The 136,229-nt window shown below is 33.7% G+C and overlaps 1 protein-coding gene across 1 annotated transcript; it reads right to left on the bottom strand.

Moving 5' to 3' along the window:
* Window positions 1-3,033: 3,033 nt before the first annotated feature.
* Window positions 3,034-70,589, bottom strand: otp (orthopedia homeobox). Its single transcript, XM_089646318.1, has 5 exons — window positions 70,550-70,589; window positions 63,481-63,743; window positions 14,203-14,365; window positions 13,151-13,306; window positions 3,034-3,239 (listed from the first exon to the last, which is right to left on the bottom strand). Exons 1-5 carry the CDS (start codon window positions 70,587-70,589, stop codon window positions 3,034-3,036), a joined length of 828 nt encoding a protein of 275 aa, XP_089502444.1.
* Between the last annotated feature and the right edge of the window lie 65,640 nt (window positions 70,590-136,229).

Genomic DNA, 136,229 nt, shown 5'->3' on the forward strand with positions numbered 1-136,229 from the left:
TTTTTTAGAATTTTTTCGCGAGTTAATTATGATTAATTAAAAAAATAATAGTTCCGTTCTTTAAAAGTTTATATAATGATAAATAATAAAAAAAATAAAACCTTGTACAAACGGCGTTTTATGAGTAGAAATTTCAATTAATATTATACATATTTGTATTCTACAATAAATCGGTGGTTTGATTTTTTTTTTGATTTACGCCCATTAAAATGTTTTTCTAAAACATTTTTATTTTTTATCATATCATCATATTATTAGGGTAAACAGAATAAAAATAGTTTTTAAGCAATCATCAAAATATTAATAATAAATAATTCACAAATAATTTCCAAAGTTAATCCTTAAAAAATCATAAAAAATGTAATTATTTATTTGCCTATATTTTATAATTTAAAAGTAAACTAGGTATTTGCTATACCTTTGTATTAAAAATAATAATTTTCAGTTTTGTTGGGTATTTCGGCTTAAGTTTTGTATGAAAAAGGTCGCGCAGCCGTTCCCCTTAAAGATAATTGCATTTTAAATCGTCCTGACGAAAAAACCAACAACATTTTAATGGCTAGATAAATTATAAAAAAACTATTCAAAAAGTCTTGACAAAATGTATTTTCGGTCATCAAATAGATAATAGTTTACGTCGAAACTGTATCCTAGTATTATGTAGAACAGTATCCTTGAATAATCATGACCCATAATTTAATATTTAGATGTTTTACTGAGAGAATTCAAAACATGTAAAAGTAATTCAAATTCGGTTGCTTATAGTACTCAGTGTGACAGTAAATCAATATGGTTGATGTAACCGAAGGGAATCAAATATGAAAAATTATATTTTGCTCAAGACTTTTCTCCATTCTGCTAATATACAAAAATCAATTAAAAATATTATTTTCACATCAAATATTTTCACAACTCAGTCTACACTTTTAAACACAGGAATTTATTATTAATTATTAATCAATTTAGTAATAGTCTTTCAAATATGATTTGAGTTTTCATCATTTTATGTAATAAACACCGTCAGAAGCTTATCGGTTGATGGTTTCCGAAAAATGAATCAATGACATGGTAAAATATATATTTTTTTTATTGGTGCCCTTTTTTACTCATTTAAAGTACGCTCTAGCGTGTTTAAATCGCACTTTATGGAACGCGCGTTTTTTAAAGTTACCATGGCAACATCAACAAATCAACAAAATGTGAAGTCTAAATGTCAACTTTTAACTATAAATCCAACTATTAATCTTATGTGACAGATTGCAAATTAATGTTTGTGTTTTTCATTTCCATGACAACAAGATATTGTGATGTCACATCACGAATTCATTAATAGTTCTTATTTCCAAATTTTTAATAATAATATTTATGTTTTCAAAGTGTACCAATAAAAAAAAATAGCGTAAAGTATTCGTGGATAACTGGTATTTAAAACACTTGCTTTATTTCGAAAAATCGCGCGTGTTTTAAAGACCTGTTTATCCACTTATACTTTAATATACTAATTTCATGTTTGACTCCACGCTTTAATTAACCTATCTGTAGTTGAGTACATAGATCGGTGAGATTACAAGAATTTTCAATTATAGTTTTATTATTTTGCACATTAGCCGCTTCCACCGGCAAGGAAAATTGGTTTACAGTTTTGTATTGGATATTGATTTTTTTGATCGAGATCATTCTTTACGCGAAACAAGTTTCTTTGTAGAACGATGTTAGTAAATACAAATATTTATTTGTGGATATCATATTGGGTTTTATCTGTTTAGAAAATGCAAACAGAATATAATATGTATCTCACCAGGAGTGTCAAGTATTTTATTGCTTTTGTCTGTTTTGGTTTTCTTTCTTTCGTTTTTTCTTGCCCTCTTCAAGTCTCAAGTTTCAAAAATACCTTGGTCGCTTTTCATACCTTTCCACTGTCTCATTACTAAATCCGCGAGGACCAACTGACCAAAGCGAAGTTTTGAAACGCTCTAGGGAATTTTCCAAGAAGCTTGTGGTCTTCCGCGTTTTCTTCCAAAGTTTAAGTTTGGTTTCAACAGATCTTTAATCTTACTGGTATCTTTCTACTTTTTATCATTATCAATTTAATAAGGGGTCGAAATGCATTTGTACGCACATATAATGTTCACGACCAAATTTTTAGATTTTTTTGTTTCTTAGCCACATCAATATTTGATGTTCATTTTGAAAATACGTCAAAACTCTTGTAGGTATCTATATTGAATGCCATATTTGCTACGACTTTCTCGCATCATTTTCTCTGAATTTGCGAAACCGTCCACCCTAACAAAGAAGATTTCACTTATTTTTAAACTTTTTTCTTCTTGAAAGATGTCTCCAATTCTGATTTATTCCACTGTCATCATGTTAGTAGCTCTCTGCTCACAGCGCATGATTAAAATACGACTGTGATTTCAACTGAAACCTGGCTTTATTGCAGCCTTTAAAACTTCATAATTTGGCTTAAAGAGTGTTGTTGGCCTCTTTCACTGGATCAAAGTGAAATGTTGACATACATGAATAATCTCACTGAAGCCAGGCATCATCACACCCTTTATTACTTGGTGGAAGAGATTTCACAAGCTTGGCTTAAAAATACTTCATCAGCATCTAGTATTTTATTTATAAATTCACAAGGGCTCCGTTAGAAGTACGGGTGGATTGAAAAATAAGACAGACTTCTCTTGATGCTAGTTTTTTATCATGGGCCTAATCATTTGGCTTAAAAAGCACTTCCATATCTTCGTCTTCCACTGTCTAATTAATAAATTCACAAGGACGAGGATGTCTGAATGAAATGTCTTCATTACACCACACGAAGGAGACCTCACTAGTTTAGATTATAAATAGTTCTCTTCCACTGTTTTATCAATAAATTCACAAGGGCTCTCTGCTTGAAGCATCGAAAGGTTGAAATACATGAGTGACTTCGCTTGAAGTCAGGCAATACTGCCTCTAAAACTCCTCATTGTATTCTCCCCTTCGTTCGAAGCAGTCTCCGGAGAAGTGACCTCAGGAGTACCTTTGCGGTCAGTAGACAGGGCTGTTGTGGGTGTCGCAGGGGAGCTGCAGGTAGGGCGGGGGTTGTGAACTTAGCTCGGAAGCCCTCCGTCGCAGGGCGGCTATGCTGTGACCCCTCCATAGGTCGCCTTCGCCCGGAGAGTTGCCGTCGCGGCTTGGTGAGTTGGGCGTCTCATTATTAGTCATGTTGTTGCAGTAGGTCATCATCGTGTCACCTGGATAAAGAGGGAGAAGATAAATCAATTTATATAACATGATATTATGACCAGATCCTATGCTATGATTTATAGAAACATCTCAGATGGCAAGACTTGGGTAAGTGCTGATAATTCCAGCAAAATGATGGTATTAGAATTCCTAATCCTCAAATTGTATCAAGGGAATATACAAAGAATACACAAAGGAGAGACATGAACTCAAATAACTTTTTATAGTAGAGACTATCATCTTAAACGCATTGGAACCCTTTGCGGAATAAAAAGCAAGTGTCGAATCTTACGCAATAAATTCATGCAAAATAAGAAATACGTATATAGCCCATAAATTTATATATTATGGCATTAAATAGAAATAGCACAGTACGAGTATATACCTATAAATATATTGCAAAATTTGCAATAATTAATGTTGCTCCATCTCCAGCGAAATTGAATTGTGAAAATATTATTAATTTAGGTTAAGGTTAAACGCAACGCTCGTCGTATTCTACGTGTTCACAGATGGCGTTAATTAATTAATTTTGTTTAAATACGCTTTTGCAAGGTATTGCTTTACAGTATTAAGACAAATTATTTGTTTGCGCCCTCATATACGCAATATGAATATGAATAAATAGTTTTGTCCATTTAAAAACTCAATTCTATCGAGAAAGGCATACAAATACAATATTGGATTGAATCATCGGTAAAATATTGTATTTGTGTACCTTTCTCGAAAGAATTAAGTCTTTAAACGAACAAAACTATTGATTCATATTCATATTGCGTATATACGGGCGCAAACAAATGATTTGTCTTAATATTGTAAAGCAATACCTTGCAAAAGCGTATTTAAACAAAATTAATTAATTAACGCCATCTGTGAACACGTAGAATACAACGAGCGTTGCGTTTAACCTTAAACGTTTGTTATATATTTTTATATCAGTACCGCACAAGAGTCTCAACTGCTCTCAATCGTCTTGAACCAATGAGACTATGGCATCCCCAATTGGGGTATTTTGTGAGATAGCGGAGAGGGGAATGAGGTGGGACGAGCAAGGCGGGGAAGAAACTGGCTTTTCAGATCTGGTTACCAAACATTGCCAAATCATTGTGAAGTGACGTACTATATAACTGGATATAAATATGTGTCAACAACAAACAGAATAAACAAGACCAGTGGCATCGCCATGTCCATTGTTCGTACTAAATAAATTGTGAAATGAAAATAAATGGAACAAACTACCTACATGTTTAAATTAAGTACAGGATTTTCCAATAAGATGTGTTATTTTGAATAGCCCGCTATTTCGGTAGATGTTACTTTTGATGCTGTCATTTTTTGACATTTGATAAGTAGAAACTAAGTCATTAATAAAAATGGAACGATACACGCTTCAACAACGCATTGAAATTATTAAAATTCACTTGAGTGAATCAAATGCAAATCATCTTGAGTGATGAGGCCCATTTCCACCTCGGTGGCTTCGTCAACAAGCAAAATTGTCGCATCTGGGGGTCAGAAAACCCAAGAGTTATTGTTGAAAAGCCTCTCTATCTTCAATGTGTGACTGTTTGGTGCGGTTAATGGTCCGGCGGAGTCATTGGACTTGTTACGGTGAATGGATTGCGCTATTGAGAGATTATTAATGATTTTTTATGGCCGAATTGTATGGTATTGATCTGGACAACGTTTATTTTCAACAAGACGGCGTTACGTGCCACAAAAGCAAAGAAACCATTGATCTTTTACGATTGAATATCAAAATAACACCTCTTATTGGAAAACCCTGTATTACAAAACGGCGCTGTATTGTCAACCAATCAGAATAAATAAATGAATAAAAAAAACTCGGATTAAACATTACATCGCTAAATAAATATTCTAAGCAAAAATATAATAATAACATAAAACTTATGTAAGAATCGTGGCTCCCTTATCAGGCACAAGAACGCCTCTTTTCTGATAAGGAATACAAAACCAATGATGATCTAAAATGTAATATTGTTTAATTTTATGTATCTGTATTCCTTATATTAAAATATATATTTTTTTGTAGCCACGACATCATTTCCACGATTTGTGGTCTCAAAGCCTTACCCCTCCACCACAGATAAGTGGTATTTCATTATTTTGGTTGTATTTTGCTTTCCAAAGGCTGGAACCAAAAAAATTATATAATATAATGTTTTTGTATTATATTAAAAAAAAACATGTTTAATATAATGCTCTACTAAAAGCCCCAAAAATGGTGTTACGTGTCATTAACAAGAGACCGACTTTAAAATTTTCGATAATACATTTCCTGTTCAAATATAAAAAGGAAACTCTCTTACAACACAACTACACCACCAGAACAATAACCAACGGTTACTACAAAGTACCTTCACTACATACCACGTCAGCTCAAAGACAATTTTTCTTCCTAGCTCTTAAAATCTTTAACTTTATCCCTGAAAACCTAAAAACCGTGAGTCAACCCCATTCCTTTAAAAAACAAATTACGAAATGGATCCTTACACACGGAATACATTACAACTACAATACCCATTCATTCTACATCAATTTAATCATCTTTCAGACAAAGCATAATATATCCTTATTACCTAACTTAGCGGTGTAGACATAATTAATTAGTGTGATCTATTTACTAATAATTTCTCAAATTTTTCATCTTCTTATAATTCTTTAACTTCTCCATCCTCTTCTTGCAACCCAATCTAGCTATACATCATTTTTCTTCTTTTTCTTTTTTATATTATAGTAATGTATAGATTCTATGTCCGCAAACTGTAAAATTCACCCGCCATAACACAGGGTCATCCCTAGCATGGAGGGTGAAATATCACAAAAAACCATATGTACTCTCTTAATCATGTTCCAATAAAATAAATAAATAAATAGTTCAGAAGACTATTTTTACAAGTAGACCTTTTCTATTGGAATTTGCTTGTAAACCGTCGGAAGCATTTTTCCACCAAATTTCGCCCAGTGTTGCACTCCACACTTTTCTGTTATCCCAAATTCCTCATAAATATTCTTACTCACTTATTTACTTCTCTGGTGATATTCTTTACTCTGTGGTAACATTATAATAACCGACCTCACTGACAATCAAAGATTCAAATTGCTTTTCGTGGTTCATTTTAACCTTTGATCAGAGCCGCCGAGGTATTGTCCGAATAATTGTAACACCTGGGTGCGGATTTGTGCCATGTTTGTTTATATAAATCTATTGTTACAATCTCTGTATTCACATTTGAAAGCCACCCATGGTGTTTGACGTCACAATAAAACATGGCCGATATTGACGACCTACGTGGCTTCTCCGTAAGAGCATTCCATCCCCAATTAATCATTTTTTGGATGAAGGATGAAGGGAGTCGGGAGGGAAAGGAGATGGTAAGAGGAAGATTTGTAAACCCTTGACTATTCAGAGCTGGTCACTAAGTATGCAAAAATTATGGGCCGCCACACAACTCTGTCTTGGCACTCACTGATTGCTTGATCGTGCCACGTCTCATATTTTATCTTAAACGTCCAAATCATTCAAAAGTCCATTTAATCTGTATATTTGACTAGCTGAAGTCCCGGCGTTGCCCGTGTTTTATACAAAATTTTTCAAAATCAGATGTAGACAGTAATTATTTTCCTCTAGTTTTGAACAAAATGCAAAGATGTCAAGTCAAAAAAAAATTAATCAAGTAAGTATTAACATTCTGCTTTGAGAGGTGGGAAAAATTAATGTGGTTGGTTTTTCGAAATTTTATTACACAGTGGCCTTCATCATGGTTTGAAGGTCAAGTGTGCGAAATTCCGCCTGCCACAGACACTCTTCTTTTTATGAATAGATTTAAATTATTGTACTATAAATTAATTTTCCATTTACTGTACAAGATTTCTTATTTTAACGAAACAGTTAAAAGGTTATTTAAAAAGCTATTAAATGAATTTTCTGCTGTTTTTTGAAAGTTACTCAATAGCACTATTCCTTTTGTCATGCTATGCTGTGCTAAAACGTATGATCTGCCGTGTGGTATCTTCTGAACAAGCCGCGGTGACGACCACGGCTGAAGTATTCAGTTTCCAATAGGAATGGTCTATAAATCAATAGAGTAATGCACTTTATTAAAAGTGAGTATTCAAGAATTGCATATCGTCCGATTATTTACTTATAATTACTAGCATTGGAAGCTGGATACAAAAAATGTTTGGAATCTATCTCACACTATCTAAAACTAGTAAATGTGACCAATAAGCTACAAGTCACCACTGTACTCGTATATTGGGGATAAAAAATGTATTAATTAAAAAAAAGAGTTTGTTCGTTTGTTAGTTCCTCTTTTGGTCGCCTGCGTAGATAAGTACGTCAAGCTGTAATACGTAGAGTCACGTGGGGTAACCGTGCGCAATTTTTACATTGGGATTTTTGTATTAAAAAGCTTTAGGTATTTTACTGGATTTTTTTGATTATTAATATGATCGATTATTAAGGCATCTCAAACAACCATAAAAACTTCAAATGGTTCATAAATCAAACAGTTATATAAAAAAGTTTACATGCATGTCGATTGCGTACACTTACCCCGTGTGCGGGGTAAGTATACGCATACCGTAGGGTAAATGTTCGCACCGCGAAGAGTTACCCCCCATTGCAATTATCACACTTAAATTGCTCCTTATCGTAGTCTGTGCAGTTCTCATGCCACCATGCTTTACACACAATACATTCTATCTAATCTTCTGTTGGTGGATCTCGATATTTCTCCTTGCATTGTGGGCAAAAATAGTCCTCAGAAGCCTGTTTTTGTTATGCACGCTGGAATCTCCCGCCTTACGCTTTGTGGTGATTCTTTGTGGTGTGACTTTCTTGAAAAGAGGTGGTCGTCCGATTTCCATAGTTTTAAATATTGGTTTTCGGACGATTTTTGCATCTGCATCTCTCTGCTTCTGCTGAAGTTTCTTTTTATAGGGACTTGAGGTAATTATTTCCGACTTGCAAGCATTTTTCAGTTTGCGTAAAACCGCCGAACTTGAACAACGTTAAACCCAATAGCTCTCGCAATACTTGTGGGAGTAGTCTGTCTTAAAGCTAAAACAGGGTTACGTTTTAGAAATCCATACACCCAATCCTTGCCAGCCGTTTTTGTAATGTTGTCAAATCTGTTATCGATCTTGTTGATTTCAGCATACTCGTAAACAATTTTTCTCATTGTCCGCATAATCAAGCCGTAGAACATTTCGTCAGTTTTTTTACAATAATCAACGATTTTGGCCTGAAAATAAATGAATAATTATTAGATCAATAGTTTCACAAAAAATGACATCTGCACGATAAATTGAGCATCTATTTATCTAAAAATCTACCTCTTTATCTGATGTAAATGTCGGACGATATCTCCCCATTGAAGTTACTATTAATTTTAGTTTTAGGCGTTTACGCAGAGTGGCTTCACTGATCCCAACAATATCTGCAGCAGCCCGCTGACTCTTTCCCTCTTTCATAAGCCTTTTTGCAGTTTCAATCTGCTCTTGAGTGCAAACTGACCTATCCGGGTGCTTTTTCACGTATACACGCGGCATATTTCACTGTAAAAAATAACGAGAGTTGAAATATTATGCTATAAAATCAATTTTATCTATTGGGGTAAGTGTTCGCACTCGTCCAACTGCGAACGCTTACCCCAGCACACTTACCCCATCACACCAAAATTTAATATACTTTAAAAATCAGATTAGTGGTTATCTTTATTAGAATTATCACTTTAGACCCGTCTAACTAACAATATTTCACTAAAAGTTATCATAGACTACGTCGCTCTGACACAGCTGGTTACACAATAGCACACATCGGTAACAGAGATGAAAAATTTAAGAAAAGCACGAAAAAAAGTAATTTACCTACCAGTTTTTATTGACAAATCAGCATCCACTGTACACATGTCCTGCTTCGGCGCGATCCAGAAGGCTACTGAATTAAGGAACGCGCGGGCGCTTAACAGGCACAATCTTGTCGGAAACATCACTGCGAACACTTACACTCCGCGTACGGTTACCCCACGTGACTCTACCGTAAAAGTGCAAATAAATTTTAATGGACATTGGTTGGTTTTTTTCGTACGTAGATATCATGAACACGGTTGCACCATTTCACAGTTTCAATGGAAAACCTAAACGTGACGAATCAATCTATGTAGCATTTTGAACATCGAACACAATCAGGGTTGTCAGAAAATCTCTTTCGGAGAAAATATTATTTATGAATTTAGGTGAATCACTACGAAGTAATTAATGCAACATCAATGGTTTTTGGTCTAGGTCTAGAGATATTTTGGATGCTTTAATTAAATACTGCGAGTAGAACACATATCGGCCTTCAAAACAATCAAGTTTTTTTTTTATAATTCTTTCAGTCCAGAAAAAAATAAGGCTTAAAAAAACTGCTATAAAGTAAAAAAACTTTTACTCACAAATCCATTTTTGATTATAATATTTTTTTGAATAAGTTTTAATGACAGGCATCCAAATTGATAGAATTTCCATAACATGAAATCCGGGTATCATTTCGACAAGCTGTAGGCAAACCACGTGACCATATTTTTGGCACAAGGAGGGTTCGAGAATGCTTTGAAAAATCTACGACCTTGGTCGTACGTTGAACGACGAAGAGCGCTCATTGAAATAATAGGACCCTGTTTTAAAAAAAAGATCGGTGAAAAACCGAACCGACTTCAAATCGAATTGCGTAGCAACGTTAAAAATGAGTGAGGTGGGTAAATTATAAAACATTTGAAAAAGTGTCTAAATAGTGTAAGAAAATATTGAAAGAACTTTTGCTAACTCGATTTGGGATGTGTAGCATTTTTATATAGCCTGCAATTTGCGCGCCATTGAAAAAATAAGTAGTAATTCCTAAACAGATTTTATTTTACAATAAAAGATATAAATTTGTTTCAGACCACTTTAATTTTAATTGCACTCTACTGGTTTCGGAAGCACCCTTCCTTCGTTTGGAGAATATTAAAACTAACCTATGATACAAAATATTGACAGATATATACACAAAAAATTTAATTTAGATGTTTGAGTGGGAGGTTAACAAAGGGGGACGGGTAATTGCGGGAATTCCAGCAATAACAGAGCGGTTTACTGGAAATATAATATCTAGAATGGGACTAAACGATAAATTAATTTGGTTATTCAGTATACTAGCGTTATTATTTAGGGATTTTTTGATTTCAAGGGCTTCTAAGTTATCTAGTCTTTTGATTTTATTATTACGGTGAAGAATTGTGTCCTAATTAAAAGTATGATTGGTGGAAATAAGATGATTGGCAAACTCTGAAAAATTATTGTTATTTAAACATCTTAAATGTTCCGTGATTCTGATATTTATATTTCTGGTTGTCTTACCTGTGTAGACCGATGGACAATCATTGCAACATAGTTGGTAAATGCCTGAGTGGCTCAATTTATGATCTTTATCTTGAGTGTTTTTTAATAATTTACCTAAGGTGTTATCAGTATAGAACGCAGATTTTATTTTTGCTGACTAAATGGTGATATTACAATACGAGTTGTCTATATACTGTCAGATTCATTTATGGATCAATTGCAGACAGGGAGATGGTCACGCCCCTCTGCTCTGATTTCGTTCCTCTTTCTCTGATGGGCTAGTCTGTAAATTTGGATGTCTATGATTTTAATGAAAAAAGTTACTCTTTCAATTTGTGGTAACCCTAACCAAACCACTAGAAAATCCGACAATTGAAATAGCAAACATACTACCCGATTCGTACGGCCTTTTTTCCGCTGTTGAAACAAAGTCTAGTCTATTTTGGAGTATTTTTAAAAGCTTTTAATTAACATCCCGGCCGCCATTAGCGAGACAGATCGCGTTTAAACAAGCCGATCGGTGTTACATTTCCATCTCCTCCGCTCCTGTCCCAGCCGGACTAAACTAACACCAACTAACACCGCGGCCCACTGGTGTTACTGTGTACTGTGTGCCGGGTATTACTGACAGCATCGTGCTAATTAATTGTTGCCAAAAGCAGACTTTACTGTCAAATCAAATATGTGGATGTGCACCGAACTAGCAAATACCAGAAACTTGCAGTAATCACACACCAAATAGTAAAGTTTTTAAATAATATTTTCCTTGATAGAATGTTAAGTCATACAAACTAACATTAAGATGACTCTACTAGATATGGAAATTGTGTGAAGAGACGTCACTAATAATTTTAATAAATCTGTGTTGATTCAACGTTCAACTATGTACAGCAAGCATCAAGGATCAGTGGTGGTTCGAAGTCTCATTGTGATTTCAAATTTGGAAGACGGGTATGCATCCCTGCTATGGGTCACCCCGAGTGTTTTGCTACGTTTGGTGACATAGCAGGGTGCCTGGGTTGTGGGGTGAGGTTTGTCCAGATCTTGCTGGCGTATGCGTTTGCCCACCTACTGTATGGTAGGGATCTTTCGCATCGCCTCGTACCGCGGTGGGAGGGATGGTTTCAGACGTCTGTCACTCCTGGTCACATTGATCCCCAGATTTCTACCCAAGTACCCTTTTCCTTCCCAGAACTTCATCTCCTTCCTTTCTCTAAAAAGACCCTCCACACAGCGTCCCCAAAGATGAAATCGGTCCTGAAGGATATTTTTTCCTCAGGGCCTCCTGTGTGGAGCTAATGTAAAAATAAAATAAGAGATTAAAGAAGAGAGAAAAAAAACACTCATTTATAAACCTTATTTGGTCTAAAATTGTATATTTTTTCCCTAGATCTATGGTAATTTATTATCACTGCACCAGAGATTAGCGACCTAGCAAAAGTAGCAACTAGATAATTTTTTAAATTCAAAAATATCAATTTACTTAAGAATCTAACTCTACTTAAGAATATCTTAAGAAATTTAACAACTTCATTAATTAACTTAAAATCTTAATTACACCTTAAAACACGATAATCACGGAATCAAATCTATTTAATCTTGCAAAATACAAACTGCTGTTGAAAGATTATGGAGCCCTCGAGGTGATATTTCACCAAAACGGTGCAAATACAAATTATCTAATTATTATTCCTATGGTTTGCAAAATCCTATAGGTGCAGATTTAGAAACGCACGTATGGGATTCATTTAGGACTCGCTCTCGGGTAGAAGATATTAATACGGACTGGTGGATTTTTTAGAACGGAATTTGAATAATGTGCTGTTTAAAGTTTGGTAAAATAATAATACAATTTTTTCTTATTTAATTTATATTATTGTGTGAGTTAACTGCGCTTTAGAGAAAACCGCCACTGGCAAGAATGGAAGATAGCAGAGTGCTTTATAATTTATCTGCAGGCCGAAGGAGAGAAATCATAATAAGGAAGAATGGTAGACGTAGTAAGAGACTATCGGGAGCGGATATATTTCCTAGTTGCAACTATAATACCAGGACTCTAACGCAGATAATGATGATAACATTTTACTATTCTCAAAGTCTAGCTTTCATGTCAATATGTGTTGTTCAAGGTACTCCAATATGTTTCTTCTATAGATATAACCTATTCCAAATTTTGAAAGCCATCGACAACAATCCAAATCAATTCAAGTCAATAAACTCGGACAACTTCACTACGCATGAGTTACAATGGCTACAGCAAGGATGGACGTATTGCAGGTCTAAACACAGATGGTTGAATAGTTGGATTTTTTAATGACGTATCTTTGCGCATAAGTAACTTGAAGTTTTCAATAGGAGACAGACGCGAAAGGAATGTACGCATCTTCCAGGGACCAGGATTCTCTACGAATTATATTGCCTAGGACGATAATGACGATTCATTTTGCGACATTAATGCACTGCTGTTTCAAAAACATGACACCACCACAGCAGGAAGAGCAATGGTTATCGAGGTACTTACAGAATTCGCCGAGTGAGTTGAGTCCATAGTGCGCTTGGTACACCCCGCCCCCATTGCCAGCCATGGCCGAGCTGATGGGGAGTGACGGGGTAAGAGGGGACCCTTGGGTCATCTGACCCATCTGGCCGAAGCTGCCCATGCCACTTTGACCGAGCTGACTGAGACCTGGTGAAAAGGAAATCTATTAGTAACAATTTTATTTTAGTGTGTGTGCACTACAGACATAGGGGTTAGTATAGAGACATAATAAATAATGAATACCAACCGTCCGATGGTGTACAACAGTATGTAAACATAAAACAATAAGGATGTAAAATAACGACTACAAAAAACAAGAGACAATAATGTTTGAGTCAGGTGAAGTCATGTTAAAATAAGAACATAATAAGAACAATCAAAAATGTTCTGAATCTCGCCAAAGCAATGGATGTTATAATTATTTTAGTCTACTCATTCACTTACTTACTTACTTAAAAGGTTGGGGGAAGGTTTGGTTGATTCTTTGCAAAGGAATATGGCAAGTTTCGGGATTTCTTAGTAGACGGTGATTGACATTGATTTTGCTTATGGCAATTTTGCAAAAAAAACATGCAGTGTTTAATGTTTTTTATACACGATATACATCTAGATTTATTAATGCTCAGCACCAGATTTATAAAATATTACAAAGATATTTTTTGTGAGAAGAACAGAATGTGACAAGCGTATAAAACAATTGGCGTAATTCGACGCTATACCCCATCAAAAAAAGAGATTTCTAAAGAGAGAGGCAGATTAACGAAGTTCGTAAAATCAAAAGACGTCCTGTATGCGACCAATTGAATCAGTTTGAGCTTAGAAAAATAGCATTCAAAAGGTTGTTGAAATATCATTAAATAGTAATGGCTAAAAACATCATTGATTAATTAAAAATTAACACACTCGGAAAATCGATCTAAAATTTTCGTCAGATAAGATTATAGACCGTACTAAACCCCTGATCACACTGAGGCTGTGCCCTCTGTCTGATTGCTGCTTCCTCTTATTATGTTATTCGTTAGTTACTTAGGTAGTTGGCGTACCTGGCCCCATTGAGGCTACGCCCCATGCGGGCGGACAGAGCCCGTCGGCCCCGGAGCCGAAGGGGGGAAGGCCATGGGAGGGCAGCAAAGAGCCGGGGGCGCGGAACACGTTGGTGGACTTCTTGCGTTTCTTCCATTTGGCGCGACGGTTCTGGAACCACACCTGGAACACAACAAAATGATCAGTGAGCATAACAACATCAAATTATTTGCTTCTATAATTTATGAAGAAAATTAAAATTACATTTATATTAATGTATTTGTTTTGGTTTTGTAATCTTACAATGACATTTAATGTATAGGGTAGTGAAATATAAATATTATTATCTGTAACTGGCAATTTTATATCATTTTGTAAACACCCGACACCATTTATCACTCGATAGCATAATACAGGGTTTTCCAATAAGAAGTTTTATTTTGAATAGCCCACTATTTCGGTAGATGTTCCTTTTGAAGCTCTCATTTTTTGACATTTGACAAGTAGAAACTACGCCATTAATAAAAATGGAACGATACACGCTTCAACAACGCATTGAAATTATTAAAATTCACTTGAGTGAATCAAATGCAAATCATCTTGAGTGATGAGGCCCATTTCCACCTCGGTGGCTTAGTCAACAAGCAAAAATGTTACATCTGGGGCACGGAAAACCCAAGAGTTATTGTTGAAAAGCCTCTTTATCTTCAACGTGTCACTGTTTGGTGCAGTTTGTGGTCCGACGGAGTCATTAGACGTTACTCCTTTGAAAATGAGGCTTGAGCAACAGTTACTGTGAATGGATTGCGCTATCGAGAGATGATTAATGATTTTTTATGGCTGAAATTGGATGGTTTTGATTCGGACAACGTTTACTTTCAACAAAACGGCGCTACGTGCCAAACAAGCAACGAAACCATTGATCTTTTACGATTGAATATCAAAATAACACCTCTTATTGGAAAACCCTTATAATGTATTTTCTACTTAGCTTCATTTTTAGATCACCTCAAGATCTACACGACGACGCATGAATAACTCATATAACTCGCTATCCGTTGCGGAGTTCTTTATTTATTTATTTACATATAATTACCGCCTTTCGGCTTTTATACATGATACGCATAGTATAAGAAACATGATTAAATAACAAAGCAAGTACAATATTGGAGATAAAAAAATCTATAAGATTATGTATAAAAAAATATATTAATATATATATATATATATATATATATATATATATATATATATATATATATATATATATATATATATATATATATATATATATATATATATATATTTTCTATCTTAAGTGACTGAATTAAGATAGATGAAGTACACGGTAAATGCTTATATGTAGGTGTATGACAAGTTTATTCCAAGTTCAAAAGTTTTATAATACAACATACGAGTAGAAGTAAGAACTACGTGTAAATAAAAAGCTAACAGTGAGATTCTGTACTTAAAAAACTGTATATACATAATATGTAACTTACTTAACACAAAGATGATACTTAACTGTATATATATATAGTGGTAGGTATATATAGATAAAATACATCTCTATTTGAGATGTTGATTATATATCACAAGACAAAACATAATTTCCTATGAAATAATGTTAATAATCGCATAGCGTGAATAAAATTTTGAACTCATGATTAGAGGGAAAAAGAGGTTAGTAAAATAATAAGATATGTATAATATTTTTGCATATGTAGTTAATAAAATTTACGAAATAACTTTCTTAGTGAGTACCTGTATCAGTCGTAGATATTCGTAAATGGTTCGTGATCATGTATCTGTTTTGTGTCAGTGGTATATTGTATTAGTTGAATTGTGCGGCTGTTGAAGTGTTGTTACAGTAATAATGTAGTGATTTCTGGACTGAAAATTAAAGTTAATTATCTGCAGGAAATCAGGGCTGTTAATTTTATTATGTAAAATTTTTATTATTAAATAAAAACACTAAATCGGAAACAATTCTTCTGCAACTCAAATTTTACAAATTCGTTAATCGTAACAGATAAGTGTATTTTAGTTGTTCTTTAGGTAAATTGCGTTTTTAATTTAAAAATCTTAGGATTTTTTTTTGTAATTTTTCCTTTGTTTCAGAATGCACGTTGTAGTGGTGAGACCATACAGTTGAGTGATGGAGAGATATCGATTCGTTGATCGCGCCGAGTGAATTTCGAGGCTCTTATCTGACTTCCTCCCCGCTCGATGACGTAAGCAAACTAACAAACAACGAACAGTGGTATATTTTTAGAATATGCACGCCACTTGGCGCCACAACCCTTGGGCCATAAGATATATATAAATATTTGGCCGCAACAAAAGCTTTTCATCGCCACAGAGCTATAATTAGAGGTGCTACTTTGTACTAATATCTCGTTGAAACTTGTTATATATGTAGTTCCGGTGCACGTAGACTCGTTAGAATCGGTAGTTTTAGTTAGAGCGTTGGGAGAGTTGAAGGTCAAATGGAGGTTAAAAAGCGGAACCTATTTTTTCGCTTCATGTCTCATCTAAATATAATACATCAATGTTCATCGACAACTCTGGCTGGACCTTAGTATGGGAGCCATTTTATAAACATTTGAACGTCAAAACAAATGAAAAAATAAAAATACCTAAGTGCAGTTAATAAATGTGGAGAAAGCGTCCTAGATGTCCATCCATTTATTGTAGAAGTGGGGACTCAAGCAAAATATATCTGCATTTGATAATATTGGTATCGATCCGGCTTTATTAGTCTATCAAATACACTTAACAAAAATTGGCTTTCAGCTTCATTTTTTGATTACTTTTCTTTATTGAACGAAAGCGGTTGATTCCTTGAAGACAGAATAATGGAAAAAAATATTGCCGTCGGAAGGTAGAAAAACATTCTCACACTCCAATATACCATTATTTAATATCGAATTGCCAAAAATGCGTCAAGAATGTTTTCTGTCTTCAAATTGTTCAACTCTTAGGTAATCGATGTTTGTATAAAATATTTTGTCATTAATTGAGAACGTTTTGTGTCTTCAACACGTTCAACTCGTAGGTAATCGATATTTGTATAAAATATTTTGTCATCAATCCAGAACGTTTTGTGTCTTCAACTCGTTCAACTCGTTCAACTCGTAGGTAATCGAAGTTTCTGTAAAATATTTTGTCATTAAATGAGAACGTTTTGTGTCTTCAACACGTTCAACTCGTAGGTAATCGATGTTTCTATAAAATATTTTGTCATCAATCCAGAACGTTTTGTGTCTTCAACTTGTTAAACTCGTAGGTAATCGAAGTTTCTATAAAATATTTTGTCATTAATTGAGAACGTTTTGTGTCTTCAACACGTTCAAATCGTAGGTAATCGATGTTTCTATAAAATATTTTGTCATCAATCCAGAACGTTTTGTGACTTCAACTCGTAGGTAATCAAAGTTTCTATAAAATAATGAAACTTGTAAGAACTCCAACTACTATCAATATCAATACTGTAGATACTATCACTGTTGTGTATATGTTCTTATATTTTTAAAACAAATTGTAATTTTTGATTGTTATCACTGTTGTCATTAAGTAAAATAAGTTTTATCTTTTCTCGATATTTTTTATGTGAAAAGTTGCTATCGACAAACTACTGAAAAGTAGTTTATTGGAACTTTTCTGTTTTTTTCTGTATTTTATTATTTACTGTAATATATATTTTTGTCTTGCTTTCTTTAAATAAAAAAAAAAAATAAAAAAAAAAAAAAAAAAAAAAAAAAACAAAAACAAAAAAAAACTACCCAGAAATATATGAGAAAAAAAACGTAATCTTCATGGTCATTCACGATAATGTAATAGCACTGAAAATTATGTCACATAGATTTTTGGTCAGGACTATTAAGGGACGATTGAAACGCTACAAAATATATCACTGTTTGACAAAAGAACTAGTACAGTCAGGGGCGTGGCTACTGTAGATATTGAGGCTACCAGAGCAAAAATTTATATGTATATATACTTTTTAGACACCACTTTTTTCACATTTTTGGTAATGTGGGCCTCGTTGGGTGCTTTAACTGTGTTGAGGCCCCCATTTTATAGTTTTATATACCTACGCACGGTATCTGGAAACTCGTGCTTCAAGTGTGAAACTGTTAAATCTAATCACATTTGGGTTTTATTAAAATAACTTTGTTGATTTGAGCCATCGTTTTCAAATAAACCGGTGACGAAGTTTTTAAAGAAAAAAATCAAAATAGTCGATCCCTTGGTGGTTAATATCAGCTGGATGTATCTTTAAATGCGAACGATGTTTTTGTAATGTCTCTTTAAATGTGTATAATGTCTCTTTAAATGCGAATAATGTCTTTATAACATATATTTGAATGAGTAGACCCCGCACCGAAAGATTTTTTAACCTAAAACTGAAAAGAAAAATGATCCGATCGAAATATTATATGAAGTATATAAATTCACCAGTTTCTCGCTTGTACTACAAGTTTCCAAGCACCGTGTTTAAAGTTTTATTTCTACTTCAGATAAGTTTATCATTTCTTCAGATATTAAAATAGGATATAAAATTTTACTTTGATGCCTATAGCACCCAAACAATTAATCATGTTTGTCGACTTAAATATGTTACAATACGACTAAAATGTATTTTTGAAAATAAGATAATACTTAAACCAAAAGCATTTACAAATAATAATTATATTTTATCAAAGATTCACAACCACAAACCACAAAACAAGCTTTCGAGAAATAGGCTGTTATTGAAAGTTGGAAGAATACGGGGTTGTGTAGGCGTGTGTGAGAGAGGTAAGAAGTGGGAGAGAGATGGGTAGGATGGGAAACGGAAGTGAAAATAGAGGGGAGAACTTCCGGTGCGTTGGATATAATATAATGTACCAACATTTCTATATCATGGCAGTAGAATCGTCCGCCATTACAAATTTCACCACTTGAAAGAACGATGTTTTTATGTACACGGACAAAATGAGTAATGCTGAATTATTCAAAATCTCTTAAAATTATTAAAAATCCGGCTGAAAACGGAATTTCAGGCCGTTTCTTGTTTAACGTATAGTATAGTCCTAATATATCGGAAAACGTGTTCAAGCACATGCACCATGCTTTGATAATATAAAATGATGAAATGCGAAAATATTAAGATTTTATGAACACCTTTTCCGACATCACGATGTTACATTCATGTTTTACTAAAAGTTTAACAAAATACCTATCAATTCATTCGTTAAGGGCGTGGAATCCTGTTTTCAACCGCATTACGCATAATTTGAAGAGATCCTTAACAAATTAGCAATATTTCATTTCAGTAAGTTTTTTCCGTGTAGATAATAGTCAAACAGTTAATCCAACATGAAATGTGGTGCAATTAACTCAAATTTGCTTTGAATTTAAGTGTGTGAAGAGTTCAGATATTCAAGCCATGTTATTATCTATAAAGCACACAATTAGAACTATAAATCAAAATACGAGTTTATCATGAATGTACTATTAAAACCTATTTGGTCACCAATACGTATTAGTTTTAAGACACTAGTTATATGTATAGATGTAAGTCATACGCCTCCAGAGATGTGCAAAATGGGTACCCAAAACCATTTGAAATGCAAAATGGAAATGGGTCAAAACTTTTCCATTTGAAAATGCAAAATGCAAAATGGTTTTTAGAAAAGCATTTCAAATGCAAAATGCAAAATACCCATTTTCAAAATGCATTGAAAATACAAAATGGTTTCTCAGGTCAAACAATTAAAATAATTATAGAATTTTTAAACAATTTCGTCATTTAATAATGGACATCAATGTAGAACAAACATATTACATGATGGTAAATCCAAAAACACCACGACTACAGATTATGAAACCACAAAAAATTTGCGCGGGACTAATGTTGCCAACGTAAAAACATAGAAACTGCTATCTAACATTTAATATTACAGCGTCATGGCCCCATGTTCAGTATTTGAATCAGTGTGTTTTGTAATGGTATCACTCAATTACCAGGGCTCCTACCAGGGAGCAACTTGACAAATGTAAATTATCTCTCATAGCGAAGTTGAGGATCGACTGATATTTGGGGTTTGTGAAAGATGAGTGGAGATAGTAGGAAGAATGTTGCAAAAAAGCATTTAAAATGAAAAATGCACCGAGTAAAGCATTTAAAATGCAAAATGGTTTTTAGAAAAGCATTTAAAATGCAAAATGGAAAATACCCATTTTGCATTTTGCATTTCCATTTGAAATGGATTTATTTGAAATAAAGCACATGTCTGTACGCCTCAATACTTAGTTATTACTTTGCTATATTATATAGTACCTACCTTGTTAGCTATAAGTCTTAGTTGAGAGTCAATTAATAGTTATAAATCTTAGTTGTAAGTCACTGGTTTAACCTCTCAGCACTTAGTTGCTAGTTACTTGTCTTAGTTGAGAGTCACAAGTTATAAATAATAGTTGTAAGTCACTAGTTATAAATCTTAAGGCGATGCACTACGTCGTGTAATATTAATTAAATTGAACCGCTATCAATAACAACCCTTACGTAGATGGCGATAAGGTTTAAATTCCCGCTTAACACCATCCGCCTGTTTAGATTTATGCAAGAAAAAAAACACTGGCCAAAAAGTGCCTTTTATTTTATTTTGTGGATCATTTTATAAATAACTTAATTTTCCACATTATACAATAAAATCATTACCGAAAATGGGTTCGTAAGTAGGAGATTTTGAACTTTAAAGCAGTTTTCATAGGCCTTATACATTATTTTTTTCTGGGCTTATAAAAATTCTTATCTAAAAAATACTAGATTATTTCAAAGGTCAAGATGTATTCTACTCGCAGTATTTAATTAAAGCATCTGAAACATTTCTAGGCGACCAAATTTTCAAACCAAAAACACATGATTTCGCATTACTACGTATGGCATCGCCTTAATTGTAAGTCACTAGTTATACGTTTCAGTACTTAGTTACTAGCTACAAACCTTAGTTGAAAGTCACTAGTTATGAATCTTAGTTGTAAATCACTAGTAATAAATCTTAGCTGTAATTAACTATTTATATATTATTACAAATTCAAAGTAAATCTGAGTTTCAGAGTTCATTTAACTAAAGTTACACACAGAGGCACAACCGAAGTTAATATTTTTGATTTTTATTACATACTTACACAACTTATAGGTATGACAGAAAATATATTATTGTAAATATTAATTTTAATTATCCTGACGAAGAAGCCATTGGCTTTGAAAAATTTAGATTATTATCAATTAAAAGTGGTGTAAACAAGGTGTTTCATTTATATATAATATATTACTGAATTATTTCGATTGGCAGGTATAAAGTTTACGAAGGACAAACATTTATCCCTACATGGCTGGCATGCAATCTATTTGAAACTCCTCCCAGCCCCCGCAAGGGAATGCAGTGATAAATATCCGTGAAAAACAACTTTAATTTGGGTGGGCGTGCCCGGAGTTAACGGGGAAATAAAAAAGGGGGGATTAAAATAAAGCTCAATGTGTTGACACTTTCCGGTATTCAAAACATCCCTCAAACAGAAATATAAATCCTACGTATGTAGGTACCCATATTAAAATCGGAGCGCCGAAATACTCAAAAAAAATTATATTTATGTTCAAAATTGTAAATGGTAGTGTAGACAGCCTTGATTTAATTAACCTCATTGAATTTCATGTACCCATAAGAGCTACTCGTTCTAAAACCCTCTTTAATTGTAACAATTCTATGACTGAACATTTCAAACACTCGCTTGTACCTAGATTACATGAAATTAGTAATAGGTACGCAGATGTAGCGGATCAGGTAGGTAAAAAAATGCTTTAATATCATATCTTTTAAATCATGACCAATAAAATGTAAGTCTACTCATACTTACGTAAAAAGTCAAATAAATATGTATATAAAATGAACTGCCTGGGGCAACTGAGGAAACTTGGGTCAATAATAATAGTCAATACGGTGAACCAACAGCTTGATTGGCGCTTACCTACATTCAACCAAATCCTGAAAATAAATGCATACATTTTACCTATTGTAATATATTATATCATGTATCTATACTATCATATATTTCAATCAATGATAATCTAACCTAGTCTACCTATAAGTTTTGCATGTACTTGTATCTCTAACTTTTTATATCCATCTAGAGCTTCTGTTAATTGTATATTTTCTGATGTCACTGTTTATAATTTACTGTATATGGTATATTTGATACCGTTGATATTAAAATAAATAAATAAAAAGAACTTAACTATGCAGAAACGGGCGGTCCGTTTGACAATTTTCGCCATCTTAACAAACCGATTGCAATATTTAGAGCACATACGTCATCGTCAGCTGGGAATGGTTTACCTTGTTCTACCGGTATTTTAATGGAAGTGGCTCCGAGGATCTAGCGTCATTGATCCCTTCAGCACCGGTGCACAGTGCACAGTCGAAGATCCCGCCAAACGCGCGCTCTACATTTGTAAGCAGATGGAATGGGTCGACAACTGCTACTGGTTCTTGAGCTCAACTTTAGAGGGAAATAATTTTCGTGTTACATTGTAGTCCCGTATTTATTCAGTTTCTCAAATAAAAGATTTCAGTAGCACATTCGTTACCTTGTATATGAATTTATGTAAATAAAGCAGAGTGCATGGAAGTTCAGAGGTGTATAGCGTTGTATCCTCTCTGCCTACCCTTGCACGTTAACCTCACGACGGTTGGTTAGGTTAGTGTGTTAAATATTTGAGGGCAGGGAGAGGCGCATGCGTTTGACATTAGCAAATAACAACAGTGGAATAAATTAAATATTCACCGTCCAATTTAATTCTTAACGAGGAACGTCTGCGAGGGTGTCTTTTAGGGGTGTACAATTCTACCTAATCAGTGTTACGCACAAAGCCTACTTTATTTTGTAGGCTGTACTTATTCAAAATTCATCTTCTTCGAATGAACTAATGAAATTCTAAATATACTAAACTATGTTTCACCAACCAAAAATAGATATTTTTGCTCAACTTTTTATCTGTATGTTTTTCCTACCCTATTTTAAATGTGAAACCTACAAGAAAGTTTACTACATAATTTCTTTAAACCATTTAAGTAAATTTCTTTTGGTCTTTGTCTGCCTCAACGCAGGCTAGCTTAGTGAGGCGTTTTATGGAAATCCTCAAATTTTTATCTTTCATTTTACCTACTCTTTATTATTATTTTATATTGTTAACATTATTTACTTATCAGATTTGAAAACATATGAACACTCGAAATGTATTTTGCAAATATAAAAATATAATTTGCAAATCTTTTTAATTATAATTATTTTTGTTCTTTTTAATATTATTAGTCCTTATTAAACCGACAAAAAATATTTGAAATCTTTAGTTATCCTTTATTTATTTAATTTAAGTAGATACTAGAGTCAAAAGTGCAAGATCATGCAGATTGTGAAAGTGATTGATAAAATCAATGGTGTTCAACAATGTGTCCGAATGGCTGAAGATTAATAAATTAAACTCAACGTATCGAAAATACAGTAAATTATCATCATTGGTAACTGAAAGTACGAGGAATTATTGCAGAAAATAATAAGAAGGAAACAGGTAAAAAAATGGCAACATTGGAAGTATTAGTAAAAACTTCGATGAAAAATCGAATTGACTAATTCATAAAACATTTTGCACCACACATATTTTACTGTTCTAGTTAGTCGTGTTGGTAGCTATAAAAAAAACTCCCAAATAATCCAGAGTAGAGCAATGAGACATATTTTGAAGTGTAAAAAATAATTACGATTACGCATTTTTTTTCTCTCACATAAATTCTTTCAGATTTAAAAGCTTTCTCTTCCTCTCTCCACTCATTTTGATCCTAATTACTATTTTTTTATTATTAATCGTACCTACGTCATTCGTAAGGATTAAGAAGATTGATTTTCATCCCAGACAATATTACCAAGGCATCTTAAGAATATACGTAATAGGTACATTACCTATTTCCAATTTAATATTTAGTACCTTACAAATTGTAGAGAAATGCACTGCAAATGTAAATAAATACAAATACAGAAAAGTTTAAAGAATCAGATATAATGAGTTTTAAACAAAGAATTTTCTGTAACATTCCAATTTTTGACAAAAAGTTTGTAACAATGTACCTACTACCAAATTACTTTAAAATATTTTACAGTAAAAGCTTCCACATACACCATACAAGACGCAAAGAAAACATTAGACTAAAAAGATAGAACAAATAAAAACATAGAATTGTTTTCTGTCTTTAACGTGACCTCAAAAATATACCTAGATTGCGCGTATTCAAAGAAAAATGTATTTAAAAAGCATTAGAAATAAGAAAAACGCAAATTGAAATAAACAAAATGTAAATGTGTTTGTATTATGGTGCGTACAAAGAGGAAAGAATTGTGCGAGCCGAACCACGAATAACGAGAAAGTAACGAAGCAACCAAACGGCGCGAAACGCCGCTTGCCGTTGTTTCGTTCCTTTTCCGTAATCGCGGTTCGGCTCGCGCAAATTTTGTCCTGTTTATACTCACACTTGCACCACGCGAAGAGGATCTATTTGAAATGCAATATATTTATATATTTTTATAAGTATTTATTTTTATTTTTTTATAAGTAATACCCATGGCTACTTCTGTCTCGATACGAACACAGCAAAAATCAATTAAATTTACTATCAAGATTAAGAAAAGAAAAAAAAATACTTGACTTACCTTTAAAATATGTATTTTAGAAATCATTTCAATACAATCATTTTTATCAAAGAGATTTCCTTTTTAAAATAAACTTCAAGCCCAATGTTTTAATTAAATTGAATTAATTCAAGTTCGTATTTAGAGCACAATGTCAATGTTTGAAAACATGGTGCTCGAGTTTCCCCTTTCGCTCGATAGGTGGCAATGGCGGGCGCGCGCATCTGGGCGGACCAATCAGACGCCGGGAAATTAACTGAGGAGCTTTTCACGCGATGCTACGAGCTTTCTAGCTACGGGTTTTTATAGCTACCCGTTTATTCATGCGTAGCTCTATATACTCACGCAAATATATATATTCCTATATCCTACAACCCATACCTTGTTAAAGGCGACTATTTTTTTGTATGTGTGAAGCGTTTGTGATAATATATTTTTTCCTTTGTCTTTTTTATTCTTGTTTTTGTAAGAAGAAATAAATATTACGAATTCGAATAACTTCACAATATTGTTTAAATTCATTATTCTATCATCATCAGCGGAAAATGTCGCTTGTATAATGATGAAAGACTGGCAGATTTATTGAAATCCTGTTAATGGTGTTTGAAAGAGAGATTACGAAAACAGTGTGCAATATAATTGTGAATGAGGAATACTTGGAGCAGGTGGATGAGTTTGTGTATTTAGGAAGTATGTTTACGAGAGATGGGAAGGCTGACAGAGATATTGAAAGAAGGGTAAATGCAGGTAATTCCGTTAACGCCGTTGACTGAACGCCGTTGGCGCTAACAAAAAATTGTCCAAAGAAGCGAAGTTAGCAGTCCACAACGGAGTGCTGGTACCTACCCTGATGTATGGAAGTGAGGCATGGAACTGGCAAAGAAAGGATGAAAGTAGATTGAATGCTGTTGAAATGAGATCCCTGAGGCGTATGTTTGGTAAAACCATGTTTGATCGTGTGAGGAATGTGGAGATTCGCAAAGAGTGCAAGGCTGATGTAAGCGTAATGAGTAAGATTAAGAAAGGGACGCTTAGATGGTTTGGGCATGTAGAGCAAATGAGCGAAGATAGGAGTGTACGGAGGATATATGATGCAAATGTGAATGGTAGCAGAAGTCGGGGACGCCCGAGGAAGACCTGGCACGACCAAGTGAATCAGATACTAGAGTCGGGCCATGTCAAGAGTCAGAATAATAGAAGAGTATGTATGAGACGATGTATGAATGTGAATGAGGCAAGGAGTGTGTGCCAAGACCGAGTTGTTTGGCGGTCCGTCCTCTCTGCCTACCCCTGCGGGGAAACGGCGTGATGGTTAGTTAGTTAGTTAGTCTGTTAAGAACGTGACGGCAATCCAATTCTTGATTAAATATAAGTCCATTCAGAATATATCGGTATTTTTGTGAACTTGTTTTCCACCGTCTTCATTACACATTCGCGTTTTACTGATACTTGGAAATCTGTAATTTCATTTGTTTCAAGGCCTACAGTCCCGTTTTTAAGAGGAATATGAATAATTTGACCAGATTTTTAATAAATTAGCAATATTTTGTATCAATAAGTTTTCTCAGTGCGTGACAACTGGGTTTGAACCGGATGTGACTGACAGGGGTAGGCAGAGAGGACGGACCGCCAAAACAACTTGGTCTTGGTACACACTTCTTGCCTTATTCACATTCATACATCATCTCCTACATATTGTTCTATTATTCTGACTCTTGACATGGCCCGACTCAAATATCTGATTCAATGGGTCGTGCTATGTCTTCCTCGAGTGTCCCCGACTTCTGCTACCATTCCCATTTGCATCTTATATTATCCTTACACTCCTTTCTTCGTTCATTCGCTCTACATGCCCAAACCATCTAATCGTCTCTTTCTTGATCTCGCACATTACGCTTACATCAGCCATGCACTCTTTGCGGATCTCCAAATTTCTCACACAATCATAAGTAGTTTTACCACGCGTAAGCCTCAGGGATCTCATTTCTACAGCATTTAGTTTACTTTTATCCTTTCTCTGCCATCAAAACAAACCGGTCATCTTTAGATGAAATTGTTAAATTTTGTACTCGTATCAATGACGGGTAACCACAAATATTTGTAGATGTATTTTAATTGTCTTTAAATGATAATTGATCTGACACAATTTATTAATTGTTGAATAACAAATTTTGTTACTTGCAGTTATATAATAAAAAGGTTGTACAAAATTCATACCAGAACTAGATTTAATGAAGCAGTAACTTTGTTTATAAATAAAACAAATAGTAGTAGGCAATTCCGATTGGCATTTCAACATCCATTTTTTATATCTCTAAAACCACGAATCTAAGTAATTTAATTACATTTTTCAAAGACCTAATCAGTTAGCTTTTTAATTCTTCAAGTTAATTTGTTCGCTTTTCTCCCTCACTGTCATGGTGAAAAATATGATTTAAACGAATTTAGAAAGAGAAAACACCATGCTTTATATTCAAATATAGATGTTATCCCCAGAAGAATTAACATGTGCACCTTTATGAAACTAAAGTGCGAAAGAAACTTACGCTAAAAATTATGAAACTTCGTGAATTATTCATTAAAATTTTATATGAAACGACAAAAAAGAGAGTTGACTGAAACGATAGTGGAATATTTGTCTAATAAAATTAGTGTATATTTTTATAGTTATTGTAATCATTAATTTGAATTGCAAAAAACGTAAGTTGAGCCATTTTTTTATGTTTGATTTCCAAATTTTAATATTGTATTTTGTATAATTATCAATTTTTCAACATAAAATCAATTTTTAGTTTTCGATACGTTCAGAAATAATCCATTTATTTGGATTTTATTGCCAAGCTCAAATACTACGGACTGCTGTGAAAATATGCCCGAGGAGTTAAATTTTATTCATAATTTTCTCATTCCAAATTCAAATTAAGAAACAAGAAAATCATCAGATTTCATTAAAATGTTCGTTTATGATCCAATTCAAAGGCTTGAAGGATTGAGTTCTTGCAAAGTTAGGTACCTAGGCCTCCTGTAAAGGGATCTCTTAATCCTTTTAAGGATTTCCAGGGCGAAGGGCCTTGGAGGCAGGATCCAGTGAATTCAAACTTTTGTCATCAAGGAAGACAGTTCAAGTGATTTCAGGGATCAAAAACACTAATCCTCGGCTAAACCACTCTTGCTAACTTGGGTTAACTGGCAGCGGTTGGTATCCAACCAGATAGTAGTTAGTTATACTCGTATACTTCAAAATACATACCTTTAAGGCCCCGTAGTAAACGTTCAAAGATGGTTTTAAAGGGAGATATGTCAGATATGTAAATACGAATGTTAGAGGGAGCACGCTGATATAAAAAAACGATAATAATTGAACTAAAATGGTGAAAATATGTAATAAAACATGACTCGTTTGAAATAAAGCAAAAATCTCTCGACAATTGCTTAGGTTGCATTTAAAGATACCTCACTGTTCACGTGTGCTGTTAATGTTAAAAAATAAATTTGTGATTCTTAATAATATTATCGAATATTTTCATTGGTGTGCAATTATTATTTGAATCTTGTTTTCACTTGTCTAAGTCGTTCGACGCGCCTGAACGAAGTATTGAAGACAACATTGAAAATTAATATTGATATTTTCGTGGGCACTTTAACTAGCAGATATCGATCTCACAAAGCCGATGTAAGTATCCGCAACCCGACGCGATTGTTCACTCAGCTTCTAACTGACAGTGACATAGCATCGAGTAACTCTTCGCTCACTTTCAAGTCATATTTTAAGCTTGGCGTTCAGTTTCAATCAAGTTTTGCAAAGGTAAAAGCACCCGTAAGTGTACTTTCACCGGCATAATATTCTATACAAATTATAGATACATTTCTTAATGCACTTTGTTGGTATCTTTAAAACGTGTCCTTGTCCAAAGCACCCTTGAATGACATCTGATCGTCACCGCTGCTCCCTTGTGACCCGCAGTGATGGCATTCTATTGTCTAATGCATAAATAAATATAGGGGTGGAATAGGTACCCCACCCACCCTACTGGCGGGGCTGTCACCTACCCCCTAAGGACCGCGGTGATACGTAAAAAACCGTGAAATTATAAGTACTGAATCGTGTTTATGAGATTGCACTCATCTCTGGTGAATTTGGTTGGTTAATTTTATATAAAGCCGTGTTCAGATATGTAAAATATTTGAAGTGTTTTTTTTTTTAAATTTTATGATTTCCGTAGTCGAGCTGTTAAATATTCGACTATGAATACAGAGGTCGAGGATGCAATCCCATTGTGCACAAATAAATAAGATTTAATTATGTGTTGTACGCAAACCCTCGTAAAATGACGAAATCTGACTTTGCTTTTCAAGGTAAAACGTATAAACAAAAGAAATACAGAAGCAGAATCATTTTTTTGGTAAAAAAAATGTTAGGTTCTTTATCGATTGTCTAAATTCTTAATACAAACCGTTGAAATTTGAAAAATTAAATTATACTTAAATTAAAAATAAACCCGATTCCATCGAACAATAGTCACATCACAGACAGACCAACAACCAAAAATTATTTATTATTTTTTAAAGATAGACAGACTAACAAAAAAGTATCGTGATGGAGGACTTAGCCAGCCGAGGAAATGAACTCACGTCGCCTGGGTGAGACTAACGATGATGCCAACTTAGCCAGTGACCTGTCAATAGTACCTATAATAGTAATACCTTACTATCGTCCTGGCGAAGGCCATTATTCAGAATCGAAACTTTGCTTGAAATTACTTTAGCCATGTTTAGTGACCAGATTTAAATGGCCATATCTTTCCTCTACCCACCCCTTCAGCCTTACAACACACACCTAATGTGGATGAGTCTCACTGGGTCGGACATTTGGGACTCCTGTGGAGAATTAACATAATATTTAATTAAAAACTCTTTTGCACGACCTTTGGCAGGTAATAAGTACTGCACACAATAATAATCTAATGCACATATGCACATTGCATTTTTGAATAATCATGGTATTATAACGCTACCTTGTTTAACACCTTTTGTGAAATCAAGCCAAATAATTATGAATGCACAAAATAAAAAAAAGCGAAACCTCTACAGCAAATGTTTGCCATAATAATCAGTTTTGTGGCATTTACAAGTAACTATTTACACTTCCAATAAAAACGACGTTGTTTTAACTGCATTTCTATTATTTAAATAACTTGTTTTTTGTTTTCCAAAATGATTATTTATCATGTAAGCTGCTGTAACAGTTTCTCTTTGGCAATCGTTTTGCGATAGTAAATAATTAATTTGGTCAACCGACCAACTAACTAGATAAGCAATTAGCAAATTGGCAATGGACTGCCAATACTCACCGGTTTGCCTCCATGTAATTAATAATTCTCAGAAATAACGAATTTACGAGGAAAAAGCACGGAAAAACCTGTGAATTTCTAGGTTTTAAAATTAATGAGAAACGCGTAGTGAGCTCTAGGAAGCTCAGTTTGAATTAACGATTAAATTTGTTATTGAACATATTTGTAAACAGGAAACATTTACTATTTCTGTGTAAGTCACAGAATTATTTGAAGTATCAAAATACATATTCGCCTACACCTTTAACTTGTGTTACTTTAAATTGAGCGATTTGGTACCATTATACAAATTAGTTAATGGCTTAATAAATGTACCTGACTTCACTAAGCTAATAACGTTCGGAGTATCGAATCGTAACATGAGACTTCCTTAGTTGTTCTTTGTTTATTCACCTCAATTTTTTTTTATTAATTCCTCAGTCCAAAGGCTACATAAGGTTTTGAAATAAATTCAGTTCCGTTGATATTATCATTTATTCCATACTAAAATTTAAATCAACATTTTGTTTCGCATACATTTTCATATTATATAATCAATAACTTAACTTACTCTCTCTACAAATTTCTTAAGCAAAATTTAAAGAAACGCTGATTTTTTTATACCTATATATAGAATTTTAAATAACATAACCTAACTATAATTACAATATAGCGATAGCGATAATTCAACACACCTTTAAAAAGTCATGAAAGTAATGAAACAAAAACTAGTTTAAATATGTTAGATGTGTAGGTTAGTTTTTTCATCGCTTTTAATGACTATATCACTTTTTAAAAGTGTGTTGAATTGTCACTGTGCTGTTTTTTTCATTATAAGGATTTTTTCTTGCTGTACGGAAGGGCTTATATAAATGAATAAAATACATTTACTTGGTAAAATGGTGTTGTTTGCATTAGTAAAATTGAAACATTTATTTAGGGTGACCCGATCACAATGACAATTCATCACATCTTTAAAAAGTTATATAACGTCACGGAAAGTGATGAAACAAAAACTTTACTAACTGGGTTAAGTGGGTTAGGTTAGGTTAAAAAATTTTTTTTCTTAGTTTCTAATGACTTTATATCACTTTTTAAAAGTGTGTTGAATTGTCATGGAGCCGTTTACTTTTTGAACTTTAATTGCGATGTTTTTAAGGCAATATTCGCAAATAATGTTTTTATCGTGAAAGCATGCACTAATATTCTCAATATTTACCCATTCCTTATAAATAAACATGGATATAAACATAAACTGGAATATTTTGTCTTAGAAAGCAAATACCCAGACCTTCAACCTACCTAAATAAGGTTCCACAATAACTCAACACAAAACATCGCCATTATAGTAAAAAAGTAAACATATAATATGTTGAACTCGCATTGACTGATATTATTTTATAGCGACCTTTAAGGTACTAAATGCATATTGGTATGTAATTTTACTGTCATTTGAATCGAACACGTAACCCGCAGATGCAATATCGAATAGGTACTATAACACTAAACTACAGAGATCATATATAGTTATACACTGAACAACCACATTTTATTATCTGTACCTGAAATTAGGGACCTCGGTATAATCTTTGATAGTAAATTATCATTTAATAATCACATAAATGTCATTACTAGTAAAGCAATGAAAATGTTGGGCTTCATTACTAGAATATCTAAAGATTTCAAAAATATCCATACATTAAAATTACTTTATACAACTCTAGTCAGAAGTCAATTAGAATATAATTCGTCTATATGGAACCCTTCCTACAAAAACTATGCAAACTCCATTGAAAGAATCCAACATAAATTTCTCAGAACAATTAACTTCAAATTAGGAATTCCCTCTGACGACATTGATTACGATTCATTATTACAATTAATGCATCTCTTATCGTTAAAACATAGAAGAATACTTAATGATCTAATTTTTTTATTTAAAATAATCAATCACCGGTTTGACTCCCCTGAATTAACTTCGTTGATAAACTACCATGTTCCTTGTAGACAAACTAGACTCAAGTCACCTTATTATTGCAACAATACTGGAACTAACGCAGAACAAAATTCAATAATACATCGCTTGCACAGATTAGGCAATGAATATTCCAACATCGATCACGCTGATTGTCTATTATCATATAAAAGATGCATAAAACAAAAATTGTCGAATAATACCATACCATCATAATGTTTATGTACTTCAGATTAAAAACTACTAGTACTCGATAGGTAGAAGCTGATATCAGTGCATTATATATTATCAGTCATCATAGGTACTATGTAAAACTTTATCGGACTGTCAAGCAGTGTCGCACATTATTATTATACACGCGATTCTCCCATCTATTACTTTTGTTTCCTTTTCATATTATAATAGTATATATTTTATTCTTTTCATTTTCTAATAGTTTATACCTTTCTAAAATTTTTATTTTATTTTTTACAAACTCTTATTGCCTTTCAGACATTTTATAAGCACTTCATTCTTGCTTATACTACTTTATTGTAGATTATTACATATAATGTCTTACTTTGACTTAATACTATACTACAGATTACTACTTATATTTTATTTATGTCTCTTTTTTTCATACTTTTAACCTTACTACTATTTACTGATTATACCGTTATACTTACATTTATATTGTTGCATTCCTTATGTTGCTGTACTATTCTCTGTAATTTAGTATGTGAATGGCACATGTTGTGCCGTATATGTGAAAATAAATAAATAAATAAATATCCATTTCAATCTCGCAGTTGTTGACTTGCGTATAAAATTGGCTGCTAGTATTGCCCTTAGTAAATAATTAATGATATCTGACAGAAGGGGATGCTTGCCTTCATTTGTTCATTGTTCATCCCTTATTCCCTGTACCTTGTGCCTTATAGCCCAGCATCCCTCGCAGGCGGTCAGCCTAATGCGGCGATTCCTCGGGGATGTTTCATCCCCTACGGTGAGATAAATCGAGGTGTGGGCTATATTAAATACAATAGCAACAAACTGATTTCAGAAGTCAAAAATTCTTATGAAAATGTCATAAAATTAAAGCAAATAATTTTATAGAAACAAATTGGATTAATAGGGATTTGAAATTCTACAAATGAATTGATCGATTCTCCATATTAATTTTATTTAAGTTTTTTAAAGTTGAAGAATGTTATATAGACAAATTTTGTATTTTGGCAACCTTTGTAATATTGTTGATCTATTAAATTCAGGCCATTGGCACATTATTTTTGTGATTTTTGGGGAGACGATTACAATATTTTGTTTTTTTCTTTTGTTTTCATATATTGGGTTTTCCAATAAGAGGTGTTATTTTGAATAGCCCATTATTTCGATAGATTTTACTTTTAAAGCTGTCATTTTTTAACATTTGACAAGTAAAAACTATGTTATTAATACAAATGGAACAATATACGCTTCAACAACGCATTGAAATTATTAAAAGTCACTTGAGTGAATCAAATGCAAATCATCTTGAGTGATGAGGCCCATTTCCACCTCGGTGGCTTCGTCAACAAGCAAAATTGTCGCATCTGGGGCTCGGAAAACCCAAGAGTTATTGTTGAAAAGCCTTTTTATCCGCAACGTGTGACTGTTTGGTGCAGTTTATGGTCCGGCGGAGTCATTGGACCTTACTTTTTTGAAAATCAGGCTGGAGCAACAGTTACGGTGAATGGATTGCGCTATTGAGAGATGATTAATATTTTTTATGGCCAGAATTAGATGATATTGATCTGGCCAACATTCACTTTCAATAAGATGGCGTTACATGCCACACCAGCAACGAAACCATTGATTTTTTACGATTAAATATTAAAATAACACCTCTTATTGGAAAACCCTGTAGTAGTTTTTCAGCATGCGATGCAACACTTCTTAAAATATTTAAAAAATATGATAACGATTTTTCACTTTTTAATTGCTCCCAACTGTCAGGTGCCAGTGAGACTATGGCTTCCCCAATCGGGATATGTTGTGAGGATAAATCTAGTAAAGAGGAGAAATATGTGAGAAAGAGGAAGGTGGGGAAGTACCTGGCTATTCAGATGTAGTCACCAAACACCGTCAAAGCCATTTCAAGCAACATTTCAATTTTGAATGGTGGTCTTACACCAGGGTGATACTGAGAATATCTTCTTCTCTGGAACGTGCCGCAAATATACTATATATTATTTTTTATGAGTTGATTGTGAAATAACAAAAAATATTAAAACACAATTTTCAACAAAAGGATGAAAATGGCATTAATAAACAAGGAAAACGCTTTCTATTCAAATACCAGAATACTAATGTTCGGCGTGCAAAAATAATTGAAAACAAAATCAAGATAATTTTTTTCTTCAGTGCTAATATTATCAAAATTATTAAGATAATAATTTATGAGAGAATTTTTTTTGTTACATTAGAACAAGGTAATTAAAATACAGGGTAATATAAAAAAAAATAAGTGTAAAGAAAAATATCCCACAAAATCAAGGCATGTGCGTGGGTTTTATAATAATTTTCAATTATTTCCATGATCGATTTTATATAAAAAATATTAAATAAATAAAAGTGGAGTTATAAGCGAGATAAATTTAAAAAAAAAGAGTGATGATGATTGTTGAGACTAAAAATATATCCAATTCAGGGGATTTTAGCAATGATTATATGAAATTGTTAGAACTGAATTTCTTGCCAGCTCTCCTACGAGTATAACATGTCTCTAAGAGACTCTGATTAACTCCCAATATCCTTAAGAAAACGTTTTACACGGAATAAAGAGTGATAGATACTCTCAGTATTGCCGTGGCGAAAGACTATCATTCAGCCGTTATTATCTGAGATTTATTTTTGGGGTATTTATTACCACTGTTACCTCTTTCTAGAGCCAACGTTTCGGAGAGTATTACAGTGTCCATCATCAGGGCAGATGTGTCATGCTGTCCGAAACGTTGGCTAAAGAAGAAGGTAGCGCAACACGTCATAATACTCCAAAATTAAATCACTCGTGTTTGATGACCAGATCTGCATAGTCAGCTACATCCCAACCGTTTTCTTCTCCATTTTTTTAACAACCTTCCTCTTTACCATTTTTTCCCTTCCCCACTCCCTTCAGGCATACAAAAAACCCCTATTGGAGATGCCATAGTTACATCAACTTTTGAAATTTGTAAACAGTTATATTATTTTTTAAATCTCTAATTTGACATATTTTATACCTCTTGTGTGAAGTTAACAATTATAAAAAATGGTATTTCTGCTGTTTTGGATTTATATAATACCGATATTAAAATGCATGCAGCAAAAAAATCATTGATTCATGAAAAATAAACACAACATTTCCATTATAAGGCAAATTGTAATACCCCTCTTAGACCACCATGCATTAGCTGTGCAGCAAGGGCTGGGGTGGGGGGTGGGGTGGGTGGACTAATGGTGTTACATTTGGTAGCTCTGTAAACATTTGTATAAAATATGTAGTGTTATTTAAGGGGAGTTTTACATTAGCAGTGTGGTGTGAAAGGAAGAATTCGGTTGATGGAGTCAAAGATTCGCCGACTTATTAAAGGGACTTCAACAATTTAATGTTTTTTATGTTTTTTGTTTGCATAATATCGAATATAAAAGGGTAGAGGGATGAAGCGACTAATTTTTTCATAATGGTCACCCTTTTGCTTTCAACTTTGCAGTCGACCATTTATCATTTCATTTGTAAGTAAATTTGTTTGTTACGTTCCGGTTCCGGTAAAAAATGGTGGCATAATCGTGGTTCTTAAAAATAGCTGAAAATTCGCAATAATCAATATTATGGTACCTACCAGCCTGAAGATAGTTTGAAAAAAGAATTGTTTTGAGATGATGACATTTCTATGGACATATTGTATAATTCCTTATATGAAATTTTTTTTACGTAAAATATTCACAGTCAAATGCGGTAGGTAAGTTTTGTAAATTCCTGATTACAATTCTTATGATTTCAGAGAAAATTATAAAATTTAATATAATACTTCTTTTGACGCTATGTCTAAGGTTCATAAACCACTATTCTTCGAGGAAAATGTACGTGCTGGAAAAGGGTTTTATTTTTATATAACCTAACTGAAATGAAACATATTAACTTGAAATGGATCGTCACACGTTGAAAAGCATTTGGGTCAAATGAATGTTAACATTAAAAAAAAGTAAACTTTTTTGAGTAATGAATAACCAAAAATATTTTTAAAGCACCTACTTCCATCAATATAAATTGAAAATATTGCTTGTGAAATGATAAAGGACTTAGCTTGAAAAGGAAATTAACCAACGACGGTGCGCGGAGAAATATGAGTATTGCAGATTTGATAAAACCTTTTCAAATTATTCCAGGATTGGAGTCCGTTTCGAACACGTGTTCATGCGCCTTGATATTGACATATAATGACGAAATGCGACGATATTATGATTTTTATGAAAACGTGTTCCAACATCGTGATAATACAAGCCTATTTTACTAAAAGTTTAATATAGATATGAAACCTATCAATTCATTCGATAAGGGTCTGTAATCCCGTTTTAACCGGATTACCAAAAATTTGATGAGATTCATAATAATATTTCATATCAGTAATTTTCTCCGTGTATTATTAGTAATCCGTGGTTATTAATTTCTTTAAAATGTATTTCTGAAAGCATTTTAAAAAAAAGTTAGGAACTGAGCTATTAATTTGTAGTTATGTTCATTGTCCAAGCATTTCGTATTTCGACTAAAAGTGTAAGTCGAACAATCATTTTAATGAATACAATAAAAAGTATCACAAACGTATTTTTGTGTTTGATGTGTAAAAAATACGATTACCTGCTTAAAAAATGATCTTTTGTCCTATTATCAAAAAGTTTGATTTTATTCACTACCCTTTGCGCCCAATTTACAAAACCAACATGTAAAATAATAATAAAGGAAGAGGAGCGTGCCAAAAATAGCAATCACGATATCGGCTTAGTGCCCCTGCATCGTTTATTTAGTCCCGTGGTTTGCTTCTAATCCCCGCGCAAGGCCGGGTACAGATTTCATTAGACTGGAGATGGATAACCGGGTAGCGATTCCATATTAACATTTAATATCCAATAATACCTTTTGCGCAGTGGTTCAAAACTGTGATAGTAAAGTGCATACTTTTAAAAAATATACTTTATAGCTGTTTTGTCATGAAGCGCAAAGGATAAAAAAAACTCGAACGTGAACTGGAGTCACGGTTTTTTGTGTCAAGTAATGACATTTCTATCATGAGCTATGTAGGTTTTACAAACACACACTCTTAAAAATAACAATTTTTAAACATTTCTTTGAATCAATCGATCAAATCTTCAAAAATACTAATTTCGGTCTGTCTGTGATTGTAACTCTGGTTCAGTGAATTTGGATTTGTTTTGAATTTAAGGGTCATTTTTAATGTGGAACTGATTTTGTCGAGAAGTGATGTATACAATACAGTAGTATGATATTTTAATAGAAAATTTATTAATGAGTCATTTATAAAATTGGAACTAATGTGTAATTGACACCTTGCATAACCGATCAAGAAAAAATATTCACGAAAATGTATGGAGTGTAATGTACTGCTGTAATATTATTTTGTTGGTTAATATTTTTCGTTAATGATTCTGCAGCAATTTTCGTTCTTAGATTGTGTTCTTACGAAAATTTTCCGCATCACAAATCTTATTTTACAATTATAATATCCCGTGATTTTCCGCGGTTCTGCGCTAATTATTTATTTATTTACGGACAAATAGTCCATTAAAAAGGGTTCAATTATTCATTAAAAAGGGTTTTTGAAAGAAGGGTATAGTATCTTCAGAGAGGCATTATTAATTTTTCAGCTTTTTCAGCGGAAGCAACGGAACAAGAAGGCAAAAATTACATTATTATCCATATTACGGGTTTCTTACGGTAGTAAAAAAAATTGTAGTCAAGAGTCAACCTTAGAAATTATTTTTAGCTAATTTTAAGTCATAGGTCCTTCTTCCACAGGAATATGCAAGTATCCGATACTGATGTTGTGTATTCACGTCGTGAACAACTAATCGCTCACAGTACGACCTGAAATCACGAGACCCGCTTGGCCACCGCATCTCCTCTTGAAACATCAAAACTAGCTCGCATGACCTCACTAACAACAGTCATATTTGGTAGACTGTTTTGTTTCTAGTATTAGGGGGTATTTCACTATGTCGGGCTAAATATCTGACTAGCCATCCGTTGGCTGGCTTTAAAGATCAGAATAACTTCGTTATTCAACGGCGACCGTTTCACCATTGTTTCGAGCTTCCGGATAGATAACACTCGAAATAGTCTGGGAACATCGCAAAATGTTTGCAGTTACTCCATCTACTGCCACGGCTGTCATGCGTCACAGTCCGCACACCGCAAAGTGTGCGGACTGTGACTTTTTGGTTATGTTATGTTGATTATCAGGTCATTTTAGATAGATTCGTGTCGAATTAATACATTGTTTCTTATTTTGAACACAATCAAATAATTCAGGATGGATCATACAAGCATTCAAATTCATTCAACAAAATTCGACTCACTTCTCAGCTGTCAAACTCGGAATGTTTTGACGCCATCTTTGATTCGAGGAATAGCGCCTAACGTGAAGTTCGAGCACTGATTAGTCAAATCGAACTTTAACCCGAGCGTTAGCGTTATTCAGATATAGTGAAAACGAAAAAATGAATAATCCGCGGATTAGTGCTTAGTCAGAACATAATCAGAGATAGTGAAATACCCCCTTAATATAAAGCACGTACACTCTTACAAAGTCTCTGACGTAAATGACGATGAGACATGATCACTTTTGATAGACAATCATAACATTAGTCCGCCATATTTAAAGTCTCGAAGATGTGAGTGATAACGATGTCGAACGACCGATTGCGAGGGACTGGGGTCCCCGAAGAGCTTACTAAATGTGTTCCTGAGTACGAACCTTCGCGCAGGTGTGCGACGGTAGTCGCCAAGACATTAGAATCGTTGAATATTTCCGTATCCCCGTGGAAGAAGGTCCTTAGATACAAGTTTAATAAGTTGTTGCTAAACGCGCTTGAGGTGATTTTATATAGAAAACGGCGCAATAGAAATAATCAATTATGTTTTATTATTAATTACCGAAAATATAACACCAACGTTTTGAAACGTGTTGTGAAAGACAATATTATCAAACAATATCAAAAAATCTGGAACACATTTTATTATTTAAGTAATAAGTTATTTCCACAGTATCAATGGTTGCCGATCCGTAGTGTAAATTTCCTAAAGCCAACGAGGGTGACTTTAGCCAATAATAGACTGACTGCATTTTGATACCCAATTATTTGTTTTGTGGGGCAAAGGGAGATTGGATACATCGATCTTGTGCAACAGATTTTGGGGCTAATTCTGTTGGCAGTCAACAAAATATTTACTTACAAGCGCACTACTTTATCGAACTGCAAAAGTTTCAGAATTCTTCTGCTTTTGGTGCAGTGGGATGTCCACTATGGATAATGTTTTTAGACTTGATATTTCATATCTTCTTTCTGTTATTCTGTTCCTAATATTATTTTAGTAAGACACAGCATGATATTCTATTATTGTTTTATGATTCGGTACTGGGCCAAAAATATGATATATAGTTTTTTTCAACAAAAAACATAGAAAGTTAGTAGGAATTGGACATTTACGGGGGTTGATGTGAGGGGTTGAAAATTTTAAATCGAAAAAATCAAAAATTTCAAATTTATCTTTTACTCCATATAATGTCAGGAATCAATGGTTAAAGTCAGTCAAGTAAGACCCTTAACACACTGTATAGCATATTTGCGGCTAGTTCCAGTGTGATTGATTCTTTCAGTATCGCCAAGCTGAAAGACCACCATTTAGAATCGATAGGTTGCTTGAAAATAGCTTTAGCCATGTTTGGTGATGAATAGCCACATACTACCCCTCCTTCCTCTTCTCCTCTCCCTACTACCTTAATCCTCAAAAAAACCCTAATTGGGGAAGACATAGACTTATCTCACTACCTTCAGACGGCTGGGAGCAGTTGGGACTCGTACGGTACTAACATAAAAATAAAATATCATTTAGAATTCATTTAAAATTTAAAAACCGATATTATTATGATGCCTGTATAAATCGTTCACAATAAAATCACAGTCCTGACATGTACCCCATCCCATTATCTCCACTTTATTCATAAGTCACATCAAAATCAAAGTTACTACAGTGAGCCGCTTATACGATTACTAGGTAGGTACTATTCATGATGAAAAAACTTCGGTGGATCTGTAAAGTTCCTCATCAGTAGTGACAAATTTATTTTGTAATATGTTTTAATGTAAGTTTTTCAACTGCTCAGGATCAATAGGGATTACGTTGATGTTAGCAGCGTGAAAATGATTCGTTTAATACGGCTGTCATATATAAAAATATATTATTTATCCTAAATATTCAATGAAAACATGGATATTTATTTAAAATATTGTACCTTATTTTAAAGAATTGTTCAAACATATCATCTGATTACATTAGTATTATTATGATATCATCTGGACGTTTTAGGCCCTCTGATTGGTCTAATCCAAATCGTATATTTTTTGCCGTCGTTCCGTTAGAAAATGTTATTTTTTGGATCGCCTAATGTAATACAAGATTTCTCAAAAATTATCGTTTCTGCTTATATAATTTTTGGATAATATCGAAGAAAATATGTTGTAGTAAGATAATCCATTGGATTAATTACATTACAGTAAAAATTGTACACAATTACGAGTAAAATATTTGACGTTTGTAAAGAATAGTTGGGAATTAATTGGTATTATTCAATTTTTTAGGACTTATCCAAATAAAACAATCTTAATATATTTAAAAAAATGTATTTACTTTGAAAATCTTTTGGTAAGGTGTGTGATAACAAAGCTGGTTGTTTACAGGTAAAAGATATAATAAGCAGTAATTGTTGATTGAGGTACTAGTACATATTGAATTAGTTAGCGGGTTGGAAATAAGCCGACATAGCTCAGTGGTTTCAGAGCGTCTGACCGGACATCAGAAGGAGCAGGTTCAATTCCCGTTGGCGGCATTTATTTTCGACGGGAGATATTTTCAATTTGTATTGATATTTCAGGCGACTAATTATTGCTTATAATTATTTGTAAACATTTCAATTCTTCTCTTGTTTCTAGAATTTAATATGAAACGTGGGGTTTCCTCTTTCTAACACCATTAAGATCACATTTCCCACCATGATAATGAAGTGGAGATACAACATGAGACCATATAAGTTCTTCTCAAAAGCGAATAAAACTAGCCTGTAGGATTGATATTTTCTTTAAAAAAAAATCATAACTGTCCTTCTATCTTTGAACTCTTTAATCTCACACTAGGCACACATACTGGGATGGTTCACAATATACCGTACTGCGGGGATACTTTAGACTAAATCATCGCAGGTGGGGCGGGTAATCTGACGTTTATAGTACGCGGGGAGGCCAAATCCTTTTAATATTAAAAACCGAAAACAGGGGTGACTTCATACAGCAATATATGCGTCATCTCAGAGGGGTAAATTTAATGATGTAGTGATTTGCATTGTGGGCATGATTTTCTAAGCAGGTGATTTTTTCAAACAATATGTAATTAATTTAGTCAATGTACCTATTTTTGATCGAAATTCAGCAACTGACGTAAAACACAACCAAAACCCGACACCGCATATTGCTCTTCGGTTATTGTGGTGAAAATAATTTAATTGTTTTAAATTTATTACATAAAGTACCACGACGGCCACCGTGTTCGAAGGGTAAAGCTCTTGACTAGCAAGCAGGAGGTCGCGGGTTTGAATCCCAGCGTGCACAAGTAAATTTTATTTGATTAATTTATGCTCTTTCACAAATTACTAATTAAAAATAATATGATGTATACTTGCGGCACGTTCCAGAGTGAAAAATACTCCAGTATCGCCCTGATTGTATACCACCATTCAGAATTGAAACGTTGCTTGAAATAGCTTTTGCCATGTTTGGTGACTTGATCTGAATGGTCAGATACTTCCCAACCTTCCTCCTCCCTATCTTCATCCCCTCCCCATTACATTCAGCATCAAAAACATACCCCAAATGGGTACGCCATGGTCTCATTGGCTCCAGACGGTTGGGAGCAGTTGGAACAGTCATGAAAATGTTTCACAAACTGTTTATGTATAGCTGAATTTGTTTTTTCTCTGGTGGCTTAATCTATACTAGCAATAATGTTTTATTACCAGATTTTTTGTCTGATTCACTTAAATTTTGCTAAGGAAATACTTTATTGATATGTTCATGTATCGTCTAATACATACTCTTAAATATATTACATATTTTGAGTCTTGAAATTTTATATTTTAATTATTTGCAGTGTCATCTGCCTTTAAGAAGACTTCATCACTTTGGTTTAATTGACAGATATAATTAGATAATATACACAATAAGAGTGGTCCTAGTATGGATCCTTGAGGAACCTCATAGTTTATGCTCTGGGTCGACTGTTTTATTCTCTCATATTGTTTTATAATGTTTATTAGGTGGGATGTGATAAGTTTGAAAACCGGAACAGTTCCTCACGGCGTCGAAGACTTTTTGGAGGTCCAGGAGAATTTCTGTGACATAGTTTTCACGATCTATGCTGCGTATAAGTTGGTTAGTTGCAGAGAGAGATTTTTTTTCTAAAACAGTATTGCTTAGCATACAAACGTTTATTTTCGATAAAATCATCCCATGTCTTTCTCAGGGGTCCCCTATTTCTTGTATCATTCAATTTCGAGTCACGTTAATATTCTCCTGGCACTGCTATCCATATCTCCGAACCATTTAAATCTTGTTCATTATACTTATCCTCATTTGCCTAAAGGATCTCTTTTCTACGGCATTAACTCTATTTTCATCCTTTCTCTGTTATTTATATACCTCTATGTCTTGGAAAAAGCTTGATCAAATCGTTATTAAAAATTAATGCTACTATAGTTTCGGCGCATCCTGAAAAAAATCATCACTTTTTTAGCATTGAACCTTGTTAGCCTCGTAACCTACTAATAAAGACGTTCCTTGTGCTCATTTGAAAGAAAGACAAAGATAACCTCATACAATATAAATTATGTTTATATTACTAGAAAGTTAAATATAAATAACGTGCCTTATTAAACACCGAACATGATGCATTTAAGAAAAAAATATGTACATATCAGCCTTTTGGATATTTACTCAAAAAAGGTTAAAAAAACAGCTTACACCTACCCGTGACCTTCTTTGTCAAATAAACAGAAATAAAAGATGGATGCATTTTAGTGTAAAAAACGCTCGAAGAATGCAGTTCCTAATGTTGCGGGTTGCACCTTTGTTTAAGAAATGCAAATAACGCACCGAAGCCGAGGAGAAAACTTGCATTTTGTTGTTTTTGTGATTTAATAATATGCTTCTTGAATAATAATATTGTGAATTGACTTTTTGAGCTACTTTTCCAAGTCTGACGTTAGTTATTTTAATAATGCGAAATCACGTGTTTTTGATAGCCTGTCAATTAGTATTATGGATGATTTTAATAAATATTAAGAAATACAACACATCTCATTACCGGTTAAGCATCCGGTGAGGCCCACATTATAAAATACGAGTATGTTAAGTTATCATATCAAATAAAATAAAAATCATCTAAAGTCTGTGAGACTGGACCATGGCAGAAGGTGGTAAGGAGAGAGAAACGTGGGAAATATTTGGCTATTCGGATTTGGACACCAAACACGGCTAAAGCCATTTCAAACAAGGTTTTAGTTGCTAACGGAAACTTTCACCAGCAAATATACTAAGTACCAGTTTATTATTTTTAATTAATTAATTAACAAAAATATTATGAAATAAATTTTATTTGCGTACGCCGGGAATTGAGCCCGAACCTCCTGATTGGAAGTCGAGAGTCTTACCCCTCGATTGCGGAAAAAAATTAGTACAGATAATTTACCAAGAATATCTTCAAATTATTCGTAATTCGGTTAAAACGGGATTGCAGACCCTTAACGAATGAATTGATAGGTTTATGGAAAAACTTTTGAAAATTTAAACTAAAATTTGTGTATTATCACGATATCGGAACACGTGTTCATAAAAATTCTAATATTTTTTCATTTCGTCATTATATACTATCTATGCAGAGCATGAACACGTGTTTCAATGAATTAGGAATTTACTAAAAATTTATCAGCAAAAGGCCGGCAATCCCGTTTTTAATCGGGTTACCAATAATCATTTATCTCCGTTTACCTACTTCATGGTAACCGGATTAATCAGAACAGTGACAAATCAGTTTTGATGTATTATAAATTATAACCCTCCTTCATAATATACCTAATCAATATTTCAACCAAAACTCACCACAGAACGCCAAAAATTAAAAGATCTTTGGTACGGCGATATTTTAGGGTGGAGCACCGGTCGTGGGCCGGGGCAATATATTACAAAACTAATTATAAGGGATGTCGGGCGGTAATCCCGCCGTGATTCTCACCCCGGCCGGTGTTTATGAGATCAGGGGTGAGTGCAGCGCGCACCCCATTCCGAGGATCGTTACCCTATTTGGGACAAACATATTCTTTCAAACACATGTTTTGGTTGCTGGTGTTTTTTTTAAAGACATGCTATTTGTTTACGTGTTCTTGGATATTAAACATGCTAAAATGAGGATTATTTAAAACGGCAATACTTGTCATTATTTTTAACATCATTGGAATATTTATAATCCCCTTACTCATTTTTTTCCTTTACCGTATTCGAATTCTATCACACACGTGAATTTTTACCGAGCACTTAATTATAACATAATTTAATTTTTATTTTACCTTTATACATTTTATTTCTCCACAAACACCATAGTATACGATATAAACAGAAGGAGACAAATACCTATTGCTAATTTATTAAGATTCTCTTTTAAATTATTGGTAATCGGGATAAAAATGGGATTGCAAGCCTTACTAATTTAACATGTTTTCTGAATAACTTTCAGTAAATTACGAATATGTTATCACGATGTCGGGACACGTGCTTATGAAAATTTTAAAATTTTAATTGACACGTGTTCCGAAATCGTGGTAATATCTTTGAAATTTATTAAACTTTTATCAGGAAGCCTGTTAATTAGTTCGTAAGGACTTCAATCACGTTTTTAACCGGATTACTGATAATTTTAAAAGATTCTTCTTAAATTATTTGAGCGCATCACCTACACGTAATATTATGTTTAAAATATATGTGTAGGTACATATACATTATTCGAGTTGGGTAAATTTACCCCAATCTTTATGATAATTCGCTTAAATTCAACGTATGTTTGATTTAGACTATATTATTAATATTAAATTTATATATATATATATACACTCAAAAAAATTTAGTTTGTAAAGCTTAACTTGTGGAAAATCAGAATAAATTCTAACGTTTTATTAATTCAGTGTTTGCACTTTACCAATATTAAGAAAAAACTTAAGGCGATGCCATACGTAGTAATGCAAAATCATGTGGTTTTGGTTTGAAAATTTGGTCGCCTAGAAATGTTTCAGATGCTTTAATTAAATACTGCGAGTAGAATACATCTTGACCTTTGAAATAATCGAGTATTTTAAGATAAGTCTTTTAGATAAGCCCAGAAAAAAATAATGTATAAGGCCTATGAAAACTGCTTTAAAGTTCAAAATCTCCTACTTACGAACCCATTTTCAGTAATGATTTTATTGTATAATGTGGCAAATTAAGTTATTTATAAAATGATCGAAAAAAAATTAAATATTTATGCCTGAACATCCACAAAATAAAATAAAAGGCACTTTTTGGCCATGTTTTTTTCTTGCATAAATCAAAACAGGCGGATGGTGTTAAGCGGGAATTTAAACCTTATCGCCATCTACGTAAGGGTTGTTATTGATAACGGCTCAATTTAAAATATTCTATGCAATAAGATTGTATATAAAATATAAACCAATTGCAACACAGTGGAAGTAATATTTTTTAGCAGACATATACCATGTACCGATTTCGTTATAATATGCTCAAAATACCATGTATTTTGATACTTAAAAAAAAAAACTTAACTTGTCTATGATGAACTTCTCTATGATATGTAATAAACTCATCCGTTTTGTTAGCCTAGCTATCACGTTGTTTCATAAATAACCTAATTAATGTCATATTATGAACAGATTGTATTATATTTGAGTCAGACGTACTAGCAAAATTGAAGCCATCAAATTAGTCCGACGTAACACCTGGATGGGATATTTTCACCTGGCCTTCTAGGAGTATTCGGCCTGTTCGTAATTCTTCATATCATGTTGATTGTTAAAACTTGTATGAATCACTGCTAGCAACATTGTGATGAACATATGGATAGATAATTTATTATCGTTATTAATCATCATGACGATACGTTATTAAAGTAATTATTATACTAGTCGCGTCGGTTCTAAGGACGTTATTATAGATAGAAACATTTACTTGATTATTTTTTAAAATTAAATACAAGTTTTTCCATGTTTTCGCAGTAAATTTAATCATGCATGCATCTCTGCATGGTGAACGCAAAACGAATAAGAATAGAGAATTTTATGTGATTATAAAGTAGAAAATCTTTATTAGTAGTAAAAATTTTTCACATTTTTTTCTGGCTGGGTACCTATTTCAAGCTGGCAACTTAATTTCAAGCTGGCAACGTAATTTAAAGATGGCAACATAAGTTCAAGCTGGCAACTTAATTTCAAGCTGGCAACGTAATTTAAAGATGGCAACATAAGTTCAAGCTGGCAACTTAATTTCATGATGGCAACTTAATTTCAAGCTGGCAACGTAATTTAAAGATGGCAACATTAATTTAAAGCTGGCAACGTAATTTAAAGATGGCAACATTAATTCAAGCTGGCAACTTAATTTCAACTGGATACTTAATTTCACGCCATGAAGCCTCGTTTTACTATCAGAAAACAAAAACAAAATAAACTCTATTTCACAAGAGTATCTATTTATAAAATTTGAAAGAAAATCGTACTGAAGTTTAGGTGAAACCTTTTATACCTTAACTTTCTGGAGTCTCAGAGAGAGATGGTATGTGACATCGTTTTAGTATCTTTTGTCTTTTTCATTTTACAAGGCGAAAACGATTGTCGATGACTTACGTACGATCTCTCTCCAATTACAGCAAAAGAGCACTAACGCAAGTTATGTATAAATACGGAGAAGAATGATTATTTATAATTTATTAAAAATCTCTTCAAATTATTCGTAATTCGGTTAAAACGGGATTGAAGGCCTCAACGAATGAATAAAGAGATTTTCTAGTTCTTTGTTTGTAAATTACGTGTATAATATCATGACGTCAGAACACGTGTTCATGAAAATCCGAATATTTTCAGTTTCGTCATGATTATAATGCACGTTCATTACCGAGGGAAAAATCTAACTGTGGTGTGAATTTTTACTATTTTAAACATAGTTATCCTTACGAGTGCAAAATACGTGTTTCCTTGACCAAATTAACTTCAAATTACCGCTAAAATATTAGTTGTGAAAACAAGAATAGTGTGAAAAAGTGAAATTTATTTAATTTAAATAGTAATAATAATATAGATTTTCGGTAGCACGAAAGTGTTAACACTTTTGAATATTTCCTACGTGAGCAGCAAAGAACGTGCTAATAATAATGTAAGTTGGTGTCATTTGTGATGCTATTTAATTTATGTTATTTACAAAACAAAAATAAAGCGAAACAATGTAGATAATAGTTTTTCGAGGAACAACTTGTAAATACAATATCTTAATTTGAGATTTAAAATGTAACTAATTCTCTAGACAGAGCGTAACACACAATTTAGAAAATATAGATGCTTGTAGTTAAGCTGGGGTTATAGTCGGTTTAACTAATACCTACGACATGGTCATAAGTCAAGTTTTTTTACTATTCTGACCTTACACCGCGTTTTTTTGCTAAAAAAGTCTTTGCTTAACTTTTTAATAAAAAAAATTGTTTTTCGACAACTCTACTAACCTTGCCAAATGCTGATCGGATAGGTAGGCATTTTTTTCGTACATTAACTGCTGTTACGTAATTTTATTTTAGAGAAATTTGTATAGGTCCTCGTGTGTGTACGTTATTGGTGCCAATGGATTGCATTGTCGTCGACAAATAGTCTACCTGTCGAATTTCAGTTTGATCGAATGCCGGGAAGTGAGTTGATTTCTGCTTCCAACGTTTGCATTCAGTCATTACCTAAAACAAAATTAAATTCAAATAATAATAATATATATACCTAGTGAAAATTGAAATAGATTGTTCCTTTTGGACTCGTTCTGGTCTCCGACCTACGTCACAAGCTTGCGAGCGGCCCGATGCCTTTTTTTCCTGTGCCTCTATGAGCCAACCTTGTTAAATAATTTTTTTACAAACTTTGCCATGCACCCACCATGTACCGCTACCTTGATGTAAAAAATAACATTGGGCTACAAAAATTGGACTAATGTAACGAAATATAAATGTACGATCCGATATAAATAAAACGTGTTTGAATTTGCAACAAGAGAGTACCATAGAAAACCTACAACTTTGTAACAAAACACAAGAGCCGCTAAATCAAACGTTTACTCTTTAAAGTGATCTTATTGTAAGTTCGATATAGGTCGAAAACATTGGTTTTAAATAGGTTTGGATAAGGTAAAGGCAAGGCTTAGTAAGATTAATATAGGTAAGAAGGAACTGTACCAAAGTTTTGAGAGAATCCATAATTTGTTAGGTTAGGTTCAAAAAGAGAACAAAAACTTCAAACTCGGGTCTACTATTGACTTTAACACTTTCGACGCAGGAATGATCATGAACAAAACAATAGTTGTAATAGTAACTCTTTGAAATTTGGGAAATATTTGAGAAGTATTAGAAAAAATATGTTAAAACGAAAGCTGGCAGTTCTGGGATATTCAGATCTGGTCATTTAATATGGTTAAAGCGACATAAAACTACAATAACTGGGGTTGGCTTAACGCTCACATTTTAATCATTTCTGATGAACATATTACTAGAATCTAAAATGTTTCTGGAGGGATCCCTGCGGATATAAATTATTTTTGTTTAAAATTATTTAAAACAGAACCTTACCATGCAAATATTTTATGAAAAACGGTTTTAAAATTTTTTTAAACGTTTTAAACCATACAATTAGCGGTAAGTGCCAGATTTTATTCTTCTAGACGATGAATTAGTAACTTCTCGAAAGATCCCTCTATAAAAATTACAGATTTTATTAATACGTCCATCAGAAATAATTAAAATAACTCCAACGGAAAGATCGATTTTCTTGCCCTGCTAGAACAAAGTCGACCGTAGGTCCGTCCATTACGCTGAGCCGTACATTGAATATTGCATTTACACGACTTCATCACTTATGTCGTTCTTATGTTATTTCCACTTAAGTGTTGATAAGGCAAATTCAACAGCAGGTCTCTCAATACACCAAGGCCGCGCGTCGCATAGTTTTTTACACGGCTGCTTCACTTATGTCATTAAGATTTTGGCTTTAATTTGGGGTATTGTCTCGTCTTAAATTCATTTTTTTGCTGAGATTGCCTTGCACGCTACACTGAATTGATTGGTACAAACCATCTTTTAAATAACTTATTTGCTATTGACACACAGATATATTTAGTACCTACCTACGAATTAAGTGAAAGTTTTTCGAAATGGGCGTTTAGACGGTTATGTGTATTTAGAACGAATGAACGAGGAAAAGAATGTAAGAAAAATATAAGACGCAAATGTGAATGATGGAAATAGTCGGAGACCCCCGAGAAACCCAGGCGAGGATCAAGCAAACCAAATGCTTAAGTCGAGTCAAGGATATGTTTGAGATGATGTATGAATGTGAATGGAGCAAGGAGTGTGTGTGTGTTTAGTGAGTGAGTTGTTAGGGGAACTATCCTCTCTGTCTATCCCTGCGAGGAAACGGAGTGGTGGCTTAGAAAAATGACCCTCGAATTGTAGCCATGGCGTATAGAGCATAGAACCACTTTTCAGAATCTATAATACCTACATTAAGCTGTGTTCAGATTTTTATAACAAGATTTTATAACCAGGCGGTTAGTTAGTTAGTCGTCAATATAGAAAATCATTTAACCAAAAATGCTAAATGTAAAATGATCTTCTTTATTTATATAAAAATATGTTAATATTTTTAAAAGCCTGACAGAGCAATCCAGATAATTTGGTAGAAATTATTTCCGGGAGCGAAAGAGTTGGCTATGTTTTGACACGCGCTGGTTAGATCTCACACTATTCTGAGACAGTCTTTCCAGGGGAAGTCAAGTCAGTTGCTTCTTATTTGAATATATTAGTTTATCAGTAGATTTCGCCACGTTTTTCATTATAATGTATAAAGCATTATGTATTTCATGGCTTGCGAAAAATGTCACTATCGAACTGCAATTATAAAAGTGCAATTCTCTCGATACATTACTTCCGCAACGCAGTTGTAAGTTAATTAGGGAACAACATTTATGACAACTTTAATCTTCTCTTGTGCAAATAATCTTTGTAGATGGTGATGAAATTATAGAATTTTTATTTAGATTTATCTGTCTATATATTTATGTATAAATTAGTGTGTCTGTAGGCTGGTTTTTTTATAATAATCTACAGTTTTTTGAACATTTGAACACGCTAAATGTTATTTCGAAAAACCACCCCTGATCCCTTTTACCACCCCTCAGAGTAGAATAAAGCCCGGGCAAAGCTGGGTTCAAATGCAAAAATATTATATTATATTATTTTGCATATTATAATAATTTATTTTTTGTAACTGTGCTATTTCTAATGTAGTGTAAACAAGGAGAAAACTTACTGATGTAATATATTGCTAATTTATTGAGAATCTCGTAAAATTAATAAATTGATAGGTTTCCTGATAAACTTCCGTTAAAGGAAGATGTCGGAACACGTGTTCATAAAAATTATAATATTTTAGAATTTCTTTATTGTATAATTTCAGGACAATTGCAGGTGTATAAACACACGTTAAACACGATAAATTAGGATTGTTCCAATAGTTTAATAGCAACATTTGTAGGATAGTTGTAATTTGTTGTAAAGTTTTATGCAGTGGTGAATTAAATTTCTTTATCCAAAAGTTCAATTGCGATGGGTTCACAATCTTGGGTTAGTCAGCAATTTAGTCTACGGTTAGAAACTAGATGAGGTATGAATCTTTTTTAATGTGTGTCCCAACTGCTTCTAACCGTCGGGAGCCAGTGAGACTATGGCATCCCCAGTTAGGGGTATGTTGTGAAGCTGAGGTTAGTAGGGAGGGGACGGAGATGGATAGAGGGATGATAAATTGGGGGAGTACCTGGTTATTCATATCTGGTCACCAAACACGGTTAAAGTCATTAAAGCAACGTTTCAATTATGAGTGTTGGTCTTAAACCAGGGCGATACTGAGAGTATATTCCATTCTGGAACGGGCCGCAAATATACAATCTTTCATTTTAAATGAATTTATTGTGAAATAAAGCTAATTCATCAAATAAAATTTACTTGTACATGCCGGGATTAGAACCTGCGACCTTCGGATTGCTAGTCGAGAGCCATCTACTACAGGGTTTTCCAATAAGTGTTTAGAGGTGTTATTTTGATATTTAATCGTAAAATATCATGGTTTCGTTGCTTATGTGGCACGTAGCGCCGTCTTGTTGAAAGTAAACGTTTTTCAGATCAATATCAACCAATTCCGGCCATAAAAAATCATTAATCATCTCTCCATAGCGCAATCCATTCACCGTGACTGTTGCTGCAGCCTCATTTTAGAAAAAGTAAGGTCCAATGACTCCGCCGGACCATAACCCGCACCAAACAGTCACACGTTGAGGAAAGAGAGGCTTTTCAAAATTAACTCTTGGTTTTTCAGAGCCCCAGATGCGACAATTTTGCTTGTCGACGAAGCCACCGAGGTGGAAAAGGGCCTCATCACTCATGATGATTTGCATTTGATTCACTTAAGTGATTTTAATTATTTTGAAGCGTGTATCGTTCCATCTGATAGTATTATTGTCCCAGCGTCTGGACGGTGTAGGCCCTCTGATTGGTCAAATTTAAATTGTCTGTTTCGGGTAACTTGAATATTAAGACACAATTCCATACTAAAATAGGATCGCCTCATAATAATACGAGATTTCTTCATAAGCATCGTTTCTGCTCATATAATTTTTGGATAATATCGAAGAAAATATGTTTTAGAAAGTTCATAATCCATTGGATTAATTACATTACAATGAAAATTCTCCACAGTTACGTGATTATGTTTGACGTTTATAAAAATTCACGCGTTTCTTCAAGATGGCCGACAGAGCGCACCTCTGGCGGTTTAAAAACGAACCAAATGCCTGGCGCGAATATTTAAATATGCAGCTAACAATACTTGACTACTTACCATTAACAAGCGTTTTATAAGAAGATTTCTTCTGGAAGCTTATCACTTTGTAATGGCATTTATCATTATTTTTTATATTTTTTTTTCTTATTAATTATATCTGATTTTATATTGGCATGTTTTCTAATTTCTAAAATTGCAAAATGATTTATTTGCGATGCTTTATATCCTGAGTGAAGTATTTTAAGACCTGAATTTTTATCGAAAGTGTGATCATTATTTAAAAGATTATTTGCAAACTCAGATTCACTATTTCCATTTATAGCCCTGCGATATTCTTTAGTTCTGACTTCAAAGTTTCTATTGGTTCTACCTTTGTAAAAGAAATTACAATCATCTCAATTGAGTTTTTAAACTCCTGTTTTTTTTGTTTGAATTTTGCTATCATTATTATTAAGAATATATTTCTTCATTGTTATTAGTGTAAAACGCCAGTTGAATGGTACCAGGATTGTTTATATATATATAATTTTAGAAGTATCGTTATCCACAAACAGAATTCTACGCCATTGTTTATTTCTATCTTTAGAAAGACCGTTTGAAGAGAATGTGTTTAATTTTTTTATTTAGTATTTCAACTATCAATTTATTAGAATAACCGTTATTAAATGCTATTTGTCTTATGAATATATTGTTTTATGGTTATATGCTATTTGTTTTTTTCAGGTCTTAAAATACTTCGCGATAAATAATTTTGAAATTTTTGAAATGAGGAAACATATTAATATAAAAGCAGATATAATTAACAAGAATTTTTTTATAAACTCTCTTTTAAATATTTTCCCACTCAACTGGTCTTTCCCGTCTAACGATATTGTAATTCCTAATTATTATAAACCCAGCCTACTCTTACTCCTCCCCCCTCCTTCCACTTCTTCTTTCTGAATTGCAATCTATATTTAATTTTTGACTTCGGTGTATACACAATAAAATGTAAGCATTATATTTATTTATTTATTGGACAATTTGCATAGCGCCGCTTTTGTGAGATATCACCTCAGGGGCGCTATATTGTAATAATCTACCTTTATATATAGATTTTTACTCTCCTGATGAAGGTGTATATATAATCTAGCTTTAAACTTTATTAGATACAGTAACAGTTGTAGGTAAAGAATTACCACCAGTTGGAGTAAAATTAACACCTTTTAATTAAACCGACTGCTAATGTCACCGCACAATTACCCTCCTTTTATTCATAAACACGGGTACAATTAATCAATATGTAATAATCTATTATTTAAGTCAACTTTGTTATAACTATCTTTAATTGTGACAAACTAAACGATATTGATTCAACTTATAGACATTGACGGTTGTAACACATATTCAAGCACTGCAAGTCTCCTATGAGCTAATTATATTAGGTACGATAACAGTTAATATCAGTTGTAGACATGTAGTCAATAATAGTGTTTCATTTGAAATAATCCATCACAAATACGTAAAATTTCATTTATTCAAACAACTGTCATTCTTATTATGCGTAAATTTAGAATGTTATTATTAATTAACTCCTTCCTGTTCCGTGTTTTAACAATATATATACTCACCCTCTCTCTGTGAATGTTCTAATATCTATCTATTAAATGTAACTGTTGTTAATATCACTTAAAATGGGCGAAGTCCAAGCAAGAGCCGCCCGCAGGGCCTAGCAGAAAAAAACCCGCGGAGCGGGTTTTTAACTGCTGATGATTGAATTGATGATTGAATGTGATTGAATCTCAAAACAGCGCTATAAAAAAGTTGAAAATTTACTAATTTTTGAAAGCATTAAAAAATATAGTTTTCTGCCCGTCGGATGACCATTCCTGGTGATACATCTCACCTTTGTCATGAAACCACTCTTGGTTTTTTCACCTGAGAACTTATATTGTTACCTGCTCCTCCACTATTCCCAACAAACTGACTTCATTCATCTTTCATTTTGACTGTCCCTACATCGTAATGAGTTGCGCATTTATATTTGTGGGCTCACAAGGATATTCTGTGTCTCAGAATTGTGTATTAAAATGTGCCACGATAACTCCACACAATGTCAATTTAACACATCTTTAAAAAGTGATAGTAATTACAAACGATGAAAAAAAACTAACCTAACCTAACCTACATAAAACATTTAACCTTTGTGACCGCCTTCGTGGTCAAGCGGCAAGGTTCTTGACTAGCAAGCCAGAGGTCACAGGTTCAAATCCCGACGTGTCCAAGTAAATTTTAGTTGATTAATTTGTGTTATTTCATACTTTACGCATTAAAAATAATATATAGTAAATTTGCGGCACGTTTTTTTATTTATTTTTTATTACAAGATAATACATTACAAAATGATAACAAAGTAATAATGTATTATTCCCAGTGAGTTTATAAAACTCATTTCGGGAAAGACAACATTAGAAAGGACAAGACAAATAAATAAAATACATTAAAATAAATACATTAAAATAAATAAACGCAGATGTTATTATGGAGTTTCAGGAAATAGCTTGTTGTTTGTACGGTGACTGGATAAATCATCAAAATGATAATTATCACATCTTTAAAAATTTATATAAAGTCATGGAGAGTGATGAAACAAAAACTTTATTAACTGGGTTAAGTAGGTTAGGTTAGGTTAGAGCTTTTGCCAATGTTTTTTTGTTCGTTGCCGGAAGTTTTAAATTACTAGGTAATGCGTTATATTGTTTATGCGCAATGTATTGTAAGGAGTTAATTCCAAATTTGGTCGTGTAAGTAGATGACGATAAATGTATTTGATTTTGTGATCGTGTTTTGTGCTGGTGTTTGTCAGAATTAAAAACTGGTTTAGTGTTGGTGTGTGTTATGTCGTTTCTATGTTACTCTCAGTATCGCCCTGGCATAAGACCACCGTTCGGAATTTAAACATTCCTTGAAGTGAATGTATTGTGTTTGGCAAGATCTGAATAGCCAGGTACTTCCTCACCTTCCTCTTGCGATCTCTATCTTGCAACATACCCAAATAGGGGATACAATAGTCCCACTGGCTCCGAATGGTTGGAGGCAGTGCGGTATTCACATAAAAAAGTAGGATCCTCAAACTAAAAAAAGAAAATAAACAAATATTGTTTATTAAATCTTTTACATAGATTATTCAAACGATCAAACAAAAGAAATACACATTTCAAATAAGGAATTTATTAAATGATAAAATAATTTTAGTACCTCTATTATCGTTTGTATGATGTGATATGTTCTTCTAATATCTTTGTGTGATATACTTATCCAGATACTGTAGAATTTTGAAAATTAAAAGATCATTAAACTTGCATAACTTTACGCACTACGCAGAAATACAATTTCAAAACACGCATGCATCCATGCACCGACAACCCAAATTAGTATGTTAAATAATTAAGTACATATTAGTCATATAGAACATATACCTACACTAAATAAGCTTACCTACTAACTGTAGTCATAAGCGAAAAAGTTCACATTCTCATGACCTTTCACCGATTGTAATAAAAAGTACATCAGAATGTGACTTTTGCAAAATTTCTAGCTAACCACTAGTAAATTGTTTTTAAAATTCTCCGCATTCCTTTGTTTTGAATAACTTGTTTTTGGAAATCATTGTACGAAATCTAAAGAAATCGAATGAACGTCACAAACCACAAAATTCCTGTAGGTAGTAGAAATACGTATCTCATGTCGATTTGGCCCAACCCTTATACCCTAGCATAACCTCCCTTATTTGATATTCTTCTCCTTCCTCCTCTCCCATCGCAAGAGATAACCCATAAGTGAAGAACCGTAAAAGAACTATAAAAGTAAATGACAGAGAATTACAGAAAGTGCTTTTGTATTGGAGGGATATGGCGAATAGGAAATAGAATACGTGGTAGAAGTTAAAGGAACGGAAAACATAAATATTACATTTATATAGTTGTAAGAAAAATACCCACAGATCAGAATAATGGTCAGAAACAAATAATAATGTATTGGAGTTTTTTGTTAGGTATATTTTTACATAACGACAATGTTATGTTGTTACTTACAAGAATTTACAACAAAAGCACAACAGGTGAGAAACCGGGTAGTAACTAATATTCCAATCATAAAGGTTTGATAATGTAGATTACTTCTTTACTTATCTACACTTAGGCATATGTATTAAATATTAAAAAAAAATTGCTAATTTATTAAAAATCTGTAAATTAAAATTGACAGGTTTATTAATAAACCATCAGTAAAAAACGAATGTGTTATCACGATGTTAGAACACGTGTTCATAAAAAAAGTGATATTTTCGCATTTTGTCATTATATTAATTAGGATAAACGCAGCTGCATGGACAAGTGTTCCGATATATTCGGAATGTACTAATAGTTTGTTAGGAAATGGCCTGCTATCACGTTTTTAACAAGATTTAAAAAAATCAGCATTACCTACTCACTTTTCTCTATGCAAAAATAAATTTGTAACCAGCAATGAAACTATACGGAAAAAATGAGTATTGCTGATTTGGGTTATTGCTGACATGTTCCGATATTATTATGAATTAACTAAATGTTTATCAGATAGCGGCTTGCAGTCCCGTTTTTAACTGGAATACCAATTGGAAGAGATTCTTAATAAATTAGCAATATTTATAATTCTCATTCCTTTCCTTATAAAGACCCTTCCCCAAAGATGACTAAGGCCCGAAGGGAAAATATGTTCTTTTAAAATTTCCATGTTTATAGATCGCAGTCATTATTTTGCTTGTAAAATTTCCATGTTTATAGATCGCAGTCATTATTTTGCTTGTAAAATTTCCATGTTTATAGATCGCAGTCATTATTTTGCTTGTAAAATTTCCATGTTTATAGATCGCAGTCATTATTTTGCTTGTAAAATTTCCATGTTTATAGATCGCAGTCATTATTTTGCTTGTAAAATTTCCATGTTTATAGATCGCAGTCATTATTTTGCTTGTAAAATTTCCATGTTTATAGATCGCAGTCATTATTTTACTTGTAAAATTTCCATGTTTATAGATCGCAGTCATTATTTTGACGAACTTCGAAATTTTCATGTAACTGTAAAAAAAATAGACTGGATGCCATTTTGTTTTATAATATTGTTTTGAAAAGTCCAACAAATAATATGTTCCATGGATGGTCGAGAGGAATGGCTCGTGTTCAAATCCCCGGGTGCGCCAAGTAAATTATACTGGTTTTATTTCACAATGTATTCATTTAAAATTATATATCGTATACTTGCGATTCGTTCCATAGTGGAAGATTTTTTTGCGCCGTTGAGGTGATTTTATCACGAAAACGGCGCTCTACAAATAAGCCAATCATTATTATTATTATAAGAAACTATCAGTATCGCTTAGTAAAACCACTATTCAGAATTGAAACGTCGCTTGAAAGTCGCTTTAGCCGTGTTTGATTACCAGATCTGGATAGACAGGTACTCCCTCACCTTCCTCCTCCACATCTTCTTCCCTTCCTCATTACTTCTGCCTCAGTACATACCCCAATTGTAGATTGTAGCATCAAGTTCATCAAATAAACGCATTGTACATATAGCTTTGTATTAGTGATCGAACCGGTGGATGCAATCTGATAATAGTTTGACTAGCCATAGCTAGTAATAACATACATCATTGTAGAACTGTATTATATATATGTACAGCGACCTTGAGGTGTTTTTAAAATCATCCAAATATTATTATTATTATGATATAATCTCACTTGCTCCAGACGATTAAGAGAAGTTCAGACTCTTGTGTGGTATTCATATAAAAAAAGTTTAAACTCGGACAAAACCGGGCAGTAAATTTTTACTTCACAATATTCCTAAGGTCTGTAGTCTGTATTCTATATGTCGATCAAACCCATTCATCTCAATAGGATGAAAAAAGTTTTACATTTCAAAAGGCAAAATTTAAATTTTATTACCTACATCCGTAGTAGGTACTAACTTGTAAGTTTTATGGGTAGACGATAAAATATAAATAATAAAAAGTGTTTAAAAAACAACTAATTTGTGTTTTCGTAAGTCGGCTACAATGGTTTTGTAAAGTTATCAGCAACGGTTATAAAAACGAAGCTTTTGTTGTGAGCTTTTTTTTAAATTTTATTTCTTAGTTCCTGACGAATGCGGTGCGCTACAATCGCTGTAATGAAAGTGCTAAAATACCTCCCATATAGTCGGCTACCTGTTAGTTCTCTTGTAACTATTACCTGCCTGGTACTCTGTCTGTACGTACACTCAATTTTATGGTACGGTTAAATCTCTTAATTGAGAAAGTAATATTTTTTTATGTCTTGCGCTTTATAATTTTCCCACCGTCAGATATAATGTATATTTGTACCTACTTTGCAGATTTTTTTATACAAGGTGTCACAAAACTAGTGGCACAAGCAAAAAAACTGGTGAATCGAATAGATGGCATATAAAAAAAATATTCAGAACAAGTTTTTATATATTTGTAGATAACTAAAGGAAAAAAAACCATTGGACTTAGGTCTACTATTCGAAGTTAAAATATATTAAAAATTCTAACTTTGGACTAGAATTTACTGCAAATGTGGTGTAGATTTGTAAGTTTTCGGCTTGTGCACGGAGAAAAATAACTAATACTGAATATTACTAATTTATTAAAAATCTCTTTAAATTATTCGTAATTCAGTTAAATATGGGATTGCAGGCCCTTAACGAATGAATTTGTAGGTTTCCTAATAAGCTTTTAGTGAAATAAGAACGAATTATTACGATGTCTGAACACGTGTTCATAAAAATCCTAATATTTCCGCATTTTATCTATGCTAATGCAGGTGCATGACCACGTGTTCCAATACCTTAGCAATTTACTTAATGTTTATCAGGAAACGGCCTGGAATTCCCTTTTTAACGGGATTACCAATAATTTGAAGAGATTTATTGTAAATTGATTGCTTTCGAATTCGATTCGAAAATATGTCGGGATTCGTATCGTGAAAAGTTTAGTGAACTAAGTTGATACTACTTTGATTATATGAATTATTGCTATACACAGTTGTAATATTGAGTTTCTAATTTATCTTTTTAGCAGTTCCGATAATTGAAATAGATTTTATTAGCGGCAATATAAAGTGTGATGGTGTTTTAATTTGTGTCTATTTAGAATCGTAGTTAATATTTAAACGAGTTGGTTTGATTAATTGACATGTTTTTAAATGAACGATTATTCATCGGTAAATGTTCTTATTAATTCATAAATTAACACCATTAGGCCATCACGGGGATTAATACCTACACCTCTAAACGGTTAAATTCGTGATAAATTTATGATATAGACTCTTATTTTGCAGGTGTTTATGAGTGAAGCTCAGTAGCGTAGTAAACGTTTGGGCAGCATGGGCAATCATCCTGGGGTCTGGTCTCAAAGGGGAGTCTCTGTGTAATTTCGATTTCATATTTAAAATGTGGTCAGAATAAGGAACTACAGTACGTTTTTAAAAAAATTAAAAAATCAATCTTCATCTAAATTAAATACCGGGCTTTCCAATAAGAGTTGTTATTTTAAATAGCCCGCTATTTCGGTGGATGTTACTTTTGAAGCTGTCATTTTTAGACATTTGACAAGTAGAAACTACGCCATTAATAAAAATGGAACTGTACACGCTTCAAAAACGCATTAAAATTCACTTGTGTGAATCAAATGCAAATCATCTTGAGTGATGAGGCCCATTTCCACCTCGGTGGCTTCGTCAACAAGTAAAATTGTCGCATCTGGGGCTCGAAAAACCCAAGAGTTATTATTAAAAAGCCTTTCTATCCTCAACGTGTGACTGTTTGGTGCAGTTTATGGTCCGGCGAAGTCATTGAACCTTGCTTTTTTGAAAATGAGGCTGGAGCAACAGTTACGGTGATGGATTGCGCTATCGAGAGATAATTAATGATTTTTTATGGCTGAAATTAGATGGTATTGATCTGGACAACGTTTACTTTCAACGAGACGGCGTTACGTGACACACAAGTAACGAAACCATTGATCTTTTAAGATTGAATATCAAAATAACACCTCTTATTGGAAAACCCTGTACTAGTATATACATATATTACTGAAGTGTTATTATTAGTTTTAATAGTTAATTAATAACTTTCAAAGCTTAAATTTTTCGGGTCTCCCAAAATCGCACCAATTTTATGGACGTGACGAGTGACGTCATCAGTAACCAGTTTCAAAAAGTTACTTATTACTTACTTTTTATTTTATTTTGACAATCGTTGATCATTGTGATGCATTTTCAATAGTTTAATTTAGGTGATCTAACACATGATTTTAACAAATATAATGTATATAAATTGTGCTTGTAATTTTAATTACACCATGGTGTTACAACTGCATATTTGCTTATAAATTTTCACGAGAGTTTATAAATTTTTTCCTTCGTATCATTGAGGAATATATCTCAATGTGTGATACCCATTATTATGTTATAGTTAGCAAAATCAATAATGTAACAACAACTTAATATAATCAATAATGATAATATAGTATACACATAATGTAAGCAGAATACCATATAAATATTGTTGTGTTTTGATTTTGGCAGTAACCTCAAAATATCATTTAAAAATAATATACATACACTATCACTATCGATCAATTGAAAATCAATGCCTATCACTATCATTAATATTTTTATATATTATTTATTATAAGCGGCTAGACAATGTTTCAATTCCGTCAACACTGAAACAACAATAACGAAAAAAAAAAACATTATTATTATTTCAATTCACTCGGAGATTGTAGACCATAGATATATTACTCACGTAGATTGTTAGAATCAGCAGATTCAGTCGTACCAACCATATGGTCTGTTTTAACGTGTTTATTCGTTATTAAATTACGATTTATAAATTCTACGTATTAATATGTAATAAAACTTACATTTTCAGAATGAACGTTTATTGACCTATATGAATATATTTTTTAGCCATAATTTTTTTACTGGAGTAACGGTTTTATAATATATATATAACCTAATACACAAATCTTCAACTTCTAATAGATGTACGAAATATAATCATTTTGACTACTAGAATTACAGTTATAACTCGTATTTACAACAAGTGGCAGTTTTCTCTAAAGCGCGTTTGTGCGGTGGATCTCCTATAAAAAATGAGAAAAATTATTTATTGAAGACAAACATACATTATAATAACATCAGCGAATTATAAACAGTACGTAATCAAAATTCCGCCTTATAAATCCACGCGACCGAAAAACAAGTCGAAGAGCAACCCGATAATCCAATTTCTTGCGTTATAGAATCAGCACAAAATGCTTCATGCAAAAAATGAAATCAAAACAACTGCCCCGACGGTGCTATCGCAAACCTATGCATAATTAAGACTATCCTTGGGCGCCGCGAAGTATATTGTTTGATGCCACGTGACCTCCGTAGATTGAGGAAGATCTGTCATTCATTGTGGCCGATCTGTCGAAGATTTGTCAGCCGGACATATGTTGTTTATTATGCTACATTTTGGTATTTAACTTTCTAGAATAGTTATAGTAAGTTTTTATACATTTCTCTTTCCTTATTCCTGCATTTCTTCAACCTGTTAGCTAATGGCTAAATCTGCTAGTAAAATGTACGTATCTATACATACAATGAACCTTTTTTTAAAGACGCTATATTCCTTGGTTATTTTTACGAAAGTTTCAGCAAATGCCAATTAGCAATGTAACATTTAATGGTCATTGTACACTGACTGCTGTAAAACACATTAAACAATTTAATTCCTCTAAAACTTTTCTCGTTATCTAGTAATTGTGTTGAGTGTCAAATGATTTTAAAACATGTGGCTGCTGCTGTATTCGACGATACGACAAAGGACAACAACAGCAAGGACATTTGGATTAAATATATCTTCCCCTGAATATCGGAACCCCCAGTTAAAAAGACCGTGAACCGCCACTGCTTACCACCGTTGTATTTCAGGAAATAATTCGGGTAAATATAATTTTTACCAATACCTACCTATCTTTATATCTCGCTTTGTTGTATGGACATACCTAGGTAATACGTAGGTACTATAAATATGTACATTATATGGTATTTTGTACTGTGTAAACCCAAATAACATTAAATTCAGAAAATTTTCCATTATGACAACTCGGAAAACTCAAAGACAAAAACAGTAGGTGATCATTTTGATATCCCATAACTATGGAATAATAACTCGAATCTATAACCGTTCTGACTATATGAAAATGTAACCATTTTGACAATGGTAAGTCGGAAATATACCCATCCTGACACAATAACTCAGAAGTATAACAACGCTGATCGTTATAACGCAGATATACAAGCATTTTTACAAATACGACTCGGCAATTCAATCGATCTGACCATAAAAGTTGAAATTTGACCGCTCTTATAATGATAATCGTTCCAGCTATAACTGAGAATTTTAACCACTTTTTTAACTTATTGGTTTTCGAAACACGTTGATTCTTTCGATTAAAAAGTGGTGTATGGGTACAATTTTATTTAAATTAAAATGACGCCACAGACTGACTTTGCAATTATCGAATGAGTTATTCTTGCAACATTCCTGACATCTTTTTACGCAGTAACTATATCGCAGAAACACAATCAATCAGACCAAATGAAGGTGTCGTGTAACAGATGTTTTCACTATCATCGTTTTGAAAGTTATAACTCGAACCTATTACCGTTTAATAATAATTAGTCATTTAAAGTTAGAAAAAGCTTATTTATTACATACCTGCACTCTCGACTCCGTTAACCCGATCCTCATGGCAATCTCCTCTCTCATGAATATATCTGGGTAATGCGTCTTGGAGAAGCACCGCTCGAGCTCATTGAGCTGCGCCGGCGTGAAGCGGGTCCTGTGTCTCTTCTGCTTAGCAGGCTTCCCGTCCTGGTCGGGGTGGGAGGTGGGCTGGTGGGGTGCAACGTGCTGCTGGTGAAGGTGGCTCGGGTGCGGCATGTCGTGGTGGCGTTTCACGTCGTCACATTCTTTGTGGCCTACGAAAGAGACACCGATTAGAAACAAAATCAAAGAAACAATCAAAGAGATCCTCAAACACAATGATCAAAAACAAATATCACAAGCATTGGACCAATTTGCTAGGATTCATTGGACAACTGTCACCTCTACCATAGGTCACCGCAAGTGGTTCACTTGCGATTGAATCATTGATACAATATTGTATTTCAATGCCTTTCTTGAAAGTTATGAGTTTTTATACGGACGAAAATATGTATTCTTATTCTTATAGCGTATATACCTATGGACGGAAACAAATTATTCGTCTTAATATAATAAACCTGCAAAAAATTTAAATTGATAAAATAATTAAATTAGCTCCATCTATGAATGCGTAGATTATGACGATCATTACGTTTAATTATTATTTTTTTGGTAAACTAATGTTTAAGACAAAATTTTTTATGCATAGCACAAAGGGTAACAATTATTTTACAAGCAATAATTATTAGCCTGAAACACTCATCCACATTGAAAAATCTCCTGATAAAAGATACATGACGCCAACGGGACGTTTAACCTTATCGTTGATTCACTTCCATGTTCATATCATTAAATCAAGAATCCTTACAATGTATTTTTGTAATATGGTTATAAATAGATTACACACCATTGGTAACTTTTATGCCATGTTAGCTGATGTTTTTAATACGCCTCTATTGGGGTATAAAGCTGTAATAATTAAACATTTTAGCAGTGCACATTTGCATATCAGGTCTTTTGTTTTTGTTTCTTTTTCATTTCTTTCATTAACTTTCTGCTAATGTACCTAAATTATTTTTTCATTGATCGTGTTTACTTATACAATCTTTTTATTTTTTGAGAAATGTGGAGAAATAGAGGCGCATACATCAAGGCTGATGTAAGCATAATGAATAAGATTAAGAAAGGGACTATAATATACAAATAATAGGAGAGTATGTATGAGACGGTGTATGAATTGCTTGGCGGTCCTTCCTCTCTGCCTATACCTGCGGGGAAACGGCGTGATGGTTAGTTAGTTAGTCAGTTCTTCTTTCTATATTGTACTATGACTAAATTATTTAATATAATAGAAATGTCAGATAATAATATTATTATTCGCTATTTGGTTTTTATTTTATAGTTTTTTATACTAAACCAGAGCGTTTTGCAGAAGAATGCATTTAATTTTTTCAGATTTCCACAGGTTTATGAATAGTAATTGAGCTAGGTATAAATAACAGGTTGCACGAAATGACAATTTTTCTGCAACTTATCTGGCGGTAGCCATAAAGCACAGTTAACATAAATGCAAGAAATACATTCTTGAAGCCATTCTATAACGTTGCATAGTCAAGTTGTTGAAATGATTTTGAGAAACAGACAAAGTTCGATGGTAAAAATAGTGTTTTATTAGGTAATTTAGATTTCCAGAGATTCACAAAAACATAATATTGGCGTTTAATATCGCAAGGTATTAGATGTTATTCGAGAAATGGAAAAATAATATAAACATGCAAAATATTCGTTGACCATTTCTTGCCTGAGTTGACAAATACGACTGGTTCTAACCCATATGTTGCGGGTTCTTTTTCTTTCCAATCTAAAATCTCCACCATTACACAAGTAACATTTTCAACCGTGGAAATCTTTACAGGAGAAGTACAGTTATTTTCAGTGTTTGTCATAAAAGTAAAGATCTATAAATCAGAGAACTGATTTTATTTTTCAATGAGAATATTGCACAAGAGTTCTGAAAGCTCTTTGATAAATGGAGTCATGACTATGGCATCCTCAATTAGGGGATGATGTGAGGCTGAAGAGAATATTGGGGAGGGGGGATGAGATGAGAAGACGAAGGCGGGGAAAAAAAACGGCTTAAGCAATTTGAAGCTAAATTTCAATCCTGAATGGTGGTCTTTTACAATGGTGAATCTGAGAGTATCTACCATTCAGATACATATATACTTGCACATTCCAGAATGGTAGATTCTGAGAGTGTCTACCATTCTGGAATGTGCAAGTATAGATACATAGTACAAGATCTTACAATCTCCTACAAAGCAGTAAACTGAAACTTTGTCTTTATGTAATTTGCATAAAATGTTTTCTCCGTATTTATTTTCTGCGGAATTGTTTGCAGCCAAAAAGTAATTTAAACCAAAAACCTCGAAATATATCGATGTTGTGAAAAAATGACAATGCGTTTTAAAATCCTCATTTAGAAGAAAATTCTTTTAGTTGTGTGAAAATTTTCCCGAAATTATACACAGAAAAGTCGTGAAATCTTCTTAAGTTCATTTTTCATCTGTTCAGCTTTATATTTAAGACAGTGGGATTCAAATAATTTGTTTGTGCATTCGTTTTAAAAATTATGTCATAATTTCGAAATCAGATTTTAATATCGCCAAACTTTCATTATTGCCCAATACTTGTATTAAGTCAGGAGGATTCAAATAACATTTAGATACTGATCTGTAATAGTGAAAATTATTTATCTTGTTTCTAATCTTATTAACAATGGACCCGGTACCAGCAGAGAAAAGAATTTTTTCCCTCTCTATAAATTAACATGACTTTCAGATCATTTTTTTTATTTTTTTTATTTTTTATATATTCAATAATATTATTATTGGGTTTATAAAAACAGTTTATTTTTAAACAAGTTCTGCTGTGTAATTATTATTACGCGTGACAGCTGTTTCGCCCTCTGAAGGCATTATCAAACAGTTTGATAATGCCTTCAGAGGGCGAAACAGCTGTCACGCGTAATAATAATTACACAGCAGAACTTGTTTAAAAATAAACTGTTTTTATAAACCCAATAATAATATTATTGAATATATAAAAAATAAAAATTAAAATGGAGTTCTACAAATTAAACTTAATAACAATAAATACTTTCAGATCAATTTAAGAATTTTTTGTTGGTTTGCCTTAATAATATATTATGGAAAAACTTTTCGATGTAATTCAAAAAATATTCAGATTTTTAACAACACGTGTTTCGACAACATGATAATACAGGGTTTTCCAATAGGAGGTGTTATTTTGAATAGCCCGCTGTTTCGGTAGATGTTACTTTTGAAGCTGTCATTTTTTTTTAAATTTGACCAATAGAAACTACGTCATTAATAAAAATGGAACGATACACGCTTCAACAACGCATTTAAATTATTAAAATTCACTTGAGTGAATCAAATGCAAATCATCTTGAGTGATGAGGCCCATTTCCACCTCGGTGGCTTCGTCAAAAAGCAAAATTGTCGTATCTGAGGCTCGGAAAACCCAAGAGTTATTGTTGAAAAGCCTCTCTATCTTCAAAGTGTGACTGTTTAGTGCGGTTTATGGTCCGGCGGAGTCATTGGACCTTACTTTTTCGAAAATGAGGCTGGAACAACATTTACGGTAAATGGATCGCTATCGAGAGATAATTAATGATTTTTTATGGCCGGAATCGGATGGTATTGATCTGAACAACGTTTACTTTCAACAAGACGGCGTTGAATGCCACACAAGCAACGAAACCATTGATCTTTTACGATTGAATATCAAAATAACACCTCTTATTGGAAAACCCTGTATATTCGAAATTTACTAAAAAAATTATCCGGTAATTTTGATAATTCACTACCTAACGATTGTTAGTCAGAAAATGCCCTGTTAATTCATTTGTAAGACTTGTAATACCGTTTTGAACCGGAATCAGCAATAATTTGAAGTGATTCTTAATTAATTAGTAATATTCTCCGTGTAGGCTAAAACAAAAAATATTTTAATCACGTCATTATAAAAAAAAAAATAGAGGATAATCTAAAATTCCTTTTTTGTTGTTGTTATTTTTATTATTCTGTGTCTATTATTGGTTGCATCGTTATAGGCTGGCACCGCACCTCACCGTGACCGAGTCTCATGGCCGTGTGCAGTGGGAATTAACACCTCGGGTTCGATACCTGGCCGGACTAAAAGCTGGACAAACAGACCAACAAACAACAGCACTGCTGTCTGCTGTCATCACGACTTCACGACACACCAGTCTCACTTGGAAGCAGTGGCGGCTCGTGAATTTTGGGTTACTAAAGTGCTAATATTACAAAAAATGACATTATTGATGTTGTTGTAGCTGAAAACGATTTTTTATTTTTTTTCGAAAATTTGATTTTTTGTATGAAGATTTTCAGGAATTCCGTGCGGCGCACGGCTATACTGAAATTTCCTGAAAATCTTCATACAAAAAATCGATTTTCGAAAAAATATTAAATATCGTTTTCAGCTATAACAACATCAGAAAATGCCATTTTTTTAATATTAGCACTCTAGTTCACCCAAAAGTCACGAGCCGCCACTGCTTGGAAGGACCTTTCAAAGGAAACCAACCCATCAATAACCACACAATAAATATTTCTAAGCTTTACCAGGATGCATAAACTGAGTGCGAGTGCAAGTGTGGGCTTAAAGATTTTTAATTATTGAAGACAATATTAGGGATTTCTAGACGAAAATTTGAAATTGAGAAATCAGAAAAAGTTACTGTCACATCTAGGACTAGAGACCAGGAATTTTGCCTTGCCGAGAAATAAAATATTCATCCTAGACTTGCAGAAAAAGCCAATAGATGTCATACATTAAAATTAAAGTAAGATATATTTATCTAAGACACTGTCTAGATTGCATTTAGTTCGGGTCGAATCTTGCAATTATACAAAAAATTTCTGCCAAATATAAAGTCAGATGAGAGATAGGGTACCATTAGCTCAGTTGGTAGAGTGGTGCCCCGGCAAGGCAAGGTTCCTGGGTTCGAATCCTAGATGTGACCGTATTCTTTTCTGACTTTTCTGTTTCAAATTTTCTATATTTATTTTTGGGATATAGACCCTTACGCTTTTCTAAACGTTGGAAAAATAAGGGGGAAGCGCACCACGACATATTATGTAATACCTCTAAAATAAATCACGATAAAGCCTCACGATGGTTAAAAACGCTTTCTTCGTACTAAAATACACTCAAGATACCCTGTATATATTTAGATATCTACCTTTGCTCAACTTCACCCAAAGCAATGAGACTAAAAATTGGCACCTGACCCAATGTTTCATCTTTTAGTACAGTAGAAGTTTCTAAGGATCAAAAACCACAGACATTGTAAATCCTATGCGAATCATTCCATAAGCAACAATAATAAATATTAATATATATGTAGAATTTATTAATTTCTATTCTCTTACACACAGTTTACATTATAAGTACCAGTTAGACAAAACATGTTTTAATAATCAGTATCTACTTCCTATGGAATTGAGATGTATAACCAGCCCAACAGAATTTAGATCCAAACTAAAAACTCACTTTTTCAGACACTCATTTCCATAAATCCGTCATTCTATCCAAATATATATATTTTTTCATTTTTTATACTGTAATTGTTACATTATCTAGCGATTCCGTTTATTCAATTTTTCTATTAACTTGCCTACCAATGGACAATGGACAATATCAGCGGGAACATAACAAGTCAATCGGTTTAATTGTTGGCAGATGAATCATCTAAATGCGTTTAAGATTGAAGATTGATTTTATTCACTAATTTCATTCATTTAACATATATATCCAGCTAACAATAAAACACCCTAATATAATGGAACTTCCTTCTTCTTCTGGCGTTAGTAAGATTAGATTGTTAATATTAATTTTAGTTGTAAGTTGCTAAATATGTAAATACTCGTATATATGTCGTTAAGATAGTAGTTATAGGCCTTAGTCGTAAGTCACTAGATATAAGTCTTAGAGATAAGTCAGTAGTTCTAGTATTAACTATTTAAGAAATATATTTGTACAGCGCCCTTGAGGTGATTTCTCACGAAAACGGCGCTATATAAATTAGCCAAATATTATTATTATTATCTAAATGGGTTAGTAGAATCGTTTTGCGAATATCTCACTAGGAGAACAAGTGCTGAGGTGTTCGCATGCTGAGGTGTTCGCACGCTTAAGGTAAGGTGGAATTAAGCTGTCAAGTAAAGACACATCATAGTGCGTGAGATTATCAAGGAGGATACTGGGTACATGGCGGCAGTATTGTATATTATATTAGGTTAGTAGCAGTTACATCATAATATTACAGAGACACAATGTAGTAACAATTTAGTGAGAAGAAAAGGTTACTACATGAAATGTACTTATTGATGCAGTTTAGTCGATGGTAATCAATGCTAGTAATCCAAAAACATTATCTAATAAAGTTTGCATTAATAATCTATTTAGTAGAACTAAAAACATATACATGCTAATTAAATTGGGTTATGTTTAGTGGGGGTGGGTAGGTTTTGGAAAAATTGTGTGCCTTCAACTTTATCTATTTTGTGATCTGTTTCTTCAGTTTGTGTGTTGGTTAATTATTATTATATTTTTTAATTATTCCTAAAATTGTTTTTAACATAAAAAACCTAATCTGCACATCTGAATAGGGCATTCATGTTATCGGCAGGTTGTTTCAGATAAGGTGGTAAATTATTCGGGTTAAAAAAGGACTGCAGTATGTGTACATAAAAAGTCTAATATCTTCGCATCATGTCATTATATTTATTTGAATAAATGCAGCTGCATGAACACGTATTCCATATAAATTTTCTGAATGTACTAGTAGGAAATGGCCTGTCATCACGTTTTTAACAGGATGTTAATAAGTCAGCAAAAATCATTTTCTTTCATGTAATTAAAGGATCTGAGTCCATGGATGGCGTGTTTTAGTGCGATGTTATTGGTTAGGTTTTACATGGTTATTATTAAGGACTGAGATAACATAATTTTATGTTTATTTTCTTACCACCAATGGCATTGGCCACCGCTGTCAGGTTGTTGAGCATCGCTCCGGGCGCGCCGGGGCGCAGCCCGAATTGGGACAGAATCTTGTGGCCTTCTCTCACCACCGAGTCATGAACACTGGCTCAGAGAGTCACCGAGTCACGAACCTGTCCCACACGGAGACACCGAGTCATAAACACTGCCTCAAAGAGTCACCGAATCACGAAGACTGTCCTACACGGACATTGTCAATCACTGGCTCACAGAGAGATACCGATTCACGAACACTGTCTCAATGATATTCCAAGTCATGAACACTGGTTCACCGAGAGATCCCGAGTCACGAACACTGGTTTACCGAGAGATTCCGAGTTACGAACACTGTCTCATGGATATTTCGAGTCATGAACACTGGTTCAGATAGAGATACCGAGTCATGAACACTTCTAAGAGAGTTTATATAACTGATAAATTATCGCACCGGAGTTATCAAGCATTACAATGGAATCACGAACATAATAATATAGCAGCATATTGTAAATTAATATTCAAAAACGAAATCAAACGTCAGAATGGTGTCACGAACAGTAAATAAAATCTTTAAAATTGAGTCTTGAACATTTTCAATGTTATGTTGTAACCGATACATAGTCACTGATTTCAACATTATTTTGAAATACCTAATACAAAATAGGTACAGTCTTTATTAATGAACACTTAACATAAACACATCGTTATTATTCGTAGGAACTTCAAGTTATATCTATGCACCTTATTTTCTTTTATATTTAACCCATTACGAATTATTTATTCCGTTTATTTCTGTTAAAAAAGGATCATGAATTAGATAAATCGATAGAGAATTCTTAAGGATATCTTTGGTCAATTGCTGTCAAACATAAATAAGTAAAAGAAAATACGGAGATTGTTAGTGGGTAACCCTATTACTATGCTACACGGAGAAAAATGATCATAGCTAATCTATTAAGAATCTCTTCAAATTATTGATAAAAAACAGGATTAGAGGCCCAACGAATGAATTAACAGGCTTCCCGATAAACTTTAAGTAAATTGTTCATGAAAATTCAAATAAATTTTCATTACAACGAAAAAATCTTAGGATTGTCATGATATAGTATCAAGGCAAATCGATAAAACATTTTAAAATTGATGTTTTATAAATAAGTCTTGTAAAAAATGTACCCTAAATAGAACTGTTAGTTTAGTGCCCTTTATGAGATATTTTTAAAATATCTACCGCTTATAATAGCATATTATTTATAATATATGATGTAAATTGGGTAAGTTTCAACCTATTATTAATTTTTTAAGTTGAATACACTATACACGGTGTTCGGAAATTAGGGCTACAAGAAGGAAGCTGAATCATCTATATAACATAAAAAAATTCGGCAACTAAAGGGTTAAAAAAACTAGAGTCTACGAGTTGATATATTTAAAAAAAAATTAATAAACAGCTTATATTAACCCAGCAACGACCTATTTTTACACTACTAAATCGACTCTTTGTAGCGCCAACCCTATGCGGGTGCAATTGGAGCAGTCCGCTCCGGGCGTCGAATGGTCAAGGCGCCAAGGCGCTGATAATATCTAACGCCTGACAGCCCTAACACAACTCACTTGAGATTATTGTTCACAAAAAAAGGCGCTATACAAAAATACAAATCATCCGAATATTATTGATAACGGTGATCACCTACCAAGGCATCAATTGATTTTGACAAGGGACGTTTAAATTTTACTCATGTGATGTAGATACACCAGTTTCCAGACACCCTGTACTTCTAGATAGATTTATCGTCAAGTAGATTTTTTTTTCTTCTTTAATTTTGTCCGGTTTGCCTGATGAAAAGGTTTTTTATGTCAAGACAACCTCTGATTGTCCGAAGGCTGTAAAACTGGGGCGTCTTTAATATTGAGGGGATTAAATATATGGGAGGTAAAATAAGAATAGGGAATCATGGATGGATCAAATTAATTATTCTCTTCAGACCTAGTCACCAATTTACAAGTTGGTAATACTATACTGGGAAGATATCTTGGGTTGCAAGTACCAACCCTAATCAATACCCACTTAATGATTTAACATTATTTGTCGAATGAATATGCAAAGGGCTGTTTTAATCTGTAAATATATAAAAAAATAATGTTTCTTTGATGGATTGTGATGGAAATTTCATAGTTTGTTCTTATTAGTGTCAGGAGTGTTTAGATAGTGCTTTGAATGGTAGTAGAAGTCGAAGATGAGATGGAAGATTTATTTTTAAGCATTTTCTCTGCATTGGAATAAGCTACATGGTCGAATTAAAGTAATGTAGTTTTTTTAGCTGAACGAAGAAAGGGAGTAAGGAGAATGTATGTCGTGGAAGTGAAAGGTATAAGAAATCATGAGAAGAAATGGTACGATTAGCAAATAAAATTGCTTATTAGAATACAATTATATTATTTCCACCTTAAAAATGCACCCAGTATTCAGGTACACTAGAAAAAAAAGATTTTTCAAAAATACCTTAAAAGCATCCATTATGATTGAAATTACTACTGGCGTTAAATCCAATTAAAATTTAATTGGATTGTTTTCATTGTGATTTTCAAAAGGTTTTATTGTTTCTGTATATTATTTTTAAGTAATTTTGGATGCTTTTGAATAGTGAAAATTGTAAAAATCACCAACAAGAAAACATTTTAAAAAATTTGAGATGGCAAATATCTATGGTTTTCACAGTTAGAAATTTGGTATGTAGGTACTGTGTAAAACTGCTGACTCGTTTAAATTTAGATTTCAAAGGGAATAAGTACCTAGAAGAAAATAAAATTCACTTTTTATTTATCGCTTTTAAATGTCACAAACTTCACATTTTAGCACAGTTTTCAAAACTCTTTTTACGATCGATAACGGCACTTGTCACAGTTTGGGAATTTCTAAAGAAATTAGTAGTTCTACGTTTGTTCCAACTTTGGAATTGAATTAAAATTATGACATATTGAAATAATTGTCTCTTACTAATGAAATCTTCGGTGTGACTGATCCGATTCAATACTGTTCTGAATGTCTCTGTTTCTACGTCGAGTGAGACAATATCCAGCCTTAGAAGCATCAACGAATCCGTTTTATCTCATTCTACCATATTACATCTACCGGTGAACAGAGAGAGACAAGAAACTCGATCCACCATGAATAAATGTATCTATGTACATTGAAGTTGCTGTCTCTGTTTCACGTGTTGGTTTTATTGGGAGGCGAGCGAAATGCGAACATCGAATATAGATTCAATAATCGTACAATGATGCTACATCCCTTTTACTCTCACGCTGAGAACAGGTAAATCACTGTGAACGGGGTTTTTCTATGATCACGGATAAAGTTTATGTAATCATGGACGAACCGCGCAATAAATAGTCATTTTCCGAAACAACGTTTCTTTCAATATCCTTCGTCTGAACACAAATCTCTATGTGTAAACGAGTAAAATGAAATATTTATGTATTAAGTAGTTTATTAATAAAATAACTTTCACATCTGAGTAGTACCTACCTACTGATTTGTTAAAATTCTCTTCAAATTATTGGTAATCTTGTTAAAAGTGGGGCTGAAAGCCGCTTCCTGTTAAAATATTACTAAATTCGTTATAATATCGGAACACGTCTTCATACACCTGCGTTTGTCTTAACAATATATCATGACGAAATGCAGAAAGGTTGCAAAAATGTAATTTTATGAACACGTGTTCCAATATCATGACAATACATTGGTATTTTACTAAACATTTATCAGGATACCAATCAATTCATTCATTAATGGCCTACAATCCCGTTTTTAATAGGAATACGAATAGTTAAGAGATTCTTAAAAACATTAGTACATCTTTTTATCATGAAGTTTTCTTGGTGTATAAGTAAAAAACAGTTAAAAGTTTTTCTGGTTTCCGCCTGTTAGTTACTGTAAAAAAAAATTTAAAAAAATTTCTACGTTAATTTTTTTCGCGGTGCGAGAGGATTTATATCAGATAAAATTTGGGAAGAGGAGGAAGTAAATAAGTAGATCTGGTTACCTAATAAATAAAGCTGAATCCATTATTTTCAGTCTCTCGCCAATACAGATTGCTATTTAATAATCAGGCTCAAACCAATTAAATTCATATTGTAGTCATTTCTTTTATTCTTTCGTTTCTGAACAAACACATTAAATTTATTTGGGTTTTGATTGGATTGAATTTGTGATATATAGTGTCAAAAACTTGATTGTTCTGTCATTGTAATTTGTGGAAAAAAAATATAACAGAGCAGGTTAAAAAATATAACAGAACAAGTCCTCCATAGTTGAACAAAGCAACATATTCTGCTTATAAAGATGGTAGTATGATATTTTCATATATTGTCTGTTTATTCGAGTCTCGAGAATCTTTATTTAATTTTTAAAAAAAGGTGGAGTAAAAAAAAGAACGAAGAGGTAAAATTACTTTTCGGAACATTTTGAACAGAGAGTCTACTGTAATTGAATTTCCATTTCCTCCAAATGTAAAAAGAAGTGGTGCATTGAAACATCTTTCTCTTTCACACACATATTCAATTCCCATTCGCATTCCTCTCTAACGCATTCCGAAATGACCTGTCTTTGGTTCGACCAATGAGCGTCGAGGAGGGAGAAAAAAAACAAATAGGGGAGGAGCGAGGGATAGAGGCGTGTCCTCGCTTATTGGAACAAAGGATCATATTGCACATTGAAGTGGTCTATATGAAACGCTGTGGAAATGGAATTCGGAAAATTTCTCTTTGGAAGTAATATCGGAGAGGGTCGCGGGTCCTTATGAAATTTTTATATGATTATTACGCCATCGCTGGCGTTTTTTTCTATAAGGTCCGGATTAGAAACACGCAGGGAAAAACTGGCTTTACCGTCGTATTCTTTTATTGCAAAAAAAGATCGCGATTTCTAATAATTCTTTTCACATCTCTCGTTAGAAGCATTCTAGAATATAACTCTAAAATATGGTCACCTGTTTTTAATAATATCATTAATATCATTAAAGGAAGATAAGTGACTATGTAAACTGTAAACTATCTATTAATTATGATTCACTTTCATATATCTACCATTAGATAAAGGTTATATACGAATATTATTGTGATAATTATACTATGGTTTCAGGTTACAATCCTGTTATACTTAGATTACACATCATTGTTAACCCTTATGCTATGTTAGCTGATGGTTTTAAAATGCCTCTATTGAATTAAAAAGCTGTGATAATTAAATATTTTAGCAGTGTATATTTTAACGAGGTCACTGAATAATTGTTCCTTTGTCATTTCTTTCATTTAGTTTGTAGGTACTAATGTGTAGATATATATTTTTCTTTTTTCTTTCTATATTTTACTACGACTGCCAATATCTCATAATCGTGTAAGTTAATAACATCGTTAATTCTAAATAAATAAATAAGTACCTAATTACAATTCATTGATTGGTAAGTTAGGTCAAAATTGTATTGAAGGCATTACTTTAAAGTTTTGGTTTGGCCGCTGTTATTACTTTTACAAATGCTTTTCTCTTGCTGATTTTTAGGTTTTTCTCAAATTTTTTTTTCTATTTTTCTCATTGTAATCTTCTCCGTTTATGCTTGTCGGGTGCATCGCTTCGATAAGCCGCCTCTAGGCATCCCTATCCCGTGCCACTAGCGCCCCTAGTCAATTGCAGGACCAGTTTCCCCTCACACAGACTCTTAAGTTTTTCTTACATTTTTTTAACTTACCCACCTACCCACATAACACATTTAACAAACACTGTTTCACTTCTACTGCTATAATTTGTGAAATATCTAACGAAACGAAAAGATGTATATTTCAAATTTCTTCTGTTTGTCTAGCAAAAGATGTCTTGCTTTTTTGATAGAGGCAAGTTTTTCGTAAATCTTTAAATTTTATGATTTCATGTGCGGAAAATGATTCAAACTCCCTGTTCGAGTCCCAGATGTGACCGTTTCCTTTTCTGATTTTTCTGTTTCAGATTTACTTAGTTAAAAAAAAGAGGTATGTACCTACTTAGTTGAAAGGGGTAAGTACCTACTTAGCTGAAAGAGGTACCTAAGTACCTACTTAGCTGAAAGAGATAAGTACCTACTTAGTTGAAAGAGGTAAGTACCTACTTAGTTGAAAGAGGTAAGTACCTACTTAGTTGAAAGAGGTATGTACCTACTTAGTTGAAAGAGGTATGTACCTACTAAGTTGAAAGGGGTAAGTACCTACTTAGCTGAAAGGGGTAGGTACCTACTTAGCGGAAAGAGGTACCTAAGTACCTACTTAGTTGATAGGGGTAAGTACCTACCTACTTAGTTGAAAGGGGTAAGTACCTACTTAGCTGAAAGAGGTACCTAAGTACCTACTTAGCTGAAAGAGATAAGTACCTACTTAGTTGAAAGAGGTAAGTACCTACTTAGTTGAAAGAGGTAAGTACCTACTTAGCTGAAAGAGGTAAGTACCTACTTAGTTGAAAGAGGTATGTACCTACTTAGTTGAAAGAGGTATGTACCTACTAAGTTGAAAGGGGTAAGTACCTACTTAGCTGAAAGGGGTAGGTACCTACTTAGCTGAAAGAGGTACCTAAGTACCTACTTAGTTGATAGGGGTAAGTACCTACCTACTTAGTTGAAAGGGGTAAGTACCTACTTAGCTGAAAGAGGTACCTAAGTACCTACTTAGCTGAAAGAGATAAGTACCTACTTAGTTGAAAGAGGTAAGTACCTACTTAGTTGAAAGAGGTAAGTACCTACTTAGTTGAAAGAGGTATGTACCTACTTAGTTGAAAGAGGTATGTACCTACTAAGTTGAAAGGGGTAGGTACCTACTTAGCTGAAAAAGGTACCTAAGTACCTACTTAGTTGATAGGGGTAAGTACCTGCCTACTTAGTTGAAAGGGGTAAGTACCTACTTAGCTGAAAGAGATAAGTACCTACTTAGTTGAAAGCGGTAAGTACCTACTTAGTTGAAAGAGGTATGTACCTACTTAGTTGAAAGAGGTATGTACCTACTAAGTTGAAAGGGCTAAGTACCTACTTAGCTGAAAGGGGTAAGTACCTACTTAGCTGAAAGAGATAAGTACCTAATTAGTTGAAAGAGGTATGTACCTAATTAGCTGAAAGGGGTAAGTACCTAATTAGCTGAAATAGATAAGTACCTACTTAGTTGAAAGAGGTAAGTATCTACTTAGCTGAAAGAGGTAAGTACCTACCTACTTAGCTGAAAAAGGTAAGTAACTTCTTAGCTGAAATAGGTAAGTACCTACATAGAAATGTAGCTGAAGGTAGGTAGGGGGAAGTCCCGTAACGCCGGACGGCACCTAGCGCCGGACACTTGTACCTACTATCTCGGCAAGTTACAACCCGTGCGATTCAAATATGGCGACAGGGGTGCGGTGGAGCGCAACAATACAGGGTCACGGGACACGGCTGGCCAGTGATGCAAAAGGCCGCGGTGGGAGATGGCGATTGCTGTTTTTGGCGGGAGAACGATTTGTCACTTAAGATCCAAGTTAGTGTTACTGCTAAGTTTTAATATGTACGTGTTTATGGTTATTATTAATAAAGATAGTAGTCCATTATTATTTGTAGATTGTGAAAGTTTTTGCTGATTTCCAAACCAGTTTTGATACTAAACACGTCATTTTGGCGATTGCTTGTCCCTTAGTAACGGACAAAGTGTCCGGTGTTAAGGTGTCCGGAAAAGGAAAAGGTTTTTTTTCTCGTAAGTATGTACACTTTTTATAATAATTGTTCAAAACTACAATGGCCAATAAGGGAAAACAAACCAAGGGCTTGGTGGTAAAAGGAAAAATTGGAAAGAAAAAGGAACCATTAACTCCAATACCTGAACCTGACACAGAAAAAACGACTTGCATAGTTTGCTTAGAAGACCACAACGAAGACTGGATTCAGTGCTCTAGCTGAAATGGGTATTAAGAAAAGTATTAAGTAACAAGCATAAAATGTAAAAGTTCAACAACTCAAAGAAAATTATAATGTAACAAGTATAAAATATCTAAAAGTATGAAATGTACACAAAAATATTATTTATTTAAAAAGGTTTTGAAAATTGAGTACTGCTAAGTGTGAGCAATGAAGAAGAAAATCTTCGATATATCTAACTGTTCATTGAAAAAGTTCAATATTAAGTTTCCAGTTGTGAAATTTTTATTTTCTATAACTCTTTTTGTGCCATTAAAGGCGTGTTGATTGTCCCATATATTAGGCCATTTAAGTTCTAGATTAGACAAGAAACGGGTAAGCACTTAATTTGTTAATGCGGTGCGCAGGTACCTGGCTATGTGATTATTATAGTAAAGCCGTGGCTTACTGGCAATACTGATTTTATCAGAATACGTTTGAGACGGAGCTGTCAGACGAAGAAAAATATGACGATGGAAAATAGCTTTCAGTGACAATCATAGACATGTTTTTAATACTGAGCGAAGAATTATTAACAAAAAAAATAGTTGAAAACCAGTCAGTAAAGATCGAAAAATGAGAATTTTTTCTCAATTTATTACTAAAAAGGCCTTCCAAACTCATATCCCTGAAGACTAATACAATATCCATACCTACGTAATTCCAGTCAAAATAATAGTGTAAAATTCAACATTCAATCTTAAAAATGTATTTGCAGTACCTTTCTACATAAAGTTTTATAAAATAGTTTATGCAGAAGTATATTTTTTATTGATTTATTTTGATTTTATACTTAGTTGAGTTAATTATTTCTTAAATAAAGTGATTTTTCTCGAAGTGGTTTTTATTTTATTTTTTTAAAACCTTAGGTGTCCGCCTCTGGGGGACTTCCCCCTATATTTTTACTTTATATTAAAAAATACTAAAAAAAGAGTTCCATATTTTCTGTTAAAATTTAAGACGATATATTAATTTTGTCCGAATCCGGCCCTGCGAAGCAATTTAGCTGGTTTCAAAAATTCATTGCCGTTAGAAGCTCCAACTATTTTTATATTGTCTGAAATTATTTCACGGAAGCATTCTAAATTATTTATCTTCTATTTTCATATAGCTTCCCATCCACGCTGCAATACCGAATTATAATGAATTGTACTGAAATATTGAAGGCTTGCTACAAAACAATTATTTTCCATTATTCGCTGATAAAAAATACAAAGAATTCATTTGAATTCCTCGAAATTTTGAGTGGGATAATGTATTATAAATTCTGTTTTTTTTGTTAACAAATGTGTAGGCCAATCAGATATCAGTTGTTTGGTAGAAGTGGTGCGATTAACACTCGAACTGGAATTCAGTGTCCGGGAGATCTTCGATATTTCTGCCCCTCATAAGGTAGTCGGTAAAATTTATGAAAATACAGTTAGGTATCTATTTTTTTTAATTGGGTCTCTTACCCAATTTTCTTCTTGATTGAATTCTTGTAAAATAAGTCAATTTAATTAAATGAAATTTATTTGTGATTTTCACGGCCAAAAGTGATTTGTTTTTGGGGTATTATGCCGTGTTGCGCTACCTCATTCTTTAGCCAATGTTTCGGACAGCATTGCAGTGTACATCATCAGAGCAGATGTGTAATAAGTAATTACACATAAGTTAATTACACATCTGCCCTGTTGATGGACACTGCAATGCTGTCCGAAACGTTGGCTAAAGAAGGAGGTAGCGCAACACGGCATAATACCCCAAAAACAAATCACTATAAAAATGTATTTATCTATTTAGAATTAACGGCACAAGTGCTATTTACATACATCATAGTAGATAATTGAAAGTCATAGAACAATATAAAAAAGAAGAAAGGAAAGTAAAAAATTTAAGATTAGGTATGTAATTTAAAATTAATATAGGTACCTACCTACGCATAACGATAGTGAAAGAAATGAAGAAGAAACAAAAACCAAAAATCTGTTATAATACGCACTGCGAAAATGTTTAATTAGTACTGCTTTAAACTTCTATATTAAAAAAAACATCACTTAACATAGCATAAGAGTGACTAATGGTGAATAATTTATTTATAACAGAATTGAAGCCTAAAACCGTAGTGTAATTGTTACAATAGTGGTAGGAATATGAAATTGAATCAATATTAATTTACCATATTTGAACGGAAAAGCACTGAAAAAATTGATGCTTTCAAAAAGAAATCTTTCAAATTCAGTGTAAAACCAATATTTTCAGCTTTTAATGACGGAAGAAAGAGGAATTCAAATCTTATCCGTTTTTTTATTTATTCCAAGAGTATTTTTATAAAATAATAATTAGCGAGGAAAGCCACTGTTTTGAAAAGTGTGATTTTGAAAATAAGAATTTAACATAATTTTATATATTTATTTACGTAAGGTACATAGGTAGGTAGGTAGGTAATGCTTGTTAAATATTGTCATAGTCTCGGGATAGAATGGGTATCTGTTCATTTTGTATTTTGTCAATGACTTGACAACTTGTGATGTAGCGTAAATGAATGATTTATAGAGTGAGAGATTTCCAGAATAATCGTGTTGCCAGGGACATTTTTATAACGTACGTAATCTTTTATATGTATAAATATAAAAATGAATGTTTCTTTGTTTTTGCTCTGACTCTGAAACTATTGGACTAGTGGACTGGTTTCGCTGAAAATTTAAAAGTTAGTTTTTATCAGTACCGGGAGTGTTTAGAGATTGGAGTGATGTACGAATATAATGTAAATTCATAAAGTAACAAATAGTAGGAAAATGTATGACTTGGAAGCGAATGGTTGAAGAACTCGAGAACTCCGAAGGAAGACAATGACTTATTATGATACAGTAATAGTATTTCCACTTTTAAAATGCACCCAGTCGACGAAAATACTCTAGTATTCCGAATTTAAAAAATAACTACCCCAAAATCATTCAAGTTCCCGAGTGAAGCCGGGTATACGTCAGCTATTCATTACAAACGTGTTAAATTTAAATGATTGTTTTGAGTGATTTGTTTTTGGGGTATTATGCCGTGTTGCGCTACATCCTTCTCTAGCCAACGTTTCGGACAGCATTGTAGTGTCCATCATCAATCATCAGGGCAGATGTGTAATCTAAGGTTGTTGATAGTTAATCTAAGTGTGTGTGCTTATGTATGAATATATACGATACCGTGTTGCCAGCTCCAACCCTCTAAAAGCTGACATTAACATATAATTTTAAAGTGGTTTTCTGCGTTTAGTTTTGGTGAAGCCGTCAATTACCGGATACCAAGAACTACTGAGCTTAGCTCCATCGACTCTATTAATATTTACGGGATTAGCTACACTATTTATAAATGCTTTGAAGCTTAAGCTATGTATGAACCGAGATACCAACCCACCTATAATAATATTTTTTCCTGGGGTTACGACGGAGTTAAACATGATCACTCATGAAACAACCCAGCCTTACGATTTTTCGCCCAGATTATTAGCCCAGATTTCGGTTGTATGTCAAATCAAACTTAATTTGAATTTAACTGTAATTTTCTAAATTATACCTGTTTGTGGGAAGGATTCAGACAAGTGATTAGGTACATATCTACCTATAATATAAGATTTAATTATTTAAAAAAAAATGGAACTGATTCGTTAAAAAACAAGAATTCAGACTAACCCGCGGATTTTCACATGCCTTCGCTGGTACCTACTTATTGACTGAGCGTAGCGAAGTACTGTTTTAACTCGAACGCTCGGTATTTCGTCTTTCCGGTCAATCCTGTCAAGATGGTAACCGTGTTGGATAGTACTTTTTTACCCCGCCAGAGTTCGAATGAGCGTTACAAAGTGTGAAATCCGAATCGTCAAGAATGCGCGAGGTCTGCTATTATTCACATAACTATTACTAGTATTTACGATTTGTGTTCTTAGTAAGGTCTAACCATTGTTCAACAAAAGCTTTTCTTAGTAGATATAATTCCACACGTTCAATTTTGTGTAAATTAGATAAGCGTATTATCCAAGGTTGATATTTTTAGTTGCGAACAAATAAAAGAGGTCCATAAAATAATATTTCTCTGATGGTTTGTGAATAATGTTTATATCTCTATTATGATTTGATTTACATCTACAACCTCTCTCCATGGCTATAAATGTATTGTTTTGTAAATTTTTCGTTTTATATAATCTTTTGTTTTGTATAATTTCTTTTATTCATATTCATTTCTTACAAATTTAATTGCCTTATTCCATATTATGCTGTCTCAGTAGAGGTAAAGTCACAAGGAGGAAATCCATAATTGGTTTTATTTTGGCTATATAATACTTATGTACAAACTATTTAAATGTAAACTGTCGATTTGCCGAATAAATTAATAAATAGATAAATTATATCGTCGTAAGTCATAATTTTAGTAAGATTGGTGCGAGTTTACCAAGTATATACTATCACGTCTGTTTCTTGGAAGTTATTAAGCTCATCGAATTATTTTTGCAGTGGTAAGTAGGTTCCTACGTATCGGGTATTATTTGCAGAGTTGGGGAGCCACTGGATGACGTGACTTTTCACTTAGCATCCATCACGGGGCTGGTATCTCCATTCTATTCTTTTTACGCCAAAATGCACCCAGAGTTCCTCAACTTTTTTTTTTGTTCATTCATAATTTAGAAAAGTTTTTTCGTACTATTTATTTAATAAAATTTAAAAATGATGGCATGCCAATTTCTTGATAAAATATTAGTCATTCAGAATGTATCGAAACACATGTTCACGCACTTGCTCTTTCCTAATAAATAGTTATGAGGGAATGCGACAATATCAGTTTTTATGAACACGTGTTCCGCCGTCCTCATAAAATATTCGCATTTAACTTTTTAACAGGAAAACGAATAATTTTACCAGATCTTTAATAAACTAACAGTATGTTTTCTCCGTGTACATATATGATATAAATTAAAGTTTATTTGTTTTAACAAATATAAACATTCTTAATATTGATTTAATACACAAAGGAGAATGCCAAAAAGTTTCTTATGCTCAGAGACAGAAGTTTTATGGTGTTTTAACTAGTAATTTAAATTTAAGTTTTAGTTAATAAGTAAAGGGGATAAAAAAGAGGAATATTGGATAAGGATAGGAGATGCTCCCGATAGGTTATTGAGTGTTATATTATTAGATCTGTATTGCGTAAGGAACACTGTAGGAATAATTTTAAGAACATGACTATTAATACTAAATTACTGTTTTTTTTGTTTGCCAGTAGAATTCAAATTCAAAAAAATATTTATTGCACAAAAATAGTACAAAGGGTATAGCTTATAGGTTACATCCTATTTCTTCCAGCTAACCCAACAAATACACATTATATTACATAGCCCAACAATTACATGTTAACAAATAAATAAAAATAAAAAACAGAGGTATTTAATTCATGTAAGGTATTCATTTAAGGTGTAGTGACATTTGTTTAAAAGAAATGTTTTTAGTGTTGATTTAAATTTAAGTATGTCGGTTATTTGTTTGATGCTACGTTGAAGGTTGTTATATACTTTAAGGGCTATGTAGTGTGGTCCTTTTTGAAAAATAGTTTTGTTTGTTTTTGGGATAAATAGGTTTTCTGTGAACCTTGTGGCGTGTTTATGTGTTGAGTTTTTTTGTGAGAACTTTTCTGGAGATGATCGTACTAACAAGCATAACTCTATTATATATATGTCCGTCACTGTCAGAAGTTTAAGATTTTTTAAAATTGGTCTACATTAATCGCGGCGATATTTAATAATAATAATTAAAGCGAACTTGAAGTGAAATGAAACTAAACTGCGCTATATAAATTTTATTTTTATTGTTATGACTTATTACAGATGGTTATGCTTCGGGGAACACTCTCTGTATTCACCTTTCTATCCATGGTTGTACCAACTCATCGCTTCGATGGGACACTGATAGATTATCACCATAATCAGGTGGTCCATTATTAATGTGGTGACCAGAAATTGAGTTACTTACAAGAATATATTAAATAATATAGAGCAATAAGCCGCCCAAGAGTTCTTATTATTCGTTGAAAGTAAAGTTTTAGCATCCGTCGATACATAGACGATAGCATCTTGTTGGAAAATGTCGTGAGGCTGAAGGAAGTGGAGCAGATGAAGAAGAAGAGGATTTCATATTTATAGCATCAGTATTTTGGTGAATGTCATAAGATCAAAACTGGAGGAAGTAGGTAACTGGGGAGTAGGATCTGTATAAATTGTTATTCAATTGTTATGACAGGTTGTTGGACAGGTTGTTTCAAAGAATTTTACTATTCATCAATGTTTTTATTTGAATAATAATTAATTTATAATTTAGAGAAAAAATGTTACGTAAGTGATAAATATTAGAAATGTGAATTAATTTGTGATATTGTAGCTATGTTTATATTAGACCACATGAAATACTATGAAACAAACGGCCCCCTGATGAAATAATAACAAAACTTGTACAGAATTTTCACAGAACTTGAATTTTAGCCAAAACAGCCCTTCCTAAATGCATCTATCTACTACCTAAAGCTAATTCAGAAACTTTTTGATTGTTTTTGTTGGCTGTCGGGAGAGGAAGAATCTAGTTACCAGGAAGATTGGCGTTGGGACTAGATCTCAAACAATGAACAAATGACATACTCAAAACACTAAATTTGACTATTCCTACTTAAATATAATTTTTTCAGTAAATCAGTCTTAAAATTCGACGTATTAAGAATTCACGCAGCTATTTCATAATTAAATTATCAAGATTATCTAAGATCATCCCACATTTAGAGATCATCTGTAATACCGCCGACAAAGCGACGCTACAAAGGGAAGGGAGGCTGTGGATGTACCCCTACCTCAGTAGGAACCAACCTACCTACCCCCACCTGCCCTCTTGGTACCCCCGACTACCTCCCGACCACCCCCAGTCACCCCCCAGCCGATAGAGCCTCACAGAAGCCGGTGGTTAAACTTTGCGATTAGGGGGTGAGTTATTAATTTCAATATAAACGTCAAGTGTCATCTTAGGTTTGTGGAAAACTTTCGTGGAATTGTTATAATGATTTTACGTTTGTTTAAAAGGACATGGATCGATCACAAATTCATAACTAGGTATCTAAAAACCTTAATTGAACTTACATATTAACGTATTATAATTCGTAGTTGTAAGTTTGTATTTCTCACTAAAAACACAAAATACGACATGTTTTAAAGTTAGATTTTTCTTTCTTGAAAATTTTCGGGACATAATCTCTTAAAATGATTTGTAATCAGCTTAAAAACGGGATTGCAGGCCGTTTTCTGATAAACTTTTAATAAATTCATAATAATATCGGAACACGTGTTCATACACCTGCGTTTATCTTGATATACATAATGACGACATGCGAAAATATTAGAATTTTTACGAACTCGTGTTTTAACAACGTGACAGTGCATTGGTATTTTACTAAAATTTTATCAGGAAACCTATCAATTCATTCGGTAAGGGATTACGAATAATTTGAAAAGATTCCTAATAAATTAGCAATATACATCAGTAAGTTTTTTCCGTAAATTTAAATCTCAAATTTCAATAAATTTCCCTAGAATGCGTCTTACATTGTGAACGTTCAGACATTCAGATATAAAAAAAAAATTACCGTGACAACTTTAGGCATTTATAAATTTGTGGGTCGCAAATTTGAAAAACTTTAAATAAATTTAAGTAAATATATGATTTTTTTCCTGTTGCTTGATATACATAATATTAGGAAGGTACCACCTACATGTAATTCGACTATTGATTTTGAAAAGGATAACGATTTTGGCACAGTGATATTAGCGAATATGACCCCATTTAATAATTAATAAGTTGACAGTTTCCATCCAGTACTAATTTCAAAAAAAGATTTCATCTGGAGTGCCGAAGATTATTTAATCATAAATCATTTTATTTGCGAAATAAACAAAACCATTCATAACCACTCCTATCCTTATCTTAAATAAAAATTAATATTTGGGATGTAAATATACATAATTTTTTTTAACAATTTAGAGAAACAGTTCAAATAATTTGGTGCTAGTTTGTCGTAACTTTTTCCCCTCAAATGAATTATTGAATCAGTGTATATTTAGCGATATAATTTTGATGTTCTGTTTTCAAAACATATTTGTTAATTTCAGATATTTCAAAACATTAATTAAGAAATGGCTGCTTTTAGATATCACGTACTGAAGTGAACTCTTACGGGTTGAATATATCTGTCATTCTGTATGAAGTGGATATAAATTGTGAAAAAACTGTGTTAGAAAAGAAAAACACGCACCGTAAGATCTTTCCAGTTTGCTGTGAGTGAATACAATAACTGTATCCATGTTACTTCATGGGTAAATTTTTTCAAAACATTTTATGCATACATTTTTTGTACCAGTCATGATATAACAAAATCTTATTTGTGAAGTTACGAAACAATCATTACTTTTACAACTGGTGTGTTACGTTCAATATTTTACGGAAAATACTGTAGTAGGTAACACTAATTTTCATAAGCCGGATCGATGCTCCGGCTTACTACAATTTGATTTCAAACACTGAAAGTCATTGCTGAATTACATAAACCGGAACATCGTTCCGGTTTAATCCGTTTGAATCCAAGAACTGTCTTCATGCTACATGTTATTCCCAACTCCATACTATATAACCAATAAATATAGAGAGTGGAATTATTGGCCTCCCTTTGACATTAACCAATATATTGCCGCTGCTCCCCGCTACACACGTAAATACTCTTGTAATACGGTACACAAAGCTTTCCTTTGACAATTCCAATCCAATATACAGCCACCTACGCCAGGTAGCTCCTACGTTCAATCAGCCAGCTAGTATCTAGCTATTGCGCATAGTTGCCCCTATTAGGAACACTGATAACCCCAAATTGGTAATATTGTTCGCTGTACAGTTGTACGTCAAATATGCGTTTGGATCATAGATTGCTCGTAGGTAAGTACTATTTACAAACTACAAACGGTGCGCGGGTACAGAGGTTAGGTATTGATTTAGATCTCAGCTTTACGGGTGATTAGTTTAACCATCTGGCTTTGCACGAAATTTCACACTCTTTTTTCTAATTAAACAGTTCAAAAAAAGGAAAAAAAAAACTGGTTTTATTGATATTTTTGCCGTATTATGCCGTATTGCATTACCTCCTTTTTAGCCAACGTTTCGAACAGTATTACAGTGTCCATCATCAGGGCAGATGTGTGGTACTTAAAATGGTGTTTCAAAGCTACTCAGAACATGATTAAAATAACACTGCCAGATGACAAGTAGAGTATCTAGGGTCGACCTAAATAGTCCAGACAAAAAAAAACTGTGCAAATTTCATACGCTCGTATAAATAGATTTCTGATTTATAGTTATTCGGCTATATACAAATATGCTATTCGATATTAAAATGTTATAAAAAATATTAAGTTCTCATGGCCTATGTTTATTTTACCATTTTCAGTATTTGTGTTTATTTAATTATGTTTTCTTGTGTAGTGTTCTTGTTCTTGTGATGTTCTCATAAATGTTATGTCCGGGTGTATATATCCAGTTTGGATTTGTAAAAATGTACCTATGAAGTAAATTGCACAAACCTATATAACCTACATAAACCAAATTCTACCGGGTTCTATTATCAGCCACTAAAACCTCCCTACTACCAAACAACGATACAAATACATTTCAGCTGGAAAAAGCCTTGTAATTCCTGAATTTAGCTTTCAACCCCTCGCTTCGGTTTGGGATTATGACGGAGAAATTTATTACTCAGCCGTAGGGGAGGGTAGGGGGAGGTAAAGGGCGGTGAGTGCATGTATAAAGTAGGCTTTTGGGAAGGCTATATATTACGGGCTCCCACTGCCGGGTTTGCTACGAATGGCGTAGCAGCGCAGATGACTATTGTAATGTGTTGTTAATTCCACGAATTAATATGTTTCATGTTAACTATTGTCGTCATATTGTATTTTCCATGTAATGTATGTTATCGGATAATTTTTCATACCGTTTAGTAATCAGCTAACATCTGTAATATTCTAGTCTACTTAGTTATCCATAGATGACGTTAGCTGTCGAGAATGATGGGATAATATACAAGGTGAGAACTTCAAGTTGGGGTCCAGATTATTCCAACCTCCTGCTAGTTAAGATATCAAAAACAATGTCAATCTATCACAATATTTTTTAAAAATTATGTTGTTGTAGCTGGAGCTTTATTGAAAAATACAGTTTCTGAGAAAACTTCGTAGACACAACAACAAAATATTATGGTAAGTTAAGAACCTCAATTAGGAACTCACAGGTCGTGGGTTAAAATCCTGTTTTTAACTTGAATTATTTTACACTTTATTCATATAATACATAGTGGGCATATTGATGACTAGATCTGAATAGCCAGGTACTTCCCAACCTTCCTCTATCCTTAACCACTATCTGAAGTCTACCTGATATGATATTGTCCAACTGGCTTCGGACAGTTGTGAGCAGTTAGAACTCTTGTGCGGTATTCTTACAAGAAAAAAAACTTATTGAAATAAAATATTGCAATTTTTTTAAGAATCTCTTTTAATTATTCGTTACCCGGGTGAAAACGAGATTGCAAGCCCATAATTAATGAATTGGAAGGGTTTCCTGTTAAACTTTTAGGGAAAAAGGTGTGTATTAATTTGAAATCATTATATTTTTGCATTACGTCATTATATACATTATCAGGATAAGTGCAGGTGCACGAACACGTGTTCTAAAATATTTGGAATGTACTAGAAAATTACCGAAAACGGGCTGAAATCCCGTTTTAACCTGGTTTAAATAAATCAGCAATACCTACTCATTTTTCTTCGTGCATATTTGCGGCACGTCTTAAAGTTATAGATACCATTAGACCATGTACCATTCAGAATCTAAACATTGAATTAGCTGTTTTTGATGACCCGATCTGAATGGCAAGGTACCTCCCAACCTTCCTCTACCCCATCCCCTTGCCTTAACCACTACCTAATATCTCACAAAATAATCGGGAATGATACAAACCTACTGACTCTGGACAGTTGTGAGAAGTTGGACTCTTGTAAGGTACCACCTATTATTTACACACAAGTATTAGTCAGTACTCCTTACGTAAGTACTTGCTTTACTAATACCAACGTGTATGTAATATATAAAATTATGTATTTGGGGATAAAGGAAAATATCGATGCTTGGCATTAGCAATATGTTCACTTCCCTAAACCTCGGATCGTAACGCCCTTTAAACGGCTGTAACGACGTATCGACACTAAACTTATCGCCCTCGGTATAACGAAACAGCTCAATAACGGCCGTTAGCATATAAGCAACGTTCCAACGGATATACAAGGGAAAACTTCAGGGATGTGTGAAGGAAAGGATGGCTGATGTTTAGCAATGTTTATACTGCCCCTTACCTCAACACAGTTCTAAAATGTTTGCGGGTTGTAGAAAAGAGTTAAGGTTAAGAAGTACAGTCGTTTTCTACTTTTTGCCTATCTGTTTACCATTTCGTAGTTTTTAATGTAGATTCTTACAGGTTACAAGCAATTACGGTCGACGCAGTTTTAGATTTTTGAAACTGAACTTTTTATGTAATGTTTTGTCCCAGCTCTTCGAGGGCGTGGATCACAGACCGTCGTCCCTGCAGAAAAACTGGCTTCTCCTTTATCCTCTGTACATGGTGTATGGATCACGAGTCGTGCCTCCCCCTTACGAGGTGCTCTTGGTTGTCGTGAGGTCTGCAAGAGCTAGACCACCTTCCTTGCGATCCTCTCCCGTCTGACGCTCGATTTCTTCTTTAGGGTCTTCGGCTGCTCACAGCCTATATATCAGCTTATCTCTTTCTTTGGGGCAAAATCAGACGGTCACCGCGAGCGTGAGCGGTTGTCGAACCTCACCTGTGGACCAACCGACGTCTGATTGCACCTGTGAGGGACTGCCGACTCGGAGAATCTGATTCCACATGTACATACTTGTTTTGCGTTTATCTGATGTGTAAAAACTAACAATGTCCCATATACACTATTAACGCTTATACTAATCTGAGCATCTTGCATAGTGCTAACTAACCCCTCATGCAGGGAAATTTGAGGTCTAGAATCGTTGTATACCTAGAGTCTTTTATTAATATAAAAAATTAGAGTCCTGTTGTGTACCCTGAAGGAGTAACCATCTATTGCTTATACCGGGGTGGTAAAGTGGTGGGAGCCTCAAAAAAAGTACAGTCGTTCAAAAGATTACTTTTTATTTAGAAACACAAGACACAGGCGACAATATTATCAGAAGACGAAGACGGGAATGTAGTATGTAAGCGGACGGGCGGTCAGGTCGGAATGTTCATCGGTTCACTGCACCAGCCGATGGGGGCTACGGTTCGTTTCGGTGTTGCAAGCTGGTAGACCTTGCCATTTCCTACAAATGTGTGGTTTGTTCTTCTGTCATGTGAAGGGAAAAGTCGAGCTTCAGATCCAGACATGATTCTGTGGATCGTATTCCACAAAGTTATATATGACCGGAAATCGATATTACTTCACCTCAGTTGGACCTGAACATACCAACTAGAACTACTCAATTACTGTTCCACTGATTTATTATGATTTCCTGATTTACCGAGTTTAATCACCTTCAACATACCGAATAGAACTACTCGATCGAAAATTCATTTTAATTGCAACAGTTATATCAGGACTGAGTTATTGATAGTCGCTTGTACCTAGATTGCACGCAGTGTGCAATACTTTCGCAGAAATTGTAGATGTGTTCAACTGCACGGAGTATGGTTACATTATGGCTATAATAACAAACATAAAAAATAATAACTATTAAGGTGAGCATAATACTATTTTTCTGCAAGGGTTTTCTATAGTACTAGCTGACGTGTACCCGGCGTTGTTCCGGGTTATCCTTAGAAGATAGATCACCGTTTACCACAGTAGATTTTTCTGTAGACCTTTTTAAGATACCCAATTCCGTACATTATATTAAGATATCTCATAAGGTTTAACCAGAGTTAGCAATTTTTTTAACTTGATTATAAAACATAGACTTTTCTCTACTTTCTATGAATATAATATGCATAAATTATATATATAAACCTTCCAAAAGAAATTTTCAAAATTATATTGAAAACTCTATCAAATTCTAAGAAGAACTACACGCACAAACAGACAGTCACGGATAGTGACTTTATTTTATACTACAGGATTTTCCAATAAGAGGTGTTATTTTGAATAGCCCGCTATTTCAGTAGGTGTTACTTTTAAAGCTGTCATTTTTTGACATTTGATAAGCAAAAACTACGCAATTAATATAAACGGAACAATACACGCTTCAACAACGCATTGAAATTATTAAAATTCACTTGAGTGAATCAAATGCAAATCATCTTGAGTAATGAGGCCCATTTACACCTCGGTGGCTTCGTAAGCAAGCAAAATTGTCGCATCTGAGGCTCGGAAAACCCGAGAGTTATTGTTGAAAAGCCTTTTTATCCTCAACGTGTGACTGTTTGGTGCGGTTTATGGTCCAGCGGAGTAATTGGACCTTACTTTTTCGAAAATGAGACTGGAGCAACAGTTACAGTGAATGGATTGCGCTATCGAGAGATGATTAATGATTTTTTATGGTCGGAATTGGATGGTATTGATCTAGACAACGTTTACTTTCAACAAGACGGCGCTACGTGCCACACAAGCAACGAAATCATTGATCTTTTACGATCGAATATCAAAATAACACCTCTTATTGGAAAACCCTGTACTTAGAGATAATTACAAATTTTACTTTTGAACGTGATTTTTGAAATGATACTTTTCCACTGATTTATAAGCTCATAGACGTAAATATAAAAATAACTTTGTTCCCTTTGATCTTCAGTTGCAATGTACTTTTATGTCGAATGCGCTTAGTAAAACTTGCAACCTCCACAAAACCATGTCCACGTGACATAGTTGTATAATATTGTAACGTTGAAGCAGCTCACAGGGATCACACGAATGGGCCGTTTAGAAGCCGTTACACGGCGACTAACGGAGCACAGCGCCGCGCCGCGCTATATCGTCAAACTATAACGTCAAGTATTGGTGGAAGAAAATTGTGCTTTTTGAGTTATGGCTCGTATTTTGTTTGATGTTTTTTTTTTTTTATAGTAACTCCACACAGGAGGCCCTGAAGAAAATAATTTCCCTCAGAGCCTATGTCATCTTTGGGGATGATGTGTGGAGGGTCTTTTTGTGGAGAGGAAGGAGTGAACATGGGTCTTGAAGAGTCCCCTGTTGTAGGAGGAAACACAGAGGCCGGCAGTTCGTTCCACAGCCGAGCTGTTGAACTTAAGAACGAATCGTAGAAGCGACCCCTTCTCATGTGACAAATGTCAACCGTGTACAAATGTTGGGCGCGCGTTTGGCGTGTATCCCGACTACGCACCGGTGCCGAAGGGATCAATGACGCTAGTTCCTCAGAGCATCTTCCATTGTAATACCGATAGAACAAGGACAGCATACCTACCTGACGCCTGTGCTCTAAAGATTGCAGTCCGTTTGTTAAGATTGGGGAATCTATCAAACGGACCGCCCGTTTTTGCACAGAGTCAAGGGTTTTTTCAGGTATTTTGGTATGTATTTAGGTACATATTTTCCAAAATACAGTTGAAGCGAAAATAAGGATCACATGTGTGTCGTACGGAAACATACGACAAAATATGTACCCATAAAAAGTTTAATCGTTTTGGTTCCATTTTCTTTCATTCATGTCGCTGAAATTCCAAAAATACAAAATAACTACAGGTTAAATCATTTTCTAATTTCACTATACCTTTGAACTTCATGTATTTCAAAGATATTTCTGTAAAAGTCTCATTCAAGTTCCGTTATCATATCGTTATGCGTTAGTTGTTTCACAAAATTGAATAAAAACAGAACTTGAATTGCGCATTCACAGAACTTGAAAATTAAACTATGAAATTTAATGAATTGTTCAAATTTTGTGAAACCATCCTTATAATCATTAATTGAGATTTTAAAATAATTACGTATCTCAAGTTGAAAGTATGAATTCATTATAAAATTACCGATCTAATGAGATTGAGCTGTATTATTCTGTAGCAGTTCAGCAGATTTAGTATTTAGAAAAAAAATAGCTATCACAAGACGCCTGGCAGATGCGAATCTTCGAAATTGATTTTTAAATGGAAGGGAAAATGAATGTAAACAGGCCTTTATATTTTTGATAAAATAATTTGTTATATTAGAACTTAAAAATTCATCATCAGCCGAGGTTCGGCCGAATGAAGAGTCGTTCCTTGCAAGAGCGTCGTCCCGTTTCCGCTCAATAATTACATCCGTCAGTTTTATCCTATAGGTGCGCCAAAAAAGGTTTTACATCAAAAATCAAGACTTCGATATGTTTGACCATAATAATCAATAACAATGTAAAATGGTGATTTATTTTGGGGTATTGTGTCGTGTTACGCTACCCCCTTCTTAAGTCATCATTTTGGACAGCATTACAGTGTCCATCATCAGGGCAGATGTGAATTACATGTGTAATAATTACACATGCGCGTTGATGATAAACACTGTAATGACTTCAAAAACGTTGGTTAAAGTAGCTCGGCATAATACCCCAAAAATAAAGCACCATGGTACTTTTGCCTTTGGCAGGGAATAATTCGGTCAATTGTCCTTACTCCTTTCACTGTAAAAATTGTATCCCAAGCTCCTCCATAATTATCTTTTCAAAATAAACAATTAATAAAGCTCCTGTCTGCTTAATTTTTTATTGAAAATCATCCCCTTTTCTCTTCGACGACTAAATGCAAACTGAAAATGGCAGATGATTTATTGAAACGGCGTGATGCCATACGCCCTCGTTGCATCTCCCATCTACATAAAATAATAAACAGCAATACAACATACCTGCTGCAATAAATACTTTGTATTATTTGTTTTTCAATAACTGCACCTTTATTCGGCGTAGCGTGGGGCGCGCAATCACGTCTCGTCACGTGGCCGCCGCGTGGACCAGGTGATGCCACGCTGCGGGCGCGTGGCGGTCGCGTGGCCACGCATGTTGGGGCGCGGAGTGTAATGGGTTAGAAAATATACAGGGTGGTTATGGTGCTTTGAATTTATGATGTAAATATTGACATTACGGTGTAGTTAACACATTGCATCATTGGTTGCATATTGTTGATGTTGACACCATTATCGTTAGTGTTATTTCCAACGTAAGTTGATTTTAAGGCGAAGCATTAAGAAATAATGTAAAATCGTGTTTTTTTGGTATGAAAATTTGATCGCTTAGACATATCTCAGATGTTTTAATTAAATACTGCAAGTTGAACACATCTTGGCCATTGAGACATTCGAGTATTTTTGACAAGTCTTTTTATAATGCTAAAAAACATTAAGTATAAGGTCTACAAAAAACTGCTTTAAAATTCAAAATCTTCTAATTGCGAACCCATTTTCGGTTATTGTGTTTTTGTATAGTATGGGAAATTAAGTTCTTTAGAAAAAGAAACCATAATAAATTATTAAAGGTTTAGGGCCAATTCATCATAATGCAAAGTTAATTTTAAAGTTTAGTAAAGGTTCTGTAGTGGTACGCCACTACTAGAGTCAGACGGTGTCAGGTACTAGTTACTGGCTACATACTGCCAAGCGCTAAGATACCTAGGCCATCATAGAACCTACTGGAAATTTCGGCCGATGCTCAGCGTTACGGGTGGCAATGTTTGTAGCCACAGCAACTAAAATGTTGGGGAACGTTCTTAAGTGCAACTTGAATTGTAATGGCACCTTATATAAGCGACAACATGAAGGTAGTCAGTCAGTCTACTATGCGCGTTTTAACGCGCTAATCAAAATAACTTACTCCTTCTGCGCCGCGATTACTTAAATAATCCTTGCTGTAATGAATCTATTATAAAATGTTACATGGTTTACTTTTAACACCGAATACTTTTTTAAACTTCGCAACAGTTCAATTCGATTTATGCTGTTATATCACTGTTGGCCAGTTATTTCTCGTAACTGAAATAATAACAGAACTTGAAAAGAACTTTCACGCTACTTGATGATTAACTTTGAAATTTGATGAACTGTTCAAATTCTGTGAAAGAATCCGTTGTTATAGATTTATTTAGTAAAAAGTTTATTTCTATATTTAGTTTGTTAAAAACTATTTGAATTATTTCTGTTCCAGTGGTGTAGCTTCCGAAGAGTGTGTGGGGAATTTTAAATAAAATAATCCATAACCGGATTACTTCCCCATTACTTCCTTTAATTAATAATTACTTACTTAATCCAATTTTAAATAATATCATTATTTTATTTAATTTACGTAGTCCCATTCATTTACTTAGAACTAAAAGGTAATAATTTTTTAATAAAATTATTTAAACATTTGAACATGAAAAAAATTTTTTTTTCGTTGGAACACGATGGTGTTGAATTACAAAGTAGGTAATCAATGAAACTTAACGCCTTATTTCGAGAGAGTGTTTACAAGTTAAACTAGATAGGTAATATGATGTCAGAAGAAAATATTAAACCAAAGACAAAACAGGTGAACAAAAACTAACGTATCAACATTATCATAACACTTTTTAGGTAAAATTTAGGTACACGATTGTTCACATTACCCTTTCAAAATTAATGGCTTAAATTAGTATCTGGATATAATTAACTTGTCTTCACCAACTTGATTGTATTATTTCATCAAAAGCGCTACATTATACTCGGAGAACTATTAACGATATTCTTAAGACGGGTTGTTTCGGAGAATTTGATCAATTCTTCAAATTTCAAAGTTAATTTTCAAGTTCTGTGAAGGATTTTTATAAGTTCCCCTGTGCAGAAACTCGACTTACACGAACAGAACACCCGTTCACAGTTGATGTTGACTTTATTAGAACGTGCCTCTTCTTCGATTAGTTTTTGTGTAAGACGGCTCGTATGTGGAACGAGTTACCGGCATCCGTTTTTCCTCTTACATATAATCTAGGCATCTTCAAGACCCGCATTAATCAATCCATTCCCACGGCCCCCACATTTACCCGCCTCACAACGCTGCCCAACCTTTACACTGTACAGACAGGGGCGCTCTAGTGAGGTGCTACATACAAATTAGTTAGGTAAGTATGTAGGTTATGTTTGTTTCTTAACATGTTATGTTTGTTAGATAGGTTAGGTTTGTTAGGTAGGTTATGTTTGTTAGGTAGGTTAGGGTTGTAAGGTGTGTTAGGTAGGATGTGTTTGTTTCTTAACATGTTATGTAGATATGTTAGGTTAGTTGTATTTGTTAGGTAGGTTGTGTTTGTTGGGTAGTTTGTGTTTGTTAGGTAGGGTGTGTTTGTTAGGTAGGTTAGTTTTGTTAGGTAGGTTATGTTTGTTTCTTAATAGATTTTATTTTTTAGGTTAATTAGGTATGTTATGTTTGTTTATAAACATGTTATGTATGTTAAGTAGGTTAGGTTTGTTAGGTAGGTTAGTTTCGTTAGTTAGGTTACTTTTGTTAGAAGGGTTCTGTTTATTAGGTAGGTTATGTTTGTTTCTTATCATATTATGTTTGTTAGGTTAGTTAGGTATGTTATGTTTGTTTATAAACATGTTATGTTTGTTGGTTAGGTTATGTAGGTTAGGTTTGTTATGATTGTTTCTTAAAATTTTATGTTTGTTATGTTGGTTAGGTAGGTTATGTAGATGTAAATAATAAAAATGTGTTTTTCAGATTTATTTTCAAAACACCCTGTAAAATACTTATCACCCTAAGCGCCGATCACACATGTCTGCAGTTAATGTTTTCATTCTCTCTGACAGGTCATCCTGCATCCCTTTACTAAATTCACAATTCACCTTTGATCAATAACAACGATTATTATGATTACCTTTTACGTGGGTACTGTTCCTCTATCAGAAATAATACTCCTCCTTTGTAAATGATGAAATAAATTAATCCGTGATACTTGTCATGTCACTTAATTTATACAGTCACTCTTGATGGGTTATTGCTTTTTTGAGTTGGGCTTTATTGAATGTTATTAAAAAAATAGATGCGGTATTTTCTTAATCTTTTATGACTTAGGACTTATGGGAACGATATTATGTAAAGTAGGCAAACCTTTAGTGCGATTATCATGATGTCGGAACACGTTCGTATATAATCTTTTAATGTATTTGAAATGTAGTAACATTTTATCAGGAAACTTTTTAATTCCTTCTTTAAAGGCCTGCAATCCCGTTTTTCACAAGATTACCGCTATTTTAATAAATAAGCAATACTCGTTTTTCTCCGTGGGTATTCATGTTAACTGTATTGTTAAGAAGCTATGCTTATAATAAGGGTTCACAAGGTTGAATGGAAACTTACAATCATGGTAGATGATATCGTGATTCATTTCTTAATTATTTTTAAATTTTTTATTTTATTTTTTTTTATTTATTGCACAACAGATAGATTATCCAATTACTGTACAATTCTCAATTTGACAATCTTAACACCTATGAAGATAATTATTATACAAAAAAAAATTTAGGCTATTTAAAGAAGAATTATATATATCTAGTGCTTCTGAGATTTCATTCAATAGCACCATTCCTCTTGTCATGCTATGTTGTGCTAGAATATCTGTTCTGCCGTATGGTATTTTGAATAAGTCGTGTCGACGACTACGGCTGAAGTTTTCGGGCACGTATAAACCATAGCATTCCAAGAGGAACGGGCTATCAATATAGTTATGGATTATGTTAAAACTAAGTATTGCAAGATTTGCATGACGTCTAGTTTCCAAGCTAAATCTTTTTGCTGCCTCAAGTAAGTCCACATGGTGCATGAACATTGGATAAGTTCCACGCATCCGCATATAGACATACCTGAGGAATTTTTTCTGGATTTGTTCCAGCATATTGATATACTTAGTTTGGTGCGGAGTCCACACACCACTAGCATACTCCAGCTTACTTCATATGACGCCATCAAACATGGCTATCATTGCATCTGGGTCGTGAAATTGTTTACATGTTCTGGTGATAAACCCCAGGAGTTTGTAGCATGCTGTAGTAAGTCGTGATATGTGGTCCGAGAATGTTAGTTTGGGATCAAAGACGATACCGAGATCTTTATAGCTATTGACTCGGCATCATTTTTTTCTCTTTAATGGTTTAATAAAAAAAACTACGGGCTTCTGAGAGCGGGTATATGTCATTGTTACGCATTTTTTGTATTAAATTCTAATTTGTTTTTATCTGACCATTCTGCTATAGCATCAAGGTCAGATTGCATTTTTAAGCAGTCTTCGTAAAATATTATTTCCATCAAAAGTTTGAGATCATCCGCAAATAAAAGACATCTGCTATATTTTACACAGACCTGGATGTCGTCTATAAGTATTAGGAACAACAGAGGACCAAGGTTCGACCTTACTACCTTTGACCTTTTTGACCTTGTTTTTTTGGGTTACTATGCCGTGTTGCGCTTCTTTTTTAAGTGTTTCTAACATCGTAAAACTGTCCACTATCATTGACAAAAACCTCATTAATATTAATGGAGACGACTCGGGGCTGAGCTCAATAGTTTTTGGTATTCAGTACATGACGGCTACACCAAAACTAAACGCCAAAAATCACACTAATTTAACTGATTAGATTAATAATAATAAAATGCTGGCCCCAAGACGATTAACGCGCAACACGATATCACTTCTACATACATAAACAAGCACTTCACCACAATCTACACAGCTGCCTGAAACGTTCTTTTAAAAAAGAGGAATGCCAACACGGCATAACTACTCAAAACATCATCACGATATTAAATTTGGCAGCGAAAAGCCTAAAACCAGATCGGAAGATGCTGGTTTGGTGAACCTCTGACCTCTCCAATTGGTGTCTCTACCCATCGCCTTGTGCTGCAGTTGGAGTGATATATTCATATGTCCGTCGCTCCTGGATACAATGTTCCCTAGATTCTTACCCAACTCTCATACGCTTTACCTTCCCAGAACTTTTTCTTCAACCTTTCCTTAAAAAAGACCGTCCTCAGAGAATCCCAAAAGATGACATAGAGCCTGAGGGAAATTATTTTCCTCGGGGCCTCATGTGTTGGGTTAATGTTAAAAATACGGTAAAAACAATGAACGTCAATTTAAGGCAAATTCGCGTAAATTTAATGTTTAAAAGTCGTCTTGTTCGTTTTATAATCATTTAGGGTTAATGCTTTTTCAAACTTCATTAGTTTTTTTTTTGTTTATATATTTTCGTGCGGACGCGTTTGATTCTATGACAACCAAATAAACCCCCATAGTTTTTGACTGCGACGGTTGTTGATAAAACAATTTTGCATTGTGAAAGATACACAGTAATGCCACTAGATAGCCTTTTTACTTCAGTTTGGGATTTTAACGGACATTCCTTGTTGTTCCCCTGTGGTTTTCAATTATGATGTAGGATTTATCATTGTTTCTGTTGGATGAAATCTGCCCAAATCATTTTATGATTACCAGATTAATAACTGACAGCAAACAGTGTTCAAATATATTTTTGCATTTCGTACATGTGGCAAAAACAAAAATGTTGTCTATTTATAAAAAATTTTCGCTGAACCGTCCACGGAGGATGTTTTCTTCAGGTCTTCAGCCCATCTAGTCTGTGAGCTTGCGATCCTTTGCACGAAGATGTCGTCTCTCACCCGGCATGCCGCTTGAAGTTCCGAAAGCCCTTCTGGACGGAAGGAGAGAGGCTCCTCCGATTACCTCTCACCCCAGAAGATAGGTGGAAACTTGAGTCGCAAACGGTCAACGTGGAAAATGCCCACCTTATAGAGGACCCCACCGAGAGACATCCTGGGTTCTCATTGCCTCGCAAAACCTGGTTCGCCATCAATAGGTTAAGGTGCTCCCATAGCGGCTGTGCCCACATGATGCAAGATTCTGATGACTTCCACCTCCTCATTAGGTAGCCGGTTCCTAATTGCTGTGGATCGTGGCCCCCACTCCAATTTACCTGGTGGATAAGGTTCCTCCACTCCTTGTGGTTCTGCGCTGTGTAGAAAGCTGCAGACACCAGATACTTGGTCACTCCACTCCTTGGTGATCTTCTGCTTCTTTTGCAAAACACTTCAGTCAGTGACTATGATTTTCTTTAAATGGAAGTACTCAGTTTGACGAGCAACGTTACCAAATTATCTTAAAATATGTGAATATGTATTATGAGTATTGCTAACTTATTAACACTCTCTTCAAATGGTTGGTAATCCGGTTAAAAACGGGAGTGAAGGCCTCTAACGAATGAATTAACAGGTTTCACAAAAATGATTTGAAGAGATTCTTAAAAAATTAACAATACTCTATTTTCTCCGTGTAGGCAGACAGTTGAAAGCCTTTTGAGCATGGCTAGATCTTTCAGAATAGACACTTTTGTATCACATATGGAATCCTGAGCATTTTTCTCCAGCACCACATTTCGATGGCGTCTATACGCTTTCTTTCGCTGGCTCTAAGTGTCCATGTTTCCATACCGTATAGAAATATGGAGGAAATCAGTCTTATCTTGATGGTCTTCGTTATACCTCTGTCACTCCATATTAGTAATGAAATTACAGGCAGCCCTGATAACTGAGTCTAATCACCTTCAACATACCAACTAGTACCACTCGATCGAAAATCCTTATTAATTGCAACAATAATATCAAGACTGAGTCATTGATTCTCGCCTGTATCTCTGCCAGATCGCACGCAGTTGGTAATACTTTCGCAGAAATTGTAGATGTGTTCAACTGCACGGGAAATAGTTACAAGAAGGCTATACTAACATAGATCAGTAATAATAGATAAGGTTAGCATAATACCATTCTTCTGCATGGGTTCTATATAATTTCAAATTCAAATGTTACTTTTGATTACTGAATTATTATCTACATATTTTCACATGTTTGTAAAAGCCCACATGGGCGTATAATATATAAATAAAAAAATGTTTTTTTTTTGCTTTTTGCTCAGGAACTTACATGTTAAAAAGGCTAAAAATATCATAAAAAATTATTATATTAGTCAGACGTTTCCAAATTCTTAAACGGAAAAAAAAGTATTGCTGATTTATTAATAAACGGGACTGCAGGCAACTTCCTGATATTTTTTTAGTAAATTCGTAAAATATCGGAACACGTGTTCATACACCTGCGTTTGTCTCAATAATATAGGTATCATTACGAAATGCAAAAACGTTAAGAATTTTTTGAACACGTGTTCCGACATGGTAAAAAAACATTGGTATTTTACTAAAAGTTTATAAGGAAACCTATTAATTCATTCGTTAATGGCATGCAATCCCGTTAATTTGAAGAGATTCATAATAAATTAGCAGTATTACGTCAGTAAGTTTTCTCCGTGTATTAACAGTCCGTTTTTTGTTATCATGCTATTAGTATACCTAATATTAACTAATAAACTAACTAACTAACCATCACGCCTTTTCCCCGCAGGGGTGGGCTGAGAGGAAGCACCACCATTCAACTCGATCTTGGAACACACTTCTTGCCTCATTCACATTCTTTCATACTTACTCATCTATTATTTTGACTCTTGACATGGCCCGTCTCAAGTATCTGATTCACTTGATTGTGCCATGTCTTCCTCGGGCTTCCCGAAATTACAATTATACAATACAATTTAATAATATTCAATAAAAATATAATGTGAAATAATAAATTGAAATGCAACAACATACATACTCTTTTATTATTCTGACTCTTGACATGGCCCGACTCAAGTATCTGATTCACTTGAGCGTGCCATGTTTTCCTCGGGCGTCCCCGACTTCTGCTACCATTCATACTTGTTTAGTATATTCTACTATATTAAATATATCGAATCTCCTACGAGTAAGTTTAAAAATTCCGAAAAACAAATTCTCACTCATGCCCAAAAAATAAAATCACGTTATAAATTGAAACGCTTTCCGCGTTGATAAAAGATAAAAAGCACCCATCCCATAATCAATAAACACCACCTACAAAACGGGCATACCCAAACCAGTAGAAAACTCACGATTCCCTAACCCGTTACAACAAGTAGTAGCAACATTGAATAATGACGAACGCTAGAACTGCGATGTGGGCGTGTTTTGTGATCGAAAAGTCTGACCATTCTTCGCTCAAAATTCAACGCAATGAGAATAATAGGTACTTGGCGGAATAGATTTTCAAAAGTAAGTGAAATGTTAATGGAACTAAATTGGCTAACAGTGAAATAGATGCTAACCTTGAATACGATGATATTTATACATGAAATAATAGATAACCTATTACCAAAATACTTTCCAAATAAAATTTTATATTAATGTGCAATGAAATTAGTCTCCAAAAAAGGACAAAGCAAATACAAAAAAAAATTCTGCACAAATTGATAGATTCAAGCTGGATTGTAGGAACCATATTAATAAAGAGAATAAACATCGATAAAAAAATTGCTAAAATAAAATTAATATATATATTAAAAAAATAAAGAAGTTCGTTTCTTTACCAAATAAAATTTTTATTTAGATCAAATGTAATGACTACATACGATGTCAGGCAATGTAAGAGAAACACTAGAGTCTCCACTCTTACTAACCGGCGAACTTACCTTGACCTTGTACAAAATCTGTAACAACTTTATCGACTGTCCTTGCTTACTCAATCTAATAAACTTTAAAATACCGCCCAGAACGACGAGGCTTAAGGACTTATTCCATATTAGCCGGACGCGCACAAATGCTAGTGTCAGGGATCCAATCAGAAGAATGTGCGAATTGTATAATAAAAACCAAAACCTGAAGGATTCCGACATATTTTTTGATACATATGGTACTTTTGGTAGGAAATTGAAGTCTGTTTTCCTATAAAAAAAAGAAAATGTGTACTTACTTCATTCACTACACTCTTTAAGTACTTTTTATGATTTATATCTAAACTTGTATAAAAAATATTTGTGCACTTTTATTTGACACTAAGCATTATCTATATACAAAATAATTTTCTTTAATAGTTTTTCCTTATTTACATTTAAAAAAATATTTAAAACTGTTATCTACCAGTCAATCTGTGAGAAATAGTTAGAATGCAGGCTAATTCTCAAGTTATTGTTTTACAAACTTACGTTTTAATTAAACAATTATTTTTATAAGCAATAATTATTAGCCTGAAACACTCATCCACATTGAAAAATCTCCTGATAAAAGATACATGACGCCAACGGGACTTGAACCCGTGTCCTTTCGATTTCCGGTCGACAGCTCTGACCACTGAGCTATGGCGGCTTATCTCTTATCCGCGAAATAATTCAATATATACTAGTGTTTCATTCAACAATTACTGCTTATTACATTCTTTCACCTGAAAACAACCAACTTTATTTTATATGAGAAAGGCATTGTAAGTGCTAACTCTCTCACTAGATGGCGTCGAGACAAATTGCCTACATTTTTTGGTGAAGATACTAGAACTTGTCAAATATTAATTATTATTTTTTGGTAAACTAATGTTTAAGACAAGATCAAGTCCCGTTGGCGTCATGTATCTTTTATCAGGAGATTTTTCAATATGGATGAGTGTTTCAGGCTAATAATAATTGCTTATAAAAATAATTGTTACACTTTGTGCTATGCATAAAAAATCTTGTCTTAAACATTAGTTTACCAAAAAATAATAACCTTTTAATTACTGTCTGTATCTGTGTTTTCTCCTTAAATAAATAAATAAACATAGCGCGTGCTGAATAGGTTTAGAGCCAATAGGTAGAATGTCGGTGATGACATTCATTTCTGTTTCCATTCAAATCTACACGTGAATCATTTCTAGTGTAGTATGTATCCGCGGGCCCGGATGGTAACGTATCGAAGTGTGGGTAGGTACCCTCCCGGTAGCTACCCACCGTTCGGCGGCCATCTTGTCTCCAGGGAAGCCAACAGGAGTGCAGTTTCGTGTCGGCATTATTCTTCATTCCCGCCATTGACAGGGAGGGGGGATAGATTGTGCAGTGGCGGGGAGTGGAGTGCTAATGTTTTGTGGTTGGAAAAGAATGGTGGGTTTTTTATTGTTAATATTTGTGTCGATGAAAAATTAATAATTCTGCTCCCAACCGTATAAAGCCACTGAAACTATGGCATCCCAGGTAGCGCGGATGGGAAGGAGAAGAGAAAGAGGAAGGTGGGGAAATACCAGGCTATTTGGATCTGGTCAACAAACACGGCCAAAACCATTTCGAGCAACATTTAAACTCTGAATCCTAGTCTTACACCAGGGCGATACTGAGAGTATTTTTTAGTCTGGAACGTGCTGCAAATATACTAAATATAATTTTAAACGAGTTATTTGTAAAATAATTCAAATTTATCAAATAGAATTTATTGCGCACACCGGAATTTGAACCTGTGACCTCCAGCTTGCTAGTCGAGAGACTTACCTCTAAACCACGTGGGCCATTAATGTTTTCAAACATTCGAAAGTTAGAGTTCGTGTTATAAAAACATGAGTTTTTAGTTTAATATTATATTTATTTATTTATTTTATACAATAGATTGGCACGGACTTTCGTTTAGGATTCACAAACATTACATTTTTTAGGAGATATAATATCTGTGCCTATAAAAACATGGCCTGGAGGATTTGCAATATATTTTAATGTCTTTGGGACAGGCTTAGGAGATATTTCAACCTTAAAAATGTGGGCTTTTTTATTTATTTATTCATACAAAAAAATTACAATTTTGTGTGTTTTTCTCAACTGCCATACTAGGCTGATGCCTATATTATGGTAGTCGTACATGATTTCTCGAATAATAACCAAGTAATGTTTCGTAGAACAAATAATAAAAAAAAAACATAATGGAGAAGGACATGTTATGCTAAAACAAAAAATACATATTATTATAGGAAGCATTTTGGAAATAAAAATTAAACGGATTAAACTGACTGATATAATAGAAATAAAAATCAAAAAAATTAAAGTAAGATGAATTATTGCAATTATTTAATAAATTTTACCAATTATTTAATCAATTATATCAATTATTTTATTAATTATACCTATTATTTTATAAATTATACCAATTGTTCAATAAATTATACCAATTACTCAATAAATTATATCAATTATTTAATAATTTTACTAATTATTTAATAAATTATACCAATTATTTAATACATTTTTTTTTCTTTAGCAGAGGTTAAACGTGCTACGTACTTATCTCGATAAGTATATGTTTACGTTCACACTGTCACATTTGAGTTTAGTGATACAAAAAATAAAAATTAAAAGAAAGAATGATTTTTTTATATCTTTACTATCTTTAGTATATTTTCGTAATTAACTCATTATTAACCAAAAATTGAAGTTTTTTTACAATAGCTCCACACATGAGACCCTGAGGAAAATAATTTCCCACGAGGCCTATGACATCTTTGGTGATGCTGTGTGTAGGGTATTTTTGAGAAAGGGAAGGAGATGAAATTCTGGGAAGAAAAGGTTATGAGGGGTGGGTTGGAATCTGGTGTCCAGGAGTGACGGACGTCACGGAGTTCAGTCCTGCTGGAGAAGTCAAAAGTCTCCCTCAACAAGTCTCTCCCGATTCCAGATTCATCCTGCCATGCAGTCGATGGGCAGAAGCATCCGACGCCAAGACCTAGACAAACCTTACCCCTATGAACCCGGGTATCCCTGCTAAGTCACCAAACGTAGCGAACCACTTGGGGTGACCTATGGCAGAGGTGTTGGTTATACAACAAATACCCATACCCGCCTCCCATATTGGAAGAGGAGATACAATGTTTTTCTAAGCTATCGATATTTATTATTTTAAGCGAATGAATTGGCAAATAAAGTAAAGTAAATATATAGTAAAATTATCTTGCGCACACCAAGATTTGAACCCGCGACCTCCGGATTGTTAGTCGAGAGTCTTTACCCTTCGACTACAACTTTCATGATGACGCCCCGTCTTTCTTTTCTTTCGTCAAAAAAAGCGCTATAAAACAAATATATTTTGAATTGACAAATATATACCTACGGCACTGCCCGTTGCCGGCAACTCAAAATGTCATCTGGAAAGAGAAGAAAAAGCTCGCCTGCCCGGGAAAACCCCCGCACAAATCTTTCGCGCCATTTGCCACCGGACGTGAGAGAAAAGCGCGCGAATACACCACACTCCCCCACCCCTCTCACTCCACCCCACACCCGCCCTTTCCCTTTGCCAAATACAGAGGAATTACCGCGATTTGTTTGGAGATGTGTGCTATATTTAGCACACCCGTATGACAAACGTATCACGCGCTCTTCACGTATGGGGTACGCAGGAAATTTGTTTTTGTTAAAATTTCACACATTTTCTCGTATTTTTGTTCCCACGCATATCCAGAGTGGCACTTTCAGTATCGCCCTGGTATAAGATCAAACTGAGAAAAATGAGTAGTACAAATTTATTAAAATTCTCTTCAAATTATTGGTAATCCAGTTTAAAACTGGATTGTAGGCCTTAACGAATGAATTAAAAGTTTCCTTATACAAACTATATTTTCGTATATCGTACTGATACATTATCAAGGCTAGTGCACGGGCAATTGTTTCGATAAGCAAACATATTTTTACGAGGGGAGTATCCGAATAATGTAATCCGTGAGGTACGAATTATAATATCACTACACTATATGTCAAACCAAAATCCCATGTTGTATAAAAATACTGTTGGTCCATATTATACTATGCATTTTTTTAAATTTCTCAACAAAGAGTCTCAACTGCTCCCGTCTGGAGCCAGTGAGACTATGGCATCCCCAATTGGGGGATGTTGTGAGGCTGAAGGTAAGTGGGGAAGGGAAAGAGGAAGGTGGGGAAGTACCTGGCTATTCAGATCTAGTCACTAAACACGGCTAAAGCCATTTGGAGCAACGTTTCAATTCTGAATGGTGGTCTTACACAAGGGCGATACTGGTAGTATCTTCCACTCTGGAACGTGCCGCAAATATACTATATATTATTTTAATTAATTAACTGTGAAATAACACAAATTAATCAAATAAAATTTATTTGCGCACGCCGGGTTCGAACCCGCGACCTTCGGAATGGCAGTCCAATGCGTTACCACTGGACTATGCCGGCCGTCAAATTATTGTGGGCAAATTATTTATAGTAGCGTGATAACCGGAAGACTGTACTTTCATCGGCAAAGATAGCCGCGTGTCCTTTCTTTGAATTTCAACCCACTTCCGATGCTAATGCGCTTAGTGCATTAAAGAGGTGGTGTAATTCGATGCAAGGGGAGTTTATTATAATAAACGGCTTCATTTACAGCGGGGGAAAGTTATCGGCGGCGAAACTTTTTGTCGTGGTTGATGCGATTCACAGCGAGTGCTATTTTTATTACAAGCTTATAAAAAAACGTTTTATATTACGCTAATGACCTTGTCGTGAATTTTGAGAGGAACAAAGAATTTGATAGTAAAAAAACATACATAACTCTTTTGTTTAAGGCGATGCACTACTAAGTAATTCAAAATCATGTGTTTTTGGTTTGAAAATTTGGTCGCCTAGAAATGTTTCAGATGCTTTAATTAAATACTGCGAGTAGAATACATCTTGGCCTTTAAAATAATCGAGCATTTTTAGATAAGTCTTTTTATAAGCCCAGAAAAAAATAATGTATAAGGCCTATGAAAACTGTTTAAAGTTCAAAATCTCATACATACGAACCCATTTTCGGTTATGGTTTAATTGTATAATATGGCAAATTAAGTTATTTATAAAATGATCGAAAAACATTTAAATATTTGTGCCTGAACATCCACAAAATAAAATAAAAGGCACTTTTTGGCCATGTTTTTTTCTTGCATAAATCATAAAAGGTGGATGGTGTTAAGCGGGAATTTAAGCCTTATCGCCATCTACGTAAGGTGTGTTATAAATAGCGGCTCGATTCAAAATATTACACGACGTAGTACATCGCCTTAAGAATAATTTATCATTTCACTCGGTATTCTTTTTATTAATAAATACCTGCGAAATTTGTCTAAAGCGGTTTTTAATAATACATCCGAAAACAATAAATAAACGTAGAAAATACAACAAAATGATTTACGAAAGGAAGGTTCGAGAATGTTCCGAAGCGCGTCAAGTAGGCAAAATAATTCGATCTCGATGTCGCGGTTGGAGGTATTGTACTGACCATTTCGTTCACGTTGTCGCTTATCGAGGTGAAAAATAAAACATTCTCGAACATTCCAGTTGCTACAGAAAAAAAATAAAAGAAAATCCAAGAAGCTTGTTTGGAAACTTCTAGAATAACGTTCGAGTCAAGTAGTGGCGTACCACTACAGATGTTTTGTGTGAAATTTAAAATACTCATTTCATCCAAAATTGTTAAAAAGCGGATACTCACTTACATTTTGTAGCTTTAAATCTTATAATCAACCTCGTGAATTCTTATAAAATATATTTTTTTAATTGCACTTAACATATGATATTGCCTTCAATGATTAAAAAAGTTTATTTCTTCTGTCAAAATCTATGTAGTAGGTAATATTATACCTTAATATTAAAAAGAAATTCCTTTGTGAATAGGTACTTGTGAACATTTTCGTGACAGATTACGATATCCGCATCAAAGGGCTTTGTATAACTCCATATGGCTCACCATACAATGCCATACAGACTTGTCACACGTAACAGATGATGTGTTATAAGTGTGGGAGTGTCGACGATGATGCGCCGTGATCTGCTAGCCAGGCTATATTTGAACATTATGTGTCTCCGGCCGTATTGAATATTATAAAATTTTAAAATGGGGGCTCCAGCACTGGTAAAGCACTCAGTGAGCCCCACATTATCAAATAAAGTTTTTAAATATGCATAGTCATTATATTGGTGAGGTTTTACATGGATTAAGGATAGAATATACTTATTGAGCTATCGAATATTATACGCAGAGTTTTAAAAGCATTAAACGTTAAGCATTAAACGTTATAGCGTTAAACTGATAAATTGAAAAATAATATTACTAAAACATGTAAAAGTAACACAAAATAATTTTGAAACTAGAATAATACTACGTATAAGACAATTCACAAAAACTAAATTACCAACGCTAGTACAATTTGTTCAATTGATTCAACAAATTGCTGGTATAGATTTCGCTTAGTTCTAAAAATGGAGTCAGTAAATATATCAATAGTACCCCCAACCCAATGGTTCCGATCATGCATCTAATGGTTAGTGAGTGTGTCTGATAGTTGGTTGTCTATGTATTGCAGAAGAATGTTACATTTCGTCTTATGTTCCTAGTCGGTACATAGAATTTAATAGTGGTAACGAAAGCAGGACTGTCAATTAAGTGGTTAATGACTCTGAGATTATAGTAAAATTTAAAATATATATATAAAATCCAACGTATGGGAAATTTTTATAACCTACGCATTAGATTTGGTTTGGTGGTAAAAATCCATCCATTTACTGTTTCTTTTTTAAGTAAAGTAAATTCTTTATTTAAAATATACCGCACCTTTCGACGTAAGGGAAAATTTAACTGCAATTTAGAAAACTTAATTAAGCTTCTACATCTGTAGGCAAACCGGTATCAAATACTAAATTGGACTTTCCCTTTCTGGATGGGCTATAGGTACTTCAATTAGTTACACAGAAAGAAACATAGGTAAGTAATTAATTCATACTTTCCTCCTTACTAATAAACGTGTTTTAAATTTTACACAACCGATAAAAACCATGTCCAATACATTAATGGTTGTTAATCAGTTGGGTAAATTTTAAATCACGTTTATTAACTAAGTAATTGGCCTTACCTGGCCCAATATATTTAAAGACATAACGATTTGCTGACGTAATCATTAATTATATTACGTTTTTTTGTTTTAGGTGGGAGACTATAAATAATAAAAAAAAATTAAAAACATTAACTCCACACAACCATATCATTTTTGGGGATGCTGGGTGGCGAGTCGTTTTGAGGAGAGGAAGGAGTGAATATAGTTCTTGAAGAGACATAAGGAAGCACAGAGGCCGTTTCGTATCGGGACTTTTGATCTCATTTACGAGTCGTGGAAATCACATTCTCAGAAAATACTAAGGACGGGTTGTTTCGGAGAATCTGAACAATTCATCAAATTTCAACGTTAATTTACGAGTTCTGTGAAAGTCCTATTCAAGTTCTGATATTATATTATTATAGGCTAGTTGCTTGACAGAACTGAAATAATAACAAAACTAGAAAATATATTTCACAGAACTCGAAGTTGAAATTTGATGAATTGTTCAGATTCTCCGAAACAACCCGTCCTTAGGACGGGTTGTTTCGGAGTATTTGAACAATTCATCAAATTTCAACGTTCATTTTCAAGTTCTGTGAAAGATTTTTTCAGTTCTGTTTTTATTTCAGTTTTGCCAAGCAACTAGCCTATAATGATATAATAACAGAACTTGAATTGGACTTTCACAGATCCCAGAAATGAACGTTGAAATTTGATGAATTGTTCAAATACTCCGAAACAACCCGCCCTAAGTGTTTAATTGTACAAAAAAAAACAATATTTAAAAAAACATTGGGGACACATTTCCCACTAGCGACACTCACATGTATCGTCCTGCTGAATGATCACAGTTTTTTTAAAATTACTTAAGCCATGTTTACTGACCGAATTTAAATAGCTAGATAAATCCACACCTTCACCTTCCCTGTCTCCTTCTCCTCCCATCGCTTCGGCATCACAATGAACACCAATTGGGCATTTTGACAAATCATATTATAAACTTATGAAAAGTATTTTTTTTCTAATTCTGATTATCGTTCAAAAAATGTTAATTTTAATATTTTCATATCCATGCACAGTGTCATTATGATGTAGAAAACACTACTGGGAAGTCGGCTGTCACCAATGTTGGTCGGCGTGACGTCAACAACGCCATATTCACGAACAAAAACAATCACGGAGTTTTGGCTGAAAATGAAAAATGGCACATTTTAAATCGTCGTAGAAAATGTATTCGTCAACTAATTACAATAAAAATGTCCTCATTATCACATTTTTTTTCTTAAAAACAAAAAAGTGAAAATACCCTATTGGGGATGCCATAGTCCCATTGGCTCTGGATTGTTAAAAATCGTGTGACATAAAGAAAAAATATTACAAGATTTGTCTCTCTCGACCCATCGCGTTGCACTGTACAAATAGGCCCAGATGGATTTTTTCCTATGTAGAGCTAATGCGAAAAACAAAACTTCCAATATCGATCATTATTTTTTAGATACTTAAACAATCTTATGATGTCCAGAGATTTGCTGATATTTCATTTAAAAAAAAACACAGTACAAAACATTGCAGTCTCATTTAAATTTGGCTACATTTCTGAAAAAAGTTATTCCCTCCACGTTTATCTTTACGTATTGCGGGCCCTATCCCTCACGCGCCACCACTGTGTTTCAATATAGCGGCTTAGCGAGATCTCTGACTGCCTGGGACGAGGCAGCCCTTTCTACTGGAATAAGAAGCCAGTGGCGTAAGGGGAATAAATCAGGGGATGGAGAAAAAAGTTTTGTTTACGATTTTGTAAAACGTGTTTTGTTTATGTGACTGATTTTTGAGTCCGTGTCGACGTTAGAATGTTATACTCGATCAATTTTGGAGAATTTTATCTCTTTTTATTTGTAGCCATCAAGTTATCAAGATTGATTGATTGAGAAATTTTATCTCTGATAATTATTATTAATGACAGAATATTTTGTAAACAGATCTGAATAGCCAGGTACTTGCCCACCTTCATCTTCCCCATCACCTTCTCCTCACATACCCAAATCAGGGATGCCATAGTCTCACTGACTGCAGATGGTTGGGAGAAGTTGGGACTCTTGGAAAGAATGGAAATAATTCAGAACAGAGGCATGAGGTCTATATTGTGCTTTATCAGATATACTAGTATGTACACGATGCAACGTCAACTCAGTCTTCTAAGTGTGTTGCAACGTTTAGTCTATAATACCTACCCTAGTATTTATATATAAGTTACATACCAAATTGTATATTAAAAATTATTAGTAATAATATTACAGTCCATGACTACCCTACCAGAATCTGCAACAATTTGTGGCTTCTTAATAATACAAATTTATCGACAACAAAAAACAATATTTATGAAAAAGGTTTAAAAAAAAATTTCAATAACCTTCCTTTAAATGTTAACACTAAATGGTCGGGCATTTTACCGCCAAATTGGGGGCGAAGCGCGGGTGTTTTTTTTAAATTTTAGCGCCAAAATTAGACTTTCCGCAAAGTATTCATATCTTATGATCTATTTGATATTTTTTTATGAAACTTTCAGTGTTTTACTTTAAAAATATGTCTCTATTTATTTACTTAGCAATGTATGTGTAATTCATTTTTTATGAACAAATACTTTCTACTTTCTTGGGAATCATAGAAAAAACAGTTTTCACAATTGAAATAACATATCGAAATTTATTCATACAAAATTACAAGATTATTTAGAAATTTTCAATACATATACAAAAAACTATAACCTAATAGTGCTTCAATGTGTGATAGCGTTCGAAACACTTTCCTTTATGCAGGGGCATATTGCAAAACTTGCACATGTACCGCGTTTCACTGCGTAGTTTGTGAGCGGAACATACGTGACAACGATTTTTTTTTATGTGTTTCAAACTCATTGTATTGACAGGTAGATAGATCGGGTACCGCCGACAATAGAAAACACATGACCCCGCACCCATTTAGAACCCCTTGTTTACAAGATTCCCGCTCCTTACCGCTTTGCGCAACAAAACGAGTAAAATCGTCTCCCGCGTCTTACTGTAAAAAGGCTTGTGACGAGTTTTCTCGTTTCCTGCAAAGAATGTGTTAAGAGGAAGCTACAAGCCAAAAATATGTTTATTCTTGGAATACCTTATATCGTAATATTTATTACAAATAGGCATTAAAATAGCTTGACAAACGGAGTCTAGAAACATTCGATTTCAAGCACAAAACTGGTTTTTATTTATTTTGTGAATAATTTTATAAGAAAGGAAAAAAGTTAATCAAGGAAAACTGTCACAAATAATCTTAGCTATAATACGGTATTTTTTAAAAGTTGTTTCTTTTATGCGTTCTACGTTTCTATTGAAAAAAAATATTTTTTAGTAGTTTGCATTTATATTTTTTATTGAGTAATTAAATTTTGTATTTGTATTCGATAAGGAAACTTTCAATTTATCTAAAGCATATTTTTTGGTATTCTTAATGTACACCAATTCGTTATAAAGATTAATCTAAATAGTGATTTAGCATTAAGCTTCGCCGTAAGGACGCTGGAAGTTTTTTGTGAGTTATGTCTCAATGTTGTGAAGTCTAAATATCAGGACGTATGTATTTAGAATATTATTATAGTAGTTTTAGAATTTGTTTATACTAGATATAAAAAGTAAGATTTTATATAATTTAAAAAAAAAAAAACAAAAATGAAACTCTCGTGAAATTTATACTGCACTTAAAATTACACTCGTTTAAAAAGAATTTAAATACCTACCTAAAAAGCGTTAGGCAGCAGAAAACTGGATTTAAAGAATTTGGTATACTTAGTTTGTTGAACCAAACGATTATTGCATTATTTTCTACTTCAAAGATAAAAACATCATACCGACGTAATGTATAAATTTCCTCTTTAAAAGTTTGCCGACAAAAGAGCGTTACACGCAAAACTGGATTTATGTAAACATTGTGCTGGCCATGTAACAGATAGAAAAATAGGTAGTTGTAAATAATATCTATTTAAAGATAATACAAAAATGGCGTACAAGGAAAAAAATTGCAATGAAATAGTGTTAATTTATTAAAAATCTGGAAAAATTATTCATTTTCTTGTTAAAAACGGGACTAGAGGACTATAAGCAACGATTTTACAAAAAAAAACTATCATTAAAACACGAATATGTTAAGAAAAAGTCGGAAAATTATAGTTAAATGTCGAAATATGAGTTCTTCAAAATCCATTATATTTATTCGGGCAAGGCAATTGCGTTGAATACGTGTTAAAAAATATTCCGAATTACTAATATTTTATTAGGAAATGGTAATGCAGTCACATTTTTCAACAGTATCGTATCGAATTTTCCATAACCAATTTAGTCAACGAACGAAACGTCTGTAATTCTGGTTCAATGAACTCTAGAAATCGGATTTGCTGTGAATTTATTTGCGACGATTTTCAAAAATGAAATGTTTTTAGAATTCATTCAAGCAATATAGAACTTACCTTCCTGTAATATAGTAAACTACAATTTTGAAAAAAAGTTAAAATTTTCAAAATTGGAACTGATATGTCGAGAATTCAGACGATGCGTGATTTTCACCGATTTGCTGAATTGCTAGTGATTCCAGTGACCTTATTTAATTGATTCACATAGATACTGTAAAAGATCAATATTTATTAAAAAAACACACGTATTTTAAACGTTTTAATTGCGTTCCATCCTCCGCCTCTACCACCAGTCCTGACTCCGTGACAATACCCATAGAATCGTGAGTAAGCGAGTAATAAAAAGCATGTTTTAAAAGTGTATCTACGCTAATATAAATAGCAAATAGTTCGGAGATTTTTCTCTCACATTTCGCTACCGAGTTACACGAGCATAATAGCGGAAGGGGAGGGTAACCTTTTTATAAAAAATGCCCAATAATTAAACAAAAATAACGTGTTTGTATTATTTTTTTATTATGCACACTGCAGGCGTATAAGTCCTCCGCGGAAGAGACATATGATCCTTGTTTCATAGCCTACTCATTAAAATTCTGTTGAGGGCAAATACGAAGTCATTAAATTTAGATTCATTAATTTTTTAAAGTGCCATAATGATTGTATCATACAATTTAATTTTGTTATTCTTTACCACTGACAGCATGGGCAATGATCATATATTTGTATTTATAAAATTTTATATGTGTGTTATTTGTAAGTATCTTGTTTTAAGCCATAATTCATTCAAGTCATATATCAGCATAGTTAACGCAAACATATGCAACTACCTCTAACATATTATGTTCCTATATTCTCGAACCCAACCTGACAATGTATTTATCCCTGTTAAGAAAACTGGTACAGTGAACGTGTTACCTCGTGCGTTTAAAACAAAAATATCATTATAAGATGACCACGCAGTGTCCTTCAAATCCATAATAATGATCGAAAGGACCAAGAATAAGTCAGAATACTTTCCTATGTAACTGTTACCCACAGCAAACCCAATAGTTGTGTCATATATTAACAGTCCACAAAACTGATTCACACACAATATTTAGACAGCAAGTATTATGTAATAAAACCTACTTAGTCATAAATACTGTCACAATAATTTATCAGTTTTAGGTGATTAGTTATACGTTTTAGTTGTAAGATACTAGCTATAAGTCAATCCTGTTAAGATGGTAGCCGTGTTTGATAGTACCTTTTTATTCCGCTAGAGCGATGTGTTGTGAGCTGTCAAGTCGGAGTAATCATTACTACGCGAAGTCTCCTATCCGCAGAATTAGTAGTTAAAAGGCTCAGTACTAGTTGCTATAGCTGTAAGTCTTATTTTAGATCATTAATAAGTTATAAATTTTAGTTGTAAGTCACCAGTAATAAATCTTAGCTGCACGTTACTAGTTATAAGTCTCAGTCATAAATTATAGGTTATATAAATGAAGTTTTCAAAAAATGAATAATTATTATCATCATCTTTTAAATTGAATGCTATGGTGATTCTTCACAATTGTATTTAGTATTGCTGTTGAAAACCCCGTTAAAATATTCCATGTGTCTTGTTTACGAGGTTACAATCATTTAATCATTTTAGTAAATATGTATAGTTTTAATTGTCTTAATTGTATGTAAGTCACTGGTTAATAATCTTAGTTCTAAGACAATAGTTATAAGACACAGTTGTAAGTTATTTAAGCCTCCAGAAATATATCGAGGTTATAAGTGAGATAGGTAAAATGTGCAAATTGAGTTGTTAAGTGCCCTTGACGAAAACGGCGCTATAAAAATGATCCAATCATTATTATTACTTAATTATAGATTTTTAAAGACTATCTATTTATTTTACAATTTTAAAATATACCTATTTAGTAACCAAGTCCCCTGCTTTATTTTACGGAAATATGATATTGGGACTTTTGTGTGCCATCACAACATGGCGATGCAATTTCGTACACAAAATTTTCTCAAAATAATTAATTCTTCTCTTCTGTTTCACATTTCCTTCTGCCTTATAAAAAGAGGTCGTCTCCTACAACGAAATCGCAAGATTTTTTAACAAATGTGTATTAATCAGAGGATGTTTTAGAAAATACGGATAGTATCGAAGATATAAGCCTTTATAATGTTGATATTTAAGCCGAATGCTTGAGACATCACATGTGCGGTGGTACTGCAGCACTGCCACCCGAATTCTTAAGGCGAGACAATGCCCTAAAATAAAGCCAGAATCATAACGACATAAGTGAAGCAGCCGTGCACAAAAATATGCGACGCGCGGCCCTGGTGTTTTGAACAGACTTGCGGTTGAATTTGCCTTATCAAATCTCTAAAATAAAATGGAAATCTTAACGACATAAGTGATGAAGTCATGTAAAAAACAATATTCGGAGCGCGGCCCGGCGTAATGGACGGACCTACGGTCGACTTTGCTCTAGCAGCCTAGAAAATAAATCTTTCCGTGGGATTTATTTTATTTTTTTATGATAAACGTGTTATTAAAATCTCATATGTTTCTAGAGAGATGCCTCGGGAAGTTACTAATTCATCGTCTTGAAAAAATAAATTATGATGCTCACAGCTAATTTTATACTTGAAAAACGTTTTATAATGTTTTCAAACCGTTTTACATAAAATATTTTAATGGTGAGGTAGTGTATTTATTTTTTTAATTTTTATTGTGAATACCTCACAAGAGTCCCAAATGCTCCCGTCTGGAGCCAGTGAGACTATGGCATCCCCAATTGGGGGATGTTGTGAGGCTGAAGGTAAGTGGGGAAGGGAAGGAGGAAGGTGGGGAAGTACCTGGCTATTCAGATCTAGTCACTAAACACGGCTAAAGCCATTTGGAGCAACGTTTCAATTCTGAATGGTGGTCTTACACTAGGGCGATACTGGTAGTATCTTCCACTCTGGAAAGTGCCGCAAATATACTATATATTATTTTAATTAATTAATTGTGAAATATAACACAAATTAATCATATAAAATTTATTTGCGCACGCCGGGTTCGAACCCGCGACCTTCGGAATGGCAGTCCAATGCGTTACCACTGGACTATGCCGGCCGTCTGTTTTATTGACCTTAAATATAAATTACTTACATCCGTAGAGATCCCTTTAGAAATATTTGTGATTTTAGTAATACGTTCATCAGATCTAACCCATGTTTCGTGTGACGTCACAAGTCACCGTTACTAACGTTTTTCCCAAATTCACTATGAAAGCTCATTACTTCGTCCCGTCATAGAAAAAAACCAATTTCACTGTCGTTGATAACTATTTAAACATAATACATTTTCATGATAATGAAAAAATAGGATACGATCTTAATCAAATATTCGATAAATATAATCAGGAAATGGAACACCTTAAGGGTATACTTTAGAGATAATCTGCTCTTTTATAGATGGCGCTAATAATAATAATAAGAATTTATTCCAGAATGTATGCAGGGGTAGTGCAATGCAATACATTCAATATTTGAAATAATATACATAAATAGAGTAATAAAAATAATAATAATAATACATTGGTGATTCCGACAGGCACAAAAAGCGGAATTTATGTGAAAAAAGATAATATATAAACACAAAAATGAGTGCGAACAGCCGTTTATGGGGGATATTTGCACATCTATATATAATATAATTATTATAGGAAAAAACCCTTTTTGCAAGTTGGTTGTGTTGCATACGCAATATGAACAAAGTTTTGGCCGTGTAAAAAGTAAATTCTTTCAAGTAAATCATAAAATGCAATATTTGGTGATTCAATCCAATATTGTATTTTTATGCTTTTTTTTTAAAGGATTGAGATATCATGCGGACTAAATTTTGTATTCACATTCATGTACCGTATTTATGGTCGCAAACAAGTAATGCATCTTAATTACTTAAAGCATAACTTACAAAGAGTGCTTTACATACAAAAAAATGAATTAGCGCCATCTATGAAAGAGCATTTTATATATATTTTTAAAGTTTACCCTTAAAAGGTTGTCGATCTCTGATTCCTCTCACCTTACATCTGCCCACTAATTGCACGTCCAAACTGACCGACATTTAATATGTTGCTCAAACAGTTGGCCGGTTGGTGGCACTTACTGTACCGCTTTACCCGCTTCTACTCTTTCATCTTCTGCTTCCCCGCACCCCTGCTTCCTCGTTTCTATAATAACAATGTTACAATTAGTGATAATAATACGTGTTATTGTGTTCGTACAATTAAATAGAAATCAAGAGAAACCGCAAATGAAACTATTCGATGTTTGCATTAATTATCAATTATGTACCAGAGTAGTTTACATTTGAATTCGTCAAGTTGTGAAGAAAATCTATTGATTACAACCGCTTTGGAAGAGCTGGGAGTTCCTTGAATCTGGGACCAGATATTGAGAATTCAAACCCAGGCGAGTGGATATTAATAAATCTAAATTAAATAAAACAAGAAACAGAAACAATTAAAAAGTTAACGGCCTCAACTGGGAATCTGGGAATATCTTACAGGATAAACGCCTCTAACCACTCGACCATTGGCTAATTTTTTTTTTCAGTGCCTTGTTCTTTATTATGTTTCGTTTAAATTTATTAGTATGATCTTCTTCTTCTATGATATATTAAATCAATGGGTAATAACCTTCAAAGTTATCCCAGTAAAAAAATTAAAAGTTTTGACATTTTTTCGGTAAATTTAATGTTTATTTCTGTTGTTTAAGGACAGTTTAGTAAGTTTTTATGACAAGTTTGTAATTATAATAAATTTATCTGATTTCGCCACCAAACAAAATAAAGCAGTGAAAAAAAAATCGTTTTTTAATTTATTTTTATGTTAAGGCGATGCCATACGTAGTAATGCAAAATCATGTGTTTTTGGTTTGAAAATTTGGTCGCCTAGAAATGTTTCAGATTCTTTAATTAAATACGTAGAATACATCTTGGCCTTTGAAATAATCGAGTATTTTTTTAGATAATTCTTTTTATAAGCCCAGAAAAAAATAATGTATAAGGCCTATGAAAACTGCTTTAAAGTTCAAAATTTCCTACTTACGAACCTATTTTCGGTTATGATTTTATTGCATAATGTGGAAAATTAAGTCATTTATAAAATGATCGAAAAAAATTAAATATTTATGCCTGAACATCCACAAAATAAAATAAAAGGCACTTTTTGGCTATGTTTTTTTCTTGCATAAATCAAAACAGGCGGATATTTAAGCGGGAATTTAAACCTTATCGCCATCTACGTAAGGGTTGTTATGGATAGCGGCTCAATTTAAAATATTACACGACGTAGTGCATCGCCTTAATACAAGAGTCTCAACTGCCAACAGTCTGAAATCAGTAAGACAATGTCATCGCCAATTATGGTATGTTGTGAGGTTCTGGGGAGGGGAAGGAGATGGGTAAGAGGAAGGTGGAAAAGTACCTAGCTATTCAGATCTGGTTACCAAACACATCTAAAGCAATTAAAAGCTATGTTTCAATAATTTATCAATGGTGGTCTTTCATCAGTACGATACCGAAAATATCTTCCACTATGGACCGTGCCGCAATTATACTGTATATTATATTAAATGAATTAACTGTGAAACATTCAGAGATGTGCAAAATGGGTACCCAAAACCATTTGAAATGCAAAATGGAAATGGGTCAAAACTTTTCCATTTGAAAATGCAAAATGGTTTTTAGAAAAGCATTTCAAATGCAAAATGCAAAATACCTAATTTCAAAGTGCATTGAAAATGCAAAATGGTTTCTCAGGTCAAACAATTAAAATATTTATAAAATATTAAAATAATTTTTTCATTTAATAATGGACATCAATGTAGAACAAACATATTACATGATGGTACCTAAATCCAAAAACACCACGACTACAGATTATGAAACCACAAAAAATTTGCGCGGGACTAATGTTGCCAACGTAAAAACATAGAAACTGCTATCTAACATTTAATATTACAGCGTCATGGCCCCATGTTCAGTATTTGAATCAGTATTTTTTGTAATGGTATCACTCAATTGCCAGGGCTCCTACAAGGGAGCAACTCGACAAATGTAAATTATCTCTCATAGCGAGGTTGAGGACCGACTGATATTTGGGGCTTATGAAAAACAGATGAGTGGAGATAGTAGGAAGAATGTTGCAAAAAAGTATTTAAAATGGAAAATGCATTGAGAAAAGCATTTAAAATGCAAAATGGTTTTTAGAAAAGCATTTAAAATGCAAAATGGAAAATACCCATTTTGCATTTTGCATTTCCATTTGAAATGGATTTATTTGAAATAATCTCTGGAAACATTCTGCTATTTACGAGTATAAAACAATAGATTTGTACCACATTCCTGATTGAAATATACTGACAGTGATGCCTTGGTGAGAGACCATATGCCTGAATTGCTTGAAATGGCTTTAGCTGTGTTTTATAATCACATCAGAAACGCTAGATATTTTCCAACCTTCCAATTCTTCCAACCCTCTCCTTTAAAACATTCCCCAAGTTTGAGAAATAATTTTACTGACAGGAATTTGGGACTCTTGTGAGATGTAAAAAATACCATGTAGATACTTTCCGACCTTCCTCTTCTGCGTCTCCTTCTCATCCCCAACTTTCATCGGCATCAATACTTTATCCATATTGAAAATATCATAATTATTCTGCTTTCCGCATGCAATTGAGTTTTTTTTCTGCGGATCAATAAAAATACATGGGTAAGTACGCCGTATGATAATGGATATTTTCGACATAAGCATCTGCCCACCTCTTTAGCACCAAGTCAAACAGTAAACGGATGCGGAGTCATGATGCTTCATCACGTTTTCTGGTCACGACCAAGCCGAAGGTTTCAACTCTGTCAACAGGCAAACAGCAGGTGCAAATTGGTGTTTTTTCTCTGCCATAATACATAACAATCTTTCTTTGGGCCCACGTGATGTGATACCAGAACACACGAAATACCTAACACAATATGTCTCTCTATGTGGAAATCAAATGTTTTTGGCAAATTGTGAGTGCTTGCAAATATTACGCGGAAGATTTTGGGTTTTACCTAATTACATTCGTAACACCAGTTAAAATCCAATGTTTAAATACGGGCAAGAGCCTAGTATAGTAGTTGAGAAAATCACGTAAATTGTAATTAAAAAAATTTAAGGGGAAAAATATTGTATTGTTTAATTATTATGGATCTCTTCAAATTATTGGAAATCCGGTTAAAAACGGGATTGCAGGCCCTTAACGAATGAATTAATAGGTTTCCTATTAAACTTTTAGTGAAATAGAGAAACGATGTCGGTACATTTGTTCATATAAATGCTAATATTTTCGCATTTCGTCATTATATATTATCAATACAAATGTAGGTGCATGATCACGTGTTCTGATATATTAGAATTTATTAAAATTTAATCAGAAAATGACCCGCAATCCCGTTTTTGACAGAATTTCCAAAAATTTTAAGAGATTCTTAATAAATTAGTAATAAGTACAGATTTTTCTCCTTTTAGTTTCGGTGTGAATCCAGTGTGGCAACACCATTTAGAGGTATGTTGTGAGAATGAAATGAGTGGGGAAGGGAAGAAAATTTGAAAAAAGAAAGTTGGGAAATACCTGGCTATTCAGATCTGGTGACATTTCGGTGGGAACCAGACGCTTTGGCCTGCTCGACTAACTAACCTATTTGTACTAATATGCCGAAGCTGTACGTACCGCAAAATTAGAGAATTTTTCTCGAGGGTATCTGTCTATCATCTTTCTTTTACTGGCCCGAAGTGTCTATGTTTCCATGGGAATAAAAACCCGGAACAGGAAGGTTGTTTTCAAAATACAGCAATTCCATAGAAAATAACTTACAGAAACTAGCATACAGCGTAATAGGTGGAGCATAGTGCAGAGTAAGAGCAGAGACGGACTAAGTAAATAGGAAGTAAATATTATTTTTACTACACCACTATGCAAATCTATAAATATGTAAAGGAAAGTCTCTTTTTAAGAGACTCTTGCACGGTTTGCTTGTGTAGTGTTGTACTGGATGGTTAAAAAAAAAATTTCAATTTGGGAGCGGGATATAGATACCGCCGCCCCGGGAAACATTTACTGGATAACCAACACCTCTGCCATAGGTTATCCTAAGTGGTTTGCTACGTTTGGTGGCCTATCAGGGGTGCCCGGGTTCATGAGGTGGGGTTTGCCCGGATCTTGGCGGCGGACGCGTCTGCCTATCTGCTGAATGGCGCGCCGGATCTAGATACTGGTGAGGGAAGCTTTTTGACCTCTCCAGCCGGACTCTCTCGACCCATCGCCTTGCGCCGCGGTTGGAGAGATGAATTCATACATCTGTCACTCCTGGACGCACTGACCCTCAGATTCCTAACCGCCCCTCACACCTTTTTCGTTCCCAGAACTTCTTCTCCTTCCTTTCCATAAAAAAGATGCAGCATTCCCTAAGATGATATAGGTCCCGAGGGAAATTATTTTCCTCAAAGTCTTTTTCCTTAAAGAACTAAATTTAAACTGAATTAATATCAATAAATTATCTTTGGGAATTTGCGGGGGGTGAGAGATGACTGCAGGCGGGTGTTCCTCTCATAAATGAACCACTCACTAGATCAATATCTTCGGGTTTTTCGTACTGAGCCCATAGGTCCTAAAATTTGCCATAGATAAAAGTCTGTAACTGAAAAATATACGCCACTACACGACATACTCACCATCGACTAGGATAGAAACTATAAAAAAGGCGTAACCATAGACAATGTAATTCTCATTCGGTGCCAACCCCATTGGCTAGCCTAAAATCGGCCAATCCTATAAACATGCATGAAGTGCGCAATGGTTTGTGGAAAATATACGTCACAAGTCAGCCATAGAGATTACCGTGTCTTTTTTTTTACCCACTTTTTTCTCGGAGTTATACCCCCCTGGTTCCTCATAAAAATGATTTGCCTGTAGTAATTTTAAAACATAAGTATGTATATTTTTGCTCTCCGCCTAACATCGGCTATCTTCGTAACCATTCGGATATTACACCCAAACGTCCAACAGTTGTCGCACATGTGGTACTACTACTGACACCTATGGAGACACCTTAAAACTATATATCCTAACGACATCTGTTGAGAGAAGTTGAAACTACCCAGTATTTACAAACACGTATTTAATGAATATCTTCTAATTCTTTTTCTGTGTATTAAAAAAAAATGTCGTACATAATATGTATTAAAATTGCAACAGTTCCGTCCCTGTTAGGTGCTGTAAGTAGAAAGCATAGAGCCTTGTTGGGAAGGTAAGCCGACAGACAGTTTATGGAATCGAAACCCGTAAAGCAGGCCGCTGGCTTTCTGATAACTATCTCATGGAACATTTTCTTTATTCCAGCTTTCTACAGTCACTGTATACTGTGGGTGGTATGGGGTAACAATGTACATAGCGGTTATATTGAGTCAATGGTGCACGTGCGGTTAATATTGGATGTGTGGTAAACCCCATTTTACAATTAAAATGGTATTTATTTCACTAATCATAATAAACGAAATATTGAGGTAAATAAATTTACACAAATATAAATGACAATTACAAGTTTATTAATAATCTCTTGAATTTATTGGTAATTCCGGTTAACAACGGACTGCAGGACTTGAACGAATGAATTAACAGGTTTTCTGACAAACCTTTAATTATCTTGATGTCAAAACACGTGTTAAAGATCCGAATAATTTTGCATTACAATGAATATTCTTGGAATCGTTAAGATATACTATCAAGGCAAATCAAGGCAATATACTATCAAGACATGATACAATATTCTGATGTTGTAGTTTTATTAATAAGTCCTGTTTATTTATCGTGAGAGAAAAATCGATTTCTCTCCGCGAAGGTATTATAATTATCTAAAAAAAATTGTTGTTAAATTAATCGTTCCCTTTTTGAATTGATTTAAAATTTGTTATGAATTTTAAACGGTTCTCAGGAATTAAAATTTTCCAAATGTACCAACATACTCTCAGTATAACCCTTGTTTAAGACCACCATTCAGAAATGAAACGTGTCTTGAAATGGCTTTAGCCGTGTTTGGTTACCAGTTCTGAATAGCCAGGTACTTCTTACCTTCCTTTTTCCCATCTCTTTTCCCTTCCCACTACCTTTAGCCTTACAACATAACCCAATTGGGGATGGCTATGGATATGCCTTTTGGGATCTAGACAGTTGGGATCAGTTGGGACTCTTGTGCAGTATTTATAATTAAAAAAATATATATTTAACGAAAATTTTAGAACGTAAATTATTCCAAAAATAATCGAACGTTTTCACATGACCAAACTTTGATGTCATAATTTTGTTGTACAAATGAAATTTGATGAAAATCAGCAAAAAAAGTCACGAAAAACACTTTTATAACCAAATTAGTAGATATTCCCTTGTTTTACATTTTTATCAAAAGATTATTGTTTAAACATCATATTTTGTATGTACAATATTTAAATAGTCGCTATAATAAAAATAATAAAAAAGGTTATTAGTAAGAAAACAATCATTTCACTTTTCATGCCGTTCATACAATACAAAAAATATATATATTTATCTTTCAATTATCGACGAATAAATCCGGTCGATTTGTTATCATTTATATCTACTGAAACACAAATAAGTATTTTATTATAACTGAGAAGAAGTTATTTTTATTTGTAACGACAATCAAATTTCTAAAAAATCTCTTATCTATAATACGAAAAAAAACTTGAGTTATGCTTGGATGCCCCGGTTAGATCTGTCCTTAAGCACTAATGGTATATGATGTTTGTGGCTACGAGTGTCCTTCCTAGCTTTGAAGGGTTAAGATATCAATCTGAAATTCTGTCAGCGTGTTCTATCAAAACCCCTGAGACTGAAGCCCAGCAACGATCACCTCCTCCCCATTAACTCCGAGATGTTACAAGGACCCCTCCGGAGAGATCTCTGGACTTTCGGGCTATTATTTGTAACTGAAATCCTCTGGGACCGCAAGGAACACCTTACACGAGTTGACCATTAAACCAACTTTACTGCGTTGATATCGGAAAGTTGATTGATAGAGAAATTCAACTAAAGTTATTTACTCAATAATAGATTGAAATAAATTTTGGTTAAAACATGGTGCGGTGTCCGGAATCTCGTAGCAGTACCTACAAGCTGGAAACTGATGAACCTTCATCACATTTAGAGTCGATTTTCTGGTATAATGATTTGAGCTTACATTTTCGATTAAATCGAAACTGAAGTTATAATTTTTAGGTTAATTTTTTTCTTTAAAGTCGGTCACTAGGGGGTTAATATTAACGGCTTTGCATTTTGAAATCCTATGATGGTTCTATGTCCATGTGATGAAGATTCACCAGTTATCCCCATGCACTATGAGTTTCCGGATACCGTGTACAGGTATATCAATGCACCTTATATATAATCATTGAAGAAGAAGGAGATAATCAATAAATGTCAACGAAACATGAAACAGAACAAGAAGCAGAAAATAAATAAAAAGGTGACAATCGCAACTAAGAATCGAACCCAGGATATCTGTCGTACTGGAAAATCAATCTGACCACTGAGCAATTGAGACCTGCTTATTTTCTGTCTTTTTTATATATCTCATATATAAAGTTTTTTTTAATGTATTGGGTACCAATATTATCCTCAATTAATTATCTTTTTAAACAACATCTATATTAATTTTAATTTTATTTTCGTGAATTTATGAATGTAAATTTCAAAAAGTGGAAATTAACTCACTTCCCGAAATCCGATCGAGCTGAAGCTCGGCAGATATACTCGTTGTCGAAGACAATACATTCTACGTGCAGAAAACTTACTATGGAACGTGCCGCAAATATAGAAAATATATATTATTTTAAACGAATAAATTGTTAAATAAATTTACTTGCGCACGCCGGGATTTCGACCTGCGAGACAAATTTGTAGCCAGACCACATATCTTAACCACCACACCACGGAGGCAGAATAAATATATTTCGTTATGTTAAATATGTACCTACTTAAACGGAGAAAATTTACTGATTTAAAATATTGCTAATTTATTAAAAAAAACTGTTCAAATTATTCGTATTCATGTTAAAGACGGGACTGCTGGCCTTTAACGAATGTATTGAGAGGTTTTCTAACAGAATGTAGGTAAAACACGAATATGTTATGAGTATGCCGGAACAGGTGTTCATGAAAATTCTGAAATTTTTCTCATATTTTCTGAATGTACTGATAGTTTGTTAGGAAATGGCGCGCCATCACGATTTTAAGAGGACATTAATAGATCATCCATACTCATTTTGGCTGATTTGTTAGGACGTTTGACTCCAATAACTGGGGAGGAAGTTTCAATCCTTGGTCAAACAAACAAAAAAAATTATTAATATATTTTTAGTAAAAATAACTTGTTTTACGTGTTGAATTTTCTATTTTCCCGGTAAGACGAAAGTCCTGGGTTCGTTTCCCATTTGTAACCATTAAAAAATTGAAAATATTTTTAAGATCGTTTATTTTTATTTTATATTTTTTAAAAGCCAATCTCTAATTAACACCCTAAACCACACACAACACATACGAATACAATAATACGACTCAGATGTGTTGATTTATGGAGCAGGGGCGCACCGCATTAGCCCCGGTCATTTGTGCTGCATTATGTGCCTCTCCCCGCTCCGCCATGCCGCGGTGCTACGTATTATTAGTGCGGGGACGGTTTGATGGATGGGCCAGAACTGCCCCATGTTTCCGCGCTCCATTTGGCCCCGTGCAACATTGAGGTGCTGATAGGGTTAAAAGGACAAATTCAATATATTATGGCACCTGTTTTTTAATTTTATTTTTGCTGCCAAACTTCTGGAGCCAGTGAGACTATGGCATCGCCAATTGGGGTATGTTGTGAGGCAGGCGGTAGTCGGGAGGGGGATGAGATGGGGGAGAGGAATGTATAATTAAGGTTTACTAAAATAAAACATACTTTACAACAAACTGTTCATGTTTATTTTTTATAATATCAACAAAGTTAGTACAAATTGTTTATTACCTTAAGGCAATGCACTACGTCTTGTAATATTTTAAATTGAGTCGCTATCAATAACAACCCTTACGTAGATGGCGACAAGGTTTAAATTCCCGCTTAACACCATCCGCCTGTTTTGATTTATGCAAGAAAAAACCATGGCCAAAAAGTGCCTATTATTTTATTTAGTGGATGTTCAGGTATAAATATTAATTTTTTTTTTTATCATTTTATAAATAATTTAATTTGCCACATTATACAATAAAATCATAACCGAAAATGGGTTCGCAAGTAGGAGATTTTTAACTTCAAAGCAGTTTTCATAGGCATTTAAATTATTTTTTCTGGGCTTATAAAAAGACTTATCGAAAAAATACTCGATTATTTCAAAGGCCAAGATGTATTCTTCTCGCAGTATTTCATTAAAGCATCTGAAACATTTCTAGGCGACCAAATTTTCAAACCAAAAACACATGATTTTGCATTACTACGTATGGCATCGCCTTAAGCACTTAGTCTGTACGAATTCCTTCGTACAACAGAACTCCCTGTGATAACTCGTATTGTACCTGCTTATATTGTGTTATGTAATATACATTTCTTATCGTACTCCTCAAAACTTACCCATAACAATGTATACAGGTAAAGTACGTCTAGGTACCTCTTAATTGCGTAAATGAATAAATTGCGCAAGGATACAACACCCAGATAAGTTTAATGTTAGTTGGGTACCTAATTACAATAAATTTTTAATTATTAATTATAATATTGTAATGCCTCATTCGACGGGAACATCATCTCGATCTAAAAATCATCTTAGATTTATTATTTAATATGGAAAAGAGGAGAGTTGCAATATAATAACGGCGCGCCGAGAAATCAGGGGAGCGCGGGGTGACTTGGATCATACAAATGGGCCCTTTAAACCCTAAACTGCCATTATTTGTTATTCGCCCGCTCTTTTTATGGCCCCTTTATAGCAGTACAGGAATCACGTATGGTGATATTGGGTACATCGGGGATAAGTGTTGGCTTGCTAAATATTTAAGTAAAAAATATTTGAATTCTATTCAAATTTTGACCATGGGTTTGATCGTTCGACAAAATTTTATTCAAAGTTACAGAAGTTGTAAATTTAAAAAAAAAAAATTAAATGGTATACCATCAAGAAGCGGGGACTCGCATTGAGATAGTAAAGAGCGTCATAATTTGGAAATTAAAAAAACGGGGAAAATAGTTGAAATTGCTAAACTAGGGTAGCATATTGCCTAATTGGAAGTTTTTTTCTCGCTAGGCACACTCATCTATAGGTTCCTTATCTAGATCTTGTTGATGTTAGGTAGGTGGGTACCTACTCTTCAAAACATTAATCATGCAGATTACAATTTTACCGACTTATTTTTAGCTAAACTAATGCCAAATCCTTTCATAGTTTCATATTTTTAACTAAAATGCTTACACAATCTTGAGGGATGTTGAGTTGAGTTTCTTTCTAAACAAAATGCCATGAAGATTTAGTTGAAACTCAGGTTATTGAAGATGTTGATCGGTATAGGGAGTTATTCAAATGACCGATTAGCTTGCGGAAACTACCTATTGTGAGTATTTATTTATTATATGACAGTTATTCTGTGAGGTTATTGAAATACCTTCAGCCTAAAAACCAGACACAAGCAAATATAGAAATTTAAAAAAATTTGGATAAAAAAAAGTGCATAACTCCCCATTGATAGCTTATTCCTCATGGAATTCTATGGTTTACATGTACCTGAAAACTTTAACCGTAGTTGTAACCACGACTTGCTCAAGACCACATGGCAGAGCAGATGTTCTAGCACACCATAGCATGACAAGGAGAAGGATGCTGTTGAATGATTTTTCTAAAACGGAAAATGTACAATTAATCTTTTAAAAACCTTAAGACTTATCTTATCTTATATGTGTGTGTGGAAGATTTTTTTATTGGTTTTCAAAAAAAAATTAAAAATCACCGGAATTCAATTTTTTTTTACATTTTTTACGCCAAATAGTGTCAGCAATCACTAATTAAAGTATGTCAAGTATGTCCCTTACTATCCTGTATGTTCTTTTGTATTATATAATATCCATTCTCCCTCTATCTTTCTACCTATACAGGGTGTCCGGAAACTCGTAGTACAAGCGGGAAACTGGTGAATCTACATCACATTTGGAGTCGATTTTGTAGTATATTTTTTTTTATTTGAGCTTTCGTTATCGAGTAAATCGAGTTTGAAGTTGATTTTTTTTTTTTTTTTTTTTTTAATCAAATTCTTATAAATTATTACTGAAGATCAAAGTACCCAACTAATTAAAACTATTTGAAAGTAAAACAAATGAAGAAACTCGGATTTGAAGCATTATTTTGAAATCACCCTTCATTTAACCCGGTGTAATCATAAAATATTTCTGCTCTGCAGGGTTAAAACATCTGTTATTCAACCCTAAACACCAGAAAAAACTTTAACCCTAAAATAGCCGAAAAATATTTTTTTTTGGTTTTTTTTTTTTTTTTTGAAAATGCTCAAATCAAAAAACTTTATGTTTTTTTGGGTTCCCCATGTAGTGTAGATTCTCCAGTTTCCCGCTTGTACTACTAGTTTCCGGACACCGTGTATATAATCGATAATTCTTAAGCGAAACCGGTCGATGTACAGGAAAATAAAGATCTTGTTTAAAAACGAACTAAAAATTATAAGCAACAATTAGTTGCCTGAAATATCAATACAAATTAAAAATATATCCCGAGTAAAAATAAATGCCGCCAACGGGAATTGAACCCGTACCTTCTGATGTCCGGTCAGGTGCTCTGAACCACTGAGTTATGTCGGCTTATTCTCAACCCGCCAAATAATTCAATATCTACTAGTACCTTCATCAACAATTACTGCTTATTACATTTTTTCACCTGTTTTTTTAACCAACTTAATTTTTTTCTTCTAACAAAGCAAACTTATTTTGTGGCACCATTTTAATTGAAATTAATAAAATACTTCGTTTTTACCACTTTTATTGTTTATTACCAACATGTTATATTATTAAAAAAAACCATGAAGAAGTGAGCGTTGCTCGTGAAACATGTTGGTAATAAACAATAAAAGTGGTAAAAACGAAGTATTTTATTAATTTCAACTTTATTTTTGTAGGAAAGGCTTTGTTAGTGCTAAATTTTCCACTAGATGGCGTCGAGACATATTATATCTACATTTGTTGGTGAAATACTTTTACTTATCAAATATAATTATTTTTTTATTTTTTTTTATTTTTTTTACTTATCAAATATTGCATAAAACCTTGTCTTATAAACATTAGTTTATCATTAAAAAAATACTTATAAAAACGAACTGTTTGTTTTATTTAAAAATAAATATATTGACAAACCGTTTGCATCCCATCGCTTTCGGTTTGCAAAACCTCCCTAACCCCCAACGACCCATAGCCTTTAATTTGTTTGACATTACATTTTTCGCCCTGATTTGTTTTTGGCCATATTAATATTTATAATATGCTTTTTATATCTTCGGGGAGGAGAGGGTCAGGGGAGGCCGACAGGATTTATACTCACACTAATGGCTTAAGGAGGTCGTTCTGGCGACTAGGTCTGGCGTGAGGCTTAGCCCGGCTGATATTACAACCCCGACTTGAATTATCGCTTTTGAATGCGATTTTTTTTTAATAGGGGTGTTTTAATGCGGTTGTTAAATGTAAGGTGTTAAATAACCGAAAAACGTATGGTGATGTAAGTTATTTAATTCGTTGAAATTTAAAAGTAGGTACGTGGCTAAATAAAATTTAAGAATGTTATTTTTATACGGCAAGTATTTTAGTTTTTTTTAAATATTTTTTTTTTCAGCTGTTTTGGCATTAGGGCTCCGTGGTAAGCGTTAAAATGGAAAACGATGGTTTAAAAGAGAGATATCAATATGAATGTTAGAGGGAGCGCGCCAATATTAAAAAAAACGATAATAATTAAGGCGATGCCATACGTAATGCAAAATCATTTGTTTTTGGTTTGAAAATTTGGTCGCCTAAAAATGTTTCAGATGCTTTAATTAAATACTACGAGTAGAATACATCTTGGTCTTTGAAACGATCGAGTATTTTTTACATAATTCTTTTTTATAAGTCCAGAAAAAAATAATGTATAGGCCTATGAAAACTGCTTTAAAGTTCAAAATCTCCTACTTACGAACCAATTCAGTTATGATTTTATTGTATAACGTGGAAAATTAAGTTATTTATTAAATGATCGAAAAAATTTTAAATATTTATGCCGGTACATCCACAAAATAAAATAAAAGGCACTTTTTGGACATGTTTTTTTCTTGCATAAATCAAAACAGGCGGATGGTGTTAAGTGGGAATTTAAACCTTATCGCCATCTAAGTGAGGGTTGTTATTGATAGCGGCTCAATTAAAAATATTACACGACGTAGTGCATCGCCTTAAGAGAAGATTATGAAAATATTTAATAAAACACGACTCTTTTAAAATTAAGCGAAAATCTCACAACAAATTCCTAAAATGCATTTAAAGATACGCTGTGCATATTTTCATACCTACAACTTACTAAATAAAAAATAAAGCAAATAGGAAATAGGACTATAGTAAAAAGGTATCATAGGTCCCCTATTTGGAAAGTTTTATGAAGGAAGAGAGTGAATCAGTAGATGAAGTAAATGAAGAATAATCACCAAACTAAATTAATTTAATTATGTCAATAAAGCAAGACGAAAAACAATAAAAAAGGAGTTTGAAGTACGTACATTTTCAAACATTTTCATCTGTGGTTGAAAACTCATAGTTAGTTGTCATTTAACTCGAAAATCATGGTGTTACCGCCATCTAACGGAAAAAATCTAATTTAAGATAAGAAGTTAACAATGCAATGTGTGTGTAGCTTTTCGTTTTGGCTTGCGTCCTAACTAATTTCTTTCTGAAATATAACTTTAAAGAAAATCCCCTAGATGGCGTTGAACATAACGTAATCTTTAAATAGTATAAAATAATGTCGCTTTTCGTGTCTGTCTGTTTGTGTGCTTAGTTCTCTTAAACTACGCAATAGATTTTAATACGATTTTCACTATCGTTTAGAGAATTTCTTCTGGAAGGTTTATGTATATAATACATGCCTATTAAGTCCGTTTACATTGCTAACGCTGGCTAAACCTTAGAAGATACAATAAAATAATCTACTACAGAATTGTGTATCTTAAAAAGGCTTACAGAAAAGTGCGTCTTTGTATATGTCTATTTCCTGAGGATAACCCACAGTAATCATTTTTATCTTTTACATATATTACGTGTTATTTGCGACGCTATTTTGACCAATAAAATATTAATTCTTATCTAATTAAATATGTTAGTTATGTTGAGAATTTAATTTATATTAAAATTGTACTACATAACATGTAATTTGAATCAATATCTTAGAACATATCGCAATTTGAAAAATCACTTGCAACAAAACTATTTGCCACACGCTCAAAAGCCGCCGCGGCGAGTAACTATCTTTGTTGCGATGACAAGTATATCGGCGCTCTCCGTGTTGTTTTGTTTACTGAGAATATTATTTGGTTTTAAAACATGAAGTTATTCTTATTCTAGTGTTGTTATTTTGAGAATATTGCGAATATTAGTTCTTTCGTTGAGTGTTTTTCACATGGGCAACTATATGTAGCTCTTTCGCGTGTAATTTCTAAGCAAAAACTGTTTGTGCTGTCTAACGAAAGAACAGCTGTAAACATCCTACATAAAGAAATTTTGTAGTTAAGGCGATGCACTACGTCGTGTAATATTTTAAATTGAGCCGCTATCAATAACAACCCTTACGTAGATGGCGATAAGGTTTAAATTCCCGCTTTACACCATCCGCCTATTTTGATTTATGCAAGAAAAAAACATGGCCAAAAAGTGCCTTTTATTTTATTTTGTGGATGTTCAGGCATAAATATTACATTTTTTTTCGATCATTTTATAAATAACTTAATTCCCCACATTATACAATAAAATCATAACCGAAAATAGGTTCGTAAGTAGGAGATTTTGAACGTTAAAGCAGTTTTCATAGGCCTTTACATTATTTTTTTCTGTGCTTATAAAAAGACTTATCTAAAAAATGCTCGATTATTTCAAAGGTCAAGATGTATTCTACTCGCAGTATTTAATTAAAACATCTGAAACATTTCTAGGCGACCAATTTTTCAAACCAAAAACACATGATTTTGAATTACTACGTATGGCATCGCCTTAATGGCAGTATAGTCTGATTCCAGATAAAAATTGACATTTACAGCTCATATAATCTAAAATTTTTGCGCAAAAACGTTTTTACGTGTACAATAAAATATTAATAAAAAGAAAAGCACTTTATGTAAAGTAAAATTATTTTTTAAATTATTGGTAAACAAACTTTTTGGAACTATAAACTGTCAATTTGAAAGCGCTAAAAAATGGATCGGATAGTACCTACATGTGTCGCTCGGATTCTTATGATGCCACATTAGTGCATTGCACCCGTGCGAAGCCGGGGCGGGTCTCTGGTACTTTTATAAATGTTTATTATTGTTTGGAATGTTAGAAAGTTCACGATCTCATATAATGAAAGTGCAATATTGGATTTATTAGTTGATAAATAAACAACATTATGGTAATTTAAAATAAATTTTAAGGCGATGCCATACGTAGTAATCCAAAATCATGTGTTTTTGGTTTGAAAATTTGGTCGCCTAGAAATGTTTCAGATGCTTTAATTAAATACTGCGAGTAGAATACATCTTGGCCTTTGAAATAATCGATTATAAGCCCAGAAAAAAATTATGTATAAGGCATATGAAAACTAGAGGAGAAGTACCGAATATGGGATAGCTTAGCTAAAAAATATCCCATTAATTATAATTAAATCGTTTATTGAGTATTACACATTGAATTTTTTGGAAATATAGTTATGTAACTTAAAATGTTTACGAAATATAAAAATAAACTCAAAAAGGTCTTCATTTTGGACGAAAAGTAAAACAATAGAAAAAACAGGTTTCGAAAAAAGTGCTCCTATTATGGGATGCACGGATTTTGTTAATTTTGCAAGCAATAATCACAAATAAAATCAATATTTTCGGCTCCCGAACACTCAATGTGGCACCAATGGCGGCAGGCTATACATTGTATCCACTCTTCGCCTCTGATATCATGGCTGTATAGTCCTGAACAATAAGCACAAACCGCATCGGACTCAACATCACGAGGTTGGATTGCTGTCGAAATGTCTTCAGAAGAATGGGATGACAGCGACATATGTGACATCTCAGAAGAAGACGTAGAGTCGTATCGTAGCCTTCTGATGGGTTTCTTCAAGACTTCTTTTTTCACTTGGACCCCACTAGTGGAGGGCTGATCGCATATTTCCGTGCCTTTTTTCACAATGCCCCTTTTCTTCTGCATGCCTTCCAGCTCAATTTTATAAGGAGACGACGAAATTATGCAAGTTTTTCCTGCTTTTCTTCCTCTAGTGGAAACTGTCTTTTTCTTATTTGGGTAGGGTGCAATTATATTTGGGCTTACGAGGACAGGCTTGGGATCAGCAGATGGAAGAGACGTGCTAGTTGGAATACTGATTGAGTTGGGACAATCATTTTCTTGATCCTCATTTTCTAGGAAGTCCTGCTCGCTGAAGATATTCCGGTTGATGGGGTAAATTCCAGTAGCTTTGAAACCGTTCACGGCTAAAGCTGCACATTGTATTTTCAGGTATGCTTTTCCAAAAAGTTCCACGATATCAAAGACTGACAAAGGCCTCTGATTCATCAGAAGCCATTGCCGAATTTCTTCACTGTAATACGTCTTTAAAGCTCCCATCACTGTCTTGTCGAGGGGCTGCAATTTGTGGGTAGAATGTGGAGGTATGCACAGAATGGTGACATGATTCTCTCGAGCTTTATCTATAAGATCAATGTTGCGTGTGTGACTATAATGTCCATCAAGGATTAACAGAATCGGATTTTCCTCAGTTGGTTTTGAATGTTCGATGAAGTGCTGGAACCAGTCCGTAAATAGTTCTGTTTGGATCCACCCTGATGGATGACATCCTCCGATGGATCCTGCCGGTGCTCCTTTCATAAGTAAAGCGTTCATTTTTTTCCGGGGAAAGATTATCATTGGCGGAACGAAATCTCCGGCGGCATTCATGCTGAGACAAATCGTTATAAGTGATCCTCTTTCCGCAGAGGTGATGGCACCGACTTGTTTTTTCCCCCTCATAGCTACAACTTTTGGAAGTTTGGACTGCACCACCGATAGGCCTGATTCGTCGACGTTATAAATTCGGTATGGGGGAAAGGATTTCTTCTCATATTCCTTCTCTAAAAGGTCGAAAAATGAACGAACATTATTTTCAG

The sequence above is a fragment of the Hesperophylax consimilis genome, chromosome 24, assembly GCF_061612785.1.
Source record: "Hesperophylax consimilis isolate HC1 chromosome 24, BYU_Hcon_1.0, whole genome shotgun sequence".
NCBI lineage: Eukaryota > Metazoa > Arthropoda > Insecta > Trichoptera > Limnephilidae > Hesperophylax > Hesperophylax consimilis.

Bases quoted from the DNA above. Each gene is read 5' to 3' on its own strand.
- otp (XM_089646318.1), bottom strand. From the start codon at position 70,589: ATGCTCAACAACCTGACAGCGGTGGCCAATGCCATTGGTG. The intron at 63,744-70,549 runs GTAAGAAAATAA...TCTCTTTCGTAG, and splicing joins GGTGGCCAATGCCATTGGTG to GCCACAAAGAATGTGACGAC. The intron at 14,366-63,480 runs GTATGTAATAAA...GTTGTGTTCCAG, and splicing joins TAACGGAGTCGAGAGTGCAG to GTGTGGTTCCAGAACCGTCG.